We start from the raw sequence: 144,179 nt of genomic DNA on the forward strand, positions 1-144,179 counted from the left end.
CTGGACCACCAGGGAAGTCCCCTAGATTCTATAGGCCATTACAGAATATTGAGTAGAGTTCCCTGTGCTATACGGTAGTTTCTTAGTTATCTATTTTGTATATAGTAGTGTGTTTATGTCAATCCCAATCTCCCAATTTATTCCTCCACCTCCTTATCCCCTGGTAATCATAAATTTGTTTTCTATATCTGTGACTCTACTTCTGTTTTGTTACCAAATTCATTTGTACCCTTTTTATAGATTTCACATATAAGTGATATCATATGATATTGGTCTTTCTGTGTCTGACTTACTTCACTTAGTATGACCATCTCTAGGTCCATCCATGTTGCTGCAAATGGCATTATTTCATTCTTTTTTTATGGCTGAGTAATATTGTATATATGTACGACATCTCCTTTATCCATTCTTCTGTTGATGAAGATTTAGGTTGCTTCCATGTCTTGGCTATTGTAAATAGTGCTGTGGCAAACATTGGGGTGCATGTATCTTTTCAACTTTTGTTTTTCTCATGATATATGCCCAGAAGTGGGATTACTGGGTCATATATTCATTCTATTTTAGTGTTTTAAGGAACCTCCATACTGTTCTCCATAGTGGCTGTACCAATTTACATTCCTACCAACAGTGTGGGAGGGTTCCCTTTTCTTCACACCTTCTCCAGCATTTATTGTTTGTAGATTTTTTTGATGACGGCCATTCTGAGTGGTGTGAGGTGATATCCCATTGTAATTTTGATTTGCATTTCTCTAATAATTAGTGATGTTGAGCACCTTTTCATGTGCTATTTGGCCACCTGTATGACTTCTCTGGAGAAATGTCTATTTAGATCTTCTGCCCAGTTTTTGATTGGGTTGTTTGTTTTTGTTGTTGAACTGCATGAGCTGCTTGTATATTTTGGAGATTAATCCCTTGCTGGTTGCTTCATTTTCAAATATTTTCTCCCATTCTGAGAATATTTGTTTTGTTTATGGTTTCCTTTGCTGTGCAAAAGCTTTTAAGTTTAATTAGATACCATCTGTTTATTTTTGTTTTTATTTTCATTATTCTAGTAGGTGGAACAAAAAAGATATTTCTGCTATTTATGTCAAAGAGTGTTCTGAATGTTTTCCTCTAAGAGTTTTATAGTGTCTGGCCTTACATTTAAGTCTTTAGTCCATTTTGAGTCTGTTTTTGTGTATGGTGTTAAAAACCTTCTACTTTCATTCTTTTACATATAGCTGTCCAGTTTTCCCAGCACCATTTATTGAAGAGGCTATCTTTTCTCCACTGTATAGTCTTGCCTCCTTTGTCATATATTAATTGATCATAGATGCATACATTTATTTCTGGGCTTTCTATCTTGTTCCATTGATCTATATTTCTGTTTTTGTGCCAGTACCATACCATTTTGATTACTGTAGTTTTGTAGTACAGTCTGAAGTCATAGAGCCTGATTCCTCCAGTTCCATTTTTCTTTTTCAAGATTGCTTTGTCTATTGGGAGTCTTTTGTTTCTCCATACAAATTGTAAAATTTTTGTTCTAATTCTGTGAAAAATGCCATTGGTAATTTGATAGAGATTGCATTGAATCTGTTGATTGCTTTCTGTAGTATAGTCATTTTCACAATACTGATTCTTCCAATCCAAGAACATGGTATATCTCTTGATCAGTTTGTGTCACCTTTTATTTTTCTCATCAGTATCTTATAGTTTTCAGAGTACAGGTCTTTTACCTCCTTAGGTAGATTTATTCTCAGGCATTTTATTCATTTTGATGCTATGGTAAATGGGATTGTTTTTTAATTTCTCTGATTTTTGTTGTTAATATATAGGAATGCAAGAGACTTCTGTGTATTAATTTTGTATTCTGCAACTTTACCAAGTTCATTGATGAGCTCTAGTAGTTTTCTGGTAACATCTTTAGTACTTTCTCTGTATAGTATCATGTCATCTGCATACAGTGACAGTTGTACTTCTTCTTTTCCAGTTTGCATTCTTTTATTTCTTTTTCTTCTCTGATAGCCATGGCTAGGACTTCCAAAACAATGTTGAATAATAGTGGTGAGAATGGACATCTGTGTCTTGTTCCTGATCTTAGAGGAAATGTTTTCAGTTTTTCACCATTGAGAATTATGTTTGCTGCAGGTTTGTCATATATGGCCTTTATTATGTTGCATTAGGTTCCCTCTGTGCCTACTTTCTGGAGAGCTATTATCATATGTTGAATTTTGTCAAGAACTTTTTCTGCATCTATTGAGATGATCATATAGTTTTTATCTTTCAATTTGTTAATATGGTGTATCACATTGTTTGATTTGTGTATATTGAAAAACCCTTGCATCCCTGGGATAAATCCCACTTGATTGTGGTGTATGATCCTTTTAAGGTATTGTTGGATTCAGTTTGGTAATATTTTGTTGAGGAATTCTGTGTCTATGTTCATCAGTGATATTGGCCTTTCATTTTCTTTTTTTGTGATATCTTTGTCTGGTTTTGATATTAGGGTGACAGTGGCCTCATAGAATGATCTTGGGAGCGTTCCTTCCTCTGCAATATTTTGGAAGAGTTTCAGGATAAGTGTTAGTTCTTCTCTAAATGTGTGATAGAATTTGCCTGTGAAGCCATATGGTCTTGGTCTTTAGTTTGTTGGAAGATTTTTAAGCGCAGTTTCAATTTCATTACTTGTGATTGGTCTGTTCATATTTTCTATTTCTTCCTTGTTCAGACTTGGGAGACTGTACCTTTCTAAGAATTTGTCCACGTCTTCTAGGTTATCCATTTTATTGGCATGTAGTTGCTTGTAGTAGTCTCTTATTATCCTTTGTATTTCTGTGGTGTTAGTTGTAATTTCTCCTTTTTCATTTCTAATTTTATTGATTTGAGTCCTCTCCCTTTTTTTCTTGATGAGTCTGGCTAAAAGTTTATCAGTTTTATTTATCTTTTCAAAGAACTAGCTTTTAGTCTCATTGATATTTGCTATTCTTGGTTCTATTTCATTTATTTCTGCTCTGATCTTTATGATTACTTCTACGAACTTTGGGTTTTGTTTTTCTTTCTCTAGTTGCTTTACATATAAGGTTAGGTTGTTTATTAGAGGTTTTTCTTGTTTCTTGAGGTAAGATAGTATTGCTATAAACTTTCCTGTTAGAACTGCTTTTGCTGCACATTAATTATTTTTGTGTGTTGCATTCTGGGATATATCCCACTAAGACATGTTGCATACCATTTATACGTAGCTGGATTTGCTTTGCTACTTTGAGGATTTTTGTGTTTATATTCATAAGAGATATTGGGCTACAATTTTCTTTTCTTGTGATATTTTTAACTGATTTTAGTACCAGGGTAATAATTACATCATGGAATGAATTCTGTTTATTTTATAAAAGATTTTGTGAAGGATTGGTATTAATTATTCTTAAATATTTGGTAGAATTTACTAGAGTAGAAATCTGGTCATGAGATTTTCTTTGTAGGAAGTATTTTGATTATTAATTCAATTTCTGTACTTCCCATAGTTCTATTTAAATTTTGTTTCTTCTTAGTGTATTTTAGTAGTTTCTGTCTTTATAAGAATTAATCCATTTCATCTAGGTAATATAATGTGTTATATATAATTGTTCATAACATTTTCTAATAATACTTTTTATTTCTCTAATGTCCTCTATTTCATTCCTAACGTTAGGAAATTGTGTCTTCTCATTTTTTTGCTTGGTTTGTCAATCTGTTGATTTTTTTAGAGAACCAGCTTTGGGATTTTTTGCTATTCTTTATTGTTATTTCTATTCTTTAATTCATTTATTTCTGCTCCAATATTCATTATTTCATTCTTTCTACTATCTTGGGTTTAGTTTGCTCTTTTTATTTTTCTAGTTTTCTATATGGAAGGTAGGGTATTAATTTGAAATATTTCTTATTAATATATGTGTTTACAACTATATTTTTTCTATAAGCACTAGTTTAGCTGCATCCCATAAGTTTTGGTATATTTGGTACTCATGCACCCAGAACTATTTTCTAATTTTTCTTATCATTTATTCTTTGACCCACTGGTTATTTAGGAGTGTGTTGCTTAAATTCCACATTATTTTGAATTTTCCAAATTTTCTTCCAGTATTATTTTATTGTGGTCAGAGAACTTATTCTGTATGATTTACATCCTTATAAATTTATTGACTCTTTTTATGGATTAATATAATGTCTACCCTGGAGAATGTTCAATGTGTACTTGAAAAGAATATGTATTTTGCTGTTCTTTTATAGTGTGCCAATCTGTCTTTTTTGTTTGTTTGTTTAGTTTTTCTTTATTTTTATTAAGGTTTTCTAAAATTAATTAATCTTTTACCATAGATCCTTGTTGATTATCTATTGTCAATAAAGCAGTGTGTACATGTCAATCTGAAACTCCCAATCTATCCCCCCACCCCACCCCCTTGGTAACCATATGTTAATTCTTGAAGTCTGTGAATCCGTTTGCTTGTAAATAAGTTCATTTGTATCATTTTTCTTTAGATTCTGCATATAAGCAACATCATATTTGTCTTTGTCAGAATTACTCCATATAGTATGATAAACTCCAGGTACACCCATTTTGCTGCAAAAGGCAATATTTCATTCTTTTGATAGCTGAGTAATATTCCATTGTATATTTACCACATTTTCTTTATCCATTCATTTGTCAATGGACATTTAGGTTGCTTCCATGTCTTGGCTACTGTAAACAGCACTGCAATGAACACTGAGGTGCATGTATCCTTTCAAACCACGTTTTTCTCTGGATATATGCCCGGGAGTAGGATTGATGTATTATATGGTAGCTCTACTTCTAGTTTTTTAAGGAACCCATGCACTGTTCTCCAAAATGGTTGTTCCAACTTGCATTCCCAGCAACAGTGTAGGAAGGTTTCCTTTTCTCCATGCCCTCGCCAGCATTTATTGTTTGTAGATTTTCTGATGATGCCCATTGTAACTGGTGTGAGTTGATACCTCATTGTAGTTTTGATTTGCATTTCTCTAATAATTAGTGATGTTGAGTATCTTTTCATGGGCTTCTTGGCCATCTGTATGTCTTCTTTGGAGAAATGTTTATTAGGTCTTCTGCCCACTTTAGGAATGGGTTGTTTATTTGTTTTTTAACATTTTTATTGGAGTATGGTTTTTTGATATTGAGCTACATGATCTGTTTGTAAATTTTGGAGTTTAATCCCTTGTCAGTCACACTGTTTGCAAATACATTCTCCCATTCTGTGAGTTGTCTCTTCATTTTGTTTATGGTTTCCTTTCCTGTGCAAAAGTTTTTGAGTTTAATTAGGTCCCATTGGTTTATTTTTGTTTTTATTTCCATTACTCTGTGTCAGATTGAAAAAGATATTGCTGCAATTTATATCAGAGTGTTCTGCCTATGTTTTCTTCTAAGAGTTTTATAGTATCCGGTCTTACATTTAGGTCTTTAATCCATTTTGAGTCTATTTTTGTGTATGGTGTTAAAAATGTGCTAATTTTATTCTTTTACATGTAGCTGCCCAGTTGTCCCTGCACCATTTATTGAAGAGAATGTCTTTTCTCCACTGTATAGGCTTGCCTCCTTTGTCATACATTAATTGATCATAGGTGCATTGGTTTATTTCTGGGCTTTCTATCTTGTTCCATTGATCTATATTTCTGTTTTTGTGCTAGTACCATACTTTTTTTTTTTTTTTTTTTTTTTGGGTACACGGGCCTCTCACTGTTGTGGCCTCTCCCGTTGCGGAGCACAGGCTCCGGACGCGCAGGCTCAGCGGCCATGGCTCACGGGCCCAGCCGCTCCGCGGCACGTGAGATCCTCCCGGACCGGGGCACGAACCCGTGTCCCCTGCACTGGCAGGCGGACTCCCGACCACTGCGCCACCAGGGAAGCCCTACCATACTCTTTTAATTACTGTAGCTTTGTAGTACAGTCTGAAGTCAGGGAGCCTGATTCCTCCAGCTCCATTTTTCTTTCCCAAGATTGCTTTGTCTATTTGTGGTCTTTTATGTCTCCATACAAATTTTAAGATTTTTTTGTTTTAGTTGTGTGAAAAATGCCTTTGCTAATATGATAGGCATTGCATTGTATCAGCAGATTGCCTTGGGTTGTAGAGTCCTTTTGATAATATTAATTATTCCAATCCAAGAACATGGTACATCTCTCCATGTGTTTGTGTCATCTTTTATTTCTTTCATCAGGTTCTTATAGTTTTCAGAGTACAGGTCTTTGCCACCTTAGGTAGGTTTATTTCTAGGTATTTTCTTCTTCTTGATGCAATGGTAAATGGAATTGTCTCTTTAATTTCTCTTTCTGAACTTTTGTTGTTAGTGTATAGAAATGCAACAGATTCCTGTGTATTAATTTTGTATCCTGCAACTTTACCAAATTATTTGATGAGCTCTAGTAGTTTTCTGGTAGCATCTTTAGGATTTTCTATGTATAGTATCATGTCATCTGCAAACAGAGGCAGATTTTTTTTTTTCTTTTCCAGTTTGTATTCCTTTTATTTCTTTTTCTTCTCTGATTGTTGTGGCTAGGTCTTCCAAAACTATGTTGAATAAAAGTGGTGAGAATGGACATCCTTGTATTGTTCCTGATCTGAGAGGGAATGCTTTCAGCTTCTCACCATTGATTATGATGTTAGCTGTAGGTTTGTCATATATGGCCTTTGTTATGTTGAGGTATGTTCCCTCTATGCCCACTTTCTGGAGAGTTTTTTCATCATAAATGGGTGTTGAAATTTGTCAAAGCATTTGTGCATCTACTAAGACAATCATATCGTTTTTGTTCTTCAATTTGTTGATGTGGTGTATCACAATGGTTGATTTGTGGATATTGAAAAATCCTTGCATCCCTTGGATAAATCACAGTCGATCATGGTGTGTGATCCTTTTAATGTATTGTTGGATTCAGTTTGGTAGTATCTTGTTGAGGAATTTTGTGTATGTTCATCGGTGATATTGGCTTGTCATTTTCTTTTTATGTGATATCTTTGTCTGTCTGGTTTTGGTATTAGGGTGACAGTGGCCTCATAGATTTAGCTTGGGAGTGTTCCTTCCTCTGTAAATTTTGGGAATAGTTTGAGAAGGATAGGTGTTAACTCTTCTCGAAATGTTTGTTAACATTTGCTTGTGAAGCCAGCTGGTCCTGGACTTTTGTTTTTTGGGAATTTTAGAATCATAGTTTCAATTTCAGTACTTGTGATCGGTCTGCTTATATTTTCTATTTCTTCCTGGTTCAATCTTGGGAGATTGTACCTTTCTAAGAATTTCTTCCAGGTTGTCCATTTTATTGGCATATAGTTGCTTGTAGTAGTCTCTTATGATCCTTTGTATTTCTGTGGTATTCATCGTAGCTTATCCTTTTTAATTTGAAATAAAGAAAATTCTTGATTTGAGCCCTCTCTATTTTTTTCTTGAAGGATCTGGGCTAAAAGTTTATCAGTTTTGTTTATCTTTTCAAAGAGCCAGATTTTAGTTTTATTGATCTTTTCTATTGTTTTCTTCATTGCTATTTCATTTATTTTGCTTTTATCTTTATGAGTTTTTCCTTCTGCTACCTTTCATTTTTGTTTGTTCTTCTTTCTCTAGTTGCTTTAGGTGTAAGTTTTGGTTGTTTGAGATTTTTCTTGTTTCCTGAGGTAAAATTGTGTTGCTATAAATTTCCTTCTTAGAATTGCTTTTGCTGCATCCCATAGGTTTGGGTCACCATACTTTTGTTTTCATTTGTCTCTAGATATTTTTTATTTACTCTTTGATTTTTTCAGTGATCCATTTGTTGTTTAGTAGCATATTGTTTAGCCTCCATGTGGTTTTTTTTTTTTGGTTATTTTTTTTTACATTTTTTTTCTTGTAGTAGGTTTCTAATTTCATAGTGTTGTGGTCAGAAAAGATGCTTGATGTGATTTCAGTTTTCTAAAATGTACCAAGGCTTGTTTTGTGGCCCAGCATATGATCAATCCTAGAGAACATTCCATGTGCACTTGAGAAGAATGTTTATTCTGCTGCTTTTGGTTGGAATGCTCTATAAATATCAATGAAGTCCATCTGGTCTAACATGTCAGTTAGACCTGTGTTTCCTTATTGACTTTCTGTCTGAATCATCTGTCCATCGATGAAAGTTGGTTGTTAAAGTCCTCCACTATTATTGCAAGGCCTGTGTTTCCTTATTGATTTTCTGTCTGAATCATCTGTTCATTGATGAAAGTTGGTTGTTAAAGTCCTCCACTATTATTGCATTACTATCAATTTCTCTTTTTATAGCTGTTTGTATTTGCCTTATATTTGGATGTGCTCCTATGTTGGGTGCATAAATATTTACAATTGTTATATCTTCTTCTTTGATTGATCCTTTGATCATTTTGTAGGGTCTGTCCTTGTCTCTTGTAAGAGTGTTTATTTTAAAGTCTATTTTGTCTATTATGAGTATTGCTACTCTAGCTTTCCTTTGATTTCCCTTTGAATCACATACATTTTTCCACCCCCTCACTTTCAGTCTGTATGTGTCCCTAGGTCTGAAGTGGGTCTCTTGTAGACAGCATATATATGGGTCTTGTTTTTGTATCCATCCAGCCAGTCTGTGCCTTTTGGTTGGAGAATTTAATTCATGTACATTTAAGGTAATTATCGATATATATATTCTTATTGCCATTTTGTTAATTGTTTGGCTTTGTTTTTGTAGGTTCTCTTTCTTTGCTTCCTCTTTTGTTCTCGTGATTTGCTCACTAACCTTAGTGTTGTGTTCCAATTCCTTTTTTTGTGTGTGTTTGTGTTTCTATTGCAGATTTTCAGTTTGTAGTTACCATGAGGTTTTGATATAGTATTCTATATATAAACAAGATTGTTTTGAGTTGCTGGTCTTTTTAATTTCAAATGCATTCCCAGTATCCTGCATTTGTACTCTCCTCTTCTCAAGATTGCTGGTTTTGATATATTTGTGTGTGAATGATTTCCTCCCTTTATTGTATGTTTACCTTTACTAGTGAGCTTTTCCATTCATAAGTTTCTTGTTTCTAGTTGTGGACTTTTCTTTTCTGCCTAGAGAAATTCGTTTAGCATTTTGTGCAAAGCTGGTCTGGTTGTGCTGAATTCGTTTAGATTTTGCTTGTCTGTAAACCTTTTGATTTCTCCATTTAATCTGGATGAGAGCCTTGCTGGGTAGAGTATTCTTGGTTGTAGGTTCTTCCTTTAATCACTTTAAAATATCACGCCATTCCCTTCTGGCTTGCAGATTTTGTGCTGAAATATCAGCTGATAACCTTATGGGAATTCCCTTGTATGCTATTTGTTGCTTTTCCCTTGTTGCTTTTAACATTTTTTCTTTGTCTTTAAATTTTTTCAATTTTATTACTACGTATATTGGTGTGTTCTTCCTTGGGTTTTTCCTGCCTCGGACTCTCTGTGCTTCCTGGACTTGGGTGATTGTTTCCTTTCCCATGTTAGGGAAGTTTTCAGCTATTATCTCTTCAAATATTTTCTCATGTCCTATCTCTCTCTCTTCTACTTCAGGGACCCCTATTATGTGAATGTTGGTGCATTTAATGTTGTCCCAGAGGTCTCCGAGAATGTCTTCATTTCTTTTCTTTTTTCTTTATTCTGTTCTGTGGCAGTGATTTCCACCCTTCTGTCATCCAGGTCACTTATCCATTCTTCTGCCTCATTTATTCTGCTATTGATTACTTCTTGTGTATTTTTCATTTCAGTTATTGTATTGTTAATCTCTGTTTTTTTGTTCTGTAGTACTTCTAGGTGTTTAAACATTTCTTGAATCTTCTTGATCTGTGCCTCCACTATTTTTCTGAGATCTTGAACATCTTTACTATTATTTCTCTGAATTATTTTTTGGGATGATTGGCTATTTACATTTCACTTATTCGTTCCTCTGGGATTTTATCTTATTCCTTCATTTGGGACATACCCCTCTGCATCTCATTTTGTCTAACTTTCTCTGAAGGCATTTCCATTCCATAGGCTGCAGGTTTGTAGTTCTCACTTCTGCTGTCTGTGCCTTGGTAGCTGGGGCTGTTTAAGAGGCTTGTGCAGGCTTTCTGGTTGGAGGGCCTGGTTCTTGCCCACTGGTGAGTGGAGCTGGGTCTTGTTCCTCTGGTGGGCAGAGCCATGTCAAGTGGTGTGTTTAGTGGGCATCTGTGTTCTCAGGAAGACTTTAAGCAGCCTGTCTGCTGATAAGTGGAGCTGTGTTCCCACTCTGTTGGTTGTTTGGCCTGAGGCATCCCAGCACTGGAGCCTACAGGCTGTTGGGTTGGGCTGGGTCTCAGTGAGAAAATGGCAACCTCCAAGAGGGCTCACACCAATGAGTACTCACTAGAACTACTGTTACCAGTGTCTCTGTCCCTGCAGTGAGCCACAGATGACCCACCTCCTCAGGATACCTTCCAATACCAGCAGGTATGTCTGGCCCATGTTCTTATGAGGTCACTGCTTTTTTCCCTGGGTCCTGATGTACATGAGAAACTGTGTGCACCCTCCAAGAGTGGAATTTCTTTTTCCCAAAGTCCTGTGAAATTCCTGTGATCAAACCCCTCTGGCCTTCAAGCCAGATTCTCTGGGTGCTACTCTTCCCATTGCCAGCCCCCGAGGCTGGGATGCCTGACCTAGTGCTCAGAACTTTCACTCCTATGGAAGAAATTCTGTGATATATTTATTTTCCAGTTTGTGGGTAGCCAGCTGGAGGGTATGGGGTTTGATTTTATCACAATTGTGCCCTTCCTAACATCTAGTTGTGGCTTCTTTGTCTTTGGATGTAGGATATCTTTTTTGGTAGGTTCCATTCTTTTTTTTTGATGGTTGTTCAGCAGTTAGTTGTGATGTTGGTGTTTTTGTAAGAAGTGGTGAGCTCACGTCTTTCTCCTCCACCAGCCTGTCCTGTCATTTCTTTTTCTTCCTTCCTTGTGATTACTTGAATTATTATAATCTAATTCAGATTACTAACAGCTAAATTTCAAGAGTATACAAAACCTATTCCAATACAGCTGCATTCCCTTTTCTTTGTGCTTTTATGTTCATACACATTATATATCTATACATTGTTTCCATAAGCACATTTGATAATTGCTTTATGCAGTTTTCTTTTAAATCAGATAAGAGAAAAAAGCAGTTAGAAACCAAAAAAAAAAAAATCAGTGATACTGTCATTTCTATTTACCTACTTAGCTACCATTACCCGTGTCTTTATTTCTTCAGGTGAATTTGAGATACTGTGTAGTGTCCTCTTGTTTCAGCCTAACAGGGACCCTATCCTATGTCTTATACAGAAGCTTTGATAGGAACTATTTTTCCCAGTTTTTGTTTTTCTTTACATGTCAATTTCTAATTTTTAAAAATATATATATGTTTGAATATAGAATTCTTAGTTGACAGTCTTATTTGATTTATTTTAACATTGTGAATGTCATCTCTCTGCCTTTGGCTTCCATAATTTCTGCTGAGAAATCAGTTATTAATCTTATTGAGCACCTGAATGTCATGAATCATTTTTCTCTTTATGCTTTCAAGATTCTCGCCATGTCATACATTTTGACAGTTTATGATGTACCTGGGTGTGGATCTCTTTGAATTTATCCAATCTGTAGGTCATTGAGCTACATCAATGTGTAGATTAACATTTTTCACCAGATTTTGGAACTTTTCAACTATTTTTTTTTTCTGTTCTTTTCTATTTTTTTCCTTTTGGGACTCCCATTGCATACCTATCTGTAGACTTAATTTTCACATTTCTCTAGGATTCTGTTTTTTTTAAAATTGTTTCTTCAGACTAGTTAATCTCACTTGACCTCTCTCTTCAAATTTGCTAATTCATTCTTCTACCTACTCAAAACTGCTGCTGTGCCTTCTAGTGAATTTTAAAATTTCAGTTATTGTAGCTTTCAACTTCAGAATTTCTTTCTGTTTCTTTTTTATAGTTTCTATTTCTTATGACATTGTCTATTTGCTGAAACCTCATTCCCATATCTTCCTTTAGGTCTTAAGACAGTTTCCTTCTGTTCTTTGGATATAATTAAAATAACTGATTTAAATCTTTGTCTAGTAATTCCAATGTTTGAGCTTCCTGGAAGACAGATTTTATTGACTGCTTTTCTATTTTCTGTGTATGGGACATAATTTCCTGTTTCTTTGAATAACTTGTAATTTTCTGTTGAAAATGAGATTCAGTAGTTTCCTTTGAATAAGTAAGCCTCAGACTGATGCAAGCCTTTGGTTAAGGTCTAGAGTTCTGAAAAAGTTAATTCTGACAAATTTCTTTCCAATGTTCTTGTTACTTTTACAGATGACAAGAATTTTTGTGGTTCTTACTCTTCTCTATTCACTGACATCATTCCCAAAATAGTATAATTGAATTCAAATTCCTTTAGTCGGGTTTTACAAGTGAAATTTCCACTATTCCTAATTGCCTCATGACTGGCATTTACTCATACTATCTGCCCAGCCTATGAGGACTTTGACTGTGTAGCCCTTTGTGTCAATTCATGAATGTTAAATTTCTAGGTAAAATGTGAAAGTATTATTCAGGTAATTTATAACCCAAAGAAAGAATTATTAACATGTCCACCTAACTACACATGTCCTAAAATTCACTATTTTTTTTACATCTTTGTTAATTTGAGACTTTAAGAATGCTCTCATGCTTGCTTAAATTTGCATTTGTTACAAAAAAAATTAACTTTAACATGTTGATTTGTAATGTTTCTGCTTCTGTTAATTGCTTGATCATATAGTTTGCTTCATTTTTCACAGTCTTTTAATTTTTTAGTTTTATTCTATTGAATTATGAGGTTCAAATTACACACTATGTTAGTTAAATGTGATTTATTGAATGATTACTCAGAGAAATGTTTGAGAAGCTTCAAACTAAACTTCTTGGAAACTTGAATTTATACAATATTTGGCACATTATGGAAGACATTTAGAGATGAAAGCAGGTCTAATGCTCCAGCAATACATCTAGTAGATTGCTCTGTTCATGACCTAGTTCTTCCACTATTTATCACTACATATTTTTTCTTTTTCCTATTCTGTTTTTCATTGACTCTCTCTGGCACTCTTTTCTACTTCAAGGCTTCTGCTTCCTCATGGATTCTATTGCTCTGTTTCTGTTTGATATCCTTTCATTTTGTGTCATTCTCAGCAGCTGTTCGTGAATTCCATTTAGTTGATATTCAAACTCACTGAGAGACATTTTAACTGGATAAGACTATAACAACCCATTATGGATCCTGTCTGTTGCATAAAGTTTTCATACTTGTGCAGCTCATAAGTTACTGGCCATTATTGACAGCTGGATTTGTTTATGTGTCCAAACCAGCTAGTTTTTGTTAAGTCCCTATGGTAAAGTTAGGTTGCAAAAGCAAAATGAAATTGTCAAATGCAGGTAATAAGCAAACTGATAAAATAAGATTTTTTTTCATAAAATTGCATCTTTCATAGCACATCTAGTGTAATAATTATTTGCTTGAGAATGTACACATGCACACAAATCAATACTCCTATTTATTGTATTCATATTATTTTGGTGAATAACAAATTACCACAGTGGCATAAAACAGCAACCATTTTTATCTCACCGTGTCTGTAGGTCAAGAGTCTGGGAACGAATTAGCTGTGTCCTCTGCTAAGGATCTCACCAGTCTGTGATCAAAATGTTGGTTGAGGCTATAATTTCATCTCAGATTTGAGATCTTCCAAGCTCACTAAATGTTGGTAGAATTTTTTTAATGTAGTTTTGCTATTGAAGTCCCTATATTCTCATGAGATGCTGGCAAAGGACCACCCTCTCTTTGCCACATGCCCCCTCCTCATAGGTCCTCTAATAACAGCTTACATCTGCAAGCCCAGCAAGATAACTTTTTCTAACTCTGTTATGATTGGTAGATCTGCTATGACTGGTAGAGTCTTATATATCATAACATAATTATAAAAGTGTCTGTCCCATCACCTTTGTCAAATAATGTAACTTAATTAAGGGAGTGAATATACCTATAAATTCACAGGGTCACCCAAACTCCAGGAGAAGTGGTAATACAGAGCATATACACCAGAAGACAGGAATTTTGAGGGAGTATCTTAGACTTCCACCTACCAAATCTATATTATTATTTTTCAAAAGTTGTAACTTTATATACAAGTTCAGGGCATTCCTCACCATCACTACAGTCGTCATTATGTCTCTCACAATATGGATGATCCCCATACTACTCTTCTTGCTTGAGCTATAAAGTTGTTCTTTATTCCTTGATTTGTCCAAAGTTTCTTCATCCTCTTTAGAATGCCAAACACAACTAGACCTACATGCTCTATGTCATCTAAACTGGTACAAACTCCAAAAAATGCTTTCAATCTGATCTTAACTGCAGCACTTAAAGTACTATTTCAAATATGTACATTTAGACTGTCAGGTTCTCCCAGGGTTAAAAAAAAATTGTGGGAGAGTTATAAAGAGTGAGATATTTAATATCATTACTTTCTATCCTCTCCCTGATAATATAAAGGTTTTTAAATTGTTATGAAGTAAAACAAATATGTGTGAGTACATAAGCCACATGTATGGGACTAAGTCAGTCTTCACAAAGAGAACACACACATATATATATATATATATATAAAAACCACCAACAACGTCAAGAATATAATCCAGAAATAGGTACCTTGGAAACTTCTTTTGAGACCCATCCTATTACTATATTATCCAGTGGTAGACATTATTCTGAATTCAAAACTCTCAGTTGATTTATCTTTATACTTCATGAAAATGAAATGATTATATGCTCCTTCATGATTGGTTTCTTATGTTCAACATTATGTTTGTGAGATTCTTCCATGAAGTTGTGTGCTCTTCTATTTGTCATTGTTATAAAAGAAAGTGTTTCTTTGAATGAATACATCACAATTTGTTTACTAGTAAACATTTTTTTCTCTGGCTGCTTTTGAAGATTTTGTTTATGATTTTTGGCAGTTTTACTGATAAATGACTTTCTTTCCTCCTTTATTCCTTTTTTACTCTTTTTCTTGATTTCCTTCTCTCTCTCTCCCTCCCTCTTTCTATTTGGAGGTTTCATAATTTGAACCTCTGGGCCAATACCACCCTTTATTACTTTTTGAAAGTCATTAACTCTTTCTTCATGTATTGTTTCCCTTCCACCCTCTCTCCTCTCCATATATGACTCCAGCTATACATATGATAAACTTTTACATTGTGTTCTGCTTACATTCTTTCCTATGTTTGTAATCATTTTTTTCTTTCTGGAGAAGTTGAGCCTGTCTATCTTCTACTGGAAAAATTTTCTTGCATATTTGTGTTCCTCTTCTGTCACAGAAGTATTCTTCCTGTATTTGTTATTCAAACTATATTAGTTAGCTTGGCAGTTGGGGTTGTGGGGAGAAGTCTCTGTTGTTTCGATTATGCCTCAAACTTAGGCATTTATCTTGTCCTTGTTCTCTTTGAACTTACTTAAATCAGGCTTTTGCAGCCACTACCATGCCCCAAAACAGCTCTTAGCAAATAGGTCCATTTATTAACTCTAGTCAATTGCCAGTCCTAATCTTGCTTGAAATATAAGCTACACTGAACATAGTTTAATGTTCCCTTAATGCTCTCTTATCAAAACAAACATATTCTGCACATGGCTTCCAGGATGTTACTCTTTTGGCTTCCAGGATGTTACTTTTGCATCATTTCTTCTGTCTTTTAAATACAAAGATTATGTTAAATGGAACAAAGAACATTTTATTACTAATTAAAATTCACCTCCAAAAATTTCTGGGATTGGTATATAAAGTTTCTAGGGAGTAATGAAATAGAACTTTTATTTGTTTACGTTTTATTCTTTAGTTCCAGATCTCCACTCTGCGTTTTAGCCTACAGAGCATTCTGTTGTGTGTTTTGTGCCAGGCAGAAGTAAGCAGTATTAGGACAACTGTTTTCTACATGATATCTTAATATATAATCTGGGAGGAAATGGTGGCAGAATAAATTAAGGACTTATGTGTTTGTCCTTAACCCACTAAACCCTACTCGTGACCATTACTACATCAGAGAGATACAAGGTGGCTTCCCACATAGAAAAGCCATTAACTTTATTAATTAAAATGAATGATGTATCATTTTCTAAAGAGAATGTTTTCTTGTTAAGGGTAAAGATTGAAAAAAATATACAAATTATTTCAACCGTCAAATTTATGTCAAGCCCTTCAATGCGCTTTTCTTAGAAATAGATATTGCCCAGAAAATCAATTACACTGGTTTTAAAAAATATATTTCTCCCTTAGTATCAAAACAGAAATAGTTAATATCTTGTTACTTTTTCTCAAAAAGGAATTTTACTTATTACCCCTTGTAAATTTCATCACTGGTAAATACACCTTCTCTGGAGCCTTAGAGATGGATAGTTGCTATGTATGTTAAAGGAAAGACATGTTACATATAATCTATTATTTCTGCACTTCCCTAGTGAGTTGAACATTCCCTAGCTTGACTGTAATATAAACAAATCCAAAGGATCCAGAATAGTTAGATTTCTCTTCAGTCTCTAATATTATAGAGGACATTATCTTCTTCTGATACTTTCAAAGGTAAGTCATTAGCAAACCTAGTCAGCCCTGACATGCTATTCAGTGTTTAGAAAAGCAAACACAATGCAGTAGTGAAGAAGTTTGGTGGCTGAGAGATACTGGCTTACTAGAATGTCAGTATCCAGTTTTACAGACATTTAAAACTGTTTCTGAAAAAAAGCTTCACCAAGTTTGGAAAATATATCATGTTTTCCAACAAACAGAGATTTGGTTTAAGATCTTTATCAGGTTGTTCTCTGGGAGATTGGATGAATCAGAACTCATGAGTTACTAGGCAGTAGGGGCAGATAAGGAAAGTATGGAAAAAATCCAAGATAACCAACAAAAAAGCCCTTGAATAATTACATCAGAATTCCTGCTCTTGTTCTCCAATGTAGTTGCTAAAGCTAATAAATATTCTCATTTTAGGTACAATAAAACAAGGAGGCTGCTTTCTTTTCAAGAAATCCCAATAGTCAAATTCTCTTAACCCAAGGGATACATCAGCATCTTAAGTAGAAAGTTTTCAAGTGACTATCCTATTGTAAAAATGTCCCAGAAGTATTTTTCATATAACCCTTTTAAATGTAGACTATATTACTTCACATTTCTTTCAGATTTTAAAACTTCTATTCCAACCATAACCGTTATTATCATTAATGTACAACTTTTATGAGACCACTGTGTGTAAAGTATTATAGTCTACAGAGTCATTTGACTTCAGAGACAAAAGTTACATTTTAAAACAAGTCATGTGTCTTCAACTTTCATTTCACTTTCCAGGCAGTTCCACATCACACTGTCTCTACTTAGAACTTGCAATGCCTTCCCTATTACCTCTTCATTATATAACAGTTTCTCATGTATTATAGTTCCATGGAAATGTTTCATATTTTATTCTAGCCTCTGTCATGTGCTTGATACAGCATTTATAAATCAAAAGTATACTGCATATTAGTATTTTTCTGAGTTTTGGCCTTTTGGTTGAGACAATTTTTCTTTATACAGGAATGCCCCTTTTATTATAAAAGAATTACTGCTCCTGACCCTACCCACAAAATTTTATTATATAAACCTACAAGCACAACATCCAAAAAGGGCTTCCATTTTCCCAAAAGCCCTTTAGGAGAGTGATGGCATCCATGCTTAACAAACACTGCATGTAAACATAAACTAAATCATAAGCCAAGTTGTAATCTTACACTGAAGCAGTACACATTGCAAAATTCATATTTTCTCCTGGGCCTGTTAACTAGATATATACTTCTACTAACATATAAAAATGCCTGTTTGCAATAATCAGACATATTGTCTGATTGGATTCTGACTCAGTTGACTTCCCCAAATTGAAAAATATTGCTTCACATCTGCAACTTGAAATAGCTAAACACTAAGATTGCTTTCCCTTGAGAATACTGGTTTAATGAAATAATGTCACCAAAATTGAGAAGGCATATTAAGTTAATTTGACAAATTTTACTTTTAGATAGATTAATTTTCAACTTTTTAATCTAAAAAAAAATCATAGAAGTTGAAGATGGAAAGGCTATGCTGAAATGCATAGTTTGGTTGGTTTTATTTATTTAGAAAAAAATCTGGTTTGGATTTCTTCTGCCTTTTCTCTTTTACAATATCTGGGTAATTTGAAAGATTTCTATTTTTAAAGTATATTCTCTTTTCACTTTATGCTGTTAAAAGTTTTTGCAAATCAGCATTGGGCACTAACAAATTGAAGGGGAAATAGAATTATTGATAAATCAGTTTCTTCAAAATTCCAAACAATTTTTTTTTTTTTTTTTTTTTTTTTGCGGTACACGGGCCTCTCACTGTTGTGGCCTCTCCCGTTGCGGAGCACAGGCTCCAGACGCGCAGGCTCGGCGGCCATGGCTCACGGGCCCAGCTGCTCTGCAGCATGTGGGATCCTCCCGGACCGGGACACGAACCTGCATCCCCTGCATCGGCAGGTGGACTCTCAACCACTGCGCCACCAGGGAAGCCCTCCAAACAATTTTTAATTATTACTTGCTCTTATTTTTAAATAATAAATGGAATACATAGTAGTAGAGGAACATACAGATTGTACCATAAGCACAGCATTGGCTTGCATCCAAAGGCATTTTCGAGTAAGGAGAATGCCAGGTTTGTATTTTGCTAGTTATTTGGGGTTACAGTTTTATATCTACAGGAGAATAGCCTTATTATTCTAGAAGTATTTACATAGACATTTATGGGGTTAAAATGTTTTAGAAGACCTCTAAATTATCAATCAAGAAGAATATAAAGAGCAACTTCATAATTAATCTACAATTTATTGAACACTACTATGTCCTAGGCATTATCTACATCTTAATTTCCATTTCTATCACGTTTTAAAATTTCTAATTTAATCCTTCTTACAAAATTGAAGGTATCTCTTATGTCTCCATGAACAAAAAAGTAAGGCTTAGAAAATTAATTTTCTAAATATCACCCATATTATAAGCTACAAATATTTGTATGTAGAGCTATACATTTCTAAGTAATTTCTTTTAAACTATTATTAAGGTTATGTATACAATTAAACAAAATAAATACATAATTGTACCAAATTGGGGTTCTAAAAAACACAGATTGGCACCACTTGCCTGGCATAGTTATTTCATGTTGATAATTATGAAAAATTTTGCTTCTATGCTTGCTTTCTTCTTTGTGGTCTCCCTGTTTAAACAACCTCAGAATTTCCTGTGTCACTGAAACTGAAGAAAGGACTATTCTTACATAAGAAATTAATTTTAATGATTTTTATTATAATGTATATATGTTTTTTTGTGGTTAACTTAGAAAAGATAGGTTTTTTAAAAGCATAAGGTCAAAATCACCTACTGTCATTTAGCTATAATACCTGTGTATGTGTTGCTTATACACTTACAGAAAAGAGCTGGGTTACAGAATGAATCTAGGGCCTTTGACAGGGTATGGAGAACTGCCTTTCTTGTTTGTTTGTTTTTGATAAAAAGTTTTCACAACATCAAAGAATTAAGGTGTTTGATATATTCACATCATAGTGAACTATACTAAACATGGTGTGGTTTTAAGGCATGTGAGTAAAAAGTGTTGAGGTTGACCTTTTGTAAAACCTATACAGACTTGGATCATTTCAAAGACTATGTTGGAACTCATGCTAGGATCTCATTCAACTAAAGTTTTTATGTTGTACAGTTTAAACTTATTTCCTGACCTTACCAAACATGGTAAATTAAAGATCATCTCAATAGCCAACTACAGAGAATTTGAATTAAAGAGTGCCTGTATCCGTGTCATGAAAACCACTTTTAAGCACTTTGAAATTTTTGCTGATATTATAGAGAATCTTGACATTTCAAAAGTCAAAAATACTGTACAAAAATATCTCAGTAATCATTTATTCCAGCTTTTACTCAATTAATTATGCATAGCTCCTTAAGCCAGAAGAAAATTATTTTTTCCTATTTTCTTTACAAATGTTTCATGTAACAACTTTTGTAATAACCTTGTGGTAGGCTTAGAGTGTATTTCGTATTTTAGTTTGTTCTCACTTAATTGAAGAGACATGAATTTAAGAATAAGGAATGTATAATTATGAAAATACTCACCAATTATACTTTTCTAATACTTCTTAATGTACTGAAATGATTATTAAACTGTAAATTAGTTTATATAATGATATTTTGTGATGTTCATTAACTTATTTATATTTTCTTTTGTAGTAAATTTGTACTTAACTTTGATATTAAAGGAGCTTTATAACTACAAATATGCATAACTGAACTACTTTACATCTTTAACGATTTTGCCTATGTCTTATCCTCCCAATTAATTATATTCATGAAATAACTCTATGCTCTTTGTCATCCAAGTTAAATTTTCATTCTACAAAAGACATTTTGGCCTAGACAAATGTTGTTGAATATAAAGGCTACATGAGAAAAATAAATGTCCATATTGTATTGAAAATGGATTCATTAAAGCCTCCATGATGCAATGATAATATGATAGATCATAATATATATAAGTTTCTATATATTGTATAACACATAGTAATATTATAAAATTATTTATAAAATATAATAATTGATCTTTACTATCTGATTTTCAGGGTTTTTATATTGATGACATATGCTTATGCATCCAAATATATTTTTTTCAGATTATCTGTATATACATGGTTGTAAGATTGGTTCCTTATTAATAATCTTTATAAGAATTTGCCTATATATAAAATTTGAAATAAAAATATGGTAGCGTTTAGAAAGTTTTCTTTAAAAAAGCTTTTTAAATAATGTCACTTATCCTAGTTAGTAGGGCTTAAATATTAGAAACTAAAATTCTCATCAAAAATAAAATGTTTGCTGTCTTCAATAAGATTAATTTTAACATCATGTTAGTTTTTTTTTAACTCTTAGTAGAATAAATTGAACCAGAGAATTCAAAATGAAAGAATATGACAAGATATATAACACTAATTATGAAATAGTTTAAAATCAATTGTTAGTATCTATATGAATTAATATACAAAGTCCTGGCACAGTGTTATTTTTTCCCTGACGCTTAGAATATTATTTATCAAGCATAAAGGGTGGAGCCAGGGCAGCAGCAGGCAGAAATGTATCCTCCATGGAGGCCAGAGAGGAACTGCTGCTGCCAGCCAAACTCCAGCCCAGGTGACCCCAAAAATTTAAAAACAAAAAAGTCAAAGAAACAAAACATATAAAACAGCATTCCCTTTAATCAATTCCTCAAAAACAGATACTTTGGGAATACAGATTAAATTTGAAGGGAGACCAGAAATTTAAAAATTATGTCACTGATAAATTCTGATTTTGATGATTTTACTTAGGTCATAAAAGAGGATGTCTTTGTAAAAAAAAAAATGCTCAATGAAATATTTCGGGATAAACACAGTATTCTTACTCTCAAATTGTTTAAAAGAGTTTGATAAACAATCAACTGGGATAAAATGTAAACAATTTTTGAATCTGGAAAAAGGAGATAAAGTAGTTCCTTTTAGTATTACATTTAAAAAATTTTTTTCTTGAAGTACAGTTGATTTACAATATTGTGTTAGTTTCAGGTGTATAGCAAAGTGATTCAGTTATGCATATATATATATATATTCATATATCTATTCTTTTTCAGATTCTTTTACTTTATTAATTTTTATTGGAGTATGGTTGCTTTACAAAGTTGTGTTACTCTCCACTGCACAACAGAATGAATCAGGCATAAACATACAGATATCCTCTCCCTTTTGGACTTCCTTCCCATTTAGGCTACCACAATGCATTAGGTAGAGTTCCCTGTGCTATACAGTATGTTTTCATCAGTTGTCTATTTTATACATAGTGTCAATAATGTATGTGTCAATCCTACTCTCCTAATTCCTCCCACCCCACCCTTTTCCCCCTTGGTATCCATAAATTTGTTCTCTATATCTGTGTCTCTATTTCTGCTTTGCAAATAAGATCATCTATACCATTTTTCTAGATTCCACATATATGTGTTATTATACGATATTTGCTTTTCTCTTTCTGACTTACTTCACTCTGTATGACACAATCTAGGTCCATCCACATCTCCACAAATGACCCAATTTCATTCCTTTTTATGGCTGAGTAATATTCCACAGATTCTTCTCCCTTATAGATTATTAAAAGATATTGAGTATAGTTCCCTGTGCTATGCAGTAGGTCCTTGTTGTTTATCTATTTTATACATAGTAGTGTGTATCTGTTAATCTCAAACTCCTAATTTATCCCTCCCCCCTTTCCCCTTTGGTAACCATAAGTAATTTTTTCTATGTCTATTTCTGTTTTGTAAATAGGTTCATTTGTATCATTTTTTAAGATTCCACATATAAGTGATATCATATGATATTTGCATTTCCTCTAAGATCAGGAATAAGACAAGGATGCCCACTCTCACCAAAGAAATATAAACAAAAGGAACACAGATTGGAAAAGAAGCAGTAAAACTGTCACTGTTTGCAGATGACATGACACTATACATAGAAAATCCTAAAGATTCTACCAGAAAATTACTAGATCTCCTCAATGGATTTGGTAGTTTCAGAATACAAAATTAATACACAGAAATCTGTTGCATTTCTATACATTAACAATGAAATATCAGAAAGAGAAATTAAGGAAATGATTAAATTTTGCATCACATCAAAAAGAATAAAATACCTAGAAATAAACCTACCTAAGGAGGCAAAAGACCTGTACTCTGTAAAATATAAGATGCTGATGAAAGAAATTGAAGACGACATAATCAGATGGAAAGATATACCATGTTCTTGGGTTGGATCAATATTGTTAAAATGACTGTACTACCCAAGGCAAGCTACAGATTTGATGTAATCCATATCAAATTACCAAGAGCATTTTTCACAGAATTAGAACAAAAAGTTTTACAATTTGTATGGAAACACAAAGACCCTGAATAGCCAAAGCAATCTTGAGAAAAAAGAAATATTGAGCTGGAGGAATCAGGCTCCCTGGCTTCAGACTGTACTACAAAGGTACAGTAAGCAAACAGTATGGTACTGGCACAAAAACAGACATATATATCCATGGAACAGCATAGAAAGCCCAGAGATAAACCCACACACATAAAGGAGGCAAGAATATACAACGGAGAAAGACAGCCTCTTCAATAAATGGTGCTGGGAAAACTGGACAGCTACATGTAAAAGAATGAAATTAGAACACTCCCTAACACCATACACAAAAATAAACTCAAAATGGATTAGAGACCTAAATGTAAGATCAGATACTATAAAACTCCTGGAAGAAAACCTAGGCAGAGCACTCTGACATAAATCACTGTAATATTTTTTGAAACCGTCTCCAGAGTAATGGAAATAAAAACAGAAGTAAACAAATGGGAGCTATTTAAACTTAAACGCTTTTGCACAGTGAAGGAAACCATAAAAAAAAAATGAAAAAACATCCTACAGAATTGGAGGAAATATTCACAAATGATGTGATCAAAAAGGGATTAATTTCCAAAATATACAAACAGCTCATATAGGTCAATATCCAAAAACAACCCGATAAAAAAAATGACCCAGCCAACCCACTACTGGGAATACACCCTGGGAAAACCATAATTCAAAAAGAGTCATGTACCACAATGTTCATTGCAGTTCTATTTACCATAGCCTGGACATGGAAGCAACCTAAGTGTCCATTGACAGATGAATGGATAAAGAAGATGTGGCACATATATACAATGGAATATTACTCAGCCATAAAAAGAAACAAAACTGAGTTATTTGCAGTGAGGTGGATGGGCCTAGAGTCTGTCATACAGAGTGAAGTTAAGTCAGAAAGAGAAAAACAAATACTGTATGCTAACACATATATATAGAATCTAAAAAAAAAAAAAAAAGGATACTGATGAACCTAGTGGCAGGGCAGGAATAAAGATGTAGACATAGAGAATGGAGTTGAAGACATGGTGGGGAGAGGAGGAAGGTGGGGAGAAGTGAGAGTAGCATTGACATATATACACTACCAAATGTAAAATAGCCAGTGGGAAGCAGCAGCATAGCACAGGGAGATCAGCTCCAGGCTTTGCAATGACTTAAAGGAGTGGGATAGGGAGGGTAGGAGGGAGCCTCAAGAGGGAGGGGTTATGGGTATAAATGTATGCATATGGCTGATTCAGTTTGTTGTACAACAGAAACTAACACAGTATTGTGAAGCAATTATACTCCAATGAAGATCTATTTAAAAAAAAAGAAAAAGAGTTAAATAGACATTTCTCCAAAAAGACAGATTGCCAACAGGCACATCAAAAAAATGCTCAACACTGAGCATTCTCTAATTATTCTCTAATTTCTCTAATTATTATTATATATATATTATAATAATATATTATATATATTATATATAATATATATAATATATATATTATATCTAATATAATAATTTCTCTAATTATTAGAGAAATGCAAATCAAAACTACAGTGAGATATCACCTCACTCTGGTCAGAATGACCATCATCAAAATGTCTACTAATAATAAATGCTGGAGAGGATATGTGTTAAAAGGAACCCTCCTACATTGTTGGAGGGAATGTAAATTTTTGCAGTCACTATGGAGAACAATATGGAGGTTCATTAACAAACTAAAAACAGAGTTGCCATTTGATTCAGCGATCCCACTCCTGGGCATATATCTGGAGAAAACTAATTTTAATAGATACATGCACCCCGAAGTTCATGGTTCAATGCAGCACTATTTATAATAGCCAAGACATGGAAGCAACTTAAATGTCCATTGACAAATACACAGTGGAATATTACTCAGCCATAAAAAAGAATGAAATAATGCCATTTGCAGCGTGGATGGACCTAGAGATTATCTTACTAAGTGAAGTAAGCCAGATAGTATTGTACTCTTTTGGCAATTATTCTTTATGTTTGAAAGAATAGCCTCCCCTCAAAAAAAAGTTTAAGTCTAGTTAGAGCTGAAGAAAAACAAATAGCTTAGTAACCTAGGAACAATGCTTTTTCAATAGGGGATTGTCCCTGCAGTTTCAGGTACTCCTTTAGCCATTTAACAGATTTTTATTGTATTTTTTAACAGTAACAAGCTCTCTATGCAATTTATTGCAGATACAGCAATAACGTATTTATTAGCAAGGAGCAGCTGAAGGCTTTTGAAGAAGAGTTAACCAAATAATATTTTACAGGCTTATTATAATAGATGATACTATACAGATAGGAAAGTACCTCCAACTTTTGTGTACAGTAAAATGTGCTAAACCATTTTATTAGAGATTGGTGTCTAAAAACATAAATTGTGGAATTAAACTACCTGGGTTTTAACACACGTTTGTCTCATAGAAGCTCTGTGCCCATAGGCAAATTACTTAATCCCTCTTCTTTCAGTTCCTAAATCTGTAAAGTGGGTGCAATAAAAAACAAACAAATGAAAAAAACTAGCCCTTTGGTTGTTATGAGGATTAAGTGAATTCATATATGTAAAATATTTAGAAGATAGATATCATGCAGGTCACACATGATAGTAGTTATTATTAAAGTTGTATAACTTGAATATTTTCTTCAATGGATATTTTATAGAGATCACCTGCACCCTCCGCCATATCAAGTCTTTCTCTTTGCTATTTTGTAGCATTCACTTCCTAAGAAAATATTTGTATTTTGGTCAGAGATCATTTTATGTAGGTAACTTACTCATTATTCAATAAATGAATGAATAGCTGAGTGAATAAATAATCTAGTATTTTGCCTGTCTGGGATAGAAAATCCACACATAGAAATACCCAAAATGGAAGATATTATGGATAAATTCTACATGTGTTTCAGCAAAGAAAATTTGAGGATTTGGGGTGAGAGGTCTTGGGAAGTTATTGGAGAAAACCACATAGAGGCTATTTAAGGTGTGGTTTGAAGGGTAGGGGTTCATAAATTGAGAAGAGATAGAAAAGCATTCCAAAAAGAGCTATCCAGCTGAGAACATGCTGACCAGATTATCAAAACCATAAAAGCATTAAAATATATACATATTTTAAGCTATAGTTGATACCATCTTTCTTTTACAGTCTCCTCAAAAGATTCTGCTGCCCTTTAGATCTGTTTTGGCTTTCATTGAGAGTACTGGACTTTAAAAAATACAGATCTCAAGATTAATTAAGTTTGTCCGTATGGGAACTCATTCAATGTAGGGGAGGGGGCTGAAGGCCAGAAGACCAGTGAAAGGTGATGCAAGTTATGAGATATAACCATCTAGCAGGAAGGATACCAATAGTAAACAATAGAAAAGAGCTTGGCTATAGGAACCATAAGATGCCACAGGATAGATTTAACAATGGACATGACTAAGAAACATGACCTCTATAAAGAATGCTGTGAAAATTTATTAAGTGATGTAAAAGAAGATTTGAATAAATGGAGTGTTACCTCATATCTTTGGGTAGGAAGAGTGCATAATGCAAAGATGGCTGACTCCTAAATGTAATGCATTTTAGTCCAAACCCCATAGGATTTTATCTCTAAGATTCTCCAAAATTATTCCAAAGTGCATCTAGAAAAGATAGAGCTACTATTTGAACAATAAATTGAGTATTTCTATCAGATATAAATATTTAAATTCAGCTAAAATAAAAGTATAGTATTAAGACATGAGTAAACAGATAACACACACACAAGGAAATAAATACTATGATTTCTATGAGTTTAGGAAAGCATAAACCTATAAATAATATCAGGGCAAATTCACAAAGGGAATAAGGTAAATGCTGTGTCACACTATGTGTATATATATATATATATAAATACTTTATCTAAAGAATAGACTATGAATGATATTAGAAAATTAAAATATTGCCTAATTCTATAGAGGGATAACAGTCTAAGATAAAAATTATTATATTTGCACAGAAACTATTCATAAATATAATTACATAATAATTTTACCTTAGTATATATCAAGAGTATACAAGGGACTGAGAAAATATAAATATTTAATGTATTCTCATATAAGCAGTTCATGTTTTTAAAATCAATAACATAGTAAGCAAAGAAAAATATAAACTCAAAAATAAACAACTGATATATATCATTCTATTGCCTACTAAATTAATCACATTTAAAAACTTAGAATAACCAATGTTGGTGAAGATTTACTGAAGCTGTTACTTTCAAAGGGGTTGGCACTGTAAGGAGAAAATATGTTCATACCTTTTAAAATACTCTTCTCACTTTTTGGAACCTATTAAAAGTAGTAGAACTTACTGAACTCACACTGGTCAGAATGGCCATCATCAAAAAAATCTACAAACAATAAATGCTGGAGAGGGTGTGGAGAAAAGGGAACCCTCTTGCACTATTGGTGGGAATGCAAATTAATATAGCCACTGTGGAGAACAGTACAGAGGTTCCTTAAAAAATTAAAAATAGAACTACCATATGACCCAGCAATCCTACTACTGGGCATATACCCTGAGAAAGCCATAATTCAAAAGGACACATGTACCCCAATGTTCACTGCAACACTATTTACGATAGCCAGGATATAGAAACAACCTAAATGTCCATCGACAGATGAATGGATATAGAAGATATGGTACATATATACAATCGAATATTACTCAGCCATAAAAAGGATAGAATTTGGGTCATTTGTAGAGAGTGGATAGACCTAGAGTCTGTCATATAGAATGAAGTAAGTCAGAAAGAGAAAAGCAAATATCGTATATTCACACATATATGTAGAATCTAGAAAAATGGTACAGATGAACCTATTTGCAGGGCAGGAATAGAGATGCAGACATAAAGAATGGACGTGTGGACACGGGGGAAGGTGGGTGGGATGAATTGGGAGACTGGGTTTGACATATATGCACTATCATGTGTAAAAGAGATAGCTAGTGGGAACCTGTTGTATAGCACATAGAGCTCAGCTTGGTGCTCTGTGGTGACCTAGATGGGTGGGATGGAGGGTGGGGAGGGTGGGAAGGAGTTCCAAGAGGGAAGGGACATATGTACACATATAGCTGATTCACTTCGTTGAACAGCAGAGACTAACACAACATTGTTAAGCAACCGTACCCCAATTTAAAAAAAAAGAGGTACTACTAAAATGTAATATAAATAGTATTGTGAAAATAATCATTCTAATATCATATATAACATCCTTATAAAGATCTATAGTGTAGATATAAAAAATAAGGTTTTGTCCTTTGATGAAAATATGTGATCAGTCAAAAATGAGAATTACAAAAAGCAATGAGATATCAATGTTTATGAAAGATACTTTGTGTGTATGTGGGAGGGAAGGTACTTACAGATAATAATCTCAAAAATGTGATAAAAGTTATTTTATTCCTCTGAACCTTAGTGTCTTTGCCTATTCAAAAACATAAGATTTTTGTGAGCAGAAAAGAAAAAAAATTTTGACAGTGGTGTGCTATATAATACATGTAAAACACATATAAAGCATACAGCAGAGAGTCTACACCCAATTTTAAAACATTACTTTCCTTCACCTACCTTTTTATTAGCAATCTTATATCCCATACTTTTACACAACACTTTAGATTCAAATAGAGTTTAATATTTTAAGCACTATTCTGAATTGAATAATGCCTATAGTGTTAAATTCACAGTTATACACTTCACTTGAATCAACCAAGAAAATATATCTCTTTAATTTTTAGATAACTGATCACACCTTCCTCATCTGTTGTATAACAGAAAACTTAAACTTGCCAATAAGCAGTGTATCAATCATTTCAGGATTGATCTGCCTGTTGTGTTTTAAAATGTGTTTTTAGTTAGTAGACAAAACAGTATCTCACTGTAATAAATGAACACCGAACAAGGGAATTATCTAATCTGTTAGATATATATGGTACTTGATTATTATTTTTTAGAATAATAAGAGGTGACCAAATGTGCCTCAGTACAGGGAAAAGATTTACAAGACCATCACGTCTTTTTTCCGGATTTCTGCTCAGTAAGCAACCTTCTGACAAAAACTTGATTTTTGAAGTACCTAAATACTGAGAAAGGATTACACTATGGGATATAAGCCGGTATTTAAAATAATGAAAATATGTAGGTCCATTCATAAATGTGTTCATTTCCAATTTAATTTTTCACTCAGAGTCTTGTAATTTTGAGTAACAATCAATTCCTAAAGCCTAATAGAGTTGAATGTTCCAGTCTGAAAATTTGAGAACCGTAGCCTGGTCTCAATGTCAGTACCACTTTAGTGACCTGAAGGCATTGGAAGGGAAAACATTGCCACCCTCCACCAAACACCAATTTTTAGTATAGGCAAACGATATTTTCTGACTATTTGGAAAAAGCTACATAAATGAGCTTGAAGTTTCCTACCTCCACCTTCCAAGGTCTCCAAACCCTTCATTTGAGGAAACCCCTGAATCTGTTATGTCCCAGACCAGTGTTCCATCTCTCTCACCTTCTAGGGTCAGAGAGAGGACATATTTTTGAAATGTACAAGTTATTCCTAATTCCTAGGAACTAATGGTGAATGTGAGCTTCTCCACAAATGCTTCCTAAGACTTTTGTCTTTAGAACAAAAAGTGAAGTTATGACTGGTCAGGGGAGTCTTGTTTCATTACAGAGAGTTATTAAGAATGAAAATTCTATCTATTTAATGCATGTACCAATGACTGCTCTATTCAAGATCTATTTGAACAATATAAATCAGAAATCAATATAGACAGGTCTATTATCAATCCCAGGTCTTGATGTCCACAATGAATTACAGTAAATAGAATACAAAGAGTTGCTTTGTTTATATCACTTCCTTTCCCATTAAAATGTTACTACAAGGTAGCAGGATAGCTATTTTTATTTTGCTGACCAACTCTTTTTCTCTCCCTCAATCAATACCATTGGTAGTTAAATTATATAAAAGTTTATTCATATTAGATTCCACGGTGTTTATAAAGTTATATGTATTTCAAATATATAGAGAGTCATACCTAAGATTAAGTGTTCAAGAAATGGAAGCAACTCTTACAGCAGATTTCAGGTGAAAATATAGCTTCACAAATTCTATTTTGGGAAAATAAAAGAGGAAACTATCTTATAGACTATCAATAAATTGAATGTGCTGAATAGCTGACAAAAAATCTTGAGAGATTAGTTCACCAGGTTTATAAAAATACATTTTTTTCAATTAAGTTCTTTTCAATTAAGTAAACATTGCTTCATTTAAATGGCACAATATTATTTTCACATAATTTTCAAGCTACTGTTTTTATTTTTAAAAAATACTAATGAAAATAATTACAGTATATAAGATTCAAAAGTATTTTAATAAAAATAATGCAATGAGGGGCTTCCCTGGTGGCGCAGTGGTTGAGAATCCTCCTGCCAATGCAAGGGACACGGGTTCGTGCCCCGGTCCGGGAGGATCCCACGTGCTGCAGAGTGGCTGGGCCCGTGAACCATGGCCGCTGAGCCTGCACATCTGGAGCCTGTGCTCCGCAACAGGAGAGGCCACAACAGTGAGAGGCCCGCGTACCGCAAAAAAAAAAAAAAAAAAGCAATGAAATCTATAATTTATTCCACATCATATCATCTATTAGGATTTCTATTCATAAAACATCTCAAAGAATCTTCAGTTTGCTTCTCAGAACTTTTTCTATATACAATTTGAGTTTGTCTTAGACATGAGTGGAGTAGTTCAAGGTCACCAAGTTATAACACTCATAAACTGAAGGACCATGAAAGTGCATGTCAGAATATTTGTCAATTTCAGTAAATGAGTAAATTAATAAAGAAACTGACATATCAATCATAAATGTAAAGAGAAAGGAAATGCAATAACCTAATTAATAATCCAATTGAAATATTCATCATTATGAAAGAAATAAAATAATTATTGGTTCTGCATTGGATCCAGACACTTTTTAAAATTTGACAATTTTACTAACATTAAAACAGTCATTACTTACTGTAAACAAATTTATATGTGTCTGTAGTAAGCTTTATAATTCCTGTGAAGATGTTGTACCTGTGCATGTCTGTTGGACAACCTTCAGATCTGCAGTAGCTAATTATTTCATAGTCTAGGCGGTGCTTTTCTGGACAAATCTTCGGGATGTGCAATATTATATATCAACCTATAAATAACTGACAAAAATCTCTAGAAATTATGGAAATAGACATGTTTGGGGGCATAAAAATTGAAATCATCTTGTCCATCCTGAGACAGCATGGGCATTTGACTTTCTATTAGCTACTTAAATATATTTTCATAAGAAAAAAGGAAAGAATGAAGCCAAAATAAAGATTATGTTTGCAAAGCTGAAAGAGTATTACCATATTAGATTTAATTAAAATTGAAAAGCCAAACTAAAAGACCTTAATAAAATGTTGCCTCTTTTCTCTAATATTCATTTGATAATCCATGAGACACAAGCACATTTCCATAATTTTATAAGACAGTGTTGTACCATATATGTGTGTATGTATATATACAGACATATATATTTTTCAGAAAAACAATTATTTTGTTTTTGCCTTGTTTTGAATTTTCCTCTACCTCTTTTTCTCATTCCAACCCTAACAGGCACTGCTCTCTACCCCTGGTCATTGATGTTAATGACTTTTTATAACCATTTCCATATTTTTTCATGCTCATGTATTTTTATTAAAATAACTGAGAGACACACTTATGAACCTGTATGTTTTTTGTTTTCTGTATCTTGTTTTTATCCCACTCAACAATATCTCTGAAAATCATGCAAAACAACAGATATAATAATAGTATATTTATTATTGTGTTTAACATACTTTATGGTATGGGGGACCATGATATGATATGGTCCACCATTTTCCTATGATAGCATTCACTCAGATTACAGGTTTTAGCACTATAAAACCCCAAAAATATCCTTGTACATGTTTATTTTTTTTTTTTTTTTTATGCTTAGAGGGTAGATTTTCAAGGAATGGAATTACTGGGTTTAGAGAGTAAAAGTACCCATGTATTTAAAGAAGTTACCAGTTTGCTTTTACCAGCAATGTATGACCCTAGCTTTTGCTCACTCTCTAAGGCAGTAGCAGGTGCTAGAGTTTGTTTTGTTTTGGCCTTACAGTTTAATGTAATATATTGTTTTTACTTGATTTACATTTCACTGGCTACTGGCAATGTGGGCAATTTTAAATATGAATTGTTACTTAGATTTGATCTTTAAAAAAAATCTCCTCCTGATATTACTTACATTTGTATTAGATGTTTTCTTACGATTTTGTAAAAGCTCACTGCTTATTATAAACATTTTATTTTCTACATTGCTATTTTTTTTTTCAAAATCTACTGGCTGTTTTTGATGTTACTTATGATATCTTATATGTTAGAGCAAGTTAGTTCAGTGACACTTTAATGCTAAAGTATAGCATTTAATGTTAAAGTATAAGCCACCACATGTGACATCTACATAACTAATTTTGACTAAAAATTTCTCCTCTGCTCCTACATTTTCTTGTAGTATATTTACTCTGTTTATTCACATATATGTTTTTAGACCATCAGGAATATATTTTTGCATATGATCAAAGATAGAAGTTGTATTTTATATTCTTCCAGATGCATAGATATTTGTGCGATCACCATTTATTTTTATTTATTTATTTATTTTTACGGTACGCGGGCCTCTCACTGTTGTGGCCTCTCCCATTGCAGAGCACAGGCTCTGGAGGCGTAGGCTTAGTGGCCATGGCTCACAGGCCTAGCCTCTCCGCAGCATGTGAGATCTTCCCGGACCAGGGCACGACCCCGTGTCCCTGCATCGGCAGGCAGGCTCTCAACCACTGCGCCACCAGGGAAGCCCCACCATTTATTAAATAACCTATCTTTCCTCCACTGCGTTTTGCTTTTTCCATTTAAGATATTAATATTTCATTTATACTGAGATCTGTTTCCAAGTTGTTTCTGCCACTGATCTATTTATCAATTTCTATAACAATGCTATATTAATTTATATTGGTGGCCTTGTAATATGTCTGTATTATGTTTTGCAACATGTCCTTCACTATTGTTTTTCATACTTGCTTTGACAATTCTTAAGCTAAGTAAGTGTAGAAGATGATAGGCATAATCTAAAAGCGAGGGACAACTGGTTTTCCCCCATATAACATTTGAGGTTGTTTATTTGATTTAAATTAAAATTTTCCATGGGATTCTAATTTCAAATTAGTATTATATCCATTTTTAGAATTGGTTTTTATGCTATTATCTCTTCCTATTACAATGACAGCATATATTTCTATTTTAATTTCATGGTATTGAATAAGATTTGGATGTTTTCTTTATCCATATTCATATTTAATTTTTTCTTAATTATTTTGCAATTTTTCCCTATAGAGCAAGTAATATATATATATTTTGTGGTACACAGGCCTCTCCCACTGCGGAGCACAGGTTCTGGACACGCAGGCTCAGCGGCCATGGCTCATGGGCCCAGCCGCTCCACGGGATGTGGTATCTTCCTGGACCGGGGCACGAACCCATGTCCCCTGCATCGGCAGGCAGACTCTCAACCACTGCGCCACCAGGGAAGCCCTAGAGCAAGTAATATTTTATCTAATTCCACTAAATGGCACTTACTGCTAGATTAGGAAGAAAAAGAAGCTTTATATATATATATATATATATATATATATAAATATTCCATCTAAAGAAACGTTTGACTTTTTATATATTATAGTTTGGTATCAATTTTTTTCCTCCAAGTTGTTGATTTCATGAATTAGGCTAAAAATTTTTTTAAAAGTAATTCATTTGCCATAATCTGAATAAAGTTGGCTTTATCAGTATCCCATGCTCATGTGATTTTGCTGGATCATCTTAATATTTTATGTGGAAACACTTTCTCAGTTAGGAAAATGTCATTTTTATATTATCTGTATAAGCTTTCAGTGTTGTGTTGTATTGAGTTACTAGAACGATTCAGATAATTTTGTTATATCTTTGGTCTTGAATAACTTACGTAAACTTGAAATTATTTGTTCTTTAAAAATGCTCTGACGAATTCAGCAAGGTAGAATGATACAAGAATAACATACAGAAATCAGTTGCATTTCTTTACACTAACAATGAAATATCAGAAAGGGGATATAAAAAAAATACCTTTCAAAATCATACCCCCAAAAATAAAATACTCAGGAAGAAACCTAACCAAGGAGGTGAAAGACTTATACACTGTGAACTATAAAACATTAATAAAGGAGATTGAAGATGATTCATGCTCTTAGATTGGAAGAATTAATATTGTTAAAATGGCCATACTACCCAAAGCAATCTACAGATGTACTGCACTCTGTAGAGTGCTCAGATTTAATTTAATGTTAAATTACCTTGACATATTTCACAGAACTAGAACAAATAATCCTAAAATTTATATGGAACTATAAAAGACCCAGAATTGCCAAAGCAATCCTGAAGAAAATGCACAAAGCAGGAGGCATAACCCTCCCAGACTTCAGATAGTACTACAAAGCTACACTAATCAAAACAGCATGATATTGGCACGAAAATCAATAGATCAATGGAACAGAATAGGAAGCCCAGAAATAAATCCACATGCCTACAGTCAATTATTCTTTGACAAAGGAGGCAAAAATATAAAATGGGAAAAAGACAGTCTCTTCAGCAAGTGGTGTTGGGAAAGTTGGACAGCCACATATAAATCAATGAAGTTAGAATGGACCCTCTAACCATAAACAAAAATAAACTCAGAGTGGCTTAAAAACTTAAACATAAGACATGACACCATAAAACTCTTGAAAGAGATCATAGGCAAAACATTCTCTGACATAAATTGTACAATGTTTTCTTAGGACAGTCTCCCAAGGCAATAGAAATAAAAATAAACAAATGGGACCTAATCAAAATTCCAAGCTTTTGCACAGCAAAGGAAATGACAGCCTACAGAATGGGAGAAAATATTTGCAAATGATGTGACTGACAAGGGATTAATTTCCAAAATATACAAACAGCTCATACAACTCAACAACAAAAAAACAAACAACACAATTGAAAAATAGAAGACCTAAATAGACATTTATGCAAAGAAGAAATACACTACACAGTTACCCACACCCATGAAGCCAGGTCAGCTGCCTATCAGGGCTCTGGAAAAAATCCCCTGGACAGAGCTGTTCAGGTTGTGTAATAGTATGATAAGTTGTTGTTTTTTCACTTGAGGAAGGGGTGCTTTTTAAGAATCTTCCCAAACGACTGTGGGCTAAATATGACCATCCCTATATGGATCTGTGTTCATGTACTTGCTGAGTACTTACTTGTGTTCTTTGGGACCTCAGATACTTATACTTTCTAGACCTCATCTAGAAATGGGCATGAATACTGTTCCCTGTGACATAGGTTTGTGACCATTAAGTGAGGTGATGCTTTTACCATAGAGCTGACACAGTGTACTTGCTCAATAAATAATATCTGTTATTATTACTAAAAAAAAAAGAAGAAATACAAATTCCCAATAGGCACATGAAAAGATGTTCATCATTGTTAATTATTAGAGAAATGCAAATCAAAACTACAATGAGGTACCATCTCACACCTGTCAGAATGGCCATCACTAAAAACTCTACAAATAACAAATACTGGAGAGGATGTGGACAAAATGGGAACCCTCCTATACTGTTGATGGGAATGTAAATTGGTACAGCCACTATGGAAAACAGTATGGAGATTCTTCAGCAAACTAAAAATAGAACTACCATATGATCCAGCAATCCCACTCCTGAGCATATATCCAGACAAACTCTAATCCAAAAAGATACGTACACCCCTTTGTTCATAGCAGCACTATTAGCAATAGCCAAGGCATAGAAACAGCCTAAATGTCCATCAACAGATGAATGGATAAAGAAGATGTGGTACATATATACAATGGAATATTACTCAGCCATTAAAAAGAATGAAATAATGCCATTTTCAGCAACATGGATGCAGCTAAAGATTATCATACTAAGTAAGTTGGAAAGAGAAAGACAAATACCATATGATATCACTTATAGGTGAAATATAAAATATGAAAAAAAGTAAACCTATCTACAAAACAGAAACAGACTCAGGGACACAGAACAGACTGGTGGTTGCCAAGGGGGAGGGGCTTAGGGGAGGGATGAAGTGGGAAGTTGGGGTTAGCAGATGTAAGCTATTATATATGGAATGAATAAATAACAAGGTTCTACTGTATGGTACAGAGAACTATAGTCAGTATCCTATGATAAACTGTAATGGAAAAGAATATTTAAAAAATGAATGTGTATATACAGTTGTGTATATATATATATATATTTGAATCACTTTGCTGTACAGCAGAAATTATCATGACATTGTAAATCAACTATACTCCAATAATAATAAAAAAATTTTTTACATGCTCTGAAACTCAGAGGTAACCTTCTAGTTTGGATCCTATTTACAATGGTAGATCTTAATCCTCAAATCTCTTCTAGAAACTGGGCTAGTTGCAATTTCTATGAATTCTTTTGTTAATTTTAGATACTTAAAATTTTACTAAGAAACATGTTTCCTTTAGGTTTTCAATAATTTGCCACAGTGTTACATGTAGTATTCTTTTCATTTTCATTTTAACTGTATTTCTAATTATGTTTTCTTGTTCTTAACTCTTGTAAATTCTGTCTCAGTGTTTCTTTTTTTTTTTTTTTTGGTGGTACGCGGACTTGTCACTGTTGTGGCCTCTTCCGTTGCGGAGCACAGGCTCCAGACGTGCAGGCTCAGCGGCCATGGCTCATGGGCCTAGCCACTCCACAGCATGTGGGATCTTCCCGGACCAGGGCACGAACCATGTCCCCTGCATCGGCAGGGGGACTCTCAACCACTGCGCCACCAGGGAAGCCCTATTTTGGTTTTTATTTCTGTTTATCATTTACTTTGATTATTTTTTTCTAACTTCCTAAGGTCAATAATGAAGGCATATAGAGGTAATATTTCCCCTTGAATCCAGTTTTTACTGGACTGTTGTTTTGTTGAATCATTCTTTTATTGCTTGCTTTTTGTCTATTTGTTTTTTGGTATGATCTTATTTCTACCTTTGCTTTATTTTGTTATACAAAAGTTGTCTAAACATACATTTATTAATTTCACAATTTTTGTTGATACTTTGGTCACATTTATATTTGGATCAGAGAACATGGCTTGTAAAATATACTTTTTGGAGTATTTAGTGATTTTTCTTTTTGCCTGCCAGTACACACTTAACTTCATAATTTTTTTCACCACATATATCCAAATAAATGTGGCATAGGGTGTTAAGACTATTGGAGAATTAAATCATACCTATTTTTTTTCTGTTAATTTGGTTCACTTCTGTATGCATGATATTTAATCCCCTTTATAAGTATATGTTTAGCAAATTATGATTGTATTTCTACTAATTTTTATCTTCTTTTATGTTCATTATGGTGTTCATTTTATTTTTGCAAGATGAGCCTTTTATAATGTCACTTACTATATAGCTTCACAATTTTAACATTAAATTACAACTTACATGCCATAAATATTACAATTTCTGCTTCCTTTTCTTGGTCAATCTTTAATTTTCTCCTTTATTTTCAAATTCTGCCCTTGCAAACTGAATCTAGTTGTTTTGTTTTTATTGTTTATTTTTCTTTTAATAATCTATTATTATTCTTGCTTCATTTTGTCAGGTTTTAGTACTGCTATAAGAACTCCTGTGACAGTCTCATTTTTCTTTTCCTTAGAATTCAGGAATTCTATAAAAATATGTTCAAGCATTTTCTAGTTTCAACTCAGTAAATGTTTTAATAGAGAGGATCAGTTCTCTTACAATTCATACAAAATGTCTCTGGCTGTTTATGTCATAGTGAGCACTGTGTCTTTCCTCTGGAACTTCTATATTACAGGTAGAGCCAATTGTATCTATGTTTCAAGTTTCTTTTTTTGCTTTAGTGTTTTCATCTTTTTATATTGTTGTTTGTGTTACAAAAGAATTCTTGTGAAGTTTTGTCACCCAGTTCACTTTAAAAGGATGAAAAATAAACTAAAAAATCTTCTTGGAGGTTCACAATTTTTAGGTCCAGAAAATCTATAAACTATGGTTAATGTCAATATACAATTTCAAGCACTTAAAAGGCAAGAAAACTTTAAAACACATACTCTTTGAAAAAGGATTAGGGAATTTTAATTCTGGTTGTGCTTTAATTCTTTCAAGTGGCTTGCCAAGTAAAATAAGAGAAAAATAAAACAAACACAAATATAAAAATGGAATGTGAAAAATATTAGAAAACATATAAATTCCTATCAAAATTTGTTCTCTAAGCTTTAAGAAGAAAATTCACTTTTTTTCTTTACTTTGACTTACTAGTATCCTAAATGTAAACTATTAATTTAATATTAAAGGAATCAAGGTTATGTTGTATAATTAAAGAACAGGCAAATATCACAACACATTATTGATATTATTTGAAGAATGTGAAGGGAATCCAAAGTTTCATGATATAAGCAAAGCACAAGATGTGCATTGTAAGCTTGATTTTTAAGATTTAGTAAAATAATTTGTCAACCTAATTGGAAATTTATATATATATAAATTTATATATGAGAGAGAGAGAGAGAGAGAGAGAAGGGGAGGGAGACAGAGAGAGAGGTTTTGAAAATTACATACTTGAAAAATTAAGGTCTAAGTGGTTTAGTCCAATTTAATCTTCTAAAGAGTCAACCAAAATGTTCAATTACTTTAACATTAAATAATTATACTTAATAATTTAATACAAATAATTTAATTTACTCAAATTGCTAACTCATTTCAACCAAAAATTTACTATATACACATAGAAAATTGAAATTATTTTAAAATGAAAAATGTTAACAATGTTGAATTTTATGCTGGAGTAATCATTTTGTCAGATTTTCACTAAATTATTTTCTACTCATTCAGAAATATTTGACAGTTTATGATAAAACCAATGTGGAGTCATTTAAATCATCTAGCTGACAGTATTTTTTAAAGTGAGTCATTTTTTTATCCATGCAATTCTCATTCAGTTTATAATTATATTTTATTCTCAAATCTCCAGTGAATTTTTTAGACTAATTGATTCTTCATCAGTGCAATCTGAAATTTGTGTTTTTAGTAATGATTTTGCTTAACTTTTAAAAACATAAATTATACCTGACCTATGTAATTTTTCTGAGTACTCCAAATCGTTTTACATTACTATACAGTAAGATTGTAAATAGTATTCATGAACGTAAAGTGTGTGTGTCCATGTATGTATACGTGTGTGTGTATATACACATATATATACAAATTAACAAATTAACAAATACAAATTAACAAATTAACAAATACAAATATATGTATATAGAAAGAAAGAAGAGAGGAATTGCATAGAATGGTATTCATGTGAAGCATATTAGTATAATCTTTGAATTTCCTTCATATTGTTTCATATGTGGTTTTGAAAAAGTATATATATTTTACATATATCTTGATATGCTGATAATTGTAAAGGAAATAATGTTGGAACTTTTATGTAAATTTTATTTACATAAAGTTTTTTGTTTTCCAAAGAAATGATTCACATTTTAAATAGGTAAGGAGGGCTTCCCTTGTGGTGCACTGGTTGAGAGTCTGCCTGCCGATGCAGGGGACATGGGTTCGTGCCCCGGTCCGGGAAGATCCCACATGCCGCGGAGCGGCTGGGCCTGTGAGCCATGGCCACTGAGCCTGCGCGTCCGGAGCCTGTGCTCCGCAATGGGAGAGGCCACAACAGTGAGAGACCCACGTAACGCAAAAAATAAATAAATAAATAGGTAAGGAAAATAAAGTTCTCATTGGTGAGAGATAAAACTGAATATAGATGATTTTGAGGAAAGTTTATAAAGTAAGATATATAATTCTAGAGAAAATAATCCCAACTAATGGAGTAATCATCTACAACGTAATAGTAGAAATGTATAAAAGATGCTACTTCTATTTATTCTGAAGTGTTTGTTATTATACATATTACATATTTAAGAGTACATCATATATTTTAAATACTTTAACCTTATTTAAAATGTATATTTATTGTAAATGTTATATTTTCTTTCCAAGTTATCCAGTGATTGTTTTATATCTGTATTTTTCAGGAATCTCAGTTGGCTATGATACCATACCAAGGGTGAAAATATTCCAGAAGGATTGTGAATACACATTGTTAAGCTTTATGAAATCCAGAAATGCTGATTTTAACCTTGGAATGGATAAAATATTTTGGTTTGAACAAATGGTGCAAATGGAAAAATCTTAACTGCTCTGTTTTCTAAATTCAGGGCTTACTTCTGTGCTGGCTATTGTATATTCTCAACAAATACTTGTTTAATAAAACAATTAATACTTTAAAACATTAGCAAATTTTGAGGCTGATAGACCTAATTTCAAATCCCAGTTTTGTTATTTTCCATGTATGTACTTTAATGAGTATTCAATCTCAATAACTGTCATTCATTGTATGCAATGGGCATTAGAAAAATAACACCAAGCTACAAGATTTTTTAAAAAACTAAATGACTAATGTGTATAGAAATAGATGCATGATGTATTGTACCTTGTATTAGTACTGTACTTTTATATTTGAAATTGAGGTCAAATTTTAAGTTAGTGATAGTGACTAATCTCAGTATAGCTATGCAAATATTCTTCTACTTTAACTTGGAAAATGTAGAGCATAACATAATTCTGAAATAAAAAATAGGAAAAAGAGTTCTCCCTCTCTTGCTTTCTCATCATCAGCAAATATTTACTCATTTCCCACTATGTATATCACTCATTAGTTTGAGATAGAGGCATGCTTTTCCTCCCAAGATTTCCTTTCCTCTTATGACAAGGCACTACAAAGAGAGCCCAGATGAAAACATAGGTTTTCTTTAGTTAGCACTGCCATTTTTTTTAAATATTAGGATGTGTGCTTTACAAAGTCACTACAAATCCCTTAAATTTGTTTACAGTCTCAGCAAGATCGTTCTAAAATAATTTTACCTTAAGTAAATCTTACAAGTTTTCTTTTCAGATTATAACAGTAAAGCATGTTTGTTAAAAACAGTAAAAATATAAAGGCAGAGCTATTATTTTCCTCATCACTACCTGCCTCCCATAATATGAGGTTGTCAGTTTGGTCAGCTTTCTGTGTATCCTACAATATACTGCTGTATCTTTTTGTGTATTGATACATATTTATACAGAAATTCATACAATACACAAATACACCCACTTATTTGTTTATTTTGATCAAATTGCAAGTATATTCTAAATCACATATTTGCAAATTGCTTTAACAGCTTTATATATTACATTTATATATGTAGTGCACAGTTATTTTTTCAGTTTTTTTGTGTTTATTAATATTTTGGGTTTTGACCTATAACTGTCATAATTTTATATAAATTTAATTCCTGGATTTTTGTATTCTTACAATTATGATTTTTAACCATAGCTTCTCCAGATGCTTATTGTAATAATCAAGAAAATCTACTGGCTTTTGTTTATTTATATTACATCCAGCCACCCTAATAGATTATCTTAATAATTGCCATTTTTAATCTAGAATGTCTTCAATTTTTCAAAAGTCAAACTATCACTGAAACAATATACTTTTTCTTCTTGTTGTTTCTTGGAAAGATTTTATAAAAATAATGGTAATAGACATTTCTATGTGTCCCTGGCTTTAAATGAAATTTTAATTTTCTCTATATTAGATTAAGATTTTCTATTCCTTTTTCATAAATGCTTTTACCATATTTATTTAAGAAATTTCTATTTATATATTTTTACATGTTTAAAATTAGGAGTGCCTGATTTTTTTCAAATAATTTTTATACTTTTCAATATGACTAAAGGTTTCTTCATTAATTTCTTTATACAAAAGTATTTTATCTTAGGAATGCTAAAATTCTACAGAATCAAGGAAGATGAATAAAGTTGGCCTAGGTATAGTTTTACAAAGCTTCTGTTAGATCTATGTATATGGCTTTGTCTAAACTTAATTTTTTGTTTCTTATTATTTTTTTGTTTAAGCCAAAGAATGGTGTCCTTGGTATTTTTATCAAATACTGTGTCCTAAAAATTAAATATTTCTTTCTGGAAAACTAAGTTGATCCTTTAAAAGTTAATATGGCTTCTTATATTACTCAAGTTCTAGGCTTCTTCACAATCTAGAGATCAGTTACTCTTAAATACAACATTGAGGAAGTCAACCCTGTTGAATAAAGGAAGCTGTATATTTATTAAATCACAAATTCTTCTCTTCAAGAGAATTTGGGAGTCCCAGAAAAAATAAAAAGTCCATGAACCAATAATTGGAATACAGAGGTAAAAAAGAAAACACCAATAAGCTAAAGGAAACATATGAAAAAGAAAATACGAAAACAACAAAACTAAGAAATAGAAACAAAGTTAAACATAAAAGAACATGTCCATATCTTTTGTAATATTTAATGCCAGACCATGATGGAGGAATCTCTAGAATATGATGAAGAGAACACCATAATCAATAAAAGTGGATGAAATCACCATAAATTATAATTGATGTATTATAAAGTAGAAGATTGAAAACTATGGAGTACAGAAATCATTACAGGAAAATGAACTAATGGACCAAAAAAATTGAATATAGATGTGAAATTTCAGAAATAGATCACTATTTATATAAAAGTATAGCATATAGTCATATAGCACAGTGATTTAAAATGTGGCTCTAACGTCAACTTCCTAGTTAATACTTGGTTCTGCCACCTATCAACTCTGAAAATTTATAAATTGTTTAATATCCCTTTTCCTCATAATAATGGTAACTACACCATACATCTGTGAGACTACTGGACATGCCTAGCTTATAACACAAGTTATCACTAAATAAGAATTTTATAAGTTAGCCATGATTCCTGGCAACATAATAGGAATTCAGTACTTGCAGTCTTTATAAATATCTTCTTGTGCATACAAGAAGTCCAGTGGGTAAGACTCCGCGGTCCCAATGCAGGGGGCCCAGGTTCAATTCCTGGTCGGGGAACTGGATCCCAAATGCATATTGCAACTAAGAGTCTGCATGCCACAACTAAGAAGTCTGCATGATGCAACTAAAAGAAAAAAGATCCCCCAAGCTGCAGTGAAGATGCTGCATGCCACAACTAAGACTTTGGTACAGCCTAAATAAATAAATACCAAATGAAGCCCAAAGTTAGTATAAGAAAGGAAATATCAGAGCAGAAATAGAGACTAAAAAGAAAATAGGACAGATCAATGAAACTAAAACTAGTTCTCTGAGAAGATAAAATTGACAAACCTTTGGTAGTCTTACCAGGAAAAAAGAGAAAGGACTCTAACAAAATTAAAAAGAAAGAAGAAATGTTATAACTGATACCACAAAAATATAAAGAATCAAAAGAGACCATTATGAACAATTATGTGCCAACAAATTGAACCTAAAAAAAATGGATAAATTCCTAGAAACATACAACCTATCAAGACTGAATCATGAATAAACAGAAAATCTGAACAATTACTAGTAGGATATTGAATCAGTAATCAAAACCTCTCAGTGATGTCAGCATCACAGCAGTTCTGAATCATTCCTTTCATCTCCCCCCTTCTATTCACAACTAATCAGACATCCATAACTGAACAAAAGTACCTCTTCACAGGACACCAGAGGTCCATCCGTCCATGCATCCAAAAGTGGGTGGATTGGACCTCAGAGGAGACTATGGTGCCAAAGGAGTTGTGGCAGCAGGGCAGAAATGACGACCTCTCTAACGGAGGAAGCGGGAAGTGAAAGTGGTAAGTGAAAGTCTTCCAGGCCATAGCCCACACAGACTGCGGCTAGAGGGGTCCTGTTGCTCTTTCTGAGGAGGTACCTTGGTGACTGCGGGGAAGGAAATGAGAGGGCAGAAGGCAGACAAAGAAAACTTAAGGAAGACATTTCCTTCTGCCTGCCCTGGAATTTCAGCAAGAGATTGACACCAGGACCTCTGGGACTCCCCCACACAAGGACCCACCTACTGGATTGTGGGCACACCCAAAGCCCCAGGTACAAAGCCCTCATCTCTCCCCACTCTGTTTTTTTTTTTAATACCAGCATTTTAATGCACACCAAAACAACCCTGAGAAAAAAAGAACAAATCCAGAGGTACCATGCTTCCTGATTTCAAACTGAAAACCATAGTAATAAAAACAAATGATAGGGCTTCCCTGGTGGCGCAGTGGTTGAGAGTCCGCCTGCCAATGCAGGGGGTGCGGGTTCGTGCCCCGGTCCGGGAAGATCCCACATGCCGCGGAGCGGCTAGGCCCGTGAACCATGGCCGTTGAGCCTGCGCGTCGGAGCCTGTGCTCCGCAACGGGAGAGGCCACAACAGTGAGAGGCCTGCGTAATGCAAAAACAAAAAAACAAATGATAGGGCTTCCCTGGTGGCGCAGTGGTTGAGAGTCTGCCTGCCGATGCAGGGGGCGCAGGTTCATGCCCCGGTCCGGGAAGATCTCACATGCCGCGGAGCGGCTGGGCCCGTAAGCCATGGCTGCTGAGCCTGCGCGTCCGGAGCCTGTGCTCCGCAACGAGAGAGGCCACAACAGTGAGAGGCCCGCGTACGGCAAAAAAAAAAAAAAAAAAAAAAAAAAGAAAGATATTAAAACAAAAATAAACACATAGACTAACAGAACAGAACAGAGAGCCCAGAATTAAATCTCAGCATAAATGGTAAACTAACATTCAACAAAGGAGCCAAGAACACGCAATGACAAAAGGACTGGCCCTTCAACAAATGATGATGGGAAAATTGAAGAAACAAATGCAGAAAAATGAAATTGGACCCCTATCTCATACCACTCAAAAATATTAACTCAAAATGGATCAAAGATCTAAACATAAGAGTTGGTACCATAAAGCTCCTAGAAGAAAATATAGGGAAGAAGCTCCTCAACCGTGATCTTGGCAATGGTTTTTTTTGGATGTGACACCAAAAGCACAAACTACAAAGCAAAAAATCAACAAGTGGGGTTATATCAAACTAACAAAATGAGAAGACGTCTTCTAGAGTGGAAGAAAATGTTTGCAAACCGTATATCAAATAACAGTTGAATAGACATTTTTCCCAGGAGGACATCAAAATAATCAAAAGGCACATGAAAAGATGCTCAACATTACTAATCAACAGGGAAATGCAAATCGAACCCACAATGAGATACTACCTCACACATCTTAATATGGCTATCATCAAAAAGACAAGAGTCAATAGGTGCCAGAAAAGATGTGGTAAAAAGGGAACCCATATATTGATACATTGCTGGTGGGAATGTAAATTGCTCCAGCCATTATGGAAAACAATATGGGGGGCTCATTAAAAAAACTAGACCTACTATATGATTCAGCAATTCCACTTCTGGGTATATGTCCAAAGGAAATGAAAACAGGATTTTGAACAGATATACAAACTCCCATGTTTGTTGAGCATTATTTATAAAACCCAGGATATTGAAGCAACCTTAACGCCCATCAACAGGTGAATGTGGAAAAAAAAGATGTGGATATTATTCAGCCATGAGAAAAGAGAATATCTGGCCATTTGTGACAACATGGATGGATCTTGAGCACCTTTATGCTAAATGAGATAAGTAAAGACAAGTACTGTGTAATATCACTAATATGTGGAATATACAAAAGTCAAACTTGTAAAACACAAGTGGAGTTTGGGGATAAGACTGATGTTGTTTAAAGGCAAAAAGTTGCAACAAGTAGTAAATAAGCCATAGATATATATGCACAGTATAATGAATAGAGACAACAATATTGTACTGTAATCATCAAATTTGCTAAGAGACTAAAATTTATTCTAACCTCTAAAAAGAAAGGATAATTATGTAATGTGATAGAGATACTAAATATCACTATAATGGCAAGCATATTACCATATATAAGTGCATCAAATTAATGCACTGAACACCTTTAATTTACACAAAGTTATATGTCAAATATAGTCAATAAAAAAACCTCCCAAACAAAAGACAAAAGTTCATGATAAGATGACCTTACTACTGAATTCTATCAAACATTTAAAAAGATAATTAATACCAATCCTTCTCAAACTGTTTAAAAAAATGGACAGAGATTTCCAAACTCATTTTTTGAGGCCAGGATTACTCTGATACCAAAACCAAACAAGAATGCCAAAAGAAAAGTACAGGCCAGTCTGCCTGATGAACACAGATGCAAAAATCCTCAATAAAATATTAGCAAACAAAATTCCACAACACATTAAAAGGATCATGCAACATGGTCAAATGGGATTTATTAGAGATGCAAGGATGGATCAAAGTTCAAAAATCGATCAATGATATACCACATTAAATGAAGGTTAAAAATCACATGATCATCTCAAATGCAAAAAAGCATCTGAAAATTCAACATACAATTATAAGAAAAACTCTTAAAGTGAGTATAGAGGGAACATACCTCAACATAATAAAGACCACATATGACAAGCCCACTAACATTATACTCAATGGTGAAAAGCTGAAAGATTTTCCTCTCAGATCAGAAACAAGGAAAGGATGCTCACTCTTGCCACTTTGATTCAAACACCAACTTGAATTCAAAGATATATGCACCCCTATGTTCACTGCAGCTTTATTTACAATAGCCAAGATACAGAAGCAACCTAAGTATCTGTTTATAGATGAATGGATAAAGAAAACATGGTACATATATTCAATAGAATATTATTCAGCCATAAAAGAAATAATGAAATATTCCCATTTGCAACAACATGGATGGATCTTGAGAGCATTATGCTAAGTGAAATAAATCAAACAGATAAAGACAAATACCCTATGATCTCACTTCTATGTGAAGTCTAAAAACAAATAAGCAACCAAAAACCCAAACGCATAAATACAAAGAACAGACTGGTGGTTGCCAGAGGCGAGGAGGGGTGATGGGAAAAATGGCTAAAAGGGCTGAAAAAGTACAAACACTCAGGGACTTCTGTAATGGTCCAGTAGTTAAGACTCTGCCCTTTCACTGCAGGGGGTGTTGGTTTGAACCCTGGCCGGGGAGCTAAGATCCCATCAGCAGCACAGTGGGACCAAAAAAATAAATGTCATGGGGATGTAATGTAAAGCATGGTGACTATAGTTAATACTGTGTTGTATATTAGAAAGTTACTAAGAGTAAATCTTAAAAGCTTTTATCACAAGAAAAAAGATTGTAACAGTGGTGGATATTAACTAGACTTACTGTGGTAATTATTTCACAATATACATTTCACAAATATTGAATCATTTTGTTGTATACCTGAAACTAATGTTATATGTCAATTATATCTAAATAAAAATTCTTCATGTGTGTTAATGAAATAGAATAGAAAATAAAGTCTGCTCTTATTTTTTCCCTTTGTTTTGTTTGTTTTTCTGAGTGGTCTGAATCTTACGGAAGTCGTGTTTTATATAACTAAACTGAAATGGTATTTCATTCATAAGACGAACAATGGTCAGATTTCATAGTTTTTTGTTTTGGTTTGAAAGGAATGATCTTTCAGAGGTAAATCTGTGAAATGGCCCTAATTGATATGAAGAGTAGATATATAGATAAATAGATGTTAACAATTGGCTTCAACCAGTAAAGTTAAAGCACTGTATTTAATTACTTTTAAATACCATGATGATTCCATTTATTCAGTAATTTCAAAAGCTGTGAGTTTTGAAGGCTGAGAAAATAATAATTACCACAAATTAAATAAATGAGCTATCTCACTTATAAATAGAACACAAAATATATATCATACATTTTGCATACATTATTTCATTACCAACTCTCAAAATCCACTAATAAGACACTGTATCCCTTATTCACAGATTAAAATACAAACATACACTCATGCAAACCTATACCATCTTGATAAATATGGTCACATAGCTAATGAGATTCTACTACAATAAAAAATATCTTGAACAATTAAGATACTCTAGGAATTGTGCTAAGCTTTTCTACATGTACTTTCTCAACAAATATTAATAAAAAAATAAAATAGCAAAAAAGCATTATAAACCAAGGGTTTTCTGATTCTGGAGTTCATGGCCTCAGGAACTATGCTGCTATATACCAGAGATGGAATTAGAACCCTACTCCTCTGACTGCAGAGCCCATACTTTCTTCAGAAAATGGAATGCTATGAACATCCCTTCCCTGATCTCACACAGCTGGGTAAGATATTATGAAAATTTCATGTTCTATGTTCATTTATATACAACAATTATTTTTAAAATATCTGTATCAAGAAGGTATTCACACTAATAATGATTGAGAACTAGATGTCAACTCTGGTCTAAATGAATTAGGTTATCAACTGTATGTTTCTCATTTAAAATTTGTTTGGGGGAAAATCCTCATGCTTTGTTTCATATATATTTTTGAGGTTTTTTTCAGGTTGAATAATACTAATGGGATAAAAATGAACTTTGCTAGTGAAAAATTCTATTATCTTGTTTTACTTTAAGTGAAAATTTCACAAACTCTGCTTAGGATAATGAAATTAATCATTACTATACTTATCTAGAAATTTAAGATCTTCACAGGAGTGTAAAAATTTTAGAGCTCATGAAAAAGCTTGAAACTTGTTTAATTTTACTTTTTCTTTTAAAAAAATCAATTTATTTAATTGCTATTCAAGTTAACATTATTGTAAGTTTCCTTGACTCACAATGAGATATTTATCTTTTTTCAAATTTCTCTGCCCTTTTAAAAAAGTTGGTTTATAATATGACAGACTTTTTTTTTTTTTTAGCACTTTAACAAGAAAACCTGAAAATGTTGCTCGAGTAGACTTCTTTGAATATTTCTTGAATGTTTATTTGAGTATGAGGATGTGCTCTTTGTTAGTAACTCTCTTTTATCTGTGCCAACTGGTTCTCAATTTAGAATTCAGACAGCTTTTTGTGGTGAAAAATCATCTGGCAAAATACAGATTCACCATTTAAAACACAAAAGAACAAAGTTGCATGTTTTTCTTGGAAAATACAATTTTCACAACTGAAATCATAATTCAACTCATCTTGGCAATTTGTCAAAGATATGAGGAAGGAGAAAGAACACTCAAAGCACTACTTGAACACTGTACATAAATTTGAGGAAAAAGACACTAGACATATCCATACCAACACTGTGGGTTTACCATCTTACTAGTAAGGATATCCAAAAGGCAGCTGGAAATATGGAAAGGAAATAATACAAGGAAAGACAAAGGAAGCATGTTTTTCAGTTGGAAAATCTCTATATATATAAATATTGAAGTTCTCATAAATGAAAAGTATTAAGTTAGGTATAAAGACATCTCTGTATATGCCCTGAAATTTAGCCCATGTAATTTCACAGTCTAGAATTATGGAGAAAATGCTTATCTTCTTTGCTGATCCCTATTTCTTTTTTCTTTTTTTTCCCCCATAAACAGTCCTACTATGAAATAAGGCATTCTAGTGAAAAGGGCACTGAGATTAGAGTGTGTGGGCTTGAATTATATCCTTACAAATCTGAGATATGATTATATGTACACATAAAAGAGAAATATTAGTCTCTTTGTTTCTATTTCCCCACTTCTCTTAAACCACCCTTGTTCCAGACTTTCTTACAGCTAAAATAACATCAAAATGAATTGGACATTTTACAAATGTATATATACCATTTTACAAATGGTATATATAAAAATTTGTTATAATGAAGGAACTTCAGCCTGGTTCCTACTGTCTACTTAGTAGTGACTAACATTTGGGGCTCTGAATAAAATATGTCATGTCATTTTACCTTTAGGCATCTCACATTTTCCATTTCTGAAATTAGGGATTTGGAGTAAATTTTTTTTTTTTTTTTTTTTTTTTTTTTTTTTTTTGCGGTACGTGGGCCTCTCACTGTTGTGGCCTTTCCCGTTGCGGAGCACAGGCTCCGGACGCACATGGCTCACGGGCCCAGCCGCTCTGCGGCATGTGAGATCTTCCCGGACCGGGACACGAACCCGTGTCCCCTACATCGGCAGGCGGACTCTCAATCACTGTGCCACCAGGGAAGCCCTGGAGTAAATTTTGATGCTTAACCAAGAATGAGAAATCACAGTTTTTCAAAATGTTGTCTCCACCCTTGCCCCTCCATACTTACAGAGGTTATTTTAATTAATTTGGACTGGATGGGTTTCAGATATATAAGCTTTGAAAAATTTCCCCAGATGACTGAGATATATCCACTGGGATACAGACTGTCAACATTTGGAAGGTCCATTCCAATTCCCCATAGTCTATAATGCTATGACATTATATAACCTTTATATAACCTGCTTCTTTTATTTTTTTGCCATGTTTGTTTTCCTTATTATTTATTTAACATCTTGATTGGAGTATAATTGCTTTATAATGTTGTGTTAGTTTCTGCTGTATAACAAAGTGAATCAGCTATACATATACATATATCCCCATACCTCCTCCCTCTTGCGTCTCCCTCCCACCCTCCCTATCCCACCCCTCTTGGTGGTCACAAAGCACCAAGCTGATCTCCCTGTGCTATGTGGCTGCTTCCCACTAGCTATCTATTTTACATTTGGTAGTATAACCTGCTTCTTTTAAATAACATGAAATTGTCTATAAATTTTTATCACTTTCTATAGTATACAAAATATATGTAATATTTAACATTATATACAATATGCAATATACTAAGAACATAAATTTTATATATATAAAAGAAGAGATAGAGAGAGAAACAGAAATTTCTACTATAGAAAGACTATATTATTTACTATTTTCATATTTAGACTCAGGATTTTACAAGGGCTTAATGTTGCCAGTTGTATCACAAGTCCAAATTCCTCTCCTTAGCTTTTAAATTCTTCTGTAACATGAATTTTTATGTATTTGTATTGTGCTAACTTTATAAGCTATAAACCTGTGTCCAAAATTCATGGTAGTTCCATATATTGAAGAATCATTGCATCCCTAGGATGAATCCCACTTGATCATGGTGTCTGATCCTTTTAATGTGTTGTTGGATTTTTTTGCTAGTATTCTGTTGAGGATTTTTGCATCTATGTTCATCAGTGATATTAGCCTGTAATTTTCTTTTCTGTGGTATCTTTGTATGGTTTTGGTATCAGGGTGACAAAGGTCACAGGAATATGGAGAAACTATAGTCCCTTCAATAAGTGTTGCTGGGAAAACTGGACAGCTACATGTAAAAGAATGAAATTAGAATACTCCCTAACACCATACACAAAAATAAACTCAAAATGGATTAAAGACCTAAATGTAAGCCTGGATACTATAAAACTCTTAGAGGAAAACATAGGTAAAATACTCTCTGAAATAAATTGCAGCAATATCTTTTTGATCCACCACCTAGAGTAACAATAATAAAAACAAAAATAAACCAGTGGGACCTAATTAAACTTAAAAGCTTTTATACTGCAAAGGAAACCATAAACAAAAGAAAAAGACAACCCTCAGAATGGGAAAAAATTATTTGCAAATGAAGTGACTCACAAGTGATTAATCTCCAAAATATACAAACAGCTCATTCAGCTCAATAACAAAAAAACAACCCAGTTAAAAAATGGGCAGAAGATCTAAATAGACATTGCTCCAAAGAAGACATACAGATTTCCAACAGGCACATGAAGAAAATGCTCAACATCACTAATTATTAGAGAAATGCAAATCAAAACTATGATGAGGCAACACCTCACACCAGTCAGAATGGCCATCATCAAAAAATCTACAAACAATAAATGCTGGAGAGGGTGTGGAGTAAAGGGTACCCTCTTACAATGTTGGTGAGAATGTAAAATGGTACAGCCACTACAGAGAATAGTATGTTGGTTCCTTCAGAAACTATAAAAAGAGCCACCATGTGATCCAGCAAGCCTACTCCTGGGCATATACTTGGAGAAAACCATAATTTGAAAAGATACATGCACCCCAGTGTTCACTGCATCACTATTTACAATAGCCAGGACATGGAAGTAACCGAAATGTCCATTGAGAGAGGAATGGATAAAAAGGATGTGATATATATATATATATATATATATATATATATATACAAAGGAATATTACTTAGCCATAAAAAAGAATGAAATAATGCCATTTGCAGCAACATGGATGGACCTAGAGATTGCCATACTAAGTGAAGTAAGTCAGAGAACAAATGATATCTGTTATATTTGGAATCTAAAAAAATGGTACAAATTAACTTATCTACAAAACAGAAATAGAGTCACAGATGTAGAAAACAATCTTATGGTTACCAGGGGGGATAGTGGGGTGAGGGATAAATTGAGAGATTGAGATTGACATATATAATATATAATATACACACTATTATATATAAAATAGATAACTAATAAGGACCTAATGTATAGCACAGGGAACTCTACTTAATACTCTAATGACCTATATGTGAAAAGAATTTTTTAAAATGTTGATATATGTATAACTGATTCACATTGCTGTACAACAGAAAGTAACACAACATTGTAAATCAACTATACTCCAATAAGAAATTTAAAAAATAAAGTTATAACTTGAGTTAGCAAAAAAAATCTTGGTAGTTCCAGTTTAGCTGTGGCCACAGGAGATATTTTGTGGGTCATTTGGAAGATTGAAATAATTGAAATAAGATTCAAACTTAGATGCATATTATTACTTATTTACTGCCATCTTGGTTGGTATGGGCAGCAGTTGAGACCACACCTCTTTCCATTTCCCAGGATTTTCTTTCAGCTTCTTTAACAGCTAGACCATATGAATATTTAACTCCATAACAAAGGGTGCTGGCTTCTCCAACACAACCACTCATAATACAAGTTGGAGGCTTGGAGGCATTGAAAGATCATCCTCTCAGGTTCAGAGTCAGCCTTGCAGTGTCTAGAGTATCCTCACTTTCTCTAGTTCCTCTGTATCTTCCCTTCTCAAATGCCTGCTCTGAGGACTAGTACTAGACAGAAACAACAGCTTCACAGAGACTGTTTGACTAGTTGTTCTGTTTCTCTGATTGAAACCTAAAAGATACACCGAGTTATTGTACATCATCCCTTTAGATAACATGTCTGCTCCAGTGATCAAGCTATAAAGGATATTCTACATTCATTATATTAAGGATATTCTACATCCATTACATTAAGTTTGCCCTTACAGCACTCACAGGCTGGACTGTTTACAGGTAATCAACTCATTCCCTTTCATGTGAAGGAATCAACTTAGTCTTTCAAAGAACAAATTAACCCTCCTCCTTGAAACTGTATTATAACAGCAATTATTTTATTTTTCTATATAATAAAACTGATATTCAGTTTTAACTATTCAAGATGATTTAAACAACTTTATATAGTTCATCTTGTTTTCCAAATGTGGTTGAAAGATGGGGACAAAAAACTTTTATAATTATTTTATTCCTGCAAAACTGCTAGACACATAGTATGTAAGTCAAACTCTTTTGAGGATCAACGTTTAAGATATGCATTTCTTGGAACTTAAGAAAAAATTTCCATTTCCTATTCCAAAATAACTATAAAAACAACATGGGATTATTTATATAGGAAAGGCCACACACCAGAATCTGGGAGGGGAAAGAGTGAGGGATGATCTTTATATTATGAAGAAAATACAATATTTGAAGAAAAACACAGATTTCTGACAATTCTTTTGAAAAATTTTTCAAATTTTACTATATAAAATATGTAGGGCTGAGTATGAAATTTTACTGAGTATGAAACTTTACTATATAAAATATGTAGGGCTGTTATTATTTAACAGCTAATTTTAAACTCAAAGAATTTGAGTTTGCCTCTATTCTGTTTGCCACTATACATATTATTTTCTACAGGCAAATAACTGGCAAAGTAGACATCCATATCTAACATAAAATAGAAATCAATTTTATATTTTCTTTAAAGATATGCATTCATAAACTTAAATTCTAAAAGTTAACGAAGAAAAATTTAGTACTCCCTAATAGTAGATTTCATATTAATTCAACCAAGTCTTCTTTCTTTACAAAAAGACTTATACAAATTTCTACATTCTGGTCGAATCATGCATTGAGAGCCTGAGAATAAGAAACATTTTCAGACAGTCTTATGTATATAATGCATCACACAGTTCTCTGAAAATATCTGATATATTTATTTATTCATTTATCATTAATTTATGAAAAGTAACACAAAATAATGGCTATGCCTTGAGAGTAAAGGAAAAAGAAGACACAGAATTCAGTACAGAAAAAATAAGAATTTAAAAATAGAAATTTAGAGATTATACGTGAGCTGAAACATAAAAATAAATGTAATGTCACTGGCACTTAACTCTTCTATGCCTGAAATATCTTAACTACTCATATATTTTTCATTTTAGGTGTTGAATTCAGATTTATGTTATTGGATTGATTGTTAAATGGAATCAACATTGTCTTTCAAATCATACAGCTGGCAGAAATTCAAACCAACAGTTTATACATTAGTTAATGTCTTCATTTTAATGTATCCTTCAAACTCACTTCCCTAGACCAGAGTTAGAAATTAAATACTTTTGTCCATAAATTCAAATTGATGACAGCATTAAGCTTAAAACAAATTAACAAATGATTGACAGGTTAGTTTCTTATTTTAAGTCAACTTAAGGTAAATACCTAAAAGACTAAATGCCTGAAACGAGCTAAATTAGAAAAATGAAACAAGGGAATAAAAAGAACTTTTTAAAATATGGTGTTAAAAGATAAAAATAAACTAAAATGATCATAAGATGTCATCCCTAGTCTATGGCAACCACCTCCTAATTAATTCTCTTAAATCTACTCTTGCCTTTAAAACAAAAAATCAATTCATGCACTAATTTTTAATGCAAATGTAATGATGCCACTGTCTTGCTTAAAATCATTCAATGGCTTGCCTTTGTTCTTGGGATAAATTCCCAAATACTTAATGTGGGTGGTAAGTCCCTGAATCTCTAGGCCCTCTTATTCCTCATCACTCTTCCTTCAATTACAATCTGTTCTTATGATTATTAAACTTTTCCCTGCCTTAGAGTCTGCACAAAGGATTTCTGCTGTAGACTGTTCCCACCATCTTCTCTTCCAGCTATGTAGAAAACTTTTTCCTTAGCTCCAGCTTAAACCTCACCTCAGAGGAAGCCTTCTCTACTTCTCAGACTTCATTAGAACCCTGGTTATATGCCCTCAAGTCATGCTGGTTATTTTTCTTTAAAATAATATTTTCTTTTCCACTATAACCAATATCTATATTAATTTTTACCATTTCTAATGTTTAATATAGAGCATGTAACAGAGTATGATCAATAAATATGTACTGAATTCATAAATGATATTAAAAACTATTTGCTATTCATTATAAAATTTATGTTCTACTTTAAGTTATGATAAGCATTTCTTTACAAATGGCTAGTAAAATACTCTTTATTTGAAGCCATTATTAATCACAGGTAGAAGGGTATTTGAAGCTATTTTTTAGATATGGTCGAAACATATTATAAAGATCACCAACAAACTTATACCTTGAACCAGGGCACAATATATTTCCTCTGTGGCTGACTAGTACTTTGCATTAATTATCAGGCAGAATTCTGAAACAACTCACTGTCTACAAACTTCTATTAGCCATTGGCAGATGATTGATTATCTTCCCAAATCTCCAGTTTTTCTCTGGTAATTTCTCAGTGTCCCATCTCAGGTGATGATCTCTCTCTCTCTCTCTCTTTTTCTGCTTCTCTCTCTGCCTCTCATCTATCTATCTATCATCTATCTACCTATCTATCATCTATCCAAACCGACCAACCATCAGCCAGTAGCTAGCAACCTTCATCAGCTAAGCTTTTTCAAATTTATTCTGTCTTGGCCCTTGCTGCATTCCCTGACAACCAGCTTCTGAGATCTAGGTCCTTTGGTCTGGTGCTTGCACTGGCTTTTGTCATTGTCTAAATCAATGTTCACTTGGACACAACCTAGCAGAGGGTGGGGTTCAGACAATTTATAGAAAATCCCCAGGTGGTCATTCACAGAGATGACATTCACAGAAAGAACAGATTGGGTTAGGAATAAGACATAGGGGTACAAGGTACAAGGTAAAATTACCAATGAAATGTGGGAGTCCAAACTGAATATTTATCCTGGGACTGAAGAAGAAAGAGTGACAAAAAGAGAGATGAAAATGGGGTAAACATGTTCATTGACAGAGTAAAGATGTGTGAAGGATTTAAGAAGAATCTGCAGTTTATTCACAAGGGCAGTTTAATTGTCAAAATACCATGGGGGGATATAAGGAAGATAGAGCTGAGAAGAGTAAAATGGTGACTGCATAGATAATGCAAAAATTATAAACATAGAAAATACATTCACGCTTACTAATAAGACATGGGAAATGCACATTAAAACAAATATGAGAGCTTCTGGTTTAAGATTGTGACATAAAAGTATCCTGAACTCATCTCCTCCCATGAACACACCCAAATCTACAGCTACATATGGAACAACTTCCTCTGAAAAAAACTAAAAGTGGCTGAGTGACTCCTACACATCAGGAGAACGAGAGAAGTTCCACATCAAAAGAGGTAGGAGAGGCTGAGACACAATCTTGCCATAAACTCCATCCCCAGTGTGGTGATCCAATCAGGAGGAAACTCAAGACCCAGAGCTTCTCCCTGAGGAGCACATTGGGCAGACCCAGTGTTTAAGAGCTGAATCTGAGACATGAGCCCCCAAAACACCTAGCTTTGAAAAACCAATGAGGCTTGTGTCCACAAGACTATAGTGATCTGAAAAATAGCTCTTAAGCAGCTTGAGTGCTTAGATTCATCCACCCAGGGGCCTGGCGGAGAAGAGGAGAGTTTACATGCATCTGGTGCCTTAGTTTTTACTTCTGATACCCTGGTCCTGCTGTTGCTGCCCAGGCAATGCTTCCTGGTCCTTTGGCTCTGTGCCCATGGGGACTAGCATTCCTGGGTACCATAGGAATGTAACAATTAGAGAGATAGTTATTGGCAGGTTACCACCCCAAGGGCACTGCATGGACAGTAGACTAAAACACACCTACACTCTTTCTGTGAAAGAGGTCTATTTTCTTGTCCTTTCTTGGCCTAATGGGCAGGCTTCAGGTTTGGCCCACAACCAGTGCTCTACAAATGTGTTCTCAGGGAATGTAGGCTGGTGCACTCCACCTTTGTGTTCTCCATCTGCCTCCGTATAACCTGAGAATATCTCACAAATAGGAGCTTATATATTTATCTGGAGCCCCAATTTTTGCTACTGTACCCAGGGGACCCACCTATATAGCCTGGCACTGGTGGCCAGTTAGGCTTATGCTTGCAGTCCCATAGGACTGTATGTATTTACATACATTAAAAGCTGCTGCCTGAGGGTCTGGCTTCCAATCAGCCTGAATCTATGTTGACTGAGATCCTCTGCTTTGGGACACTGACAGGTCTTGGAACACCTAAAACTACAGGGAGCTATTAAAAATAAAATAGGCTGTTTGGACAGTCACAAAGATTTGAAAGACAACTAACAGCTAGGGCAGGGGTGAACAATAAGATACATTACCTACAAGGGCTACTCCTTCAAGACTGGGAAAGGGCTGTTTTATCTACTGCATAGAAACCAACACAGAGAGTCAAGCAAAATGAAGAAACAGAAATATGTTTCAAATGAAAGGACAAGATAAAACATCAAAAAAATCATAATAAAACAGGGATAAGTAATTTACCTGATAAGGAGTTCAAGGTAATGGTCATAAAGATGCTTACAGAACTAAGGAGAAGAATGGATGAACAAAGTGGGAAATTCAAACTGAAATAGAAAATATAAGAAAGGACCAAAGAGAAATCAATAAGGTGAAAACTACAATAACTAAAAGAAAAAACCCAAAATACTCTGGAAGTGTTTAATAGCAGACTAGATGAAGCAGAAATCTCAGTGAACTCAAAGTTGGGTCAGTGAAACTAACACAATCAGAGAAGTAAAAAGACTTTTTAAAAAAGAGAATATAGCTTAAGGGACTTAAGGGATAACATCAAGTGGGCTAATATTCACATTATAGGAGACCCAGAAGAGAGAAAGATATGGGTAGAAAACTTATTTGAAGAAATGACGATTGAAAAGTTTCCTAACCTGGGGAAGGGAACAGACACTCAGGTCTAGGAAGCCCAGAGACTTCCAAACAAGATGAACCCAAAGAGATCCATATAAGACACATTATAATTAAAATGTCAACAGTTAAAGACAAGGAGAGAATCTTAAAATCAGCAAGAGAAAAATGACTTATTATTTACAAGAGAACTCGCATAATACTATTAGTAGACTTTTCTACAGAATCTTTGCAGACCAGAGGAAATGGTACAATATATTCAAAGAACTGAAAGAAAAAAAAAGCTTCCAAACAAGGATATTCTACCTGGCAAAGTTATTGTTCCAAATTGAAGGAGAGATAAACATTTTCCCAGACAAGCAAAAGGTAAAGATGTTCATCACCACTAAACTGGTCACAAAAAATTTTAAAAGGACTTTTTCAGGCTAAAAAGAAAGGGCATTTATTGGAAACAACAAAAACAAAAAAATATGCAAGTATTGATATAATTCTCACTGGTAAAGTTTAATATATAGTAAAGGTAGTGGATAAATTACTTATAAAGCCACTATGAAGGTTAAAGACAAAGTAGCAAAAATAACTACAACAATAATCATTAGTTAAGGGATACACAAGATAAAAAGATGTAAAATGTGACATCAAAAACATAAAATGTGGGGTGAGAGTAAAAATGTAGAGACTTAGAATGCATTCAAACTTTAGTGGTTATCAATTTAGAATAGGCTATTATATAAAGAGGTTGTTGTATGTAAGCATCACAGTAACTACAAAAGGAAAAACCTATAGTAGATAGAGATAAAGAGAAAGATAAAGGAATCCAAGCTTACTACTAAAGAAGTTCATGAAAAACTAAGGAAAAGAGCACCCAAAGCAGTAAGGAACAGAAGGGAACTACAAAAGAGCAGGAAGACAAAAATTGGCCATAATTACATATTTATCAATAATTACTTAAACTGTAAACAGACTAAATTCTCTGATCAAAAGATTAGAATGTCTGAAAGGATAAAAAACTAAGACCTATCTATATGCTGCCTATAAGAGATTCACTTCAGATATAAAGACACACACAGACTGAAAGTGAAGGGATGGAAAAAGATATTCCATAGAAAGGGGGAAACAAACAAACAAAACAGCTAGGCAGCTATACTTATATCAGGCAAAATAGAGTTTAAAACAAAGCCTGTAACAAGAGACAATGAAGGTCTCTTTATAATGATAAAGAGGTCCATCCAGTAAGAGCTATAACATTTATAAATATTTATCCCCCCAATATATAAGCACTTAAATATATGAAGCAAATATTGACAGACCTAAAGGGAGAAATAGATAGCAATATAACAATAGTAAGGGACTTTAATACCCCACTTACATCAATGGATAGATCATCCAGACAGAAAATTAGTAAGGAAACATAGGCTTTAAATGACACATTAGACCATATGCATTTAACAGATATATACAAAATATTCCATCCAAAAACAACAGATATACATTCTTTTCAAGTGCACATGGAACATTCAGCAGGATGTTTTAGGCCACAACATAAGTCTTAATAAACTTAAGGTTGAAATCATATCAAACATCTTTTCCAACCACAATGGTATGAAACTAGAAATCAATTACAAGAAGAAAAATGGAAAAATTCACAAATATGTGGAAATTAAACAAAATGCTACTGAACAACCAAAGGGTCAAAGAAGAATTACAAGAGAAATCAAAAAATACCTTGAGACAAATGAAAATGGAAATACAATATATCAAAACTTAAAACAGCTTTTGCTGCATCCCTTAAGAGAGAAGTTCAACACAATTAATGTCTACCTCAAGAAACAAGAAAAAATCTAAAATAAACTGAACTTTACACTTCAAATAACTAGAAGAAGAACAAATGAAGCCCAGTATTAGTAGAAGGAAGGATACAACAAAGATAAGAGTGGAAATAAATAAAATAGAGATGGAAATAATCAATGAAACTAAGAGCTGTCTCTTTGAAACAAAATTGACAAACATTTAGTTAGATGCACCAAGAAAAAGAGTACTCAAAGTCAGAAGTGAAAAAGATGTTACAATAAATGCCACAGAGATACAATGGATTATAAAAGACTACTATAAACAATTACATGCCAACAAAGATGACAACCTAAAAGGAATGAATAAATTCTAAGAAACATACGACCTACAAGAAATAGAAAATCTGAGCAGACCAATTACTTGTAAGGATATTGATCAGTAATCAAAAACTTCAAGAAACTAAAGCCCAAGACCAGGTAGCTTCAGGGTGAATTCTACCAAACATTAAAAAGAATTGATACCAATCCTTCTCACACTGTCACAACAGAAAAGGAAGGAACACCTCTAAACACATCTTACAAGGCCAGCATTATCCTAATACCAAAACCAGATAAGAATGCCAAAAGAAAAATAAAATTACCAGCCAATTTCCCTGTTGAACATAGATGCCAATATCTTCAATAATGTATTAGCAAACAAACTCAATAATACATTAAAAGGATCCCACAACATGGTCCGGTGGGATTTATTCCATGGATGAAAGAATGGATCAATAACTGCAAAAAAATCAATGTGATACACCTCAAGATAAAAACTCTCAATAAGGAGGGTATGGAAGGAATGTATCTTAACTTAATAAAGGCCATATATGACAAGACCACAGCTAACGTACTCAATGATGAAAAGCTGAAAGCTTTCCTTCTATGATCTGGAACAAGACACTCTCGCCACTTTTATTCAACATAGTATTGAAAGTCCTAGCTGGAGCAATTAAACAAGAAAAAAGAAGTAAAAGGTAACCATATTGGCAAGGAAGAAGTAAAATTGTCACTATTTGCAGATGACATGGTATAATATATAGAAAACCCTAACAATTCCACTAAAAGAACTGTTAGAACTAATCAATAAAGTCAGCAAAGTTGAACGATATGGAATCAATACACAAAAGTCCGTTGCATTTCTATACCCTAATAATGAACTATCAGAAAGAGAAATTAAGAAAACAACCCCATTTACAATTGATTCAAGAACAATAAAATACCTAGGAATAAATTTAACTAAACAGGGAGGTGAAAGGCCTGTGTATAGAAAATTACAAGACATTAATGAAAACTTAAAGAATACACAAATAAATGGAAAGATATTGCATGCTTATGGATTGGAAGAATCAATATTGTTAAAATGTCCATACTACCCAAAGCAATATACAAGTTCAATGCAATCCCTATCAAAATTCCAATGGCATTTTTCACAGAAATAGAACAAACAATCCTAAAATTTGTACAAAAACACAAAAAACCTTGACTAACCAAAGCCATCTTGAGGAAACAAAACAAAACAAAACAAAACATAGCTGGAGACATCATATGCCCTGATTTGAAACGATATTACAAAGCTATATTAATTTTAAAAGTGTGGTATTGACATAAAAATAGATAAATAGATCAATGAAAAGAATAGAGAGCCCAAATATAAACTCACACATATACAGTCAACTAATTCAAGAAAAAGGAGCCAAGAATATGCAGTGGGGAAAAGACAGTCCCTTCTATAAATGGTGTTTGGAAAACTTGACAGCCACATGCAAAGTAATGAAATTGGACCATTATCTTACACAAAAATTAACACATAATGGATTAAAGGCTTGAATGTAAGACATGAAACCATAAAACTCCTAGAACATAGATGAAACACTTTTTGAAATAAATCATATCAGTATTTTCTTGGATCTGTCCCTCAAGGCAAAAGAAATAAAAGCAAAAATAAACAAATGGAACCTAATTAAACTTAAGAGCTTTTGCACAGCAAAGGAAACCATCAACAAAATGAAAAAAACAACTTGTGGAATAGGAGAAAATTTTGCAAATAATGCAGTCAACAAGAGGTTAATAACCAAAAAATACAAATAGCTCATACAACTCAATATCAGAAAACAACAACAATCAAAAAATGGGCAGAATGTTTGAATAAACATTTTTCCAAAGAAAACATACAGATGGCTAATGGGCACATGAGAAGATGCTTAGCATCACTGATTATTAAAGAAATGAAAATCAAAACCACAATGAGGTATCAGCTCACACCTGTCAGAATGGTCATCAGAAAGTCTACAAACATGGCTTCCCTGGTGGCACAGTGGTTGACAGTCTGCCTGCCGATGCAGGGGACGCGGGTTCGTGCCCCAGTCTGGGAGGATCCCACATGCCGCGGAGCGGCTGGGCCCATGAGCCATGGCCGCTGGGCCTGTGCGTCCAGAGCCTGTGCTCTGCAGCGGGAGAGGCCACAACAGTGAGAGGCCCGCGTACCGCAAACAAAACAAAAAAAAAGTCTACAAACAACAAATGTTGGAGAAGTTGTAGAAAAAAGGGAAACCTGGTACACTGTTTATGGGAATGTAAACTGGTGCATCCACTATGGAAAACAGTAAAAAAAAAAAAAAAAAAAAAAAAAGTAAAAAAACCCAACAAAAACTAATAATAGAACCACCATATGATCCAGAAATTCCACTCCTACATATCTAGAAAAATAAAAACTCTAATTCACAAAGAAACATGCACCCTAATATTAATAACAGCACTATTTATAATAGCCAAGACATGGAAGCAATCCAAGTGCTCATCAACAGACAATTGGATTAAGAAGATGTGGTGTATACACATACACACACACACACACGCACACACACACACAAAATGGGATATTACTCAGCCACAAAAAAGAATGAAATACTGCCATTTGCAGCAACATAGATGGACCTAGAGAATATTTTGCTTTGTGAAATAAATCAAAGACAAGTACCATATATCACTTATATGTGGGATCTAAAAAATAATACAAATGAATGTATATACAAAACAGAAACAGACTCATAGAGATAGAAAACAAACTTGTGGTTACCAAGTTTGTTGAAGAAAGGAGAAAGGGAAGGCGGAGGGACTAATCAGGGGTAAGAGATTAACAGATACAAACTACTATATATAAAATAGATAAGCAATAAAGTTGTACTATATAGCACAGGGAACTATGTCCATTACCTTGAAATAACGTATACTTGAATATAATCTGCAAAAATACTGAGTCACTACGCTGTACATCTGAAACTAACACAATATTGTAAAGCAACTATACTTCAACTGAAAAAAGAAGTTTAATTAATAGAAACTCCTCTATTTGTATTCCTGTCACTATTGGGTGGACATCTGAAGATTTTCTTATGCAGCTTAACTAGTAAATACTCCCTAAATATAATACTCAAAGGGATGTAGATGTCAATGATAATAGGTACTTTTATTTGTTTGCAACCAAGAGAATGGTCGAGGTTGGCTTAAATTTAAAAAAAATATATTGATATGTACCAATTAATAGATTTGTAATAAAGGAAATGTTTTAATACACAATGGATTTTATTTAAGAAAATTGAGCATAATGAGTTAGAGGCAAAAATAAATAAGTAGAGTGTTCCTTAAAATATATTTCTTTATCTCTTATTGTCTTAGCACAACATCTAGATAAGTCATATTTTTCCAATTATTTAAATTAATACAATAAATATTGAATGAGTCTTGTTATCTAAATCTACATTTCTAATAAGCAGTATTTCCATCATGTAATGTAAACTTATGACTCTATTCATTTAACACAAAGTAAATTTGGTTTCTGTCCATGACATTTAATATAAATCTTTGCTTCCAGGACTTGATGATTTTGTCCGTAAAATACAAAGCACTGCCGGATATTATCACCACACTTTCCACAACAGAGTAGAACCTTTCTCTTCTTCCTTCAACTAAGCAATAATTATCTCAGAGAAACTATAACACTATTTTCCCTCTGCCTCTTTTTCCTATTTATTCCACATTTGATCCAAAATATTGCTATTGATACTATTTCCTTTTCCTAAGATGTTACTTAATTCATTAAAATCTAAAAACTAACCTTAGAGCACGTAAGATTCAAACTGTAGTATTACTTTAAAAGCATGGAGGAAGCATTTATGAAGCTATGGCAAGAAGGAAAGGTTTTTATCTTTTGTGTGGAACTGGCTTCATTTAACTTTTACTCCCAGAAGTTTTAGTTATTTTCTCTATAAAATAACTTGGAAAAACAAATATCATATATTAACACATGTATGTGGAACCTAGAAAAATGGTACAGGTGAACGGGTTTGCAGGGCAGAAGTTGAGACACAGATGTAGAGAACAAACGTATGGACACCAAGGGGGGAAAACTGCGGTGGGGTGGAGATGGTGGTGTGCTGAATTGGGCAATTGGGATTGACATGTATACACTGATGTGTATAAAATTGATGGCTAATAAGAACCTGCAGTATAAAAAAACAAACAACAAAAAAAACAGCTAATACTAAACTGTCTTTGGGTTATTTGTATGGAAATATGTTAATATAAATGTTTCAGACATAACATGAAATTTCTAAAAATCTTATGTTTTGCTATAATTTTATAAGTCATAACTCTAGTTATTACCATAAAATGTATAACTCAGAAATAACTAAATTTCCTTGTCAATTGCATTATTATGAAATTTCATCAAATCTTTAACCGTGGTTATTTTTAAGTCTTTTGTCATTTACAGACAGTTCTGGGTGTACTCTGATGCTTTTGCAAAAATGTTCCTATAAAAAGTGTTTCATCTTCAAGGAATTCGTGGAAAAGACTCTGACAAGTACAGGTTTCTGGTAACTGACTATACTGCTGAACTGAATGAATAAGCATTTTCAGAACTCTAATGGAAAACTGATGAATTCATAAAAGTGCTAACAAAAGATCAAGATGAAAAAATAAAATTAATTACATGGGACTGAGTGAACTGATGAGGATGATTATAATTTTTGTGACTTTCTGTTTGAATAAAAAAAAAATCCCACAAGGACTCAGAGGCAAAAAATATACAAATCAATTTTTTCTGCAAAGTAAAGGAGCTGTTACAGTGGAGGATTACTGGACTGAATGTCAATATTATGACATAGTATGAGTGTGTTTCGTGTTTGGTAATTGCAATCACTGTTGCTTCTGTTGAGGTCATCCATTTACAATGTTTGGTGTCAGTTTATTTATCTCTTGTAAAAATAAAACACAGTGTGTATGTGTGTGTAAAAATAAAAAAAGTACATGAGTATCATCAGTTTACAGATTAGCAGTCATTGCCTTTAAACTACATGGCATTTTCCCACTACTTCTGGTAAAGTCTTTTTATGTCTGTATATGATTTCACCATTTTTAGTTATACCAGTCTTAAAGGCTGGCCATTATGTTCTTTGGACATGAATTACTCCCCCAAAGGGGGAAGAATATAAACAACACAAATGCTTAAGTTTGTTTTTTGTGAAAATAGCTACATTTAAAGACCATTTTTATATTGTTCTTTCTAAAATGTCAATTACTAGATAGTAAAAAGTTAAATTCAGCTGAATGTAATAGAGAAAAGAGAAAAATGTATGAATATGATTTAATAATTTCCTAACTTCTGTTTTCTTCATATGTGGCAGAGAAACTTACTTAAATTCCTAAGATTCTAGTTGAATAAGAATTCTTATTATTTAAAAAAGAAACATAGCATCATTGTAATTGTACTCCCGAGGTAAATGTCTGGTTTTCTTTTGCTTTTATTTTATTATGACTTCAAAGGGAATGGTTGTTTCATAATGAGTTTCTGTCCATGATCAGTAAATAATAAGAAAAATAGTGAGGAGAGGGCAGAATTGCAGCCTCTGCTTCCTATTCTAATCCATTAGTGATAACACATATATCATGAATGTCCTTAATTCTTGATTAAAAATCTTGATTAAGAAAAAGAAAACAAACAAAAATACTGGGCTTGAGTCTATTTCCTGAGGATGATATAGTCCATTATACATATTTTGGAAAATGTTCTCATAAGATTTTCCTTTCACTGGCTTCAGGCGTAAGCTATGCAGTAAGGCATATGTCTGTACTAAATCACAGGACTTTTTTTTTTTTGGTCTCAGGTAAATATAAGATGGGTTATAGCTAGGAAATCCAGAAGAAGTGCAAAGAAAGGATTCTCTCCTTTATGTATTAGGAGATTTTATATATATATATATGTGTATGTATATATATATATAAAATGTGTGTATGCATATATATATATATATAACGTATGTTATATATACATAACGTGTGTATGCATATGTATACACATAAACCCACATACACACTATATTTAGTCATGTGCTTTCTCTCTTATCTATTTTTGAATATTTCCAGGAATATAGGAATGAAATAAGCAATTGTTTGTTGTGTTTTGTTGAAAGCTTGTCATACTCTTTTCAATCATATAGACTTTCCTTCAACTTCGACATACCCAGAAAATAAATTCATCTTAGAGTCACAGTCTTGCTGAAAACTGGCCTAACAGTTTAAAAGTTTCTCTGGTTTTTGAGTGGTTACTGAAAAGCTAATATTGTTCTAGTATATTGCCTTCTATTTTATTGATTATTTTTTTCATTTTTAGAGCACTCAATACATCAGAAATTGGTTTGACTTTGCCATAACTGCTAAGTAATTTATATTTGACTTTCTTGGGACTCATATTCTCCTAAAATTTAATGAATCATGTTACTCATCAGTAGGTGAAACCAGAAGTATTTGTACTAATCTTTCATCTTATTGTGGACTCTTTCACTGTGACTATGGCTTTTCAAAAACAGTCATAATAGTTACTAGTCATTATTTGACCTTATAATCAAATATGCAGTATCTCTCAGAAATCTTTCAATACTCTAGTGAAATAGGTCAAAGCAATTGCAGTCAATTAATTTATCTTTCAAATGATAAAATTGGTTGAAGAGTTTGGCTCCTGGTTAAAAACCTGTATGTAATTTTTCAGACCTGATATAACAGCCAATTGCAAAGGCTTTATGTGACAGGCCTCACGGGGGGAATCTGCCCTCCCCACACCAGGCTCAGGCACAGCCAATGCACTGCAGGCTCTGAGGGCAGTTGCAGTCAAGGTCTCAGGCTCCAGTGGCTGGTCATACTCTTTGCCGTATTTACATTTTTAGCCTGGGTACTTTCATTCCTAGGTCTCTATCTGAGGCCCTTAGCCAAGTTCCTCTTCAGCTGCCTCTGCCAAGGATTCCTCAAGGAAGGCATGAGGGTACTTTTCCCCATTCTGACTCAGTACCCAGTACTTTTCCACACCTAACCATACTCCTTTGCACCCCTGCCCCTGCCACCCCAGAGTTCAGTACCCCAGAGTCCATAAAACTACCAGAGCCTTTTGTCAGGGGAGCCCTCATCAGTGAAATGTCCCACATCTGTGCTGATCCACCAGGGCCTCCACCGGCAAATCTTTCCTTGGGGGAAAATGCATCAGGGAGAGTCGGCCATTCTTTCGGTTTTAGACGCTTGCTTATATCACCTCAATAAGTGAGTAAACACATAACTCTTTTGTTCTCTGTTTGTTGCTTTAATTGCTACTCCCACACCTGGCAACTCAGCTCTCTCTCTCAGCTCAGCTCAGTTCCTGACACTGGCGTATAAGGATGAGCTCTAACTTCCTGGGATAGGCCTAAGACAAGAGTAATTCGAACAACTCAGATATTTCTTAGAGGAAGTGAATTTAACTTCTCAGCCTTGTTAATTTGGCATTGTTAACAGTAGACTATCTATAGAGCTTCTACTAACAAAGGGGGTAATAGAATTTTCACCTCTAATGCAGGATACCGCTTCATCAAAGCACAACAGAGTCTTAGTCCCCTCAGAATACCATGAATATAACAAAAATACCATAGATTGAGTGGCTTAAAAACAACAGAAACTTATTTCTCACAGTTTGGGAGGATGGGAACTCCAAAATCAGGGTGCCAGCACGACAGGGTTCTGGTGAGAGCCGTCTTCAGGTTTCAGCGTTTCAGACTGCCGACTGCTAGTATCCTCACAAGGCAAGAGAGACAGGAAGCAAAGGCTCACCTGACTCTTATAAGGGCAGTAATCCCATTCACGAGGGCTCCACCCTCACAACCTAATTAATCCCATTTACCTGCCAAAGACCCCGCCTCCTAACATCATCACACTTGGGGTCATAGTTTTGACTTGTGAATTTTAGGGGAACACAAACATTCAGTTCATAACAGAGACTAATAAAATTCCCTCTAAAGAAATTCACTCAGCCTAATGCATCTTCCCCACCCCACTACTCCCCTACACACTTATCTTTGTTCCCTATTTTTTAGGAAGGAAGAAAGCAAAGCAAATACCTTGAAGAGTTTGGCTCCTGGTTAAAAACCTGTATGTAATTGTTCAGACCTGATATAACAGCCAATTACAAAGGCTTTACGGGACAGGCCTCACGGGGGAAATCTGCCCTCCCCACACCAGGCTCAGGCACAGCCAATTTTATCAATTTTATTTATCTATTTATCTAGGGGGTAAAATTCTATTACCCCCTTTGTTATCAATTTTATTTATCTTTCTTAATACTGCACTGCAAAAGTATGTACTTTGGCTAAAAGTACATTTTATTCCTCTTTCTTAATGTCTAAATCTTTCTCTTTTTCTCTAGCACAATTTGCCAGTGAGGAGTCATTCAAAATTAGAAACTATAACAACTGATATATGGATTAGCCTTCTTTCCAGTATGTTCCTTCCAGTATGTCCCACTGACTCCATGACAGATTTTATTATTTAGAACTAAACATCTGTATTGATCTTTGACTCTTCTCAAGAGCCTTAAAAACATTTGGGACCAAACCAAAGGTAGTGTTTTTAGTAGAAATAGAAAGATATTCAATTTGTGAAGACTTAAGTTAGGACTCAAAGAATGAAACTGCTTACCTAAGGTTGCAAATCCTTTCACAGAATCAGTCATTCATGTATTAATGTTTTGCTTGTATCCATAGCATTAAAGGGCTTATCTAAGGCACATTGTAGCTGGAACTTTCTTGCCTTGGGACGCTCAGATCCTTAATTCAGATATGTTATGTCTATAAACATTTTGCAAACTTAAACTCTCCTGAAGCTTTGAGGTTGGGAAATGTATCATTATCTCATGAATTCATCGTTCTATCATCCCACTTTAGTTCTCCTTTGGCACCGTTTTGTTCAACTCTATGAGGAATTTTAAGATATTCAGCTTTTGTTCAGTCAAAAGCTGGCCCCACATGTGCACCCCCAGACCACTCCACACACATGTAATTTTGGAACTAGACCATTAGAACGGTGTTGTAAAATCTTCCTTTCTTTGAATTATTAGATATTTTTAATGTTATAAATTTCATCTGCTATCAGTGTGGCACTAGAAGTTTGAGGGCAAAAGAAAACATCTCATGTGTGGCTACTTAAAATAGGTTACACTCAAGTGATTTAAATGAGAAGGAAAAACAAAGCAAAGGATGTGCCTAATTCCTGATTGATTCCATACTTAATGAAATCCAAAGACTCCAAAATTTTAACACTTTAAAAGAAGGTTTGGGGGAAGGCAAGAGAGGAGGGTAAATATAGCAACAGTGTCACGTATCTAGATTGTAGTTAAAATTAGTTTCATTTTATAATGCAATTTATTCTCTGTTTAGGGAATACTAATTTGCTCTAGGGACTGGTAAAAAGTGAAAACTTTTGTCTTTTGAGTAGAAAATTTGAATACAACTTAACATGACTTTCAACTTTAAAAAATACGTAGCTTAAAAATCTATGCAATGAAAAATCCTTAAGCTAAAACCCCTATGGTACCTGTGCTTAATCTAGTATTTTTCACCTGGTTCGGTGAAATTACTACTTACGCTAAGACAAGGTTCATCAGCTTCCACAGGTCCCAAAGTGCTTTTTAAAAGTTGTTTTGGAAATTATTGCAATTTTACACAGCTATTTCCTATGGTTGCTTAGCTTGGAAAATCCAGAGGCAGGTGTTATACTGGATCCATCTTTCAAACATGCATAATACAGTCCATTTTTTTATGACTCATTTTTCACTTCTTCAAGACACTGGATTTTTTTTCCTTATTCAACTTAGAGTATGTATTATTTTGTTTATAATTTATACTGCTTATATTATTTCAATTCTGTTTCAGGTCACTTCTTGCATTACTGATCTTTGTGGTTATTTGTATTTAAACATACGTATCTCTTAGGGAGTCAACTCTGTTGTTAGCCACTAGAGGAAGAATCAGTCCTGTCTCTATTGGTTACACACAGTGCTATGAGGAAACACACAGTGCTGAGAGATGATGATTGGTAGCTGTGTATAAAATGAATAAAAAAGTAATTCTGTTTGGAGATAATTTTTCCAAATAAAGCACTTCATTAACATGACTCGATGTTCAATATTTTTCCAGGTATACTAAAAAATGTCATGGGATATATTCTTTCTCTCTCTGTTACAAATTGCTTTAATAAAGCAATATGTACCTATATCACAAAAGAAAAATCAAAGTAGTAAAGTCTAGAAAAAATATGATTCCCTTATTTGCACTTATTGTAGATTACGATCTTTACTTGTATATTTTGTAAGGAAACAATATAATTTTTTCCAGACCTTATTACTTCTCTTTTTCTTTAAAAACTAGGTAAACATTGACATGTATTTCCATACTTACATTCCTAACATTCATATAATAAGTGTTTGACAGAACTCATTTCCCACTGCTGTGAACCGAATGTTTGCATCCTCCCAAAACTCATGTTGAGACCTAATACCCAATGTAATCCTATTAGGAAGTGGGGTCATTGAGAAGGACTAGGTCATAAGTGTGGAGCTCTCCTGAATGACACTAGTGTTCTTATAAAAGAGATCCCACAGAGCTCCCTAGCCTCTTCTGCATGTGAGGTTACCGTAAGAAAAAAGCCAAAATACAGAAGCAGGCTCTCATAAGACATGGGATCTGCTGCTGCCACAATCTTGGACTCCCCGGCTTCCAGGACTGTGAGATATAAATATTAGCTCTTTGTAAGTCTCCTATACATGGTATTTTTGTTATAGTAGCTAGAATGAACTGACACCTACATCTTCAAAAAAAAAAAAGGACATTGTTGTTCATTTTAATCTTTGCCAATCTGAAAAATCAAAATATTTCATTGTTATTTAAATTGTATTACTTTGATTTCATAGATATTTGAGGAGTTTTTCACATTTTTACATATTTCTTTTTTCTGAATTTATGCCTTTTTTACAATTTTCTGTCAGGGAATTAATCTTAGCTGATTTATAATAAGCTTTATTTAGGCAAATATTGACATTTTTACCTTGCAAGTGGAAAATTTCTAAATTGTTCACTTCCTTCTATTTTTTATGCTTTATTTTGATATACTGTTTATTATTTAATTTTATACTTTAAGGTTTATAGCTTTGGGGTTGTGTTTGAAATTTCAGACCTCCATTATAATCTTACCCTATTCTAAATGTGTATAAAGTTCACTTAAAATTGAATGGTACATTAACCATCCATTTCATTTCAATTCTTAAATCTCTTTCCAGTTCTTTGGAGTTAAATTTCGTCTCATCCCTGCACCTCATCCTGCCTCTTTCATTATTTTTAATAAATCTCATTCTGTTTATAGTCTATACCAATAACTATTTTTCCTATTAGAGAATACCAACCTATTCTTTTTTAACCATTCTTCTCTTAGTTTCTTGCCTAATATTTTTAAAGGAACAATTGTATTAATTTCCAGTTGTTGAAACAGTTTATGGAAAAGTAAAATACTCACTGTGTATCAGGTCCTATACTAGGAGTTGAACACATAGAGAGTTGCAAGCTTAGCAAACATGTTCCTGGGTCATGGAGCACCTCTTTGACACATTGTTCTTCATTTTATCAATTTCACAAATATTATTAATATCTCTTCCCCAGAGTATGTTCCATGCTGAGTTTACTAAAAGAGATAATTTAGTTACCTCAGATTGCTTTTTTTTATATATATTTTTATTGGGGTATAATTGCTCAGATTGCTTTTTAATGTAACATAAAAATGCAGTCCATAAAGTGTTTCTTAATATCTTTTAAAATCATTAAGGGCATACAAAGACTGAGCTTATTGTAAAATATGGCAAAGTAAAATGTGTTATGTACAATATCAATGCATATATGGGAAAATGTAACTCAATATTTATATTGGAAAGTATTGCCTCCTTTTATATTTTAGGAGTTAGGGTAGAAATAGTATTGTGTATTTGGATCTTTTTATTCTTACTAGATATTTTTCCACTTATTTTTCTTTCAGTCACTGAGAGAAGGGGTTGAAATCTGTAACTATAATTGTGAATTTGCTATTTCCCCCTACAATTTGTCAGGTTTATTTTAATTCTTGTACTTTGATTTTCCATTAATGAGTATATACACACAACATTTGTATGTCTTCTTGATGAATGTTTCCTTTATCATCATAAAATTGTCTCTCTGGTCATACCCTTTTCCCTCAGGTCAACTTTCTCTAATATCAATATATCTACTCTGACTTTCTCATGATTAGTGTTTGTATGGCATAATTTTTCAATTTTTGAAAAACTCTTTGCAACCTTATGTTATATGCATCTTTTGTAAGAGCATGTAGTTGGGTCTTGCTTTTTAATCCAGTATGATAATTACTAGTTTTAAGGAGAGTATTTACTCCTTTTACATTTATAGTCATTATTGATATGGATAGAATTAATTTTACCTTCATAATCTTTATTTTATTACTTATCCATTCTGTTCTTTCCCCCTCTCCCTTCTATTTCATTTGGATCAATTGTTTACGTTTTAGTATTCCACTGTATCTCCTCCATTGATTTAGCAACTATATATTTTTAATAAATGTATATATGGCTACTCTAGAGTTTATAAAATCTTTAGCTTATCACTGTTTACCTTCAGAAAATATTATTACACTTCACATATAACATAAGAAGCTGACAAAAGAGAGTTTACACAGATCAATGAAGGTCTCTCAAGTAGTTTGGGAAGTGATGAAGAATAAAACTCAAAATTTATGACCTCCACCTTTGTCTTTTAACATGATGCCATTACTTAGGCCACATCTAGTCAAACAAAATAAAGCACTCACAGGTGACCAGGACTCTATTATATAGATGATCGACCTACCTAGGATAAGAAACATGCAAAACGTTGGGGAGCATTCTTTGTTTTATGGCAGGCCTGGTTTCAAAACTTGACTATGATAATTGCTTCTTATTAACAATTAACTTGTAAAGTTTATCTCTGAATTTCATTTTCCGCACCAAGAATCAGAGACAAAAAAACCTACTTCATATAAAAATTAATTAAAGAAGAAGTATTATGAACAATATGGAGGTGCATAATAAATATTCATTCCATTCCTAGGTTTGTGATTCTTTTCTGCCAGAGGATTTAAAATAGAAAAGAAAAGAAGGAAAAGCAATTGTGTGATTTTGGTTTTTTTTAATATATTTATTTGTAACCTGTTTTGGGGAAGATTTTATAAAAACAAGACTTAAACCATCTTCCTGAAAGGTGGAAGTTAACTTGTATATACATTATGAATATATCTTTTCATGATAAATAATTAAAAATTTACTATTGTTAGAAGTAGGTATCTAATCTGGGTTGATTTATATTTAGCATTATAATATTAAGATAAACAGATATTGAATTAGACTGCCTCTATTCCATTGAAATGCTTGTGAATATTTTAAAATAGCAGAAAATCCAATAACAAATCCACATATTTTTAGCCAGAGACTCTACAATATGACCAGTAACTAACACCAGCTATGTGTTTTGTTTTGTTTTGTTTTATGAATAATTTTATATTTTCTCTTTAAATTTCATTAGACCAAAGCATTCTCGAAGAAGTTAAGCTCTAGCCAGTCACTTAGTTAATTGTTTATCAACTCCATCAATCTTTTGAACATCTATATTTTTCACCTGAATTAAAAGTGGAGATTCTTTGAATCATTTTATGGATTTTCTGGCAATGAGCTAACAGAGGATATATTAACTAATTGACTCTGCTTAATATTACTTTGTGCATGTTGTTGTCTGCTTTTCATTCCAAATGGCTAATTTTCTCACCAGACAAGGTCCAGTCTATGGAAATGTCCAATTATCTAGCACTCAACCTTAGAAATATGTGCATCTGGAGAGGATGTGGAGAAAAGAGAACCCTCCTACATTGTTGATGGGAATGTAAATTGGTGCAGCCACTGTGGAAAACTGTATGATGGTTCCTCAGAAAACTAAAAATAGAACTACCATATGATACAGCAATCCCACTCCTGGGCATATATCCAGACAAAACTAATTCAAAAAATACACTCACCCCTATGTTCATAGCAGCACTATTCACAATAACAAAGACATGGAAACAACTTAAATGTCCATCAACAAATGAATGGATAAAGAAGATGTGGTACATGTGTACAATGGAATACTACTCAGCCATAAAAAAGAATGAAATAATGCCATTTGCAGCAACATAGATGCAACTAGAGATTAGCATACTAAGTGAATTAGAAAGGGAAAGACAAATACCATATGATATCACTTATATGTAGAATCTAAAATATGACACAAATGAACCTATCTATGAAACAGAAACAGAGTCATGGACATAGAGAAAAGACTAGTGGTTGCCAAGGGGGAGAGGGTTGGGGAGGGATAGAGTGGGAGGTTGGAGTTAGCAGAGGTAAGATTTTATATATAGAATGGATAAACAACAAGGTCCTACTGTATAATACTCCTATGATAAACCATAATGGAAAAGAATATTAAAAAAAGAATGTATATATATGTATAACTGAATAACTTTGCTGTACAGCAGTAATTAACACAACATTGTGAATCAACTATAAGTCAATAAAGATACTAAAAAAAGAAAATTTTAATGGTTTAGTATGTAATGTTAATTCTATTAGAAGCTTTATTCGAATGCTACAGAAATGTTAGAGGATTAAAGATACTTCATATTGTTTCTGAAACATTTTGTGATACATTTTTATTTGAATTACTAAACAATCTGTTCATTTGCTAAATAGTTTAAAAGTAGTTCTTTTAGTTACAAATATAAAATTCAATACTTAAAAAAGAAAAAAAGAAATATGTGCATCTACAAATATCCCATATGGAAACCAAAAGTTACTGGAAGTGTCTCTTCTTAATTCACCTTAGCTCATTAAGGCTACAAGGTCAGCAGCTCTGTATACTGCTCCAGGCATTTTTGACATTTTTAAGTGCTTAAATTAATAATTTTGAGAAGTATTTTTTGTCTTTTCCAAATCCCACAGAAAGTTGCTGCATCAAAACTTCAAATATGTTTGGCACAAACTGTTGGAAATGTGTTTGGTACAAAGAGTTGGAAAAATATTTTCTGGAGGAATGATTGTGGGATCCTAAGTTTACTTTTATTTTTATGTGATCTTTAAGGCCTCTTCTCATTATTTAAATGACCTGTGTGTTGTTTGTATCTTTTCTTTTATCTTCAGAAAAGAAAGTTTCCTCTTTAAACTCTGAAGGCATGTTGGGAGTACTGTAGAAATTTACACAATGAAGGTCTTTACTAGAACCTTTTCCCACTTCCATACAAACAGATGTGAGTCACTTGAGAGATACTCTCTTATTAGCATAGCCACTGTTTGGCATAAATGCCAACATTTTAGCTTATGCTCTTTTCTTTTCTCTCTTTGGAAAGTATAGTGCAATACAAATGACTGAAATATTTGGAGATGGAAGTGGCAGACTGCAACAAGTGGTAACAGTTCACAAATATATTCTAGGCTCTAGATTCTTTGTGTCTCTCCATTCAAAAGAGTTATAGAAATAAGTTTTTTTTGGATGAAAAATACATATTCAGCAGAGTTTAAAGTGCTTTGTGAAATAATAGTAAATAATCATAACACTACTAATATCATAACTCATTACATATCTATAGAAAGTCTTATATTTTTAAAGAGCTGTTATATACATCCTCCTATCTGAGTAAATGCAGGAGGAGTGAAATTGTGGGTGATTTGACATTGTCTTGATATCTACTCTGGCATTACATATGTTCTTACCTTTTTTTTTCCCCCCTGACATGTGATATAAAGAAAGTTTTACAAAACAAATTGATTGCCTTTCAATGAACTGAAGTTTTACCCTGCTTTATTCTTATCAAGTCTCTACCTGCAATTAGACCAATTCGGAAAGAAAGGCAAAGTTACAAGGAGCAGTTTTATTGCAGAATATTGTTTGCAGTGAATTGCTGCAGTGATACTTCCATTTTTCACTCATAAAACAAATAGACAAGTATTCTGCACCTAATGATACCCCAGGGATCAGGGTTAATGCATGCGTTCAACCTAGGCAGTCAGTCATGCAACACCATTTATTCTGAGTAAATAAATCGAGTTCCCTGGTTAAAAGAGAGAGTCAAGTGTGATGTGGGGTGAAGAGAATGATTCTCTGGGGAAAAAGTGAGAAGTTAATTTCCCTCAAATATAATAGGCAGAGACAAAGTAAATGAGATCAATTAATACGGAAGCAAAATAAATTACTTCAAAAGAAAAAGTAAATCTAAAGATTGAGGAAGTAGCCCTTTATATGAAATATTTATTGAATACAAAGAGAGATAAAACTATAGAATGACAAATTATTTTACAATAGGTTTACTTTTGCTTGTATTTTGAAATCTGTTTTTATTTTTGTATTTTTTTTTATTTATTTATTTATTTATTTATTTATTTATTTATTTATTGCGGTACGTGGGCCTCTCACTGTTATGGCCTCTCCCATTGCGGAGCACATGCTCCAGACGTGCAGGCTCAGCGGTCATGGCTCACGGGCCTAGCCGCTCCGCGGCATGTGGGATCTTCCCGGACCGGGGCATGAACCCGTGTCCCCTGCATCGGCAGGCGGACTCTCAACCACTGCGCCACCAGGGAAGCCCTATTTTTGTATTTTTAATATTTAGGCACTCACATTGATATAAACCCTATACTTTTATAAGATGTAAAATGGATAGTATGGAAATATACCCAACAAACTTCTTAGTATACAGGCATTTGGTTAAGATGAGGATTTGGCTAGATTCTTCTTTAGGGTGAATTAAAGCTGAATTTTTACCTTAAATACTTATAATTCACACCTCTTCTCTTGGTACTTAATGTCATTTTAATAAATGTATTAATACTTTTGTCATTTTCTTTTTACTTATAAGGACTTCATATAATTTTAAATTTATTACTTGACACTATATGCTTATAATTTCTCAGAAGCTCCAGACTTACAAATATTTCTCTACAAAAATATCTATAATATGGAAATGAGATGAGCAAGAAATACATGAAAATACTTTTTGAATTTTTATTTCACCACCTGAGGACTCATAAAGATAATATTTTCTAACATTTCATACATGCATTCCTCTACTTTTCTTGACTTCATTGTCTGGTTCCAAAAAAAAAAAAAAAAAAAGACTAGAGTATTACTTGATTACATAAAGACAGCACACACATACAAATCTGGATCAAAAGAACCAAATCAGTCATTTTTCACAAGACTGCTGTAACAATTGTTTGAGCAATTGTTGAAAATATTATAATTTTTTTAATATGATAGAAGTACGTTTCTACTTCACTATGACATTTTCATTTTGGCAGCTATCAAAAATTTAGATGAAATGGATATATATTTTCAATGTAAGTATACAAATTACATTAACCTGACAAGTTTTAAAGATCTTAAGAAAAAATTCTGACATTAAATATGATTATAGATTTAGAGCCCAGAAGATGAAAGCGTTCATATTTCAGGGAGTATATTTAAATTTAAGGTTCAAGTTGGAAGTTGGAGTTTCTACACTTATTCTTTTTGGTTTTTTTTCCACAACTAAACATTGAATACTGGGAAATCATGTCAGCCAGGACTAAAATTTCATGTAATATATCTGAAAATAAAATAAAATCTATTTTCTCAATATATGAGGATGAATATATATGAAGTATGGATGAATATGAAGCCAACTATTAAATTTTTGCCTTTGCCTGTTTGACTCTATGGCACATGGAGCCAATTTAGCCTGTTTTTGTAAATAAAGTTTTATTGAAAGACAGCCATATTCGTTCATTGACATATTGTCAATGGCTTTTTTTCACTATCAACAGGAGAGTTTAGTAGTTACTCTATATAGTTACAGATTGTATGGCCTGCAAAGTCAAATTTACTATCTGTCTCTTAAGGGAAAGTATGTAGACTGAATAGGTCTTGAATTGTTTTGTCTTGTTTTAAACTAAGTAGTTGACTCCATGCTTAGTATTAGTATTATAAATAATTAAATATAATAATACAATACACTGGAGACCAAATGTGGATTAAAAAGCATAGGCGTTCATCAGAAATTTTTCAGATGAAGAAAACCCAACTGTTTTTATGAGTTCATGCTTAAGTGGTATTGCATTAAAAATAAGTATCTCACTGATTACATTGGGTTGGCTATTTGAAAAGACTTACTAGACTCCGTAGTATAAATCTATGTAAGTCTTTAATAAAGTTAAGAGTTACAGTAAGGGAAAGAAAGCCCCAGCAGTCATGGGAACCCACCAGATTTCTAGGTGAATTCCTTAAGATCTTTACTTGTTTACCAAGCACGTGCCTGTTGGAAAGAATTTGATAATTTAGACAAGAAACTTAATGCTTCCTTTCAGATGAACAAAGGATAAAGTGATAGCTTCTTCCAAACACCTAAAGAAAGTATATCTATAAGAAATTTTCATTATAAAAATCATTTAAAGCTCCACAGATCAGAAGTCACAGCTGCAAGTTCACTATGTGGCACAAGATACTTTCAATTCTTAAAAAAAAAAAAAAAAAAAAAATCAGAGCAATATAAGGCTCTGGGTTGCTTAATCTTGGCAAAAATCCAGTAGCAGTTTAAGCAGTGATGGTAATACATAGAGTTGGAACCTAGAAGAATGAATCAATTTAAATCATCTAAGAATTTCATAATCTCTATGAAAGCCGTAAAGGCTCTTCTAGTTTTGGAAGTTAGTTTGATCTTAAAAAAAAAAAAAAAAAAAGAGTACTCATTTTTACATGTGTGAGTGTGTGTGTGTTTAAAGAAGCATTATTATTTTTTTAAATGCCCATCTGTGAGGGTTATCTATTAATTGCCCCCTTGGTGCTTTATTGTTGCTAGTCCTTGATGATGATTAAAATTTGAGTCTTTTCATGGAAATAAGCAATATCTACAATGGGTCTCTCAAAAACACACTACAGAAACATTATAGTACTGTTTTGGGGCACTGTATTAGGTGTAAAAGATTATTGGCTTCATGCTCTTACCAGTAAGTGTTTCCCCCTATGAATGTTTTAAAAGTCTAGTATAGATCAATTCAGCAGAATCAGGGTAATCAAAAAACAAATCCAGGACTAATTATTTTTTTCTCCTTCACTTTACTATTAACATCATTTTTGTTGGTATTATCTCATGGCAACAATCATTCCCAATACATGGAGTGGCATGTTTGCTTTCCTTGAAACATGAATCAGAGATATCTGAGTTCCTTATTTTTGTTATGCTTTACCACATCCGTTCTCTAAATCCAAGTTAAATCCAAAAAGTACCTATGACAACTTACAGAGAGGAAAGATTCGCACATTTGTGAGAACTCTGTTTATTGAGCATATCCTATTCCTTGCTTTCTGATATGATGGAAAAAAGACAACGCTATATTGCAAAAATACTTACTTTTTCTATGTTTATAGACATTATTTTAATTGATAATTCTCCAGGACAAATCAATTGTTTCATAATACCAGATATCTTTCCATTTAGTGGACACTTTCAAAATGATTACCTTGTTCCCATACCTTTGATACAGGTAAAAGTTACTATGCATTTGAGTATGACATATCTTTAATAGCCATTCTTTCGATCTCCATGGTTTGAAAAATAAATATCATTTGCTATATAAAGTGAATATAATTTTTAGAAGTCCCCTGCTCTCTTTTGAAATGATTGCGAAGTTCTATAGGGAAACAAACTAATTTCATATGTCATTCATAATTTAACATTTATTTTTTATATTGCCTAAGCAAAAGTTTTGACTTAGTAAATAGATACCATATGTTAAGGTAAGAATACAAGAATGATCATCAATATTTCTGCCTTGAGGAAAATTTCCTATTTTAATATGGGACAGCTTTTTTCTTTTTTAACATCTTTATTGGAGTATATTTGCTTTACAATGGTGTTAGTTTATGCTTTATAACAAAGTGAATCAGCTAAACATATACATATATCCCCATATCTCCTCCCCCTTGCATCTCCCTACCACCCTCGCTGTCCCACCCCTCTAGGTGGTCACAAAGCACCGAGCTGATCTCCCTGTGCTATGCGGCTGCATTCCACTAGCTATCTATTTTACATTTGGTAGTGTATATATGTCCATGCCAGTCTCTCACTTAGTCCCAGATTACCCTTCCCTCTCCCCGTGACTTCAATTCCACTTTCTATGTCTGCGTCTTTATTCCTGTCCTGCCCCTAGGTTCTTCAAAACCATTTTTTATTTCAGATTCCATATACATGTGTTAGTATACGGTATTTGTTTTTCTCTTTCAAACTTACTTCACTCAGCATGACAGATTCTAGGTCCATCCACCCAATTACAAATAACTCAAATTTGTTTCTTTTTTTGGCTGAGTAATATTCCATTGTATATATGTGCCACATCTTCTTTATCCATTCATCTGTTGATGGACACTTAGGTTGCTTCCATGTCCTGGCTATTGTAAATAGAGCTGCAATGAACATTTTGGTACATGACTCTTTTTGAATTATGGTTTTCTCAGGGTATATGCCCAGTAGCGTGATTGCTGGGTCATATGGTAGTTCTATTTTTAATTTTTTAAGGAACCTCTGTACTGTTCTCCATAGTGGCTGTATCAATTTATATTCCCACCAACAGTGCAAGAGGGTTCCCTTTTCCCTACACCCTCTCCAGCATATATTGCTTACAGATTTTTTGATGATGACCATTCTGACTGGTGTAAGGTGATACATCATTGTAATTTTGATTTGCATTTCTCTAATAATTAGTGGTGTTAAGCGTCCTTTCATGTTTGTTGGCAATCTGTGTATCTTCTTTGGAGAAATGTCTGTTTAGGTCTTCTGTCCATTTTTGGATTGGGTTGTTTGTGTTTTTGATGTTGAGCTGCATGAGCTGCTTGTAAATTTTGGAGATTAATCCTTTGTCGGTTGCTTTGTTTGCAAATATTTTCTCCCATTCTGAGGGTTGCCTTTTCGTCTGGTTTATGGTTTCCTTTGCTGTGCAAAAGTTTTAAGTTTCATTAGGTCCTATTTGTTTATTTTTGTTTTTATTTCCATTTCTCTAGGAGGTGGGTCAAAAAGGATCTTGCTGTGATTTATGTCAGAGTGTTCTGCCTATGTTTTCCTCTAAGAGTTTGATAGTGTCTGGCCTTACATTTAGGTCTTTAATCCATTTTGAGTTTATTTTTGTGTATGGTGTTAGGGAGTTTTCTAATTTCATTTTTTTACAGGTAGCTGCCCAGTTTTCCCAGCACCACTTATTGAAGAGGCTGTCTTTTCTCCACTGTATATTCTAGCCTCCTTTATCAAAAATAACGTGACCATATGTGCGTGGGTTTATCTCTGGGCTTTCTATCCTATTCCATTGATCTATATTTCTGTTTTTGTGCCAGTACCATACTGTCTTGATTACTGTATCTTTGTGGTATAATCTGAAGTCAGGGAGCCTGATTCCTCCAGCTCCGTTTTTTTTCCTCAAGATTGCTTTGGCTATTCGGGGTCTTTTGTGTTTCCATACAAATTGTGAAATTTTTTGTTCTAGTTCTGTGAAAAATGCCATTAGTAGTTTTATAGGGATTGCATTGAATCTGTAGATTGGTTTGGGTAGTATAGTCATTTTCACAATGTTGATACTTCCAATCCAAGAACATGGTATATTACTTCATCTCTTTGTATCATCTTTAATTTCTTTCATCAGTGTCTTATACTTTTCTGCATACTGGTCTTTTGTCTCCTTATGTAGGTTTATTCCTAGTATTTTATTCTTTTTGTTGCAATGGTAAATGAGGGTGTTTCCTTAATTTCTCCTTCAGATTTTTCATCATTAGTGTATAGGAATGAAAGAGATTTCTATGCATTAATTTTGTATCCTGTTACTTTTCCAAATCCACTAGCTCTAGTAGTTTTCTGGTAGCATCTTCAGGGTTCTCTATGCATAGTATCATGTAATATGCAAACAGTGACCATTTTACTTCTTCTTTTTCAATTTGTATTCCTTTTATTTCTTTTTCTTCTCTGATTGCTGTGGTTAAAACTTCCAAAAGTATGTTGAATAATGGTGAGAGTGAACAACCTTGTCTTCTTGCTGATCTTAGAGGAAATGGTTTCAGTTTTTCACCATTGAGAACAATGTTGGCTCTGGGCTTGTCATATATGGCCTTTATTATGTTGAGGTAAGTTCCCTCTATGCCTACTTTCTAGAGGGATTTTTCATAAATGGGTGTTGAATTTTTTTGAAAACTTTTTCTACTACTATTGAGATGATCATATAGTTTTTTTCCTTCAATTTGTTAATTTGGTGTATCACATTGATTGATTTGCATATATTGCAGAATCCTTGCATTCCTGGGATGAACCCCACTTGATGGTGTGTGATCCTTTTAATGTGCTGTTGGATTCTGTTTGCTAGTGTTTTGTTGAGGATTTTTGCATCGATATTCATCAGTGATATTGGCCTGCAGTTTTCTTTCTTTGTGGCCTCTTTTTCTGCTTTTAGTATCAGTGTGATGGTGGCCTCATAGAATGAGTTTAGGAGTGTACCTCCCCCTGCTATATTTTGAAGGAGTTTGAGAAGGATAGGTGTTAGCTCTTCCCTAAATGTTTGATAGAATTCGCCTGTGAAGACATCTGGTCCTGGGCTTTTGTCTGTTGGAAGATTTTTAATCACAGTCTCAATTTCAGTGCTTGTGATTGGTTTGTTTATATTTTCTATTTCTTCCTGGTTCAGTCTCAGAAGATTGTGCTTTTCTAAGAATTTGTCGGTTTGTTTCAGGTTGTCCATTTTATGGGCATATAGTTGCTTGTAGTAATCTCTCATGATCCTTTGTATTTCTGCAGTGTCATTTGTTACTTTTCTGTTTTCATTTCTAATTCTATTGGTTTGAGTTTTCACCCTGTTTTTTCTTGATGTGCTGGCTAATGGTTTATCAATTATTTTTATCTTCTCAAAGAACCAGCTTTTAGTTTTATTGATCTTTGCTATTGTTTCCTTCACTTCTTTTTCATTTATTTCTGATCTGATATTTATGATTTCTTTCCTTCTTCTAACTTTGGGGTTATTTTGTTCTTCTTTCTCTAATTGCTTTAGGTGTAAGGTTAGGTTGTTGTTTTGAGATGTTTCTTGTTTCTTGAGATAGGATTGTATTGTTATAAACTTCCTTCTTAGAACTGCTTTCTTCTGCATCCTGTAGTTTTTGGGTTGTCATGTTTTCATTGTCATTTGATTCTAGGTATTTTTTTATTTCCTTTTTTGATTTCTTCAGTGATCTCTTGGTTATTTAGTAGTGTGTTTAGCCTCCATGTGTTTGTAATTTTTACAGATTTTTTTTTCCTGTAAATAATACCTAGTCTCATAGCATTATAGTAGGAAAGGATGCTTGATATGATTTCAATTTTCTTAAATTCACCGAGGCTTGATATGTGACCCAAGATGTGATTTATCCTGGAGAATATTCCGTGCACACTTGAGAGAAAGTGTAATCTGCAGTTTTTGGATGGAATGTCCTATAAATATTAATTAAGTCCATTTTGTTTAATGTATCATTTAAAGCTTGTGTTTCCTTACTTATTTTAATTTTGGATGGTCTGTACATTGGTGAAAGTGGGGTGTTAATGTCCCCTACTATGATTGTGTTACTGTCAATTTCCCCTTTTATGGCTGTTGGCATTTGCTTTAAGTATTGAAGTGCTCCTATGTTGGGTGCATAAATATTTATAATTGTTATATTTTCTTGGATTGATCCCTTGATCATTATGTAGTGTCCTTCTTTTTCTCTTGTAATAGTCTCTATTTATAAAGTCTATTTTGTCTGATACAAGAATAACTACTCCAGCTTTCTTTTGATTTCCATTTGCATGTAGTATCTTTTTTCATCCTCTCTCTTTCAGTCTATATGTTGGACAGTTTTTAAAATGATCTTGAGAGCTACTTTTTAATATGGCTCGTTGTTACAGAATCAAATTTATTATGTGAAAATATTTATAAAAGTTATTGCAATGCAAATAGTAAGGCACATTATTGTGCCTGAATATCATTTTGTTATTTCTTTGTCAACAATCATCTATGTAAATTCTTTAAGCAGTTTGTTTCTACATAACTCTCTTATTATCATTTTTATTATTATTTTTTCTCTGTAAGAGTTGTTATTTGAACTGCATTATCTGAAGTCTGATACTTAAAAATCAGGATTAACATACTCTAAGACCCTGCTTACCTTAAGAAGACCATGAATTTAAGTTACTTTGCTTTTAAGACTCTGTAAAGAGATTCCTTTCATGTTCTTCCCTTATCAGTTTCAAAAATTTTACTCTCAGTAATATGTCCTAGAAGCTCTAGCTAAAATTTATGCATTTCTGCCAGTTTAATGTTTACTGAATAACCCTCTTCTTATAATGAATAGTTCATGGCATTTAAAAAAAAAAGTGATGAATCAAATATAAGACCGAATTATCCCTTTGTACCTCTCTACCCTACCTTTTTGGAGAATTCTGAAGAACTTGTAAAGAAACATCTTTTAGGAAGAAGAAAAATACAGAGCTTGCTCTCATAAGAGAAAAAGACAATATTAATTCAAATAAACAGGAAATGCATATTTACTTCCCACACACACATACTTCTACTTTATCAAAATTTCTAGTGATTTAGCTTATTTTGTCAGTAAACTGTGATAATTTCACATTAGTGTTTCCCTGATATCTTTGACTTTATTTACATTTTGCAATGATTTCAAGATTGACTCAAAATATAGCTTAGAAACAAATTATTTCATGTTATAACTGCCTTGGTAAATTTAATCTTATGATTTTTAACAGATGAACATGTGATCAATATGACTGTGTATCTGTTACTATGCTACTTGGTGGAATTGAAATGTTTTATTATATGTGTTATATATATATATATATATATATATATATAGTTTATAGTTTATAACATATAAAATGAAATGTTTCAATTCTGCCAAGTAACGTAGTTATATATAATATATATATAACATATAAAATATACTTAGGAATAATATATATCCCTAAAATTACTTGTGCACTGATAGGATGTATCATATTTAAGATTGTTGTCATTGTCATTTCCTCCTAACTAGCACTCCTTCAATTGAAAATAACAAAAACCACATCAACAATAATTCTGACTCAAATTGACTCATGATGAAGGGCATACATTATTACATATATCTCACATAATTATGACTTCTAAAGATAGGTCAGATTTGAGCGCTGGTTGATTTGGTGGTTCGATGATAATAACATCAACCTCAAATTTCCTTGCATCTCTTCTGTCTGTTATCCTAAATGAGTTATATTGTCCTCAGCCTAGATCTTTTCAAGTCTCTTATTATGGTTGAGGCAGAACTTTTTCACATACAGATATGTCAGAGGCAGAAAAAGAGTAGGGAATCATAAACATGTGTTCCCTCCACCTGCCAACAGTAAGCCAAATACCAACATATTTAATAAATCAGAGTTGGGTCAGCTCCTTTTTAACTAGTTATAAGCAAGGCAAATTAAAGCACATATAACTTGGATTTTACCTAGTAAACCCAACTTGTTGAACTTGGGAGACGCTCTCATGATCTAAAGGTATATAGGACAGAGGTGGACATCACAATGAAATAAGCACTCTATGTCTAAACTAAGGAAGTAGATGAAAATGAATGTTGGGTAGAACACAATAAAATTTTCTTTAACAGTTCGTAATAATATTTCACATTAAAAGCATAAGCGTGCCTAAGATTTATCCAATGTAGATGAGCTATGTATGAGTTGTCTACCAAATTAAAGGTACCACACATTTAGGGAAATTACTGTCTAAAGAAATCCAAAGTAAAGAATTGGGCAACAATCTCATTTTATTTCTTCTAATCTGATGTGATCCATGGTAACTCTAATCCCTTTTCTATAATTTAGCACTACAAAATTCTTTGAGGGCTTAACATATCTGTACCAATCTTGTCTATTTGGGGCCAAACATGTCTTCTTTGAAAATCTTCAGCTCACTGTATTTATAGATCCTCTTACTGTCCTGGTTATTATCTTACTATTACACTTAGAAACAGACACAGAGCTCCATTTTCCAGCTAAGTATATCCTCCAGTAGAAATATATTCTCCCTTAACCAAAAATGTAATTAATAACTGGCTTTACATTAGCTTTTTTTAGCACTAATGTAACATTCTCTTTCAAATCAAACTTGTACTAAATAAATTCTAATCATTTTGTACATACACAAAAATGAAATTAAGTAATTTTAGATTATTTTTCTTATAGCCTAGTTTTTTCATTTACTTTATTGACCTAAATAAAATTTCTTAGTAAATAATGTATTTTACTAGGAAATTTAACCATTATTAATACTGCCCATGGGGGTACACTTTAAATAACCCTCTGAAGATTTATTTTTTATCTAATTCACAGAAGAGGAAAATAAGTTTCGGAGATATTAATCACCGTGCCCAAATTTACACAGCTAGCAACTGGTGTATCTAGACCTCCAAACCACAACTATTTGACATCAAAGCCCATGCTGTTTCACATGTGTCTTTAATGGGAGGGGATATTAATAAAAGTCCAATAGCTAAAAAGTGGTGAAACAGCATAGATTAAAGCGTCTCATGGTGTATTCCTTGAGATATTAATAACTGCTAACATGATGATAAGATGGGTCAGTGATCAAATTATTTGGGAATGGTGGGCTAAAGCATGTTAAATTATGTTATGTCAGAATTTGTCAAAAAGTTTGATATATTTATGTGTATTATAGCTTTTGAACCTCCAAGATAAGAATATAGGATTACAGTTAGCAAGATGATTTTATCATAGAATTGTAGGATGTTCATTTCTTTTTGGTTCTTGTACATCTTAATCCCTTAAGAAATAGAATGTATGTAATATTACCTGCCAAACTTTTAAAAACTGTGTATTATAGGAAATTTCAAACCTATATAATTGCTGATAAAATTGTTTCTTCAATCTGTGTCTATCCAGCATTAAAAATTATTGATTCATGATAGACCCCCAAATTCTCCCTCAACTTATTTTTGTAGAAAATACCAGAATTCTATTATTGCTTCCATAATTATTTCAGGATAAATTTTGAAAAAATGAAATATTTTATAGCAACCATAATATAATTATTAAATTAAATAACTAATCTCTGGCCATTAATATCTAGTCAGTATTTATTCAGTTTACAAATTTCTAATTTTCTCATAAATGTCATGTTTTAACCATATCAATTCTAAAACCTATGGAATAAACATTAAATGTAAGACTCTCCCAAAGTCCCAAAGTCTCATATATAGTACGTATGTATTAATATTAGTAGCATAAAACTAACAAGCATTTACTAGATGTATTAGCCATCTACTAGTTGCAGACAATAAAAGAAACCTGAAATTTGCCTTTGCCCTTAAGGAAGATTAGAGAGAGTATCAAATGTTTGGTAATGCAGTGGGCATTCAGAAGTTGAAATAAGAGCTGCAGTACCCAGGAACTCGTACCAGCTAGTGCACTTTCTTGGAGAAAGTAGACTTTATTTGGATTATGTGACAAAAAATTATTCTCACTGATGTCTGTGTCCAAAGTATACTGCTTTTAACTCCAAAATATAATAAGCCAGTGCAATTTTATCTTGTCCATGTTACTACCATTTTTCGCCTTAAATAGGAAATAATATTCTTTAATATCTGTCTGACAATGATCATATTAAAGTCAAATAAACATTTTTAAAAGGTGAATTTCATCAAGTCACACTCCCACATAAATAGTCTATTATTATTTAAAGAACTTTAAATCATAATTTTTAAAAATTCTTCCCTTCTTCATTATTCAATGTAGGGCCAGATTTTTATATAGTATTATTTCCCTTCTGCCTGAAGAATTCTTCTGAAATTACTTGAAGTAAAGGTCTGCTGGTGATGAATTCTTTCAGGTTTCATATGTCTGAAAAAGTCTTTCCTTCACATTAGTTTTTTAGTCTTTTTTTTTTCTTCTGAATGTTTCATTTTGGATAGGTTCTATTGTTATACCTTCAAGCTCACTAATCTTCACTTCTGCAATATCCAAACTTCTGTTAACCACATCCAGTGGATTTTTCATTTTAGATATTTTAATGTATTTAGATGTTTAATCTGGCTATTTTTATTTCTTTCTTCCTCTTCTTTGCATGGTCAATCTTTCCTCTAGCATCTTGAGCATATAAATATAGTTATGATAACTATTTTAGTATCATTTTCTAATAATTCTATTATTTAGGTCATCCCTGTGTCAATTTTGATTGATTTTCTGCTCATGATGAGTTCTATTTTCCTCTATTTTCACATGCCTGGAAATTTTTTACTAACTGACAGACATTGTGAATTTTACCTTGTTGTAGACTGGATATTTTTGTTGTTGTTGTTCCTATGAATATTCTTGAGCTTGTTTTGAAATGCAGTTAAGTTACTTGGAAATTGTATGATACTTTTAGTTTTTACTTTTAAGCTTTGTTACGTAAGACCCAAACTGTGTTTTGTCCAAAAATAATTTGTTCCTCATTATTCAGGCAGTACCCTTCTGGGTACTATAATTCTCCATTAGTTATGAGTTTTTCCACTTGAATTGACAGGAAAAGACCTATTCCTTGCCCTCTGCAAACTCTTAAGGTTGTTCCTTCTGCTTTTTTGTGTGATTTTTTTCCTGGCCACTTGTGGTTTCCTGACAGGTATGCCCCCTGCTGAAGACTTGAGGGAAACCCTCTGCAGATCCCCCAGTTTCCCTTTCTGTGCAGCTCTCATCTCTCCCATCCTCTGTCTTTCCTCTGGATCCTCAGCTCCATCCCTTCAATCAATGAGAAAACATGCTTTGCCTGAGTTTCTCTTCCCTGTCTGTTGACCAGAAGCTCTCTCTAGGAGTTGAAGTAGCAAAATCATAGGTCCTACCTTATTCATTGCATGTTCCCCAGCAATCACTAATCATCGTTCCTCGTTTCTTGATATCCAAGGTATTGAAAACATATGTCTTATATATTTTCTTTAGTTTTTAAATTATTTCAGACAGGGCATTAAATTTAGTCCTGGTTATTGCATCTTTACTGAAAGAATAAATAGACACACATTTCTTGTGCCCCCAAAGATAACTGAGGGCATTCTGAAAGTAGGTTAGCAGGACCTTGAAGGTATTGATAACATTTGACACAATAATTCTTCTAATTCCCTATTGTGAAGTCAAAGATAAAATTATTGATGAGTGAAAGGTGTAACTGAAGAATGCTCTTTAAAATAGTATTTATAAAATGAATATTATAATAATTTAATGTCACACAAATACTTCCATTTTAAAAATAATATGCAATCAGTTGCAAAGCATATTTTTTAAAATGTTAATTATTTGAGAATATGCAGAAAAATATGAATTTAAAAGAAAAATTTGCGGTCTTCCCTGGTGGCGCAGTGGTTGAGAGTCCGCCTGCTGATGCAGGGGACACGGGTTCGTGCCCCGGTCCGGGAAGATCCCACATGCCGCGGAGCGGCTGGGCCCGTGAGCCGTGGCCGCTGAGCCTGCGCGTCCGGAGCCTGTGCTCCGCAGCGGGAGAGGTCACAACAGTGAGAGGCCCGCGTACCACAAAAAAAAAAAAAAAAAAAAAGAAAAAAAAAAGAAAAAAAAAATTTGAAAAGTTACCAAAATAGAATATATATGTACATGCAGCTATTACTCTCTCTCCCATTTCTCTCCCTTCCTCCCTCCTTCCATCTCTATGTCTTACTTACTCTGCAGTGGCCTCCCCTGCACCTCACCACACACATACACATATGCATACACACACACACACACACACACACACACACACACACACACACACACACACAATATGCGCATTTTCATAGATTGGAATGAAGTGAAATATACCAAAACATTAACTGTTTTTATTTTCAGATAGTGAATTAAGGGTGATTTTTGTTTTCTGTATTATCAGCAAAATAATATTACTTGTAAAAAGACTCATTCTGTTGACATAAATTCACTACCTTATTTTTTTAAGTAAGGTAGAAACTTAATATGAGGGTAAAAGGAAGTAGGTACTGGCTGGATTCATGCCCTTCTGGCTGAGACCTCATAGTTCATCACATCAAATACTCTCGCTGTGATGCCCTCAAGCCCCTTGCCTCTTGTATCTCTGGCACACGTGCTTCTGTAAAACTATCTCTAGATTCTTCAAACATCTCACTTATCTTTATCCCTTGACCACAGAGTAACTTTGGAGAAAGCCATAATCTTGAGCTATTTGTTGGCACTATACATTTTTTTTCACCAAACTTAGACCAGAATCAATATGCAGTAACCTTTTTCTACCTATGAATACTGATATCCCCAACCTTTGCTAGTCTCAGTAATCCTCTTTAGCCCACAACTTTTATCCTTAGTTTTAACAGATGTCTTTGGTTCTCAATTGACAAACCCCAAATTTTCTTCAGGAAAACTGTTGCTTACAGAACCGCAGGAAATCTCTCTAATGTCCTAATAAATGAATTTTGCAACCATAGCAATAGCCATGAGTTTTCCTAAAATACCCTATGATTTTTAGACAATTTCAATATGAAGGCTGAACAAAAGTTTAATTATAATTTGCTCTCTAGGATTGGATTCTCTAACATAAAAGTAAACATTTTTCTATCAAATAAAAAAACAAATATATATAAAAAACACATAAATCAAATACCCAGTTTCTCTCTTAATTAAAGAATATAGGATGACTATATTTAATAATTCAAGTAAGCACCTGCAGCATTATTCACAATAGACAAAAAGTGGAAACAATGGAAACATTCATCAATTGATGAAAGGATAAACAAAATGTGGTATATCTGTACAACGGAATATTTTTCTACCAATAAAATGGATTGAAATGCTGTTATATGCTCTACCATGCACAGATGTGAAAATATGCTTAGTGAAAGAGGCCAGACACACAAGTCACATATTGTGTCTTTCCATTCACATGGAATGTCTAGAATAGGTAATTCTATAGTAGATTAGTGGTTGCCAGGAAATCAGGGAAGGGGGAAAAGTAAAATAACTGCTTATAGGTACCAATTTCTTTTGGGGATGATGAGAATGTTGTGAAATTAGTTAGTGGTGATGTTTCCACAACTTTGTAAATACTGAAAACCACTGAATTTTACACTTTGAAATGCTAAGTTTTCTGGTGTATGGACTATATCTCAAATCCTCAAATTGGAAAACAAAGAAAAGACCTATTTTTATAAGCATGCATTTGCTTATATAGATCTTATTCAAACTCTCTTAAAGTGTATGATATACAGTTTTTCATGCATAATATCCTGAAATCAAATGTTAGCAAAGGAAATAAAAATTATAAACATAGAATGGTATCGTATCTCTCTATCATCTAACTGTCCATCTGACTACCATCTAATCTATCAATATATCATCTATCTCTATCTATCTATCATCTATCATGAATAAAATATGAGAAACCTCAATCACACTCAATAACTTTGAGAATCCATGATCTAGGTATTTTCACATTTATACTCCACTTGATTACTTGTAAATGTGCTTTAGCTTTCTGTTTTGTTCGTCTCTAGCTACTCCTTGTTCCCATATTTTAGAATTGTGCAGTCTGCAAAGATGTGATGTCCTATTATCTTGTCAGTAGAAAAATAAGATTTGTGCAGATGAAAGTTCATGGGATTTGTCTTTAGGGATCCATTCCTGTAAATTATATAAAATATAGACTTCAGGTAAAATGCCATTTAGAAATACATGAATATCTGTTTCAACTAATAAGTCAAGTTTTACTTATGTAATGTATTCCAATCACATGGAAGTCGTAAAAGTAAGTGTGATCTCAGAAATGAGTGCTATTACAATAAAATATTCTGCAATAAAACAATACACAGTAAAAATATAAAAGCATAAAAAAGGATTGTGCTCTTGATGCCTAATTTACCAACATTTCAGGGCAGTGAAATTTTTGAAGATTCATTCTTCTTTTAAGTCTTCTTTTTAACAAATACTACTTAGAATACATTTGACCAAAATGATATACTATTCCCTGCATGGTCATAGATTGAGTCAAATAGAGGAAAGGGTATACTGAAAAATGAAAAAAATGATCTTCAACACAGTTTAACAGAAACTTATATATGTGTTTTTACTGTAAACATACTGTAGCACCCATACCCATACTACCTTTCTCAGATAAGTAATCTTGTGGAATATTCTCTTCTATAATTTTTTTCTAATATGAAAATATAAAAGAGGAAAATAGAATTGAACTACCAAGCCTGTGATCCATTTGTTCTCTGCATCAGGGGGACATTCCAGGCAAAAGAAAGAAGGCAAGTCATGAGATTTAATTTTCCTGTCTGTGTGGTAAGTGGACATCTGACCAAATAGATTATTTTCGGCTAGAAAGAGAGTACTTATTAATTGAATATTCATAACAAGATTGTCCTTGCTAAGAATTGCTTTTAGAAAATACACCCTGAAGCTAAGTATTTATAGGCATGGCTCTCTGGGAAATGTCATGTAAGTTGAAATATAAATAGAAAGGTTTCATAAGCTAAATGTTCCCTGATATCTGGGGCACTAACCCATGTGCCTCTCATAGAGACCTCTTTATTCTGGGGCAGAGTTTATGTCTAAGGCAGGAAGGAAGGACATGGAAAGCTGCCCTAAATGTCCAGATCTCTCTCTGCTTTGTCTGTTCCACATAACTGACTGAATCCTTGAAGTTATTAATATATATTGATACCACCTGAGATCTCTGAGTTGTATAAGTCTGAACCGACAACCTAATCCTTAGTGTAAACTCAAAATGAAATATGTATAATTAGTGTTGAATGCAAACACTCCCCACTAGTTAGTCAGTTCCATAAGGACAGGCTCAAGGTTAGACTTGTTCAAATATTGTCATCCTTTAAAAAAAACCAATAATAAAAACTCAGTAACTATTTAAACTAATGCATCTAACAGACATACATAAAATGTATTAAAAGTGCAACAAAGTATCATTACCAACTGTAAATATTTACTCTGCAACTGAGTAAATTAGCCAGAAAACATGTTTACAAACATTTTGTAATTTTTTTCAATTGTCTTGTTTTGTTTTGATTATCATTTTAAGCTTATAAAAACGTAGAACACAATGGCTCTCCAATGTACAGTTTCCCTAAAGTCAGGCCTAATGTATGATAGACTGTTTAAATTAAAGTAGAGTTGATTCACAATACTATATTAGTTTCTGGTGTGCAGCACAGTGATTCAGTAATTTTACAGATTATACTTACTCCATTTAAAATTACTATAAAATACTGACTATATTCCCTATGCTGCATAATATATCCTTCTGGTTTATTTATTTTATACATAGTAGTTTGTACCCCTAACCCTCCTCCCTTCCTCTTCCCACTGGTAACAACTAGTTTGTTCTCTGTGAGACTGTTTCTGTTTTGTTATAGTCATTCCTTTGTTTTATTTTTTAGATTCCACATATAAATCATAACATAGAGCATTTGTCTTTCTCTGACATACCTTAAACATGCTCAGAACACTTATATTATCCTACAGTTGGGCAAAATCATCTAGCACAAAGTCTATTTTATAATAAAGTATTGAATATATCATGTAATTCATTGAATACTGTACTGAAAGTGAAAACCAAACTGGTTGTATGGTTATAGAATGGTTGTAGGTGTACCAGTTGTTTACCCTTGTGATCACCTGACTGACTGGGAGCTGTGGCTGCCGCTGCCGAGCATCATGAGAGAGTATTGAACCACATATGGCTAATCCAGGAAAAGATCAAAATTCAAAATTTGAAGATTCATTTATACTGAATGAGTATTGTATCATATGTGGAAAAATCTTAGGTCAAACCATCCTATTTCAGGGACCATCTATATGTCATTTACAAATATTTTGTTCCAGTCTGTGAGTTGTCTTTTCTCTTTCTTAAAGGTATCCTTTAAAGTACACAAGTTTTAATTTTGATGAAAAACAATTTATTTATTTCTTTTGTCAATTATACTTTTAGGTTCTATCTAAAAATCCATCCCCAATTTCAAAGTAATAAAGATTTGCTCTTATGATGGCTCATAAGAATTTTGTAGATTTAGCTCTTACATTTATATCTATCATTCACTTTGAATTAATTCTTTTTATGTATTGTGAGATAGGGATCCAAATTCATTCTTTTGTATGTGAATATCCAGTTGTCAATGACCATTTGTTGAAAAGACTGTTTTTCCCCATTATGTATATTGTCTTGGTACCTTTGCCAAAAATCAATTGAACATAAATATAAAGGTTTTTGCTTCTGGATTTTAAATTTCATTCCACTGATTTATCTTTCTGTGCTTGTGCCAATACCATACATTCTTGATTACTGTAACTGTGCAATAATTTTGAAATAAAAAATATGTGAGCCCTCAAATTTTGTTCTTGTTCCAGATTCCTTTGGCTAATCTGAGCCCCTTACATTTTCATATGAGTTTTAGTGTCAGCTTGTCTGTTTCTGGAAATAGGGTGGTGGAATTTTGATGGGGATAGTGTTGATTCTATAGGTAATTATGAGAAGGATTGCCATCTTAATTTTTATGTCTTCTGATGCATGAACATGAAATGTTATTGCATTGATTTAGATCCTTAAATTCTTTTAATGATGTTTTGTAGTGTTCAGTGTATGTTTTTCACCTTTTTTAAATCATTCTATTAACTGTATTGTAAATGGGGCTGTTTTCTGAATTTCATTTTCATACCGTTCACTGGAATTGTAAAGACATACAATTGATTTAGTTTATTAACGTATCTTGCAAAACTGCTAACCTGGTTTGTAAGTTCTAGTAGTGTTTTTGTAGATTCCTTAAAATGTTCTATATATAAAATAATGTTACCTGCAAATAGAAATATTTTACCTTTTCCTTTCTAATCTAGAATCATGCCTACTTGCTCTACCTAGAATTTCCAGTACAGTGCTGAATTAAAGTGGCAAGAGAAACCACCTTTTTTTATGATCATAGGGTATAAGCAATCAGTCTTTCACCATTAAGAATAATGGTAGCTGTGGGTTTTTCATAGATCTTTTTCATCAATTTAAATAAGTTCCCTTGTATTGCTAATTTGTCATGTGTTTTTGTTATAAAGGGTATTATACTTTGTAAAATGGTCTTTCCACGTCTACTGAAATTGTTGTATGTTTTTTCTCAGATGTTAAACCAACCTTGCATTCCTGGGGTATATCCCACTTAGTCATGGTGTATACTCCTTTTACATACGTTGCTGGATTTGGTTTGCTGGTATTCAACTGAGGACATTTTGTATCTATATTCTTAAGATGTATTGGTATGTGTTTTTCTCTTCTTTTGATGAATTTGTGTTATCAGGGTAATACTGGCTTCATAGAATCATTTAGGAAGTATTGATATTTCCTTTTTCTATATTTTGGGAAAATTTGTGAACAATTGGTATTAATTCCTCTTTAAACATTTGGTAGAATTTACCAGGGAAGTCATCTGGTCATGATTTTCCTTTGTGGTAAGGTTTTTTGATGGCTAACTCAATCACTTTACTTGTTATAGGTCTATTTAATTTTTCTTTTTCTTCTGCAGTGAGTTCTTGTAATTTGTGTTTTTCTAGGAATTTATTCATTCAGTCTATCTAGTTTTGGCACAAAGTTGTTTGTGCTATTCCCTTATATGGTAAGCTGAATGATGACCCACAAAGATATCTATTTCCTAATTCCTGTAACCTGTGAATATTATGGTTTTATTAGTCTACTCTTTACCCCACCAGTGAGGGAGAGATTCCCACCCTAAGGTTATGGGACTGGCAGAAAAAAACAATACCTGGCACTGGTCAAATGAGACCAACAGCAGTTTATTAGTCGTATTTACTCCCAGCCTGGAGGAGGAGGACACTGCTTCACACAGGGTCACAGAGGAGCTAGACTTGGAAACCAAGTGAACAAGCAGGAGCTGTGGGAAGCAGGCTTCATAGTAACAAGAGAATAAGGGAATTCCTGGTTCCCTCGGGAGAATATAATTGAATTGTTTGAATAATTCCACAGGCTGGCAGAAAACTGAGTACATATAGAGCTTGCTTATTGTGTCCAAGTTTTTTATTTCCTTGTTGATCTTCCTAGATATTCTATCCATTATTGAAAACGGGGTTTTGTATCTCTAAATATTATTGAATTATCTATTTCTCTCACTAATTGTGACCCTTTTTTCTTACTTCATATATTTTGGGGCTCTGTTATTAGATATATATTTCATATTTTACATAGTTATTATATCTTTCTGATGAATTAAAACATTTATCACTATAAAATGTCCTATTCTGTCTCCATAAACAATTTTTTAAATCCACTTTTTCATATATTTTCAAAGCCACTCCAATTATCTTTTGGTTAATGGCTTGCATTGCATGGTAAGCAGACTAATGCCCACCCTCCCTCCCTCCAAGGTTGTAATCCCTGGAATTTGTAAATAATACCTCACAAAGAAAAGGAGTCCTTGCAGATGTGGTTAAGGATCTTGAGATGGAGAGGTTATCCTGGATTATCTGGGTGAGCTGTAAGTGCATTCACAAGTGTCCTTAAAAGAGAAAGGAAGAGAAGACTTTCTTATACACACAGAAGAGAAGGTAATATAAATAGGGAGCAGAAACACTTTTGAATATGCTTGTCTTGAAGATTGTAGTAATGCACCCACAAGCAAAGAAATATCAGCAGCCACCAGAAACTGGAAGAAAGGCAGTAACTAAATTTACCATTGGAGCATCTTGAGGGAGTGCAGCCCTGCAGACTCCTTGATTTCATCCACTAATAATGATTATAGACTTCTGAGCTCCAGAATGGTGAGAGTATGAATTCCTGCTCTTTTAAGTCACCAAGTTTGTGGTGGTTTCTTATAGTAGATACAGGAAACTAATGCATGTGCTATATAGTTTTCATTGTTTTACTTTCAGCTTATTTTTATCTTTGAATCTAAATTGTTTCTGTTGTGAACATTATGATTTGGATTATGATTTCATCCATCTTTTCAATCACTGCCTTTGATTGGAATTTTTAATACATTTACATTTAATGTAATTATTAGTAAGGCAGGACTTACATCTCCCATATTGCTTTTCTTAAAAAAAAGTCATATTTTTTTTCTCTATATTCTTCAATTAATGACATCTTTTGTGTTAAGTAGATATTTTATAGTATACCCTTTTAATTCCACTTCTTCCTGTATATTTTGGGGGTTATTTATTTTTGGTTACTGCTATGGAATGAATGTTTGCATCTCCCTTCCCTCTCCAATTCATGTGTTGAAACCTAATATGATGGTATTTGGAGGTGGAGCTTTTGGAAAATGCATGTGTCATGAAGGTCGAACACTCATCAATGAGATATAAAGAGCTCCTTATAAAAGAGGCCTCAGATACCCCTTACCCCTTAAACCATGTGAGGATACAGCAAGAAGACAGCCATCTGTGAACATGGAAACAGGTTCTCACCAGACATTAAATCTGATGGAACCTTGATCTTGGACTTCCCATCCTCAGAACTATAAGAAATAAATTTCTGTTGTTTGTGAGTCACATGATCTTTATAGTATTTTTGTTATAGAAGCTGAAGCAGACTAAGACAGTTACTCTAAAGATTATGATTAGCATATAAACTTGAATCAATTTAGCTTGTAACACTAACCTAATTTCAGTGATGTACCAAGACTTTGTTCCAATATACCTTTGTTCTTTCCTGCTCTCTTCTATTACTGTCATACAAGTTATATCTTCTTACGTTACCAACATGATTTTATGATTATCGCTTTAAGTAGTTGCATTTCAAACCAGATAGAACACCAGATTAACAAATAAAAACATGTGTATTCTGTCCATTATATTTACCTATGTAATTACCTTTACTGGTATTCTGATCTTTATTTCTTCACTTGGATTCTAGTTACTGTGGATGCTGTAATTTTGCCAGCAGATTGCTATCGTTTTTGGCAATGCCTTGGAATAGAGCTTTCTTTTTCACTGAACTGATTGCTGAGTCAATTCAAATAGCCACAACACCATGGGAATGGAGATTTTCCAGGTTGTTGCTAGTTTGGACAAAATATTCACTGTGATCCAGAGATGACATTTTTAATGGAGCTCTGAAAGAGATGAATACTCTCTTTGGCTGTGAATCTACTGGTTTTCATGGCTACTGTGATAAAGAGCTAAAGAGGGAGGGTGTGGAGAGTTGGCACACAAGTTGGAAGTCCACAGACACTGCTATCTTATCAAGGTTCAATAGTTTCTCTTTGATGAACATCTATTAGTTTATTCCATGGAGTTTGTTAATTTCCAGAGTTCTGAAATTGTTGGTAGTATCTGTTTTGCCAGTATTTTTGTTGCTTTTTTGGGAGAGTAGTTCACCAAGAGCCTCATTTGGCCATTCTGGAAGCCAGCTTTCATGTATAGATGTTTACATTTTTTATTCAAGAAACTGCTAATGTCTCTTTTTTTGTAATTTTAAGAAATGTTGATCTGTTGATTTACTAGAGGTGGCAAAATGATACTATTTTAATTATCCCATTCCTTTATCAGTTATAATCTGGGACACAGAGCTAGAGATAGAAATAGAATATACAGTTGACCCTTAACCCTTAACACTCAAACCCTTGCTATTCAAGGGTCAACTGTATATACATATCTATTGTTATTTGCCAGTTTCTAAAATAATGAGCTGTTTTCTTAGCACTCACCAAATATGATCAATGAGGGGTTTTATTTATTTTGTTTTGTTTGCTTCCTGTGTTTTTGTTTTTTAGTACATTATGGATTCTTGAATTAAACATATTTGTTATGTTTTAACCAAATATCCTTAAATGCTTACATTGTTTCATCATTAACAGTGGGGGAGGGGGACCATCAAGTTGGTTCCTGAGACATTTTGACATGATGACACTGTTTTTGTTAGCTACTTTTTTTTTTTTTGGTACTTGCCTTGGTATATGCTACTTCTCCAAGGGTCTCTTTGTTCATTTTTTAATGAAATTTATATTTAGAGATTACAATTTGCATATTAGGATTACTTACTGCTACTAAACTGGACATTGTTTCCAAGCATTTTAGAGATAGGAAATAAAAATTTTGAAATGAATTTGTGTGTGTTGCCAAATAAAAGTTGTAAAAGTTAAACAGGAAGAAAGACTTTACTGAGAACTATTGCAATAGGGGAAAGAGATTGAATACAACGCCCTTGAAATACAAGGCAACAGTGTTTATAATTGCTGGGGTGAGTTAGTGGAAAGGAGTGGAGGACATTCCCAAGGTTGGTCAATGTCACTAGGACATCTGTGTTTGCTCATTGGTGCTTATCAAAGTCATGCCCCTCCCCTCTCCAGAGACAGAGATAGAGGGGCTCTTTCTTGATGATTATATTTCAAATAGATGGCTCCCAGTTCCATGAGAAAGATGCCTCTGGGTTGTAAAACTGGCAAGAGGCTGGCAGATTTACATCTCGAAGGGGCAGACAAAGAATTTACAACAAAGTTTTCTAAGGTAAACACTCTAAGAAAAGGGAGGTCTGGGCATATAGTCAGGAAGAAACCTGTTTAAGTACAGTCAAGCTGAGGGGGCATTAAGAACATCTTGATCAATATGCATATACATGCAAGTATATACATACATGATAATATATGTGTGTGATATAATACAAAAGACAAAATATGTCATGAGTACATCCTAATATTTCCAGGGCAAATTCAGGACTATAGAGATTTTACATAGTCTCACTGATCTTATAACTGTTATTTACTTTTTCCTTCAATAAAAATCCTAGTTAGCAATAATATCACTATAACTAAAAATTTATTTTTCTCAAATGCACATACAGCTGTCTCAGATAATAACTACAGAATTATCATTAAATGAAATTAATTCTGAAGACATATTAAGTTATATTTGCAATTTTTTTGCCCTTAATTCATATACAGTTAAATTATGGTATTTCAAAATCACTTGAAAGACTTTTTCTCTGCATTGTACCAATTCAATATAAAGTTGATTTGTTGTAGTTTATTTTTTATTTTTGAAATAACCTTCTTAATGCAAAGTCTTTCCTTGGTTCCAAAATCAAAACTATAAAAATAGTATATTCAGAAAAGTCTAGCTTCTATCCCTGCTCCTCTCCACATTATTCTCTCCCTTTTTATAGATATCCACCCCCTCCTATGTTACAATTTATTGTTCCATTGTTTCTTTTTAATCATATAAGTAAATATGCATTACTATGTGTACTTACATATACATGTGTATGTACATAATATATATGCGTATATATATATATATATATATATATACACACACACATTTTATATTTGTAGTTCCCTCCCTGCTACAGACTGAATATTTGTATCTTCTCAGAATTCATATGTTAAAACCTAATCCCTAATATGATGATATTAGAAGGTAGACCTTTTGGGAGGTACTTAGCTCACTAGTGCGGAGCCTTCATGAATGCTTTCTTAAGAGACCTCACAGAGATCCCTCTTCCTTTTGCCATATGAGATTACAGGGAGAAGACAGCTATCAGTGAGGGAGCAAGCTCTCCCCAGACACCAAATCTGCAGGCATCATGATCTTAGATTTCCCAGTCTCCAGAACTGTGAGAAATAAATGTTTGTTGTTTATAAGCCATTTGGCCTATAGTATATTTATACTATAAAAATACTTATAGTTATAGCAGACCTAATGAACTAAGACATGTCCCTTTTTTACATTATGTTAGCTAGTTTTTTGTTAGTTGAATACTATATACATAATACTATGTGAATATAATAAAGTATATTCAGTCAATCCTCCTGATGATGAATATTTGGGCATTTTTACGTGAGACTGCATTGTTCAGGACCAGATGCACACCAGAGAGGGAAAATTCCCTCCCCATTTTATGTGCTATTCTCAAATTGGCTTGTTGAGCTTTCCACTGAGTAGCTTATGGCGTTTGGGATTTCTCTGGACCTTTGAATAGTCACTTTCCTTTCCTCTGAAGTTGTTTTTTTTTTTAATAATTGTAAGACTTACAAAGTCAAATTTCCACTACATACATGTAATTTTTCTGTGACTATGATAATAACTTCATGGGTATAACATTTAGTATTATACGTAATAAGCATGCTCCACATTATCATGGCTAAATTTCTGGTAGGTTGGGGACAAAGTAGTCTATCAATCTGATATAGTTTCCCTAAGCTTTAGAGACTTAGGAAAATAGCCCATGAATATCTTAAACCAGTAATATTCATTATCTCAAATTACAGCTCCAAGAAACTCAAAAGAGTATGTGAGTGACAAAGCAAGTCACTATCACAATTGAGAAGAGATGATGGACTAAGTCTCCTGTCTCCCAATCTATAACCCATACCCTAATTAAATGGAAAACATTCCCTGAAGGAAACACATGAGTTCTTTGCTGTTACACCTCATTTATTAAAACATTGTTTTTTTTTTAAATGAAAAAGTCAGTTGCCTTTAGGAAAGACTGCCTTTCTGAATTTCAAAATACCCCTTCCTTCACCCTTTACTATCTGACATAATATATTGAGAATAAAAATATATGAAGCTCACTTGCTAATTCATTAGTTTGCAGCAATACTTAAGGAAAAGTAATTACACTACTCCTTGGCAGGTTCTGTGTAAGATGGTTATCCAAATTTTCTCACCATTAGAAAACCATGGATTTTTATGAGATCCTTTCATTATTCTGATGTTTTATCGTTTAACCTCTGATCCTAGATCACTGAATTGTGAGCCAGAAGGCAGCATTTTCAAATGTAAGAAAAATGATTGCACAGAAAATAAAAATAAAGTTATATAACTATAATTTGGTAAAATTTGGGGTTATGTGTGTATCAACGAACCAATTATATTGAAAGACGATGTGCTGGGTGACATGGCACAACTCCTAAAATATATTCCCATATCAGTAGCAATTGCAACTGTAGCAGTCTTGGTCCAATCAAGAGATAGAAATCACAAAGGGGGTTAAATGGTAAACGTTTAAAATAAGAATTAGCTATAATAAAAGAATAAGTATGATATAAGGCAACTTTATATGGTACCCTAAGACTAAGGGACAGTACTCAAGGAAGGATGAGCTTAGGGGTTCTGACCTTGTTGAGGAAGATGTAGTACATTTGGAGCTGAGAAGTGAGAAATATAATTTGATCACTAATACAGTAACTATGTCAATTGCTAGGTCACATAAATAACAAATGACAAGATGATCAAGCCATAACGGGATGGAAAATCTTTTAAATAGGTTAACGACAATTATTGTGTCTTTGTGATCCTCTTCTTATGTAATATGCAAATTGCTTAATACATTTTTCAAAGTTTTTCATATTCTAAATTATTTTCCACCATGGCCCAGCCATTTCCCCCAATACTAAATGTTATATGGATAATTAAATAATGAATAATTAATGACGAATTAAATTAAATTCAGATGAGGTATTAGCAGATATATACATGAGGACTCAGATATATGGCATTGACTTAATTTAGTTTATCTGAGGTAAAAGAACATATTAGTTAAGAGTTAGGCTCTGGAACCATACTTTCTAAGTGAAATTCCTAAATTTCCACTAATAGCATTGTGTTTTGGTCAAGTTAACTAAGTTCTCAGTTTATTAACTTAAAATGAGGATGATAATAATAATATACATCTTACAAAGTGGGATGTAACCAATTTAATTGACTGTAAGTGCATAGAACAAAGCCAGGAAAATAATAAATACTCAACAAACATGTCTATGATCACAACTATCTGTATTACAGATTGATCAGGGAGAACTTTATGATCTTATAGTGTATTGATAAAAAGAGTGACTAGAATAGTCTTGTAACAGTAATATATAACCTTTAGATTTTTCTTAACATTAGATATTAAAATTTAGCTGTTCCAACAAGATAAAGTATTCTAATTAATAATGTTGAATCACATTTTATTTTCTGGATGACACTGAAGAGAAAGTAAATCTCTAGATAGAATCATGAGTAGGGAGCCAGTTCTGAGGACAAGAGGACACACTATACAGTAAAGCCCTGAGCCCTTGACATAGGGTGGGCCATTGTAGCATATATTCATCAACATCAGATGATACTTTAATAGTCAATTTGGTTATTAAGTGAAACAAAAGACACAGAGTACACAAAAACAAATTCAAATAATATTCAATATAATTAATATATGTCACAATGAGATATCACTTCACATCTCTTAGGATAGTTATTATAAAAATGAAATGAAATAAAATGAAATGAAATGAAAAAAAGTGTCGGTGAGAATGTGGAGAAATTGGAACCTTAATGCATTGCTGTATTGCTGTATTATATGCATTGCAGTATAAAATGGTATAACTACTGTTGAAAAGTGTATGCTGTTTCCTCAAAAATTAAGCATAGAATCATCATAAGGTCCAGCAATTCCATGTTTAGGTATATACACAAAAGACTTGAAAGTAGGAGCTTGAAAAGTATGTGTACACCAACATTCATAGTAGCATTATATACAATAGCCAAAAGGTGGAAACACCACAAATGTCCATAGACATATGGATGGATAAACAAAACACATTGTGTTTGCTCTCATTCAATTGATCTACAATTTACCTGGATCCTACTTTTGTCATTGCCGCCTATTGCAAAAGGAATAGGTTCTAATCCAAATGTAAATCTTTGACATCTATATTAAGAGTAAGAAACAAGCTATGAAACATAGAAAGAGAAAAGAGGAAAATAGAAGGCATTAGTGACATCTTGATATTTCTATCTGGAAATTTTCCAAGCATACATAAGGAACAAGATTGTCAGCAACCAAAACAGCTGTGTATTAGTCTTTTAAATGAACAGGGTTTATTAGAATTCCATTATTTCTCATTATGGCTAATATTGTATTCCCCAGCTGGAATGTTCCCAAGAGGTTTGGAATTTACTAAAAATTAGTCATGAGAAAATTGTCAGAAGATCCATAATTGAAATATAAAGCACTTTTCTGGGTAAGTACACTTTGTCTTCTTAGAGAGACTTGGTACATCATGGTACTTTAAGTTGGTCACAGGAGAAATGGGAAAGTTTCTCTGTACAAGTTGATACTGTGCATAAGAGAAAAGAAGTTGCTAAAGATTTTATGATGAGTATTAAACATATCAAATGGACTAGCTCTTCTAAAAAATAAAATAATCCTCTGTGGATAGAAATGGACAGAAAAGAAAGAAGTGGTGGAGGCTAAAACAGCAGACATACTAGATACCAAAACCTCAAACACATGATAGGATTTTGGATAAGGGGCCAATCACTCTATTCTTGTTAGAGAAATCAAGTCAAAATTGTCACGAAACACTGCACTAACTTTTCCTGCCCCCAACACCCATTATGTTTTTATTTTCTTTTATTGAAGTAGAGTTGACTTACAATATTATACTAATTTCAGGTGTACAACACAGTGATTTGATATTTTTATAGATTGTACTCCATATAAAGTTATTATAAAATACTGGCTATATTCCTTGTGCTGTACATTACATCTGTGTAACTTATTTATTTTACACCTAGTAGCTTATACCTCTTAATCACCTTCACCTGTCTTTCCCCACCCACTCTGGTAACCACTAGTTTGTTCTCTGTATCTGTGAGTCAGTTTCTGTTTATTTATATATTTAAAAATTTTTTTTAGATTGCACATATAAGTGAAAAAATACACTTGTATTTGTCTTTCTCTGTCTGACTTATTTCACTTAGCATAACATCCTCCAGGTCCATCCATGTTGTCACAAATGGCACAATTTCATTCTTTTTTATGACAGTAATATTCCATTGCATATATATATATCAATCATATCCACAAAGACAATCTTTTAAAAAAAGAGGGAAAGTAATGGCTAAAAATATCAATACTATTTGAGAAAGTAGTATAGTACCTACATGCTTTTTGAAGTAGCAATAGAGAAGGAGATAGCCCCCAGAAATGAGAAATATAGATCTTTGGAATAGAGTTATTGAGCAATAACTCTAATACTTGCACTGGAGACTCAAGTTAAGCTGATGAAGGTAAATCCACAGAATAGATAACCTCAGAAAAGGAAACACTGAACACCACACACACAAGATTTACAAAGAAAACTAATATTTTAAAAGTTAGTTAACAAAGGATAGCATATACTGAATCATATTTAAGTCACGATCATTCCCCACTGAGCAATACTGACTCTTGCAAATGCTCTAGCTAAGCCAAATCAAATCTGAAAATGGCAACTGCCTCCCAGCCTTACAGAATGGCAGAGGAAATATCTCTGACACACTGTTAAGAATCAGAAGTATGATAATATATGTGCTCTTTTCAACTGGGTGCCCACTTCACAAATCATTTAACTACTCAAATCTACTGTCACCCCTATGTGTTAACTGTTATAGGATTTAGATCAGTGTTAATAGAAATGCAATGCACACCTCAAATATGAGCCACTATGTAAGTTTCAGGTTTTTTCCAGCAACATTAAACAAATTAAAATTGATTATATATTGTGTTAAATCTATCTGAAATGTTATCACTTCAACATGTGATCACTATGAAACTTATTAATGAAATATTACATATTTCTTTGTTAGTATTAAGTCTTTGAAACTGAGTGTGTATCTTAAACTTTAGCACATCTCAAATTGGACAAGCCACCTGCCCAGTGCTCATAAGCCACAGGTGGTTACTGGCCATGGAAAGTGATGATTTAGATTTTATTTTCAATGCTGATATATTTGTGCCATTGTTTAGCCATGAGGAAAAAAGAGACATTTATGAAAAATGGTTTTCTATTGCTCTTGAGATTAAATCCTCTATTGTTAATATGCTTGTCCAGACATTCATGACCTAGCTCCCTTACATATTCCTACTCACTCTCCATCTTTTTCCTTATCTTTCAGCCACACCTATCTTACAGGTTTTAAACTTCCAATTTAACCTACACATCCACAGGAAAGCTCTCTGAACCCAAGATAATATTAAGGCTCTCATTTTATATTTTAAAACAACTTACAAGTTTTCTTTATAATATCCAGAAACACTAGTGATATTTTAAAATTTTACATGGTTATGCCACCCATAATCATTAAAGCCTACAGTAACCTCCCATCATTCTCAGAATAAAATCCAAATGCCTTACCTTGTCTCCAAGATTTTATAATCTGTTATCTGTCTACCTCTCAAAACTCAATCTGTTTGCACTTGCTTCCTTTGTTTCAGCTACCTTGATGTTTTTTCTTCTGTAGAAATATGATAGGCCTATTGCAGTAGCTTTGCATTGCTGTTCTCCATGCCCTAAAAGTTCTTGCTCTAGACCTGGTTACACAGGTCACATTTCAGCTGCTCAGCTGCCACATGTGGCTACATCTAACAGGACAGTGTGGAAAGCATTTCTCTCATTCTTGGTTCAATTGGACAGCACTGCTCCAGACCAGGATGGCCAGACTTTCCCCATAAAGGCAGATGGTAATATTTTGCAGTATGTGAGCCATACAGTCCCTGTCATAATTTTTCAGCTCTGCAATCGTAGCAGTAAAGCAGCTATATACAGGGTAAACAAGTGGACAAAACTGTGTTTCAGCAAAACTTTGTTTATGGAAAAAGGAGACAGGTTGGATCTGGCCCACAGCCTATAGTTTGCACTTCTCTGTTCTACACATTACTGTGGCTAGCTCCTTAATGTTATACCCTTTAGAGTCAAAATTTACTTCACTACTGAAACCTTTACAGAGCACGCAGTCAAAATTATCCTTCCAACCTTCAACTTCCCCTCAGTTACTCTTTCCCATCTCATTCTATTTAACCTTCATCATAACACTTGTCATTACCTTAATTTACCTTAATCATTTAAAAAATGGTATTATTTGCCTCCTTTGCTAGATAAAAGCTCTATCAAAGGGGGTACAGTCTGTCTTTTTCATCATTCTGTCCCTAGGACTTAGAATACAACTTGGCATTTTGTGGACAATCAATTTTTTGAAGAATGGATACTTAATACAATTATATTTAATTTTATGTTATTATATTTAGATTGTTGCTTAATGGCTTCTTTTCCCCCTGTAAGAGTGTAAGTATAACAAAGACAGATTAAAATTTTGCATTTACCACTAAGGTCCAGATTTTAACAAAGGGCTTCATATGAATACTGTATTTCTTCAATTCTAAAACAATGAAATATGATTTATCATCAGTTAATTATACCTAATAAAACTAGGACACTAATATGTTAAATGTATACATAATTATAAGTTGCATTATCTTTCAGCAACATTAAATATGAAAAATATGAGTCTTAAAGTAGAATTAAAAAGTAAACCATGTATTGGCTATGTATGTATGTGGTAGGTAACTTTTTTTTTAATACTTTTATCTTTTTTTGGTTTTATTTTGTTACTTTTTAACATCTTTATTGGAGTATAATTTCTTTACAATGGTGTGTTAGTTTCTGCTTTATAACAAAGTGAATCAGTTATACATATACATATGTTCCCATATCTCTTCCCTCTTGTGTCCATTAAGGATGCTTGTAGACAGAAAATGTTCAAATGTCTTAAATAAAGGTAGTAGGTAACTTTATTTAAGACATTTGAACATTTTCTGTCTACAAGCACCCTTAATGGAGCCTGTTGTTTGCCTCTTTAATACCGTTACATGACATAGGTAAACTGTGTTTAATTTCACATAGTTGACCTTAATGAATATGCATGGAAACTCCTGGTTTAAGATTCCCTGCTGTTTATATCCATAAGCATAACAGAAAGCACAAAAGAAGACTGTCCCAGTCTTTATAGAAATTACATTTTTTTTTTTTTTTTTGCAGTACGCGGGCCTCTCACTGTTGTGGCCTCTCCCGCTGCGGAGCACAGGCTCCGGACGCGCAGGCTCAGTGGCCATGGCTCACGGGCCCAGCCGCTCCGCGGCATGTGGGATCTTCCCAGACCGGGGCACGAACCCGTGTCCCCTGCATCGTCAGGCGGACTCTCAACCACTGGGCCACCAGGGAAGCCCTATAAATTACATTCTTTTAACATATTCTTCCTCTCCTAGTTTTTAATGGCAATTACAATGGCTTTTATGAAACATACTTTCCTTTTATTTAGACTATCAGTGATCAGATGAAATAAACAGAGGAAGAAAGAGACACCAATCTCTTCTATATCTACCTGATCAAATGATCAAAAAAATATCTTGCCATCACTTTGATAGATCAGATATCAGGTTATTCTTCTGCTTTCAAGCAGATGTTGGGGATCCCCTGTCTTATATAACACAGAGAAGATACTATCTTTGAGTGAAATAGAACTTGAGGGATATTTCAATTTTTTTGTTTTGTATTTTAATAAATTTATTTATTATATTTACTTATTATTTTTGGCTGCGTTGGGTCTTTGTTGCTGTGCGCGGGCTTTCTCTAGTTGCAGTGAGTGGGGGTACTCTTTGTTGCAGTGTGTGGGCTTTTCATTGCAGTGGCTTCTCTTGTTGTGGAGCATGGGCTGTAGGCGCACAGGCTCAGTAGTTGTGGCTCACGGACTCTAGAGCACAGGCTCAGTATTTATGGCACATGGACTTCAGTAGTTGTGGCACTCAGGCTCAGTAGTTGTGGCTCATGGGCTCTAGAGCATAGGCTCAGTAGTTGTGGTGTACAGGCTTAGCTGCTCCATAGCATGTGGGATCTTCCTGGACCAGGGTTCAAACCCGTGTCCCCTGCATTGACAGGCAGATTCTTAACCACTGTGCCACCAGGGAAGCCCGATATTTCAATTTTTCATGTGCTATTTCTCCACTCTTTCAAGCTTATGCCAAATAGTCCTTCCTGTTCTGAAAATTAATTATGCTTTGTGGGTTTTTTCCTTCTAACCTGTAGATAGGGTGTCACTAAGGATTCTCTTCTTACCATTTGGTTCGGTCACACTGTATCTTTTTATCAAAAGCATTTATAATACTCTTTTCTGTTCTTGACTCCTGGCTTATTTTAACTTAGTGTTTGGGCTCAATTTGCTTATCATATTCTCTGGAAATCTTCCCTGTCCCTCCTCTGCTTATTCTCTTCTTTCACTATTGTCTTTATGTTGACTAACATGTTGGGGAGAATTTTCCTCTACTCTTCTATTTTCTTCTGGCTGTTCTAAGAATTAATTGACATGAGAAAGATTAACAGGAGAAAATCAAATTTAATTTCATAAGTAAAGGAACCCCACATACATGAGAGGTTCAAAGACTGAAAGGTAAAATGAGGTATATGTGACATCCTGAGCTAAGGAACGAGGTTGGAGCCTGGGACTTCCAAGGATAGGTGGGTCATTCACAGAACAATAAGAAGAAGAGCAGAAGTTTGCCCTGCCATACAGATGGAACCACTTAGATAAAATTTATCTTTGGTAATACCTCTTTTTCTGGGAAGTATTTCTAGGTAGTTAATTGAGGGGCAATAGTTTCTCTTGAGTCTATAGGGTCTCCATTGCCTTCAGCTCAAAATAATCTACATGCCAAGATCACACATCTTGGGGACGTCTGTTCTGAACACCTACATTTACAATCATACTTCTACAGGGAAAAAAGTATGTAAAAATCATGTCCTTTGGCTAAAACTGTTGGCTGAAAAAAAATTGCACAGTGTGAGAAATGTGAGTTAAGTTTTATTTGGAGCCAAATGAGAACTATAGTCTGGAAGACAGTCTCTCAGCTCTGCGCAACTGCTCCAAAGAGATAGTGGGGAAGGTCAGTATATATGTGATTTTAATGAAGGGGGATACTTGCAATCAAGCACACATTTTGGCAAAAGACTGCTGCTAGTTATGAGGCACAGATATCTCCATTGACGTTAGTGCCTTTCTAGATATGAGAAGATGCAAGAAATTGGCCTCAGAAAATCTGAAGTAAATGCCCTAAGAAAAGGGAATTCAGGGGCCTACAGTCAGAAAGACACCTATCTAAAGCTTAACTAAGCTGAGCAGAATGTGAAGGCCTTGGTCACCCTTTTGTAACCAAGCAGCCCCTTCACTCCAGGCCCTTGGAAATAACTCAAGGTTATTTTCTGCCTTGACACCTTTGCAGTTGCAAGAATGTCATACAATGAAATCACATAGTCTAGAGTCTTTTGAGTCTTGCTTATTAAGCTCTGTATACTGTGTTTTAAATTCATCCATGTTATTGGGTCTATCAGTAGTTCATTCCTTTTTATTTTGGGGTAGAATTTCATTGCTTGGATTTACTGCAGTGTGTTTTGCTATTCCCCATTTGAGGGATATTTGGGTTGTTTCCAGATGTAAGCAATTATAAATGAAGCTGCTTTAAGTAGTCATGTACATGTTTTTATGAGAACATAGATTTTCATTTTAATTGGGTAAATATCTACTGTGGGATTGCTAGATCATATGTTTAGTTTATATTTAACTTTAGATGATCAAACTGTTTTCCAAAATGTGTTTTGTATTCATACCATCAATCTCTCAGAGTTTGAGTTACTATACATACTTGCTAGAACACTGTATTGTCAGCTTTTTAGTTTATTTAATTATTTAATTTATTTGTCAATTTAATAAGTGTATAGTGATAAATCTTTCTGGTATAAATTTGCAATTCTCTAATGATTAATGATGCTCAGTATCTTTTTACTTTTTTAAAAATTAATTAATATTATTTTTTTTGGCTGTGTTGGGTCTTTGTTGCTGCATGCGCACTTTCTCTAGCTGTGGTGACTGGGGGCTACTCTTCATTGTGGTGCGTGGGCTTCTCATTGCAGTGGCTTCTTTTGTTGTGGAGCATGGGCTCTAGGCATGCGGGCTTAAGTAGCTGTGGCACACTGTGGCACATGGGCTCAGTAGTTTTGGCTCGTGGCTCTAGAGTGCAGGCTCAGTAGTTGTGGCGCACGGGCTTAGTTGCTCTGCGGCATGTGGGATTTTCCTGAACTAGGGCTCGAACCTGTGTCCCCTGCATTGGCAGATGGATTCTTAACCACTGTGCCACCAGGGAAGTCCCCTTTTCTATTTGTTTAATAACCACCTGTACATCTTCTTTTGTGAAGTATGTTGAAATATGTTGTCGATTTATTGGTTTGTTTGTTTTCTTACTATTGATTTTTGAGAATATTTTATGTAATACAGAAAAAATTCTTTAGCAGATATGTGATTTGAAAATATTTTCTCTCAGATTGTTGCCTGTGTTTTCATTTTCTTAAGTATGTCTTTCAATGACTAGAGTCTTTCAATTAGCTGAACTCTTCTTACTGGTGTTTGATATCATCTGCCATAATTGAACAAATGCTCACTTACTTGTATGTGCCTATCTTTGTTTAGACTTATGTTAGTTGGTTGCTTTGCAATTATCTGATGGGTTAGAATGAATTTGTGTATTTTCAAATTTCTCCGGGATTTTTTGTTGTTACTGGTGTAAATGTGAGAGTGATGCTCTGTTCAGGCTTGGACACTGTTAGCAGAATCCAGAGTCTCATGATCACAGGTTTTTGAGTCAAACACCTCAAGAAGATTTCACTATATTATTAGCTATTTTGGGGGGGGCAAGCTATTTAATTTTCTGTGCCTCAATTTCTTCAGTGAGCAGAGAAAACATAACAAGAACTATGTTCAAATATTATATTTATATGGCACTTGATATAAAGATGGAACCAGGGACATGAGATCAGATCAGAGTTTTAGTTTGGATCTGCCACTCTCTTTTCCCACTATGTTCTCTAAGAATCCATTCCCTTATCTGCAGAATGAGAACTTTCAACTAAATTGTATTCCTGGTGCTTCTCTATCATGATCTGAAACTATTATAAATCATAGTTTCATCTTAGAACATACAATATTTTTATTCAGTAAATCGTACTTATCTACCTCCTGCAGATACTGTGCTTATTTGTGCATCAATATGATTGTGTGAACTACTGCTGATGTTTGAATGTTAATATTTGGAGCATTTAATAACACAGTTATACAGTTTATGAACTAGGTTTCTTCTTTTAATGATATGTCATGACATCTTATTCTGAAAAATACTATGTTGTTATCTAGAATTAAAATGAGAGTGTGAAGTCTGAACAGTTTTTTGAAAGATAACAAATTTATGTTTATTAACAAAATTATATATTATAACAAATTTATATTTATTGGGGCACCATTAAACTTATTTAATGCAAAGTATATTTCTTAAAATAAGTTAATTCATCTCAGCAATAGTTAGTCAAGAAATTTGTATAGTCTGCTATTTGTTCTTTCTATACGGTATGCATACATGTGTTGTGTGTCCAGTGGGCATGGTTTCCCACTCACCAAGAAGACAAAGTTTCTGAAATTCCTATTATTTTACAAAGGACTAATAGAGATTAACTTTTAAGGAAGCATTTACATTAAGCGGGACAATTTTTAAGATATTATCTTTCTCACTAGATAATAATGTAAAAAGGAAATTAAGAATCCATTATTGAGTTTCAGAAACAGAAGGAAAAAACAACTTGAAATGAAAACAATACAAACTATTAACTCATGACATTTCTTCTATCTGCTAAAATGTCACTGCACACTTCAAAACTCAATCTTTGTCTTGTGGATCACTCAGATATCTCATTATAAAGCCTTATCCCATTTTTATGATCAACAAGAAATTATTTAGAGAAGCACTAAAAATATTTAAAAGTAGAATAGTTGGTGTGAGGGTGTTCCATTGGCAGTGCTTTTCTGTCCTTCTGAGCTATATTTTGCAGTAATTTAAAAACTGAAGATATTTATAAAATTAAAATACTGCTGACTCCAGCAGGTTTGAGAACTGAAGGCTTAATATATTTGTTAAAAGCAGTGCATCATTTGACATTGCAGAAAATCCCATAGATAGTCCCCAATTCCTCTCTCCAGTGAAGCAGGAGGCATAATCTAGACATGAAAAAGAATAAAGATAGCTACTGCTGATCAGCCCAGTCTTATAATACAGGAAAATTCACTTTCTCCAAGATTAAACATCCACTGGTATGGTCCAGTGATTATATTTCCACAAGAATATATTTCCTTTTGGGAGAACATATAAAGTTGCTGAGTAGAGATACTTAAATGATCTGCAATTTCAAGAATCAGCAGTGACTAGGGTATGCTACATCAAACAAATGCAAGAGTAAAAAATTTAACGTTTTAAAACCAACACTTTATTCGTTGATCAGCAATTGGAATTCCTTATGAAGTGATAAATTACTTAGGCTATGTTTAACATATGACAATTTGAGTCAATTTTCCAGTCACTCCTTAATAACAAAATCTTAATTGTTTATTTCTTGCTGGTTTCATGAGATCATTTGAATTATTGATTCTTCCCTTTAATATTGAACTGCCATGTGCTTAAGGTATTTAAAGGATATGGGAAAATATGGGATAAGTGCCAAAAAATGTTAATTTAAAATATAAATTCTCTTTTGATTCTCACATTAGCCATCTAATTACAATTTTGGATGCAGGGCTGAAGAGGAAGAGGAAAGCATGCTTGCTACTTACTACCTTAAGCAAAGTCCTGTCTTATATGTTTATATGTCTTCACATAAACTGATCATGGCAATGATAATCTTCAAGTAAATAATTCCAGATCATATACTAGAGAATATGGAGCATCAGCTCTAGATAACTGTGGTGGACTATTCTGAATAATTTTTAAAAATCTGATTATTTTCAAAAGGCTTTAGGCAAATGTCTAAAGACATTCTAGATAATGCCTAAGCTAAGCAATATTAATTAATAAATTAATTCAGAAACCTATGATTACATTTGCCATGGCAATGCTAATGACTTACTTCACATTTGTGACTATTAGTAAGGGATAATGCACTGGAATTTTACAGACATATGAATTATTTCATACTAAAATTCTAAGCATTTAAATTCTTTTACATATTGATATTTAAACATATACACATATATATATACCAATCACTACTTAAATCTATAAATGGTTATTTTTCACTGTAAATAGGATACAGTCATTTAAACTATCAAGTATTCTTCTTAAGTGTAAAGTTCACCTGTTTGTGATCATAGAACGGAAAAAAAGACCAGTATTAAATTATAAATGTACAGCAACAGCTACATTTATTAAAGAACACTTCTGAGCAGGGCCTCAGCCCAATATGACTCCTAAAACTGAGCTATAAAATCCTGCATAACAATGCTTTACTTATATTAACTTTAAAAGAAGAAATAGTGGAATATTTTTCCCATTTAAAAGACACATTAATGAAGGCCATTCCCTCCAGGCTCTTTCTTTATCCAGTGTGAGAGAGAAGAAAGGAATGGCCACCAATCCAGTTAGTTTGGTCATTCAAAAATTAGATTTGCACCTCCTTTTTATAATCCCCACAGGATCTGTTATAAACGTGGTTTAGATGCCCAAAAGCTTAACTGAATTTGAGTTAGCATTGTGGTGTCTTCATTTGTCAAATTAATGGACCACCAACTCAGGAATCAGGAGATGGCCTGAGGGAAAGAGAACCCAGAAGAAACAAGTTTTCCTTAGTGGGAAGGAATGGAAATTCTGAAACAAGGAGACAGTTCTGGTTTTGGAAGAACACTGGAGTAATGGTGCCTGAGAAGTCGGTAGTAAGGTGACTTTTCTACATGGGAGGAAAGCACCATGGCGGAAATAGACTCCATGATGAGTACATTTTGCCTTGGGCCATGTCTAATACCTATTTTTTTTTTTTTTTTTTTTTTGCGGTACGCGGGCCTCTCACTGCCGTGGCCTCTCCCGCTGCGGAGCACAGGCTCTGGACGCGCAGGCCCAGCGGCCATGGCTTACGGGCCCAGCCGCTCCGCGGCATGTGGGATCTTCCCGGACCGGGGCACGAACCCGAGTCTCCTGCATCGGCAGGCAGACTCGCAACCACTGCGCCACCAGGGAAGCCCCTAATACCTACTTTTATAGGAACTGTTTGCTCTGCTTCTCCCAGACGTCTTCAATAACCTCTACCACTTGCCTAATCCACACTCATCTAAATCCCTATAGAACCAATTACATGGTTGCATCACAGAATGAGCTAAAAAATTACACTGTCTTACTCTCAGGAAACTTGAAAATGTATATGTGATGACAACATTTTCCTGGTCTAAGTATCCCCTTCATGCTCTAGAGTGCTAGACTTTGGAATTTTAATCTTGAACAGTAACAATCATTTTCCTTTGGAAAATCCTGATCTTGCCTTCAGAATTTCTGCTCTCTGCTTTGTATAGTAAGGAAACCTAGCTCCCAATTATGGCAAGAATATTAGTCATACCCTGTAAATGATTTGCAAATTTAATTTTTAATCAAAACACAGTCTAGTATAGGACAGTGATATCTAAAACAGTTGAAAAGTGATTAACTTTAAATGTATATATGTTAGTGATAATTTTTTAAATGAGTAAATTAAAAGTAAACTTCTGGCAGAAGTTTCAGGCTGAACTCAGGGTTCTTTCCATTCAGTTTTTCCCAACCACAGCCCCACACATTGCAGTGACTAATGAGATCTGTAGATTATAGGTCTTCTCTCAAATGGTGACCTGGAAACAATAATCTTGAATCTTCACTTATTTAACTTCAGCCAAACAACTTAGTTGAAACATTTGTTATTTCAAAGGGTTACCTAAGGTATTGGTCAACCTTTCACTATTTCATATACTTAGGATAAATGAGGCAGTTAGCCTTCTTCATAGCGTCACCCAACTATCCGAGTGTGCTCTAGGACAGACCTATCAACCAGTACACATGGCACACTGAGGGAGCTCCATGGGTTTAAGATAGGATAAGCAAAAATTTATAGTTCAATCTGGGACCTATTCAAGAATGAAAAGAATACTAAAATTATTGAAATTTATCACTGTTGAAATATATATTGATACAATATTTTATTTTATTGGATATAGATTTTCAAAATAAAAAATTTTTGAAAATAAAAATATGTTGCTATGCATATTAAAGCAAGAAAATATTTTTGTATTGATTATTGGAAAAATAAAAATAATGATTCATGTATTTTAGTCAATTTTAGGTCATATATTTTTAATAACATTTTTATAGTATTTTTTAAAATTTATTTTTCCATATGTTATCAGTATTTTATTTTTTATTTACCTGTAGTATCTATTAGAGTTGCATTTTCTGGTTTATATATATATGTGTGTATATACACACACACACACACATATATATATATATATACACACACACATATATATATATAAATGACCACTTGCACAATTTTTTTCACTAGTGTACAATATTTTAATTTGAAAAACAAAACACTAAATATTCCTTTTACTAGTTCTGATATATCTTGTAAGCTTAGATAAAAATATGTTGAATGGAGACCATTTTCAGTTATAATTGTTTTCATGTGTGAAAGTTTTAGCCCAAATATCTTTCCTCATTCCTGAAGTTTTCGAGAATTCTTTGGTACAATTTGTGTTGTTTCTCCATTCTCCTCATTAGTAGCTTAAAAGGCTCTCTCAGGTCTATTTCATCTATCTACCTGCCAGATAACAAAATCCTGTAATCAGTATCTCTTGCTCTGTTCTCTCCAAACTTGCTGGTCTAAGTCCTTTTAATTTTAAAATAATCCCATTACTAAAATTTTAATGGGGTTTTTGGAGGAACAAAAATCTTAGTGCCAGCAATACATGGAGAGGTTTAAATTAGTATAAACATGCTCACAAATTTCAGTTTTTTTTAAAAAAATAAAGTTATGCATACTAGTTAAAGACAGTTATGTGATATTATTTCCATCAAGGAAATAGAAAGAGTTAAATATGTTCACTTTCTCTCATCCCTAAAAAAATCCTAGGTTGTGTTCCGATCCAACATATGGGTGATAGAAAAAAAGTAGTATTTAACAAAGAGAAATGTGAGACTTTTCTATAATACAGTTCTTAAGTGTGGTATTTTTAAAAGTCACTCACTAGATCTGTCCAGTTAGAAATTCTCTGCATCGCCAATCCTGTATGCTAGCCACATGGAGCACTTGAATTTGCCTAGTGTGTCTGAGCAAATAAATTTTAATGGAATTTAATTTATTATTTTTAGTTTAAATGCACATAACCACATAACTCATGGCTAACATTTTGAGCAGTGCAGCTCTATTTAAAGAATCATGCCATATTTACTTCTTATAATACATTTAAAAATTATATATGTTTATAGAACTTTAGTCTAAGTATTTATCTTTCCTTAATTGAAGGCTGAGATATACTTTTCTTTTATTTCATAAAAATTGAAATCACATTGAAAATCACAAGAGAAAAATAAAATAGTGCTAACTTCATCAAGTCTATTATCTTTTCCTGCATTTTTTCTTTCCTGAAATTTTTACTTTTAGGCTAATTTAAGCATTTTCTTAAGGAAATGAGAAATAAGCCTAGTGGCAATAAAACTGGCACAAATGTCTCAGCATTGAAAGCAAAGCAAAACAAAACAGAGATTTTTATCTCGTAAATAAGCCTCACAAGCATAAATATCTCACCACAAAGCCGTGTTTTTGAGATGTGTTGTGGATTTCGTGATATAAGTTCATAAAAATGTAAAAATAGTCCTTTTCTTGAAACCACTGGTAAGTCTTGAACTACTGGTAAATTTTGTTGTTCTCATCACAGTGAAAATAAGAGTACATCTTGAATTATTTTAATATAAGATTGTCTTTGTTTTTACACATTTTATTTTCTCAAGATTGTCCTTTAGCATTCAACTTTAATAGTCCAGCTTTTCTTTAACTAGATTTCAGTTTTTAGGCTCCATTCCCATCTCAATGTAAAATAAACTAACCAAACAATCAACCAATAAAAATGACAAAAACTCTGTTTTAAAATAAGGTTGTTAATGCCTCCGGTGTATATTCCCCTAGGGCATGGCAATTTATTTTAATTAATCACCAATTAAATAGTCAGTGTCAGATATATATTGAATAGCTATGAACTGATATACCCTGTCAAATAAGTCCCCCAAGAGATAGTAAAATAAACCACCTTTTTCATTTTGAGTTGATGGCCAACTCAGTAGTCACACAATTAAATTTATGTGTAGAGGCAGAATCTGATCTTATTATCTGACTTTTTTCATTTCAGTCATGGCTAAAACTATAGGTATTGGCATCATGTAAAGGCAATTATAGGCAAATATGAAGCATCAATCATATGCCTCAGTCTTCCAAATTTTAATTTAGGTAAAGTTATGTAGTTTAATTTTAACTATGTAAGTTTAATTTTAACTGGTCTAATTCTTAATATTAAAAATGAATTCTAATGAACTTTTTATTTCAATTCTTCCCCAAATTAAGAGTGGATACAAACATATAAGTAATTATGCAAACAGATAGTTGAACCTAAAAATCTTATATCATTTTTAGCCTAAAATTTAGCAATAAGTGTGAGCCATTATAAAGTTAACATCACTACGTAGTAATATGGAGATAAATCCTAAAATGCCTTGAAAAGAATCACATGCATTTAGGATTGCAGAATGGTTCAGTCGTCTAACACATACCGTCTCATTCATAAATGAGTGTTCCTCAGATTGGTGGTTGCCAAGGGAGAAGGGATGGAGTGGGAGGTTGGGGTTAGCAGATGTAAGCTTTTATATACAGAATGGATAAACGATAAGGTCCTACTATACAGCACAGAGAACTATATTCAATATCCTGTGATAAACCATAATGGAAAAGAATATTTAAAAAAAGAATGTGTGTATATATAGGTATAACTGAATCACTTTGCTGTACAGCAATAATTAACACAACATTGTAAATCAACTATACTTCAATTAAAAAAATATTCTATGGCAAGAGAAGCCATTGCAAAAGCAAAATAAATAAATAAATAAATGAGTGTTCTGTTTCTGGTCTAAAGCTAGTGAGGGATTATCGTTTTTAAAAATAACTGTGAAATTTAAAAAAATTAATATATTTACATTCTCTTTCACAGATACTCTTTTGGTCAATAATATGACTACTGAATTGATTGTCCATAAAGTTAAGGTATTTGCTATTCAATTCTTGATTCTAATGATTTTCCAAGTAGCTTTTAGAACTGCTTACCAAATTATATTATCCAAAAAAGATGCTAACAATTTTAATCCACATCCAGTAGTTTCCTTTCTATTGCATATTCAGTGAGCAACACAGATCTAGCTGATCAGAAATGGGTTTGATAGCTCAGTGAAGTGTATTTAATTGTCACAATTTTTTACAGCAATTTTACCCCAAATCCAAGTCTGTTTGTTAGACTAATAACAACATACCAACTGACTAAGTAGTCCAGACAAGAAGAATATTCTGGCCAATGTCAACAGATGAGTATGTGAATGTTATGAGTGTTTGTGTACCCCCAAAACTCATGTGTTGAATCCTAACCCTTAAGGTGATGGTAGTAGAAGGTGGGGCCTTTGGGAGCTGGGTAGGTCATGAGGAAGGAGCCTTCATGAATGAAATTAATGCCCTTATAAAACAGGCTTGGGCTTCCCTGGTGGCGCAGTGGTTGAGGGTCCGCCTGCCGATGCAGGGGACGTGGGTTCGTGCCGCGGTCTGGGAGGATCCCACATGCCGTGGAGCGGCTGGGCCCGTGAGCCATGGCTGCTGGGCCTGCGCGTCCGGAGCCTATGCTCCGCAAGGGGAGAGGCCACAGCTGTGAGAGGGCTGCGTACCGCAAAAAACAAACAAAAACAAAAAAAAAAAAAAAAAAAAACAGGCTTAAGAGAGATCTCACAATTCCTTCCACCACTTAAAGACACAGTGAGAAGTTGGCAGTTTGCCACCCAGAAAAGGTCTTCAGTAAGACCCAATCATGTTGGCACCCTGTTCTTAAACTTCTAGACTAACTTTGAGAAATACATTTTTAGTATGTATAAGCCACCTAGTCTATGGAATTTTGTTATAGCAGCCTGAATGGGCTAAGAAAATACATAAATAAATAAATTCAATAACATTGTTTATTTTTTAATATAAAATTTGTGAAAATAAACTGAGATATACAAGAGAAGACTGTAAAATAAATATTGAGATAAATATTATAATGATGATTTGAGAAAAAAGGGAGATTTATAAATGACAGAAATTAATCCAAAATGGTTCAAGTCATTCTTTAGTGATTTTTCATCTACTATGCAAGATTGCTAGTTTTTTGTTTTTACTTGTATATATATATATATATATATATATATATATGTGTGTGTGTATTTTAATTGGGGTATACTTGCTTCACAATGTTGTGCTAGTTTCTGCTGTACAGCAAAGTGAATCAGACATATACATACACATATCCCCTCCCTTCTGGATTTCCCTCCCATCTAGGTCACCACAGAGCATCAAGTAGAATTCCCCATGCTATACAGCAGGCTCTCACTAGTTATCTATTACATACATAGCAGTGTATACATGTCAATCCCAATCTCCCAATTCATCCCACCCATCCTTTCTCTTCTTGGTGTCCGTACATTTGTTCTCTATGTCTGTGTCTATTTCTGCTTTGCAAACAGGTTCATCTGTACCATTTTTCTAGATTCCACATATATGTGTTAATATACGGTATTTTTCTCTTTCTGACTTACTTTGTTCTGTATGACAGTCTCCAAGTCCATCCACATCTCTACAAATGACTCAATTTCTTTCCTTTTAATGGATGAGTAATATTCCATTGTGTATATGTACCACATCTTCTTTATCCACTTGTATATTTTCTTAAAAGTAATTTGGTGTTTACTGAAAATTTAAGTACCTGGAGATAACCTGCTTTTATGAAGAAATGCTCATTTTGTATCCTGGCATTTTATACCATCTAGTTAAAGAGTAGGACAGATAAAAATGTTTGTGCTTATATCAGACATATCAATGATATTAGATTCTTAATTACCAACTGCTAACATCTAGTTAAATTTCTTTGTCCCACTACTGGGCATATATCTGGAGAAAAACATGGTCCAAAAGGATACATGCACCCCAATGTTCACTGAAGCATTGTTTACAATATCCAAGACATGGAAGCAACCTAGATGTCCATTGACAGTGCAATGGATAAAGAAGATGTGGTACATATATACAATGGAATATTACTCAGTCATCAAAGAGAATGAAATAATGCCATTTGCATCAACATGGATGGACCTAGAGAATGTCATACTGAGTGAAATAAGTCAGAGAGAGAGAGAGAGAGAGAGAGAGAGAGAGAGAAATATCGTATGGTATCACTTATATGAAGAATCTAAAAAGAAATGATACAAATGAACTTATTTACAAAACAGAAACAGATTCACAGACTAAGAGAACAAACTTATGGTTACCAGGGGGGAAGGGTAGGAGGAAGGGATAGTTAGGAAGTTTGAGACTGACATGTACACACTGCCATATTTAAATGGATAACCAAGGACCTACTATATAGCACAGGGGTTCAATGTTATGTGGTAGCCTGGATGGAAGGGGAGTTTGAAGGGAGAATGGATACATGTATATGTATGGCTGAGTCACTTTTCTGTGCACCTGAAACTATCATAACATTGTTAATCAGCTATATTCCAATATAAAATAAAAAGTGTGATTAAAAAAATTCCCTTGTTCACTATAAATATTGGCAAGTTAGTATCAGAGTTATCCAGTGTTGTATTTTCACTAGTGATTTTTCTATCACCTTGAAATCTCTTCCAGCTTTCAGGCTTGAAAAATCTACTCATCTATATCTACCTAAACTTATTTTCTACTGTTCTTTGAGATATATACTATATTTAATAAGCAAACATAAATTGTTTGGTTGATCTAAATTCCAACACAGCCACTTTACTGAGACAAATATTTCCCAGTCTTACATCTCCTCCCCTGCTCAGATTAACTTAGTGCTAATGGATCTTGCTTTCTTCCACATCGCTATGGTATGAGGGAATATTTCATTTATGCATGTGTGTATCTCCTTAGATACACTCATTTATGCATGTGTGTATCTCTTAGCAACTGCTCCACAAATAAATGTGCTAAAACAAGGGTGTATTTCCTTATTTATGCATGTGTATATCTCCTTAGCAACTGCTCCACAAATAAGTGTGCTCCAAAAATAAGGGTGTATACAGACACACTCACACACAAACACACTTTATAAATTATATCAAATAGAACTGATTGTTATAAGTTATATGGTTTCTATGCATAATAACAATAAAGTTAGCATTTTCTGTATAGCAGCAACGTAAAGTAATTTTACATAAACTTTCAGTTCAATTGATTTTTTAAAATATACTGAAGGGGAATATTTTTGACTAAACAAATAGAAGTACTCTTCATATTTTTTCTAAATCTGTCATAGTCTATCTGAGGAAGTCTTCAGGAAGTTTATGTTCAGAGTGTGCTCAGCAGAAAGATTATTGTGAAAATTATTTTTATTTAATATAAGGATAAAATACTCACACACATATGGTTAGTCTGTTATAGGTGAAATGTCTGGCAGTGACAAGTATTAAAATTGAAAATGTGAATTCTAGTAACAACAAAAATTGTGCCAACTAGAAAATAAGTATGCTTAATGGAAAAGTAAAAGTGCAAAAAATCAGATTACATACTTGTCCCCATGTCTCAAAAAGGAAAAAAATAAAGTGACTGGGATATATAGCTTTTTAAAAAATGGGTGCTGAAATTATTGACAGACCTTAAATTAGTAGCTGTAGTGCAATATATGTTTTTTCATTCCTTTGATTTTGGTTTTCTGCTAAAATTTTAAATCCCAGACAAATAATTTAATTAATATATTCTTTCTAATAAGTAAGAATAGTGAAAACATTTGCCCTTTATTTATGAAACTTCTTGACACAAATTATTTAATAATTAGGTACATTTATTTTTAAACTTGGTAACAGTGCTTAGGGGAAATAAATAAATATCTTCTGAAATTTGGGGTTAGCTAATCTCAGTTCCTTTACCAACATACTGGTGATAATTTCAGCATTAATAGTTTCTAATTGCTGATTGGTCTTCTTTCTCCTTAATATTTTTCTTCGTTTTTGATGAGGCTTTTAATATACACAACCAGGAGGTATTTCATCATAATGATTGCAGGCCCAATTGTGACAATTTCAGAAATTACAATACTTTCAATAAAATGAATGAGCAAGTCAGTGGAAGAAAATAATTTGATGGTACGTGACAAATTCGCATGAAAAGTCAACCAGCTGTCATTTGGTTACTCTGATTTTCCAAAATAGAAACTCATATTCTGATAGAAAGCCCATGTTGAGGATTATTATGAAGATTATGTAAAATCTAGATGAAATGGACTCTTCTTTTGTTTTTGTTTGTGGTGAGAAAAATACAGTTGTAACTGAATCTTAAACATAAAGGTGTTAAAATTTTATTTTATTTTCTAACTTATTTCCCAAAGCCTGCTTTAGAAAATGCATGGCTAGTATTTTCCTGCATAGAGAATATTACATCGGTTATTTTGAGTTAATAAAAAAAACAGAGTCTAACAAAACACAGTACAGATGATGGAGCCATCACAATCATAATTTAAATTATTTGTAAGTAAATTGCCTTTAAAATAACCAACTCCTTTTAATCTATTTAAACAGCTGAGAGGAGCTTCAAGATTACGGAAGAGCAAGACGCAGAGATCACCTTCCTCCCCACGAATATATCAGAAATACATCTACATGAGGAACAGCTCCTATAGAACCCCTACTGAACGCTGGCAGAAGACCTCAGACCTTCCAAAAGGCAAGAAACTCCCCACGTACCTGGGCAGGGCAAAAGAAAAAACAGAGACAAAAGAATACAGACGGGACCTACCCCACTGGGAGGGAGCTGTGAAGGAGGAAAGGTTTCCACACACTAGGAGGCCCCTTTGCGGGCGGAGACTGCAGGTGGCACAGGGGGGAAGATTTGGGGTCATGGAGGAGAGCACAGCAACAGGGGTGCGGAGGGCAAAGCGGATATATTCCCGCACAGAGGATCGGTGCCGACCAGCACTCACCAGCCCAAGATGCTTGTCTGCTCACCCGCCGAGGCGGGCGGGGCTGGGAGCTGAGGCTCGGGCTTTGGTTGGAGCGCAGGGAGAGGACTGGGGTTGGCGGAGTGAACACAGCCTGAACGGGGCTAGTGCACCGCAGCTAGCCAGGAGGGAGTCCAGGAAAAGGTCTGGAGCTGCCAAAGAGACAAGAGACTTTTTCTTACTTCTTTGTTTCCTGGTGAGCGAGGAGAGGGGATTAAGAGCACAGATTAGGGGAGCTCCAGAGATGGGCAGGAGCCGCGGCTATCAGTGCAGACCCCAGAGACGGGCATGAGACGCTAAGGCTGCTACTGCCACCACCAAAAAGCCTGTGTGCAAGCACAGGTCACTGTCCACACCTCCCCTCCCGGGAGCCTGTGCAGCCTGCCACTATCAGGGTCCCGTGATCCAGGGACAACTTCCCCGGGAGAACGCACGGCGCACCTCAGGCTGTTGCAACGAAATGCTGGCCTCTGCCGCCACAGGCTCGCCCCGCATCCTTACTCCTCCCTCCCCCCGACCTAAGTGAGCCAGAGCCCCTGAATCAGCTGCTCTTTTAACCCCGTCCTGTCTGAGCGAAGAACAGACGCCCTCAGGCGACCTACACGCAGAGGCAGGTCCAAATCCAAAACTGAGCACCAGGTGTGCTAACAAAGAAGAGAAAGGGAAATTTCTCCCAGCATCCTCGGGAGCAGCGGATTAAATCTCCACAATCAACTTGATGTACCCTGCATCTGTGGAATGCCTGAATAGACAACGAATCATCTCAAATTGAGAAGGTGGACTTTGGGAGCAAATATATATATATATATATTTTTTTTCCCTTTTTCTCTTTCTGTGAGTGTGTATGTGTATGCTTCTGTGTGTGATTTTGTCTGTATAGCTTTGCTTTTACCATTTGTCTTAGGGTTCTGTCCGTCAGATTCTTTTTCTTTTTAAAATTTATTTCTTAATAATTCTTTTCTATTTTAATAACTTTATTTTATCTTCTTTCTTTCTTTTTTCTTTCTTTCATTCCCTTTCTTTCTTTCTTCCTCCCTCCCTCCCTCCCTCTCTCTCTCGCTCTCTCTCTCTCTCTCTTTCTCTCTTTCTTTCTTTCTATTTTTTCTCCCTTTTATTCTGAGCTGCGTGGATGAAAGGCTCTTCTTTCTCCAGCCAGGCATCAGGGCTGTGCCTCTGAGGTGGGAGAGCCAACTTCAGGACACTTCAGGACACTCTCAGCTCCACATAATATCAAATGGCGAAAATCTCCCAGAGATCTCCATCTCAATGCCAAAACCCAGCTTCACTCAATGACCAGCCAACTACAGTGCTGGACACCCTATGCCAAAAAACTAGCAACACAGGAACACAACCCCACCCATTAGCAGAGAGGAGGGCTAAAATCATAATAAGGCCACAGACACCCCAAAACACACCACCAGACGTGGACCTGCCCACCAGAAAGACAAGATCCAGCCTCATCCACCAGAAAACAGGCACTAGTCCCCTCCACCAGGAAGCCTACACAACCCACTGAACAAACTTCAGCCACTGGGGACAGACACCAAAAACAGTGGGAACTAAGAACCTTCAGCCTGCGTAAACGAGACTCCAAACACAGTAAGTTAAGCAAAATGAGAAGACACAGAAACACACAGCAGATGAAGGAGCAAAGCAAAAACCCATCACACCTAATAAATGCAGAGGAAATAGGCAATCTACCTGAAAAAGAATTCAGCAAAATGATAGTAAAGATGACCCAAAATCTTGGATATAGAATGGAGAAAACACAAGGATGTTTAACAAGGACCTAGAAGAACTAAAGAGCAAACAAACAATGATGAACACAATAAATGAAATTAAAAATTCTCTAAAAGGGATCAATAGCACAATAACTGAGGCAAAAGAATGGATAAGTGACCTGGAAGATAAAATAGTGGAAATAATTACTGCAGAGCAGAATAAAGAGAAAAGAATGAAAAGAACTGAAGACAGTCTCAGATCCTCTGGGAAAACATTAAACACACCAACATTCGAATTATAGGGATCCCAGAAGGGACTGAGAAAACATTTGAAGAGATTATAGTTGAAAATTTCCCTAATATTGGAAAGGAAATACTTAATCAAGTCCAGGAAGCACAGAGAGTCCCATACAGGATAAATCCAAAGAGAAACATGCCAAGACAGATATTAATCAAACTATCAAAAATTAAATACAAAGAAAAATATTAAAAGCAGCAAGGGAAAAAAAAAACAAATAACATACATAGGAATCCCCATAAGGTTAACAGCTGAACTTTCAGCAGAAACTCTGAAAGCCAGAAGGCAGTGGCAGGACATATTTAAAGTGATGAAGAAGAAAAACCTACAACCAAGATTACTCGACCCAGCAAGGATGTCATTCAGATTGGATGGAGAAATTAAAACCTTTACAGACAAGCAAAAGCTGAGAGAATTCAGCACCACCAAACCAGCTTTACAACAAATGCCAAAGGAACTTCTCTAGGCAGGAAACAAAAGAAGGAAAAGACCTACAAAAACAAACCCAAAACAATTAAGAAAATGGTAATAGGAACATACATATAGATAATTACCTTAAATGTAAATGGATTAAATACTCCAAACAAAAGGCATAGACTGGTTGAATGGACACAAAAACAAGACCCATATATATGCTGTCTACAAGAGACCCACTTCAGACCTAGGGACACATACAGACTGAACGTGAGGGGATGGAAAAAGATATTCCATGCAAATGGAAATCAAAAGAAAGCTGGAGTGGCAATTCTCATATCACACAAATAGACTTTAAAATAAAGACTATTACAAGAGACAAAGAAGGACACTACATAATGATCAAGGGATCGATCCAAGAAGATATAAGAATTGTAAATATTGATGTACCCAACATAGGAGAACTTCAATGCATAAGGCAAATACTAACAGCCATAAAAGGGGAAATTGACAGTAACACAATCATAGTAAGGGACTTTAACACACCACTTTAACCAATGGACATCATCCAAAATGAAAATAAAAAAGGAAACACAAGCTTTAATTTATACATTAAACATGAGGGACTTAATTGATATTTATAGGACATTCCATCCCAAAACAACAGAATACACATTCTTCTCAAGTGCTCATGGAACACTCTCCAGGATAGATCATATCTTGGGTCACAAATCAAGCCTTGGTAAATTTAAGAAAATTGAAATTGCATCAAGTATCTTTTCTGACCACAATGCTTTGAGACCAAATATCAATTCCAGGAAAAAATCTATAAAAAATACAAAGACATGGAGGCTAAACAATATACTACTTAATAACCAAGAGATCACTGAAGAAATAAAAAAAAAACCTAGAAAAAAATAACAGTGAAAATACGATGACCCAAAACCTATGAGGTGCAGCAAAAACAGTTCTTAGAGAGAAGTTTTCAGCAATAAAAACGTACCTTAGGAAACAAGAAACATCTCAAATAAACAACCTCACCTTACACCTAAAGCAATTAGAGAAAGAAGAATAAAATAACCCCAAAGTTAGCAGAAGGAAAGAAATCATAAACATCAGATAAGAAATAAATCAAAAAGAATGAAGGAAACAATAGCAAACATCAATAAAACTAAAAGCTGGTTCTGTGACAAGATAAACAAAATTGATAAACCATTAGCCAGACTCATCAAAAAGAAAAAGGGAGAAGACTCAAATCAATAGAATTAGAAATGAAAAAGGAGTAGTAACAACTAAAACTGCAGAAATACAAAGGATCATGAGAGATTACTACAAGCAACTATATGCCAATAAAATGGACAACCTGGAAGAAATGGACAAATTCTTAGAAATGCACAACCTTCTGAGACTGAACCAGGAAGAAATAGAAAATATGAACAGACCAATCACAAGCACTGAAATTGAAACTGTGATTAAACATCTTCCAGCAAACAAAAGCCCAGGACTAGATGGCTTCACAGGCAAATTCTACAAAACATTTAGAAAAGAGCTCACACCTATCCTTCTCAAACTCCTGCAAAATACAGCAGAGGGAGGAACATTCCCAACTCATTCTACGAGGCCACCATCACCCTGATATGAAAACCAGACAAAGATGTCACAAAGAAAGAAAACTACAGGCCAATACCACTTATGAACATAGATGCAAAAATCCTAAACAAAATACTAGCAAACAGAATCCAACAGCACATTACAAGGATCATAAACCATGATCAAGTGGGGTTTATCCCAGGAATGCAAGGATTCTTCAATATATGCAAATCAATCAATGTGATACATCATATTAACAAATTGAAGGAGAAAAACCATACGATCATCTCAATGGATGCAGAGAAAGCTTCTGACAAAATTCAACACCCATTTATGATAAAAACCCTCCAGAAAGTAGGCATAGAGGGAAATTTCCTCAACATAATAAAGGCCATATATGACAAACCCACAGCCAACAATATCCTCTATGGTGAAAAACTGAAACCATTTCCACTAAGATCAGGAACAAGACAAGGTTGTGCACTGTGACCACTCTTATTCATCATACTTTTGGAAGTTTTAGCCACAGCAATCAGAGAAGAAAAGGAAATAAAAGGAATACGAATTGGAAAAGAAGAAGTAAAACTGTCACTGATTGCAGATGACATGATACTACATATACAGAGTCCTAAAGATGCCACCAGAAAACTACTAGAGCTAATCAATGAATTTGGTAAAGTTGCAGGATACAAAATTAATGCACAGATATCTCTTGCATTCCTATACACTAATGATGAAAAATTTGAAAGAGAAATTAAGGAAACACTCCCATTTACCACTGCAACAAAAAGAATAAAATACCTAGGAATAAACCTATCTAAGGAGACAAAAGACCTGCATGCAGAAAATTATAAGACATTGATGGAAGAAATGAAAGATGATACGAATAGATGGAGTGATATACCATGTTCTTGGATTGGAAGAATCAACATTGTGAAAATGACTCTACTACCCAAAGCAATCTACATATTCAACACAATCCTTATCAAACTACCACTGGCATTTTTCACAGAACTAGAACAAAAAATTTCACAATTTGTATGGAAATACAAAAGATCCCGAATACCAAAGCAATCTTGAGAAAGAAAAATGGAGATGGAGGAATCAGGCTCCCTGACTTCAGACTCTACTACAAAGCTACAGTAATCAAGACAGTATGGTACTGGCACAAAAACAGAAATAGAGATCAATGGAACAGGATAGAAAGTCCAGAGATAAACCCACACACCTATGGTCAACTAATCTATGACAAAGGAGGCAAGGCTATGCAATGGAGAAAAGACAGCCTCTTCAATAATTTGTGCTGGGAAAACTGGGCAGCTACATGTAAATGAATGAATTTAGAAAACTCCCTAACACCATACACAGAAATAAACTCAAAATGGATTAAAGACTTAAATGTAAGGCCAGACACCATCAAACTCTTAGAGGAAAACATAGGCAGAACACTCTATGACAGAAATCACAGCAAGATCCTTTTTGACCCACCTCCTAGAGCAATGGAAATAAAAACAAAAATAAACAAATGGGACCTAATGAAACTTAAAAGCTTTTGCAGAGCAAAGGAAACCATAAATAAGATGAAAATACCACCCTCAGAATGGGAGAAAGTATTTGCAAATGAAGCAACTGACAAATGATTAATCTCCAAAATTTACAAGCAGCTCACGCAGCTCAATATCAAAAAACCAAAAAACCCAATCCAAAAATGGGCAGAAGACCTAAATAAACATTTCTCCAAAGAAGGTATACAGATTGCCAACAAACACATGAAAGAATGCTCAACATCATTAATCATTAGAGAAATGCAAATCAAAACTACAATGAGATATCATCTCACACCGGTGAGAAGGGCCATCATCAAAAGATCTACAAACAATAAATGCTGTATAGGTTGTGGAGAAAAGGGAACCCTCTTGCACAGTTGGTGGGAATGTAAATTGATACAGCCACTATGGGGAACAGTATGGAGGTTCCTTAAAAAACTACAAATAGAACTAACATACGACCCAGCAATCCCAGTACTGGGCATATACCCTGAGACAACCATAATTCAAAAAGAGTCATGTACCAAAATGTTCATTACAGCTCTATTTACAATAGCCAAGACATGGAAGCAACCTAAGTGTCCATCAACAGATGAATGGATAAAGAAGATGTGGCACATTTATACCATGGAATATTACTCAGCCATAAAAAGAAACGAAATTGAGTTATTTGTAGTGAGCTAATTGGACTTAGAGTCTGTCATACAGAATGAAGTAAGTCTGAAAGAGAAAAACTAATACCGTATGCTAACACATATATATGGAATCTAAGGGAAAAAAAAAGGTCATCAAGAACCTAGGGGCAAGAAGGGAATAAAGACACAGACTTACTAGAGAATGGACTTGAGGATATGGGGAGGGGGAATGGTAAGCTGTGACAAAGTGACATGGACATATATACACTACCAAACTTAAAATAGGTAGCTAGTGGGAAGCAGCCACATAGCACAGGGAGATCAACTAAGGGGGTGGGATAGGGAGGGTGGGAGGGAGGGAGACGCAAGAGGGAAGAGATATGGGAACATATATGTATGTATAACTGATTCACTTTGTTATAAAGCAGAAATTAACACACCATTGTAAAGCAATTATACTCCAATAAAGATGTTAATAAATAAATAAATAGTTGAGTACAAGATCTTAGATAAAAAAAAAAATATCACAAACCCTGGCAACAGTTTTATTAGTAGGAAAAAATACTTTCATTCAAACCGAAACCTGAGACAATGTAACCTATGTTTTATCTAGATGTTATAAATGTCCCTCATCTGTTTCAAAAAAAAGAGAAAAGGAGGAAATTTTAATATTTGAATATTAAAAGACCTTACAAACATTTTTAATAGTATCTTTTAGAATATATCACGTCTTCATATTAGTGAACTCTGCATTTTGACCTATTCCATTTTCATCAAATTTGCCTGCTTTAATATAACAAATTTAAAACATGTTAAATTTTCCCCTCAAATTAGAGTATTTAAAAATCTGTTTCACCTGTTTTTCTTTACAATCTACAATTCCTGGTGAAAATTTAATACCTTATAGTTATCTGTGAAAAACAAATCATACAATTTAATTTCTTTGCAAGGAATATTAAGTAAAACAACTGAAATAAAAAACTCATGCAGTGTTTGGCACAAAACATAAATTTAATAAATGCATAATATTTCTAAAGTGAAATTTATAAATAATAAATTTTCCATAAAAAGTATAAAACCTTTCCACCTAATTACTGTTTTATGCTAAAATTGTTTTTCTTATTTTATATTTCAAAGTTCCTGAAATAGTCATCACAAACAATTATGCTGAAAGAAAAATAATTATTTCTCTTTAAAATGGTATATTAGGGAATTTTTGAAAATTCTCTAATTTTTAAAATTTTACTGGATTTTAAATGCTCTAAATTTTTTTTTCTGTCCTTTTTGTCTTTTAAATACAAAGTCTTAGCTGTCCCAGTGCCCAAAGTCTTCCCTTCCACTAAGGTCCAGTAGAGTCTGAATCTTCAATCAGAACCTCTGTGGTAGCAGCGAGTATATCCGAGTTCATGACCAGTCCTTCAGCACCTCCACTGCTGCCACTTCGCACAAAGATCTTCCCATCATCCATCAGGCTCACCGGTTCCTTTCCACTACAGTATGACTTTGACAGCCCTTCAGCTAGCTTCTAGCAGGAGGCGCTCTCCAGAGATGGAGTTTCCCAAGGGCTCAGGAAGAAGAGGAAGACCCTGACCATCTGCAGGTTGTGTCAGGGACTCTGGATTAGTGTCCAAGATATCTGTGCTGGTGATGAGGGCGCCTGCATTGGCAGCCAGAGCTTCAGCAATCAGCACCTCAGGGTGGGTTTTTGCTTTGTGAGCCACTATGCTGTCCTTCTCATTTTTTTTTTTTTTTTTGCCACAGATATTGCAAGAAAACTGGTAGAAGGACTCTGCATCATGATTCTTCATGTGCCAATTGAGGGATGCCTTTTGCCGACAAGTAAATCCACAGATCTCGCATTGTAATGGCTCCTCGCCAGTGTGAATCATCCGGTGCACTGCCAGATTGTGGGAACTCTTGAAGGCCCGAGCACAGTATTCACAGATACAATCTCTTTGATCTGTATGATGTTTGGCATGTCACAGAAGTTGCTTCTGGAGGCTGAAAAGTGGCCCACAGGAGGCATGGGGACATAAGTGTTCCTTCTTCAGCAAACACTGATATTTAATGTGGTGCTGCAAATAGCTAGGGTGAGCAAGAAGGCCCAAAATTCCACCCTAAGATCATGCTAATCACCTCCATTTTTAAATGTGCAGAAGCCTGCAGCTTAATTATTATTATTTTTTAACATATTTATTAGACTATAGTTGCTTTAAAATGGCGTGTCAGTTTCTGCTTTGTAACAAAGTGAATCAGTTATACATATACATATGTCCCCATATCTCTTCCCTCTTGCATCTCCTTCCCTCAAACCCTCCCTATCCCACCCCTCTAGGTGGTCACATAGCACTGAGTTGATCTCCCTGTGCTACGCGGCTGTTTCCCACTAGCTGTCTATTTTACGTTTGGTACTGTATATATGTCCATGCCACTCTCTCACTTTCTCACAGCTTCACTACAAATAACTCAATTTGTACAAATAATTACAAATAACTCAATTTCGTTTCTTTTTATGGCTGAGTAATATTCCATTATATATATGTGCCACATCTTCTTTATCCATTCATCTGTTGATGGACACTTAGGCTGCTTCCATGTCCAGGCTATTATAAATAGAGCTGCAATGAACATTGTGTTACCTGACTCTTTTAGAATTATGGTTTTCTCAGGGAATATGCCCAGTAGTTGGATTGCTGGGTCATATGGTAGTTCCATTTTTAGTTTTTTAAGGAGCCTCCATACTGTTCTCCATAGTGACTGTATCAATTTACATTCCCACTAACAGTGCAAGATGGTTCCCTTTTCTCCACACCCTCTCCAGCATTTATTGTTTCTAGGTTTTTTGATGATGGCCATTCTGACAGGTGGGAGATGATATCTCATTGTAGTTTTGATTTGCATTTCTCTAATGATTAATGATGTTGAGCATTCTTTCATGTGTTTGTTGGCAATCTGTATATCTTCTTTGGAGAAATGTCTATTTAGGTCTTCTGCCCATTTTTGGATTGGGTTGTTTGTTTTTTTGTTATTGAGCTGCATGAGCTGCTTGTAAATTTTGGAGATTAGTCCTTTGTCAGTTGCTTCATTTGCAAATATTTTCTCCCATTCTGAGGGTGGTCTTTTTGTCTTGTTTATGGTCTCCTTTGCTCTGCAAAAGCTTTTAAGTTTCATTAGGTCCCATTTGTTTATTTTTATTTCCATTTCTCTAGGAGGTGGGTCGAAAAGGATCTTGCTGTGATTTATGTAATAGAATGTACTGCCTATGTTTTCCTCTAAGAGTTTGATGGTGTCTGGCCTTACATTTAAGTCTTTAATCCATTTTGAGTTTATTTTTGTGTATGGTGTTAAGGAGAGTTCTAATTTCACTCTTTTACAGGTAGCTGCCCAGTTATCCCAGCACCACTTATTGAAGCGGCTGTCTTTTCTCCACGGCATATTCTTGCCTCCTTTATCAAAGATAAGGTGACCATATGTGTGTGGGTTTATCTCTGGGCTTTGTATCCTGTTCCATTGATCTCTATTTCTGTTTTTGTGCCAGTACCATACTGTCTTTATTACTGTAACTTTATAGTATAGTCTGAAGTCAGGGAGCCTGATTCCTCCATCTCCATTTTTCTTTCTCAAGATTGCTTTGGTATTCGGGGTCTTTTGTGTTTCCATACAAATTGTGAAATTTTTTGTTCTAGTTCTGTGAAAAATGCCAGTGGTAGTTTGATAGGGATTGTGTTGAATATGTAGATTGCTTTGGGTAGTAGAGTCATTTTCACAATGTTGATTCTTCCAATCCAAGAACATGGTATATCTCTCCACCTATTCATATCATCTTTCATTTCTTCCATCAGTGTCTTATAATTTTCTGCATACAGGTCTTTTGTCTCCTTAGGTTTATTCCTAGATATTTTATTCTTTTTGTTGCAATGGTAAATGGGAGTGTTTTCTTAATTTCACTTTCAGATTTTTCATCATTAGTGTATAGGAATGCTAGAGATTTCTGTGCATTAATTTTGTATCCTGCTACTTTACCAAATTCTTTGATTAGTTCTAGTAGTTTTCTGGTAGCATCTTTAGAATTCTCTATGTATAGTATCATGTCATCTGCAAACAGTGACAGCTTTATTTCTTCTTTTCTGATTTGGATTCCCTTTATTTCTTTTTCTTCTCTGATTGCTGTGGCTAAAACTTCAAAAACTATGTTGAATCATAGTGGTTAGAGTGGGCAACCTTGTCTTGTTCCTGATCTTAGTGGAAATGGTTTCAGTTTTTCACCATAGAGGATATTGTTGGCTGTGGGTTTGTCATATATGGCCTTTATTATGTTGAGGAAATTTCCCTCTATGCCTACTTTCTGGAGGGTTTTTATCATAAATGGGTGTTGAATTTTTCGGAAGCTTTCTCTGCATCTATTGAGTTGATCATATGGTTTTTCTCCTTCAATTTGTTAATATGATGTATCACGTTGTTCGATTTGTGTATATCGAAGAGTTCTTGCATTCCTGGGATAAACCCCACTTGATCATAGTGTATGATCCTTTTAATGTGCTGTTGGATTCTGTTTGCTAGTATTTTGTTTAGGATTTTTGCATCTATGTTCATAAGTGGTATTGGCCTGTAGTTTTCTTTCTTTTCGACATCTTTGTCTGGTTTTGGTATCAGGGTGATGGTGGCCTCGTAAATGAGTTTCGGAGTGTTTCTTCCTCTGCTATATTTTGCAAGAGTTTGAGAAGGATAGGTATGAGCTCTTTTCTAAATGTTTGATAGAATTTGCCTGTGAAGCCATCTGGTCCTGTGCTTTTTGTTGTTGGAAGATGTTTAATCACAGTTTCAATTTCAGTGCTTGTGATTGGTCTGTTCATATTTTCTATTTCTTCCTGGTTCAGTCTCGGAAGGTTGTGCATTTCTAAGAATTTGTCCATTTCTTCCAGGTTGTCCATTTTATTGGCATATAGTTGCTTGTAGTAATCTCTCATGATCCTTTGTATTTCTGCAGTGTCAGTTTTTACTTCTCCTTTTTCATTTCTAATTCTATTGATTTGAGTCTTCTTCCTTTTTTTCTTGATGAATCTGTCTCATGGTTTATCAATTTTGTTTATCTTGTCAAAGAACCAGCTTTTAGTTTTATTGACCTCCTGTAGCTTAATTATGCCTGCGAAGATTACTGCACCTTTTTCCAATCAGCATTCCCCACCCTCCTCAAGCTCCCCATACCTCAGAACGCCCTGCTTCTTTATTCTTTATCCTGCAAACCTCCCAAGGTTCTCACCCTCGAGGTGGAGGTTCGGAGAATTATTCTCTCTTCTCGTTTGGTTGCCCTGGAAATAAATAATCTGCTGCACACCTCAGCTTCTCACCAGTTTGGCTTGATGTGTGTCAGGTCTTCTAATATATACGACTTGAAGAACAAGTTTATGGCTAAACTGGAGTTTGAAAACTTAGACCAATGTGGGGCATTGGTCTTCTCCTGCCGTTGGACTCAGACTCATATTGGAACTTACACCATTGGCATCTGCTCTAGACTTAGACTGGAAAAGCCATCTGTTCTTCTGGGTCTTCACCTTGCAAACTCCATATCTTGGGACATCTCAGTTTCTCAGCCTCCATAACCACTTGAGCCAATTCCTTACATTAAAAAAAAAAGTATATTAAAAAAAAAAGTTTCCTGAGTGATCCCTTTTCCTTCTGTAAGCAGATAGTAAATCAGTATTCAAAATTTTTCCTGGGGCTGTTTTTCTTTACTAAATAGTAAACTTTAGGTAACTAAAGTTTGTGTCTTCAAAAAAAGTGTGCTTCCTAAGGTAACATACACTCTTTTGGAAAAGTTTTTAACAATGCAGCATTACTAATTTTAATTACCTGCAGTCTATACTTTCAGAATGTACTTTCTTGAGGTATATATGTCTTATTTTGCTGTTATGTAATCCATCTGGGTAGTTGGTAGTCTGATTTAAAATCAACGAATTGATTTTATTTCCTATGTGCAGAATTAAGAGATAGAGATCACTGGGGAAATCTTTTGTATTAGGAAGGGTTTTTCCTTGAGTTTGTTTCTAACTTATAGCTAAATTTTCCACTCCAACACAATCATGCTTTTAATCATGGTTTTGCCAGTCTCCTACTAGAAAAATTATATATACATATATCTGAGTATATATATATTTAAACTAGTAAATGTATTTCTTTTTAAATCTGTTTTTTACATAATAAAAAGCATGCTTCTGAGTTGTTTCCTATGATGATCTATACTATGGTTGAGTTTGATCATTTTACAGAGTTAACTTTGGGGTGTATAGTCATTTTTTTCCCCTAGTATCAGAACATAAAATGTAAAGGGATTGCCATGTCAGAAATTTTTAGGAAAGCACATGGTACAAGAGGTATAGGCCTTGGGTGAATGAGTGAGTATCAAGATAAATGAGGATAATATATTTGCTGTTAAAAAATAAGTAAAAGTCCAAACATAATTCCATGTAATTCTATGTGTTCTTCTCATTTTGCAAGTATCAACATCTGAAAACATAATATGAAACAAAAATTAAATGTTTGTTATATTACATTGTCATTATGTATGTGTATATGTGTGTGTGTGGTGGGGAGAGAGAGAGGGAGAGAGAGAGAGAAAGAGGCTATAATATGATATCATATGAGTGTCATAACCTAAGTTTCAAGGTCTGCTTAGTAGAGGTCTAGAAAAGTCTGAAATAAAAGGAATAACAGAACAGGACAAATACTGGGACAGCAGGGAGCAATTCTTTCGGACAAGCAAAATATATACCAAACTGTGATGGTCAAAATAATTATGGGTTCACTGATCTCAGGAAACAAAAGAATGTAGAAATGGGGATTTGGGATAGTAGCAAGGCTGAAATACATGTAAATATGTGATCTTACTAGGAAATTGCTTTCAATACAAAAAAAGGAGTCTTATATTGAGTCCTACCACGAACATGGTGACAGGCTCGAGGCAAAATGATTAGATCCCTTAACAGACATGTTATTGCTGGATGTGAGGAAAGGCAAAAGCAAGAATACTGGTCCAAATCAGGTCTTCATCTGATAGATAAAACTATTCTCATAGTGTTAGGGCTTGTGTGTGAGTGTGGGTGTGCATGTGTGCACATATTTGTAAAGATGAGATTCTTTACGTATGTTAATACAAGTCATTTTCAACACTCTTCCATCAATAAAAGCTTCTGTGATGTATATAGGAAAGGCATAAACACTTAAAAGAGAAAATCCCTGAGCAGCTGTCTATAGGAGTGAAGCTGAGTGAGCTGACCTGACTTATCTGAAAAAATAACACTGTCAAATATTTCTGCCTTTTTTTTAAAAAAAAAAAGATATGTCCTCATTCTCAGGAAAGTCTTTGCCTTTTTCTTACTAAGGACTTTAGGGTATCAACCATGATTAAATAAACAAAACACTCCAGTAGTTTTCCTGGAGCTCATCAAAAAATGACAAGCCTACATTACCAATATTCCTGATTTAAAAGTATTGTTTTGTTAGAGTGACTTTTTCAAAGTGAAGAAGAATTTACAAATTCTTCTTTTAACAACAAATTAAGTGAAAAAATATGTTGAATACAGTAAAATCAATATTGGAATATTCTCATAATTAAATGATTTAAACTCAGAATTGATATCTATGACCCAAAATTGCTTAGAACAGGGTAAAATAAGCAGAGCCAATCTGTTAATGTAGTGCTTATCTTGTGGTAAACATACATATTATCTAATTATTTTCAACAAAGTGTTGTGAGGTAGGCATCGTTTTTATTCTCATTTTACACAGGAAAAAACATCTGGCCCTTAGATGGGTGGGATGGGGGTGAAGGAGGTCCAAGAGGGAAGGGATATATGTGTATACACATAGCTGATTCACTTCACTGTACAGCAGAAACTAACAAAACATTGTAAAGCAAATATATCCTGATTAAAAAAAAAATGAAGTATTAAGCAAGAAACTCTGAAAAGTAAGATATATATTCCAGATTTTGATGCAAATATGTTCTATATAAACAGAAAGGACGTTCTGTCTAACAAATATTTATCAACAATATTATGTGCTTGGAAGATTTTAGATGAAACAGATTTGATATCTTTTTTGATAGAGCCTATGGTCTAATGGCTTGCTTCAATTTCAGTGAAAACAGAATTCAATATATAAGGACTACAGTAGAGAGAACATGTACTTAATTTTATCACATGGAAATGGAAAGTACTTTGGAGGATGGGGATCCTACATTTGGTTTTAGAATAATGAATAGAAATAACCAGTTGAAAATGTTTAACAGCATAAAATCTGAAACCAGACTCTCTAGATTTATATTCCAGCTCCCAGTTCACTAGCTAAGTATGTTAATTAGGATAAATGTGCCTCAGTTCCCTTACATATAAAATGAGATAATAATAGTACATAGATCTTTTGTTAGATTTAAGTGTATTTATATATGCATATTGCTTACGACAGGGCTTGTTTTAGAGAAAAACTATGGAAGTGATTACTATTATTATTATCACTATCACTATTATTACTCCAGACATGACATGCACTAAACACACAGTGTACACACACCCGTAGACATTTAAGTGAAGTCAAGGAGGCAAAAAACAGCATGGTATGTTTATGGAGCCACAAGAAATTTGGTGAATGAGGCATGAAGTAGTAAGAGGGGTTAAGGAGAGGGAGCATAGGGCCAAATCATAGAATGACTTAAATGTTATATTAAAAGACTTCAACTTCGTAACAGGGAACAATTGAACGATCTCAAGCTCTGACATTGGCAGATGTGTTTTTATGTACCACTCCGGGGGAAAACAATTGATTTGAGTGCAGCAGAAGCAGGGGTACCTAGGGGGCTACTGTAATGGTTGAGATGAGAAGTGATGAGGACTTAAGTTGATACAATAATATTAGATACGAATAAAAAGGGGCAAGCACATTTTAGAAACATAAACAGAAGTGTTTGAGTGATTTGATGAGGGTAAAGAAGAGAATTGAAAATTCCTTTAAGATTTTGGTAACACTGAAGTCAATCGTGTTAAAAAAAAATACAAAGGGTACAAAATAAGCAAATTCAGTTTAACACATCATGCGTGGGCAGGCTTGAGATGCCTGCCTGGCAAGAATGAGGATGCCCAGTATAAAGTAATATACACTACCCTGGAGCTATATTTGTTTTTAACCATCCATAGGACTCTAGATATTTGTTTCATAGTTTCTTAAATTTATAAATGTAGAATATGGCCTGCCACAAGAGAAATTTCTCAGGCAGTACAAGTTCTATTGTAATTTTTTTTTGTTATTGTCAGTGTGATTGTTGTCAAACTCTATATTATGAAAACTCTTGATTTTTAATGAAAATAAATTGAAAATATGCAAATGCTGCTTCAGAATAAACATTTTTGTTAGATGTTTCAGTGAACTTTTAGGAAATGTGCGTTTACTCACTTTGGGGACAGATGAAACACAGAAACAAAGAAATTATCTGAGCTTGCTCCTAGAAGAATTCTTTCTCCAACTGAAAATTCCTCTAACTCCCCATTGCAATTTAGTAAAATATACATCCACCTCTTCTGGTACTAAGCATTTTTTAATCTTTTTAAATTTTTTCCACTACTAATCAAAATGGAAACTTTAGGTCTTAGACTTTGGTTACTAATTACCTGCTACACTTTATATTACGTGACCATTTTATGATTCAAATTGAATTCAAATAATGAATATAAAATGAGGAGGGCCAGCTTTTCTACAATAGCTCTTTGTATTTTTATTGCCTTTATGTTATTTTTTCTCCTTTGCAATCAAATTTCACTTACAGAATTGGCAAGAGCTAAAAGCTCTGTACTGTGTTCTTTTGACCTTTTATTTATTAAAATGCTTTGGGTACAGATTAATTTACTTTGCAAATATTTATGGTTGTTTCACCTGACTTGAAAAGGGAGCTGTAGGCACTTTGATAAATGAATTGAGAGGTTGTCTGGCTTCTCCATACCTTCTGGAATTACTTTTATCCCTTACTGAAATGATATCTTGCAATTTTCTGCTAGTGTGTCCCTAGGGAAACCGCAGCTGATATTTCTATGAATTCTATTGCTGCAGCAATAGCTCTATTTCCCTTTGCTCTCTGTTAGTGGAGATACATTGTTATAAAAAAAAATGTAACCCTCTGAAGCACTGGGTTTTTGTATGTCAAGCCTCTTAGTTATGCATTACAGATAGAAATAAATGAGGTTGAGTTGTAAATAGTCAGGAGAATGGGTCTTTAATCAGTGGGATGTTGTCACAGCATAATTCTTGGTATGCATTATGGTTCTAGCAACTTCTTATCAGACACTCCATTTATCATAGCACTTCCTTAGTTGTGTATGACTCTGACAGTTACCTGGTCCTGTTTTTCTGTAAAGATGCTGGTCTTAGATATAAAGCTCTCTCTTTTATGAGTATAAAAATAAAAGATTTAGTTCAGCTTCAAATTGTACTTGAAAAAAATACAAATGCAATGGATTCCACATGTCACTGTTAAGTCAGGTGAAAAAATAATAGGTGGACTCTTCTATGGGATAACACAGAACCAAGTTAAAGGTGAAATTTCTAGTTGACTGGGTAAAGTCATGAATTTTTCTCACAAACCCACCCAATCCACTGGTTGCCTTCAATATCAAGGGAGGCTTTGTCCAACAACTTCCTGCTTCTTTCCATTAGAAATTCTATGACATTATTTTATTCATTTATTCAACAGATTTGTATTGAAGCCCCACAAATCATTAGATACTGTTCTAAGCTATGAAGATCAGCAGTGAATGTGAACATAGAAAGTCACTGCCCTCATGGGGATTACCCTTTAATGGAACAAAAGACAATGATGAACAATGAATTAAATGCATGAGTGCTAAGAAGGAAATAAATAAATCAGCCTAAGTGGGCAGAAAGTGACTGAAAGGTTTATTTTAAACATACTAGTCAGGGAATGTCTCTCTTACTGGGTGACATTTTGGGCAGAAACATAATGAAGTAAGGGAACTAGCCCTATAAGATATCTGGGAGAAGAATATTCCATGCAGAGGTAAAAACAATGGCAAAGGCTTGAAGGCAGAATTTCAGGAATAGTTGGTGTGTTCCAGAAATAGCAAGAAGCACAAATGGCTGTAGTTAATGAAGCTAGGAGGAGAGACTAAGTCAGAAAAGGAGAAAAAAGCATGCAATGCTTGAAGGCCAAGAGGAAGACTCTGGCTTTCACTGAAGGAAGTTGGAATCTATTGGCTTTCAGCAAAGTGACATGATAAGACTTTAGTTTTTAAAAGATCACTCTAGCTACTGTAACAAGTAGTGAGACCACATGTTTTGATTTTTACCTGGAGTATTGCCAGGCACAGCAAAATACCAACATATCACCAGGTCCACCATGCTGAGGCTGATGGATTTTTTTTTTCATTTATTTTGTCCATTAGAATTTTAATTTTCAGAGTTAGGTTTTTAGTTTAAGATCTTAAACGGGAGTGATTACATGAGAGACATTAAATAGATCTTCATGGACTGAAATATCTGTGTATTTACATAGCAGATCATTTCTCAGGTCGGGATGCCTACCTTTCTTGGTCTGGGGTATTGGAGACCCTTGGTAAATCTACAACATTGTTCCATGGCCTCTTGACAATCACATGTATTACACTTCCCTTTAGTTCATTGATTATATTAAAACTGTTATTTTTGATTCTTATATGTAAACAATTGGTACAATAAAATCAATGAACACCAGAGGGGGAGAACAGAAAATATTTGAAAAGTCCCTTAAAATTTTTCTATAATTCTAAGTCATCTTTATGTGTTATATTCCTTAAAAATAACAGAAGAAAACGGAGTCCAAAATGAGTTTAAAAGTTTATGCACATGTTACTACGGCTCAGAATCTCTGTCCCTGAGATAGATCATAGAAAAGGATCAAAGTCACAGCCCCTCCTCTCTAACTCAAACAGCACCATTTCCCCTCAGCTGAAATGAACAGTAAATATTTCCACAATGGCTTGGTTCTGAGCTGTTGGCAAAACCTCAAGATGTCATCTAATTATCCAGTAAAACAGGCCAGCTCCTGAGTGTCAGAGACTTTGAACTATCAAGGAAAACCACCTTCAAAACAATGTGAAAATTGTCATGGGAGAAACTGCTAGGTTTTACACAATATATGTCTCCCCATTTTTCTGTAGAGAATAGAAATCGTAGCTTGGCACAAGGCAGCTGACTAGAAGACTACATTGTTCGGCCTTCCTTGCAACTAAGTGTGGTCACATTAAGTGTTGACCCATGGAATATGAGAAGTATGGATGAGTAGAAATTTCAGGTCTTATTCCTGAGAGAAGAGTTCCACCATCATTTCCCTTCCTCCTGCATCTTTCTAATAAGAGTACAAGTATGGCAACAAGTAACCTTGGACCTTGTATGTGAGGGTTATGCCACAGAGATGGCAGAACCACAAAATACATGGGCCTGTGTCTATGACACCATGATGCTGATCCATTATCTTGGATCAATTACTCTCCCATCATTACTTTTGAGAAAAATCAACTTGCTTCTTATTTGAGTCACCTTTACTTTGGGTCTTTGTTATAGCAGCATACGTGTAATCTCTTAAAAATAAAAATTAGTGGGGTTTCTAATAAATACATCCATCCTTTCAATAAAAACACGACCACCATAGACAAGCCAACTCTATGTCTCTGAAGCTCAGAACACTATTCTAACTTTAAAATCCAGATTAAGAAAACTTTACTACCTTCTTAGTTATATAAGATCACCTTCACAAGGTGAAAGGCCTTTTCTGTTTTCTAAGGTGTAGCTACATTCTGTACTTTAAAAAATTTTTTAGATGAATATACTGCCATTATGTATAAACTGATTCCAACAAATCATATATTTTTCCTCGCTGAGCTGTATTTAGAACTTGTAATTGTGTCAGAGACCTGACTTTGGTTTGATACAAAAGTGTTTCTAAAAGTTTGTCTGGGGGCTTCCCTGGTCGCGCAGTGGTTGAGAATCTGCCTGCTAATGAAGGGAACACGGGTTCGAGTCCTGGTCTGGGAGGATCCCACATGCCACGGAGCAACTAGGCCTGTGAGCCACAACTACTGAGCCTGCGTGTCTGGAGCCTGTGTTCCGCAACAAGAGAGGCCGCGATAGTGAGAGGCCTGTGCACCACGATGAAGAGTGGCCCCCGCTTGCCACAACTAGAGAAAGCCCTGGCACAGAAATGAAGACCCAACACAGCAAAAATAAATCAATTAATTAAAAAAAAAGTTTGTCTGATCAAAAGTCTTTGATCAAGGAAGAGTTTATTTTTGCTGTTTTTTTCTCCCCCTTTAATCTTTTAAGTATGGTTCTAAGTTTTAGCAGGGTTGAAAGAACTTAAAAAATATTTTTAGAGATTAGTTCAAGATGGCAGAGTAGAAGGACCCACTCCC

This window comes from Leucopleurus acutus (assembly GCF_964270905.1).
Source record: "Leucopleurus acutus genome assembly, chromosome: 4".
In the NCBI taxonomy this organism is placed as follows: Eukaryota; Metazoa; Chordata; class Mammalia; order Artiodactyla; family Delphinidae; genus Leucopleurus; species Leucopleurus acutus.